Source organism: Podarcis cretensis (genome assembly GCF_951804945.1).
Source record: "Podarcis cretensis genome assembly, chromosome: 6".
Lineage (NCBI taxonomy): Eukaryota > Metazoa > Chordata > Lepidosauria > Squamata > Lacertidae > Podarcis > Podarcis cretensis.
The window spans coordinates 74501144-74645322 of record NC_137175.1 but is presented as its reverse complement, the minus strand read 5'-3'; the positions used below and the strand labels follow the sequence as shown (position 1 = coordinate 74645322).

At 42.3% G+C, this 144179-nt stretch overlaps 2 protein-coding genes across 14 annotated transcripts; one reads left to right on the top strand and one right to left on the bottom strand.

Moving 5' to 3' along the window:
* Positions 1 to 30497: 30497 nt before the first annotated feature.
* CDC7 (cell division cycle 7) lies at positions 30498 to 60115 on the bottom strand. Of its 6 annotated transcripts, XM_079981479.1 has the most exons (14): positions 59974 to 60088; positions 59129 to 59220; positions 51015 to 51074; positions 50107 to 50193; positions 45449 to 45532; positions 43683 to 43818; positions 42835 to 42928; positions 42606 to 42748; positions 41030 to 41279; positions 39297 to 39392; positions 37528 to 37700; positions 36394 to 36476; positions 33551 to 33700; positions 30498 to 31068 (listed from the first exon to the last, which is right to left on the bottom strand). In XM_079981479.1, exons 4-14 carry the CDS (start codon positions 50180 to 50182, stop codon positions 30677 to 30679), a joined length of 1677 nt encoding a protein of 558 aa, XP_079837605.1. In that variant the 5' UTR covers positions 50183 to 50193; positions 51015 to 51074; positions 59129 to 59220; positions 59974 to 60088; the 3' UTR covers positions 30498 to 30676. The 6 variants fall into 6 exon arrangements, with proteins under 6 accessions (XP_079837605.1, XP_079837602.1, XP_079837607.1 ...); XM_079981476.1 differs by lacking the exon at positions 59129 to 59220 and having other exon boundaries at positions 59974 to 60115; XM_079981481.1 differs by lacking the exon at positions 59129 to 59220 and having other exon boundaries at positions 39297 to 39396; positions 41196 to 41279; positions 59974 to 60114.
* A 14490-nt stretch (positions 60116 to 74605) lies between these two features.
* On the top strand, positions 74606 to 132562 carry HFM1 (helicase for meiosis 1). Of its 8 annotated transcripts, none has more exons than XM_079981089.1 (39): positions 74606 to 74748; positions 78689 to 78783; positions 80196 to 80308; positions 81912 to 81954; positions 84089 to 84348; positions 85964 to 86008; positions 86637 to 86707; positions 89688 to 89820; positions 92405 to 92556; positions 93178 to 93255; positions 93341 to 93502; positions 94854 to 95054; positions 95153 to 95241; positions 97029 to 97072; positions 97160 to 97261; positions 98105 to 98250; positions 100152 to 100246; positions 102227 to 102360; positions 105781 to 105828; positions 106978 to 107058; positions 107830 to 107921; positions 109605 to 109711; positions 110671 to 110718; positions 111312 to 111409; positions 111507 to 111638; positions 112789 to 112874; positions 114402 to 114485; positions 115708 to 115865; positions 115947 to 116050; positions 117235 to 117387; positions 123448 to 123543; positions 125240 to 125358; positions 126342 to 126424; positions 126560 to 126657; positions 127270 to 127515; positions 128374 to 128464; positions 131037 to 131148; positions 131577 to 131716; positions 131968 to 132562. In XM_079981089.1, the coding sequence occupies exons 2-39, from the start codon at positions 78722 to 78724 to the stop codon at positions 132029 to 132031; spliced, it is 4170 nt and encodes a 1389-aa protein (XP_079837215.1). In that variant the 5' UTR covers positions 74606 to 74748; positions 78689 to 78721; the 3' UTR covers positions 132032 to 132562. The 8 variants fall into 8 exon arrangements, with proteins under 8 accessions (XP_079837215.1, XP_079837214.1, XP_079837213.1 ...); XM_079981088.1 differs by lacking the exon at positions 74606 to 74748 and adding an exon at positions 77365 to 77493; XM_079981087.1 differs by lacking the exon at positions 74606 to 74748 and adding an exon at positions 77768 to 78073.
* The last annotated feature ends 11617 nt before the right edge of the window (positions 132563 to 144179 follow it).

Sequence of the window (144179 nt, the reverse complement as noted above, 5' to 3'; positions counted from 1 at the left end):
GTCTGATCCCAATCATTCGCAGTTTCTCACACTCACACGGTTTGTGAATGAGAGCATCTGTGCTGGCTAATTTCCCACAAATTAAAAAGAAATGTCAGCTTAAATGCAATGATGCCCATCTTTGCTAGCGAAAATGAACAGCTTCTACTTTTTCAGCTGTTCAGTGGATAACGACATGTGATGGGCAATGTTGCATCTGGTAGATCATGTTAAACATACAGATGTATTTTAAAGATGCTTGCTTTTATAATATGTGACATGATCATGTCCTAAGAAAAAACATGAAATGACTATGCCCATAGAATTATTATAGACAGTGAAGTGTTCCATATACAATGCAGATTTTCACAATAAGGAAGTAGTATCCAATCTGAATTATGTAATGATTTATGAACTGTGCAAAAAACAGCCCCAGCGAAGTCTAGGAAAGATGCTGACAGGCACTGTGCAATAAAGACATGATTGGATTTAATTAAAGAAGATGAAATAAAATTTGCTTTTAAGTGAAGACATCAGGCCACACTCAGGGGAATGTAGTAACAAATTTATTTTAAGCCACTGAAAATGAGACCATCTAATGGTTCTTGGGGAGGCCTTTCCCAAACAATAATGGTTCCCAACATGCACATATGGTGGGTGGGGGGAATCTGTACACGTACCGCACGTTAAAATCTAAATGCAGTCCCTTTACCCGAATGCCTTTCATGCAGAAATGTTACTGTAAGGCTGAAAAGTGGAAAGTGCAGCCTGAAAGATAGCAAAATGTTGTATTAGATATTCAGTTTGTCATTAATGTTTCTTGTTTGTTGGGAAAAAATCAGGATATCCGAAAGCCAACTAAAATTTTAAAAAATCACATTTTGGGGTCTTCCTAAAAAAAAACTTCACAACTTTTGGGGTGTCCTGATTTTTACATTTTGAAATATGGCAATCTCAGTTTTTTATTTCCTTTCAATTCATTAGGCGAAATCACACTGAGAACCAGATCCAAATCAGAAACCAGGACAGCTTCTCTAAATGAGGAATGTCCCTGGAAAGTAGTGATACTTGGAAGGTCTGCTCTGGGAATCTACACTTTTGGTCATTGGTGCTATGCCATCACTTAATTTTATAGGTGAACTGAGTCATTGTCAATGTCCTGTGGAGGTTATGTTAACTGTTTCTTAAGATAGAAATATTAAGATTAATTCTCACCATCAGATAAGCTATTTAAGTAGGGTTGCCATATTTTGAAGAGCAAAAAAGAGGACACATTTGCCGACTTTTAACTACGGATTGCTATGATGACTCTACCCATGAAAAGGAGGACATGTCCTGGAAAAAGAGGACATATGGCAACCCTGCGTGAGCTGTTGTAGACGTACAGTGGTACCTCAGGTTAAGTACTTAATTCGTTCCAGAGGTCCGTACTTAACCTGAAACTGTTCTTAACCTGAAGCACCACTTTAGCTAATGGGGCCTCCTGCTGCTGCCGCGCCGCCAGAGCCCGATTTCTGTTCTCATCCTGAAGCAAAGTTCTTAACCTGAAGCACTATTTCTGGGTTAGCAGAGTCTGTAACTTGAAGCATATGTAACCTGAGGTACCACTGTATACCTATGTGTACACACAGATGGCAGGGGACGTGTGTGTGCTCTGTGTCATTGTGCAAGGCCTGAGTGTGAAAGAGAAAAGGGTGACGTCACCTCTCCCCTCTGTCTCCTAGATCGGAATCAATTTTCTTTAACATTGCCTGCAGTAGAATGAGGAGTCATGTGGTTGTGATGGCTACACAAGGAATATGAGCTAAGTCTTGGACCCAGCAAACAGATCAGTCCTCTTGAAACCTATCCTGGCATTACAAATAATTTCAAGGTTGTTAAATCCCAGAAGAGATTCTCTATTTGAACAATTGAGGTTTTCTAAATGAAAGCTAAAGCTCGTAAAAGCAGTATGTTAATTAGATTAGAGGTTAGTTCTTTAATCTGTAAAGCCTACCTAGATGACTTCCTTCAAAACAAATGTAACTCAAAGCAGATGAATGGAAAAATCATTAATTAGGGTTCTGTCCGTGTTATTTCAATATCTGCAGAACAAAATGTTCCAAGTTGAAAAGTATCCATTTGATGCAATTTTACTGGAGTGAAAATATTCTGACATGGTGCTACCACTGGATCAGTTTCTTCAAGGAATATGAACTGTCGGGAGACCAAGCCAAAAAATGAAATATGCCTTTCAATAAATAAAAACAGCACAAAGGCCATTGCGGCACTGAGAATTCTTGCAATGTCTCATTTCTAAGTAGATTGTCAGCCAGTTAATACACTGACAAAAGTGGTTGGCAGCAGATCCTTAGTATTTGTATCCAAACATATTAATCTGAATAATTTAAGGTGCAATCCTTTACTTGTGAAATGCAACCCCATTTAACTCAACAGGTAAATTTTTTTAGGAGTGCAATTCTTGCTTCATTGGGACTTAGGTAAAGGTAAAGGGGTAAAGGGACCCCTGATCATTAGGTCCAGCCGTGACCGACTCTGGGGTTGCGCGCTCATCTTGCTCTATAGGCCGAGGGAGCCGGCGTTTGTCCGCAGACAGCTTCCGGGTCATGTGGCCAGCATGACTAAGCCGCTTCTGGTGAACCAGAGCAGCGCACAGAAACGCCGTTTACCTTCCCGCTAGAATGGTACCTATTTATCTACTTGCACTTTGACGTGCTTTCTTTTTTTTTTATAAATTTTTTATTAGTTTTCCAATTTTAAAAAACACAACAGAAACAACATACAAACAAACACATAAATTCATAGTTTCTTAACCTTATTTTCATAAGCCTCTTTTCTCGGACTTCCCCATACCTTCCCTTTTTTGCATCCTTTTTTGTTTTTAACAATTATTCAACAACCCTTTTAACCAGTCCGTTCCCAGAGTCAGAGACTGCAGCAAATTGTCCCTTATGATTTTCTCATGCAGGTTTCCTTTTCTTCTCCCCCCCCCCCTGTTCCTGCTTACTAGGGGGGGAATTAAACTTCAATGCTAGGGTTAGTCCTCTCAAAAGTTCTCCATAAATTATCAATTACAGCTTCCTGGTTCCGTTGCTTTAGCGATCATGCAGTCCGGGGGAGGCAGACTTCTTTTATTTGCCATCCCCACTTTCGGCCAAATTTTTATAAGCTTTAATTTAAAATCCCGGTAAAGTTTCCAATCCTACTCACGGGAATCCCTTTTCAGTCCAAATTTCAGGAAGGAATCGGCGCTCTCCGTCAATGGCGACGCGGCTTCACTCCACGGGCTGGGTAACGACTCTCAGCTCCGCGCACCCCCGATGCTCCTCTGGAGCCTTTAAAAAGGCTCTTTTGCAGTAAAGGGGGGCACAAAAGGTGCCCACCGAGTCTCCTTGTTCACAGGCTTCCGCGCCTGTGATTTTAGGGGTCCCCGCTTCGCCGTAGCGGTCAGACCCGAACTCGTGGAGCAGCCCTTTCTCCGGAGATCAGAGAAAGAGCCGCCATTAGCGCTGGCGCCAACCGGAAGTCGCACTTTGACGTGCTTTCAAACTGCTAGGTTGGCAGGAGGAGGGATCGAGCAACGGGAGCTCACCCCGTCGCGGGGATTCAAACCGCCAACCTTCTGATTGGCAAGTCCTAGGCTCTGTGGTTTAACTCACAGCACCACCCACGTCCCATTGGGACTTGTTGTTGTTTAGTCGTTTAGTCGTGTCCGACTCTTCGTGACCCCATGGACCAGAGCACGCCAGGCCCTCCTGTCTTCCACTGCCTCCCGCAGTTTGGTCAGACTCATGTTTGTAGCTTCGAAGACACTATCCAACCATCTCGTCCTCTGTCGTCCCCTTCTCCTTGTGCCCTCCATCTTTCCCAACATCAGGGTCTTTTCCAGGGAGTCTTCTCTTCTCATGAGGTGGCCAAAGTATTGGAGCTTCAGCTTCACGATCTGTCCTTCCAGTGAGCACTCAGGGCTGATTTCCTTAAGAATGGATCGATTTGTTCTTCCTGCAGTCCATGGGACTCTCAAGAGTCTCCTCCAGCACCATAATTCAAAGGAATCAATTGTTTGGCGATCTGCCTTCTTTATGGTCCAGCTCTCGCTTTCATACATCACTACTGGGAAAACCATAGCTTTTACTATACGGACCTTTGTTGGCAAGGTGATGTCTCTACTTTTTAAGATGCTGTCTAGGTTTGTCATTGCTTTCCTCCCAAGAAGCAAGCGTCTCTTAATTTCGTGGCTGCTGTCACCATCTGCAGTGATCATGGAGCCCAAGAAAGTAAAATCTCTCACTGCCTCCATTTCTTCTCCTTCTATTTGCCAGGAGGTGATGGGACCAGTGGCCATGATCTTCGTTTTTTTGATGTTGAGCTTCAGACCATATTTTGCGCTCTCCTCTTTCACCCTCAATAAAAGCTTCTTTAATTCCTCCTCACTTTCTGCCATCAAGGTTGTGTCATCTGCACTGCCTTGCCGTGGCGAAGGGGCTTGAAGAACTCAGAGAAGCTATGAACTATGCCGAGCAGGGCACCCAAGATGAACAGGTCATAGTGGAAAGTTTTGACCAAACGTGATCCACCTGGAGGAGGAACCGGCAAGCCACTCCAGTATCCCTGCCAAGAAAACTCCATGGACAAAGACAACAGGCATTGGGACTTACTTGGTAGTAAAAAGGTAAAGGTAAAGGACCCCTGGATGGTTAAGTCCAGTCAAAGGTGACTATGGGGTTGCGGTGCTCATCTCGCCTTCAGGTCGAGGGAGCCCGCGTTTGTCCACAGACAGTTTTCCAGGTCATGTGGCCAGCATGACTGAACCACTTCTGGTGCAACAGGACACTGTGACGAATGCCAGAGAGCACAGAAATGCTGTTTACCTTCCTACCGCAGCGGCACCTATTTATCTACTTGCACTTTGATGTGCTTTCGAACTGCTAGGTTGGCAGGAGCTGGGACAGAGCAATAGGAGCTCACCCCGTTGCAGGGATTCAAACCACCAACCTTCCGATCAGCAAGCCCAAGAGGCTCAGTGGTTTAGACCACAGCGCCACCCACGAGACACCACAAGTAGGGACAGAGGCACATAAGACCAACCTTCTAATTATCTCTTATCAATGTTTATCTTTGTTCATTCAGCCTTTATACAATAAAAATAATAAAATTACCAATCTTGATCTCTAGTTAGCTAGCTAGCGAGCTACAGTCATACATTTGATCCTGAATGCCTTGGTACTCGGATACTTTGGCTCCCAAACGATCGAAACCCGGCAGTGAGTGTTCCAGTTTGAAAACGTTCTTTGGAACCCAAATGTCCAACTGGGATTCCGCGGCTTCTGATTGGCTGCCGGAGCTTCCGGCAGCCAATCAGAAGCCACGCTTTGGTTTCCGAATATTTGGAAGTCGAAAGGACTTCTGGAACGGATTCCCTTTGACTTCCAAGGTATGACTATATCTATCTATGCTATGGAGATATGTAACCACTCAATAATGGAGAGGGGAATTTGTAGTGCAAGATTTGAAAATGTTTATGGGGATTAAGGCCTTAGAAACAGTCATGTCCATGGCTTCAAAGAGAACAAAACTTCCACATTGGCAATCTGCACTTGAGTAACTGAACATAAGTGGCCATCATGGGATGTGCATTCAGAAAACTTCAGCACAATAATCCTGCAAGGGAGGCTATATGGGGAGACAGTGGCGGGCCCAAGGTCAGCCAGCGAGCTTTGTGGCTGATTGGGGATTTGAACTCTGGTCTCCCAGGTCCTGGTCCAACACTTTAACCCTGCACCACCCTGGCTCTTGTTTCCTTTCATGTGGCTATGTGCCATTTCCTTTCACATGACCAATATCAACCTTGGCTGTGTACCCCAAGACAGGTATGCATTTAAATGCAGCGAAATGGTGCTTTAGCTTGTGGACAGTGTATGATACTAGATATCGTTGACTGGCTGAAGTGGTGGTTGGCACCAATGGGGAACCCCCAAGGGAAGAAGGCTCAAAGCCTGGAGACTGATGTTAGGATAATGGCAAGGTGGTCAGAGGGAGAAGAGGAAGCAGCCTGGGAGGATGAGCTGAAGAAGTAACAGGATTTAGTGAGCAGGAAGAGTCTGTGGCAGAGAGCAGTCCAGAATCAGAGGCAGAAGTGGAGGCTGGAGAGGAGGGAGGCCCAGAGGCAGAGATGCGTCCGGCTGGTGAAGAAGCCAGGGTGTCTCCTGCTCCTGCTGCAACCAGCTCCCCTTTCCCCTGGTCTTCCAGGACTAGAAAAGGTATGAAGATGGAGGAGCCACTGCAGAGAAGGCCCCGTTCTTGTGTTGCAACCCTCCAGACTTCTTGGGGGGGCACACGAAATACAAGTTCTTAATTAGAAAATTGTGCCTGAAAAATATAGTCACAGATCAAGCAAGAACATTTTGAATTAACTTTCTATGAAGGGGTAAAGGCAGCAGAAGCAAATGTTGGGACAATAAATTGGCCTCGAGCCTCTTATTCACAATATGTTAAGTGCCTGGGAGCCGCTGGAGGACGGTTCATCTGTCATCACAAGCTGGGGGCGATATTCCTTGTTAATGTGTCCTGTTTCTGAAAGAGGTGATGCTGTTGTGAGCTGTATTTTACAGAAGGGATTCAAGTGCATACTGGAAAGATAGGTTTGTGCAATTAATGGAGATCAAAGCACGCTGTCTCCCGAGCACAACGACTCAATTTAAAGCAACGGGCCTTTTGACGTTTGGAATGCAAATGAGGAGGAATGCAGCAGAAACGCTCCTTGTAGCTGCTTTTTCGGTATTCCGCTCAAAAAAGTTGTTGAGCTTGGCAAAGTTGTTGGGGGGCGGGCAAAGAAGTTCAGCTTTTTGGGGGAGGTTTTTTTTTTTTTAAATGACATTTTTGAGCTGCTTTTAAGAAAAATCACCCAGAACGACACTGTCAACATGCGTTGCTGTTTTCCCAGACATTTTGCTAATTTCTGCCCGGAAACTGCTTCTGACTGCAGTATGGTGTAGTGGTTAAGAGCGATAGACTCGTAATCTGGGGAACTGGGTTCGCGTCTCCGCTCCTCCACATGCAGCTGCTGGGTGACCTTGGGCCAGTCACACTTCTCTGAAGTCTCCCAGCCCCACTCACCTCACAGAGTGTTTGTTGTGGGGGAGGAAGGGAAAGGAGAATGATAGCCGCTTTGAGACTCCTTCGGGTAGTGATAAAGCGGAATATCAAATCCAAACTCTTCTCTATTCCCGACGTATGGCAATCCTAGTAAACACGCTGAAAATAAGTCAGAATGAATGCTAAATAAAGACCACAGAGAAGCTAACCTCTTCATAGGCTCTGTGCAAATAAATCAGGGTGCATGCTGAGTAAATAGACCATCTGGATTAGCCCTTAAAAGGTGAGTTGAGCCCCATGTATGAAAATATGTTTAGTCTTCGAATGAAACACTAGATGCTAATGGTCACTCACACAAAATTATTCCACCTTCTGTTGAGTTCAGTTGAAAACAGAACAGGTTCTGCTTCTCTATAAATACACTTGAAAGCCTGCTTTCCTCCTTCAGAGAGACATTTCCCCAAATGTTTTCATTTTTGAGGTGGAAGTACTGCACATTTTTGAAAAATCAAATCTTCTTGGACATTCACATGTAGAGCTATCTTTAAAATTATATGTGTAAAAACACTTATGTTGTGAACTCACCAGTTGAGGCCACCAGTTTTTGGAAAACCCATTCTCACTGAATTTCAGAATGTGTTGAGGAACAGTGAAGTTCTAAAATGACATGTACTGCTGGAAGATGGGCTTTAACTTCCTGAATTTTTCACTCTAGAACATGCAGAGAATCACAGGGGGGGGGGAAACTTCTGTGAAAGTACGTACATGGTAAAAGCTTGAGGCCCCAAAAATGTTGAGCTTTCTTAAATGAAAACCCAAAAGTTGTTGCATTTACAAAACGTGATTTTTCAATTGACTTGCCTAAGATCCAGGACAAAGCGCCACATTTTGGAAATTCCCCCCCAGACGTCATTTCTGCCTTTGAAATCCTGGTAATGTCAGGGAAAATCTGGACATATGGCTACCCTATTTTTGCATCTGTTGTGATTGTAGAAATGACTTTTGCATGCCTTTCTACACAATGGAGAGATTGCATGGAGATAAAGCAAACCCTTCGCATATGTGAATTATCCCTATAGTGATAAAATTATTAAGAAATGTGAGTAAGACCTCTGGTCAACACTTTTACAGCAGGTTGTTTGAAGATGAAAAAAGTTAGATCTGTAAAGTGCTTAGTATACTTTAATAAACGGCAGTGCCATCTGATGGACATCTGCTCAGGAGAAAGACTCGCTCGGTTGAGTGGGGTTTACTCCCAAGTAAGTAAGCAGACATAGGATTCTAGCTTACACACAACCTCTGAGTGGTTGGTTTTGCCAGTCTTGTGAGCCACTGCAAAATTAGTGTGTGAGGTGTTTCGAAAAAAAGAAGAAACTCCCACTGATTATTCTACCAGGATGCTGAAGTTTCTTATTTCAATTGCCGCAGCTAAATGAAAATCCAGATTGGTTACACATGCGCATAGAGAGATATAAACAGCTCTTGCATACTTCATGGAAGAATTATTTATTTATTTATTTAAAGTTTATTTTGGGTTTTCAGGTTACAAACAACCAGAAGGAAAACAATTAAGACACAGTCAATAAATCCCCTTTGACTTCCCTTCTCCCCTTGTGTAGATTCTTACGTCAACATTTTCTCCTGCATCTCATCTGTTATTCCAATTCTATCTTGTCTTTAATTAATCCACCATTCAACTTTTAGCTACAAGTCTCATATCAATCCTACTAATATTTTTAGCTTTTTACAATAGGTTTTTTTTAAAGATTAATTATGTATCTCCCCCATTCCTTATTAAAAATTAGATATTCCTGATTCCTAAATCTTCCAGTCAGCTTTGCCATTTTGGAGTAGTCCATCAGTTTTATCTGCCATTCTTCTCTGGTAGGGACTGGGGTTTTTTTCCATCTCTGAGCTAACAAAGTCCGGGCAGCATAGATGAATAGTCTCTTCTGGTTTCTTGGAATCGGAAGAAGAATGTATTTAGGTGATTTGGGGAACTCATGAATTCATTGCCCGCTTTTCGTGGTCATCTAAACAATACTTTTGTGAAACATTAACAATGTTATCGCATGACTAGCATGTCTGGAAACTCCTCAGCTATCACCTTAAGGGCAAGGTTTTTCTTTTAACGAAAAGTTTTTTATTGGCATTATAGGTTTATAATATCAGGAACAGCTGACTCAAAAAAACATTCTACTTCTTGGCATAGTCTAGTCATACAGAAGAATGCAGCTTATGGACTGTTTGTTCTAAAACAATTTGTGGAATGGTGTTTTCATTTTACTGGTCTCCTTAAACAATTTTTGGAAAAACTACAGGCAAGTACAGACCCTCCAAGCTTCCCTATTTTCCAGGGACATCCTTGATTTAGAGAAGTCGTCCCAGTTTCTGATTTGATCCCAGAATGTCCCGCTTTTCCTTAGGACATCCCTATTTTCACTGGACAAATGTTGGAGGGTATGGAGTTATCTGACTCCCGAGCTCTCTGAAGGCAATCCTGTTTAGGGAAGCTTTTTCAATATTTAATGTTTTCTTATGTTGGAAGCTGCCCAGAGTGGCTGGGGCAACCCAATAAGATGAGTGGGTTATAAATAGTAAAAAAATTATTATGGAATAGGACGTCCGTATTATCATTGGAGAAATGTTGGAGGGTATGCAAGTATTCCCCTTCCCACAACAGTTGTCAGACTACATAAGGATTATTAGTCAGATGCAACTGATTGTATGTTGTGAGAGATGAGTTAATCAAAGAAGGTTGTTGTTGTTTAGTCGTTTAGTCGTGTCCAACTCTTCGTTCTGCGAATGCCTCAGTTGCTGTTTGCACTGGAGAGGAGAGTCTTCGGCCCATGTGTCTTGTCTTCTGCATTAAGAAAAGACTTTGGATGTTGGCCCTTGCTCAATTAAATATCTGGCCTTTGTTAAAAAAAATTAGTTTTTAGGGCTTTAAATAATATGGAATCTATCTGGTCTGGTTTCAACTTTGCACACTACGCCTTATGCTGGTTTCTTGCATTCATGAATGCATATCTAAATTATGTCCCATGTAATACCCTGGGTAATCTAACTTAAGTATTATGAGTAGTGCTTTGTTTAGAGCATGCTTTTGTGTGCAGATTCTGGAGCAGGAAATCGGTAGATTTGTTTCAGATTTCTCCTGCTCTCATTATCCTGTTTCCTTTGCATGCTCACCAGATGCAAGAGGGGAAAAAGCAAGTAACATAGTATTGCCATTAAAACATCCGGACAGAAAAGTTGGTGAGCCTTTTCTCTTTTTTAAAATGCATTTTTTATTAAAGATTTCTTGGTTTACAAAAGAATGTGCAATGCCTCTTTTTTTCAAGTTACATTTTCTACAGATCAGTTTCATTTGTTGAGACATTAGTGTTACATTAGGAAGAAAAGGGGGAAGAGGTGGAGGGGACCATGGTGGGTGGGGGTGGGGTGGGGATTTCTACAGTGGTGCCTCGCAAGACAAAAATAATCCGTTCCGCGAGTCTCTTCGTCTAGCGGTTTTTTCGTCTTGCGAAGCATCCCTATTAGCGGTTTAGCGGATTAGCGCTATTAGCGGCTTAGCGGCTTAGCGGCTAAGCGGCTATTAGTGGCTTAGAAAAAGGGGGAGAAGGGGAAAAAACTCGCAAGACTCGCAAGACGTTTTCGTCTTGCGAAGCAAGCCCATAGGGAAATTCGTCTTGCGAAGCGCCTCGAAAAACGGAAAACCCTTTCGTCTAGTGGGTTTTTCGTCTTGCGAGGCATTCGTCTTGCGGGGCACCACTGTATTTTACTTAATGTATGTGTGGGGTTTTGTGTCAGCGTTGCTTGTGCGGGTTCTTTGCTATTCCTGTAGGCCAATCAGGTTGCGGATTCACTTCCACCTGGAGCTGGATTGGGTGGCTCCTGTGGACCAATCAGACTGCTGCATTCTGGATCCTATTGTTCTAGGACCAATCAGACTGCTGCATTTTGGATCCTATTCAACTCAGTACACAACAGATTGGCTGTGGTGAACTTGGTTTTCATGTGTGAGTGGGGTGGGTGGGTGTTTTTGGATCAGATTAGCCATATTGATTCGTATGCTGTTGGTGGATTCTTGTCGTTGTCTTGTTGGGCTGTGTATGTGATAAGCTTTTTTGAGTTTTGCCCAAAATTGCTGAGCAAAGGAATTGCTGGCTGGGGCTGCCATTTTCCTGAGCATTTAGGTGATTTCTGGCTTGCGGCTGCAGTATTCCAGATGCTGAAATTCCGGACATAATGGCAACCGTAATTAACATCTCTCTAGATGAGTTAAGAGGCAGACAGTTATTGGACTTGGTGGGATGGGAAGGGGCACTGAAATCAGTTCCTTATGTTCATTGGGGGTGGGGTAGTCAAAAATACATTTCCCAGAATAGCTTTGTGTAGGGTTAGGGTTCAGCACCATAATTACTATGAAGATTCTGGGTGGGCAGCAACAGAGGAATTTGAACTATACCGACCTCGCCTTGGATCCCTTACATCTTATAGGAGTTTAAGATGGTGTTTCTGTGCTATCTCATGAAATGAGAGAATTTAAGAAGAGTCCTGCTGGACCAAAGATCTATCTAGTCCAGTATCCTCTTGTCCATGGTGTTTTATAGGAAACCAACAAGCAGAACATGAGAGCAATAACTCTCTCGTACTGTTGTCGCCTGCTGTCTCTGATACAGGTGATAGGATGATTGGTAGTCGTTGCAGGTCCCTTTGCAAGATACCAGTAAGCTGAGCCGTAGCCTCCCAGCACCTGAAAATGACCAATAGCTGATATCGTTTTGTTGTTGTTTAGTCGTTTAGTCATGTCCGACTCTTTGTGACCCCATGGACCAGAGCACGCCAGGCACTCCTGTCTTTCACTGCCTCCCGCAGTTTGGTCAAGCTCATGTTCGAAGCTTCGAGAACACTGTCCAACCATCTCGTCCTCTGTCGTCCCCTTCTCCTTGTGCCCTCCATCTTTCCCAACATTAGGGTCTTTTCCAGGGGATATTGTTTTATCGGGTCCTCCCTTAAAGAGGGCATGTATTGCAGTGAGACCTGGGCAACCGACACCCTGTGTGGTGGGTGGGTACTACTGGTCAGCCACAACAACCGAAGGTGGATGCAATCTGGCCAATGGGACGCAGTCCAAACGGTTTGAGGGACCTATTTATGCCCATGCACGTGACCCAGAGCTTCCTCTTTCGGCGCGTGCATTCGGAACACCCGCTCACCTCTCCTTATATTTAGGGCTTGCGCTTGACCTTGCTATGCCATCGTGTGTCATCTGTCATTGGGACAGGGGCACGGCAGGAATTTTCCCCACTTGGCTGATTGGCTGTTGCCATTTGGGTTTCGCCTGCCACGTAGCAACTTGTAAGCTTGCGGATAGGCTCTGGTTCAGGTGACAGGGATGGGAGAAGGCTCTCGCCATCCCTATGTGAAGGGTATTCTGTTAAAGGAATCCAGGGACTCGATGGTTTGGTCAACCCCTGTGAGGGGGTTGTGCCCATACCTGAGTCCAGGGGGACATTTGGGTGGCGGAGTTAGCCCGTTCCCTGCTTTCCACTTATCCAAGTGTTCACCCTTGGCTGACCTATGCTGAAACCCTGGGTCAGCGCTACCTGCATGGCAGGGAGCTAGTCGAACCAGAGCCTATGCAACCAGTCACTTTCTGTAATCAATAAAGTGGCCTAAATTCTGCCAAAAACCAAAACCAAAATTTGAGTCATGTGTGAATTTATTTAGGGGGGAGGTTTCGCAAAAATGGGATTTTGTTGTAGTCATTGCTCCTTTATACAGACTTTTATCAATTTATCGTGACCTACCCAGAGCGCCCACGGAATCAGAGGCTGGGGAACACATTTCAGTGATGTAGATTTTAGTATTTTCAACTGGATTGTGTCCATACAACCTGGCCAAAAAAGTAGAAGTCCTTTGACTTCAGTAGGAGTGAAATCATCACATGCTTTAACCCTCTCTCGGCAAACTTTATAGCATTTATAGCAACATCCCTACCGAGAAAACATTTATGACCAACATGATCTACTGTTTTCATCCTGTTCCTCAGAGCATCTTCAATTTTTTTCATCGCTGGAAGCCTCCTGCCCTGAAGTGAAGGGGCTCCTGCCAAACAATGCAGAAGTCTTTAATTTTCAAGCCTTTCCGCCTCCAGCCATCTGAAAGATAAATACTCTTCCTTCAGCTTCTGTGTCACATTCAGCTTGTTCTAATTCTTCTACCTGGCATTTTCTTCCCATTGGCCCCTTATTAAAAGGTTCCCATACTTATTAAAAGTAGATTCCAGGAGCACTCCTTAAGCTTTCCAGTAAAATAATAAGCATGGACTTTGCTTTTTCCAAACCCTACATTGTAACTTTGGATGACACCACTTAGCCAATAATTCAAAGAATATGTGCTTGGCTTGAGCAAGCCACAGATATTTTCCTCTTTTTGATTTCCCCAAATCTCTCCTGATCTTGCTACTGTTTAAGTGGGCTTCCACTAGGAATAGGAAGGGAATTACTAGTTAAGGTCAGGTGAAGCTTATGCCAAGTTGGGCGAGAATGGTCCAACTATTCTTAGGGTTGCCATATCCTCAAAGGTGAAAACGTGCACAAAGTTGTTGAGTTATTTTTTTTGGAGGGGGGGTCAAAATTGTTGAGGGGAACATCTGCCAAAAAATATTAAGTTTGGGGGCTTTTTCATAATTTTTATGGATTAAAAAAAAATACCTCTTGCTATATGTCCAGGTTTTCCTGGACATTTCGCAGATTCGGCAAAAATTCACACAGAGGCCATTCCGCTGCCCGAATCCCAGCCATGTCTGGAAAAATCCAGATGTGTGGCAGCCCTAACTATTCTTGACTACAAACTCAAGTTAGATGGGTTGAGAGTTTGCCCCACCTAAGCATCTCTAAAATCCTGAAGCTCCCCCCATGACATAGAATTCTTATTATTCAAAAAGTGAACTCCTGTTCACATGGAGGAAGCCTAAAAGGCCATTCACGGTTAATAACTCATTCTCAAATTGCTTGCCCCCCCTAAAATAAAATTGCCCCCCTGGGTGGCATGTGCCCCACGTTGGGAACCGTGGCTCTAGATGCTCTTGGACTCCAGTTTCCATCAGCTGCAGCCAACATAGTTTATGACAGGCATAGGCAAACTCGGCCCTCCAGATGTTTTGGGACTACAACTCCCATCATCCCTAGCTAACAGGACCAGTGGTCAGGGATGATGGGAGTTGTAGTCCCAAAACATCTGGACGACACCACGTTGGCTGCCCCTGTTGTGTGAGAATTATAGTAGTCAGAAGCCCCAGTCTAGACAGTCTGACCATCACAGGCTATGTATAGTGTAATGCAGATACAAAATAAATTGTCCCACACATACGGACAAAAATGTAAGAGAAGAAGCAAAGCTCCATGTGCATAGAAATGTAGCACATCGGGAAGATTTACCTAGCATTCTTCTCCTTGACATGCTAGCTTTCCAGAGGCACTTCCATAATGCCAAAAAAGAAAAGAATTAAGCCTTTTTAATCACATTGATTGCAACAGGTTGAAGAGTTCATCATTCTGTGTTAGATTGCTTTTGACTTGGGACTGCACTGAAGCATGCAATTGTCCTCTTGTGACTTGAAGTGACATCCAGGAAGTCTTCTACCACTTGATATTTCCAAACACATACAGTATTTTTTGCTCTATAAGACTCACTTTTCCCCTCCTAAAAAGTAAGGGGAAATGTGTGTGCGTCTTATGGAGCGAATGCAGGCTGCGCAGCTATCCCTGAAGCCAGAACAGCAAGAGGGATCACTGCTTTCACTGCGCAACAATCCCTCTTACTGTTCTGCCTTCTGAGATTTAGAATATTTTTTTTCTTGTTTTCCTCCTCCAAAAACTAGGTGCGTCTTGTTGTCTGGTGCGTCTTATAGAGCGAAAAATACGGTGACTGATCCTTCAGAGTGAGCCTCTGTTTCCTTTCATTTATCAAAGTGCTTATTAGCTGCCTTTCCCCTGCCCCAAGGAGACTCAGTGAAGTAATACATATGCTGCAGAACATATTACAAAGCTTGCTAAAACAAAACCATTATGGCCAAATGAGATTCAGAAGCATCAGGGAGTTAGGTAAATTTGACAGCTCTCCCCGCATTCATGTTCTATTAAAACAGCATTTCTCTCACTTTTGACTGGCAAACGAGATTTACCCAGAAGTCAGAAGCTCATCTTTCTTCAGGGTTGCTATTTAATCACAGGGGAAGTTCTACTCTTCTACCTGAATTGTCTTTTCTTATTTTCTTAAATGCAATGAGAACTGGTGTTTTGTGGACGTTCCAAGGAACTGCATGTGGTGGGTGGAGGAAGAAAATGAACAGAGACATGTTTATTCTATATATTCTAGAGGACCACAGGGAGTGGCATCTCCATATGCTTGGTGAAATCCCTGGACCTAATTTATTCGCCAGTTTTATCGTACGTCATACGCATTTCATAGTAAATGAAATGCAAGTGGAGCATTTTAAATGGTTTATTCCATCCTTACAGCCATGCACCCCCCCCCAATCACACTTATTTTCCCTTTTCCTCTTTGCACGTTGTTTGACACTAAGCCAGGGAAAGCAGTCTTGGTCCAGTAGTATCTGAAAGAGCTTGAAGAATGTTTCACCCAACTGTTCCCTCTGCGGGAAAAGTTACAATATTTAAACGATTGTACATTCCGCTGTACAATATACCATATCTTTCGCTCCATAAGACGCACTTTTCCCCTCCTAAAAAGTAAGAGGAAATGTGTGTGCGTCTTATGGAGTGAATGCAGGGGGGAGGCAGGCAGGATAAGTCCCCAAGAGCCGCACACAAGCTCTGCGTGGCTCTTGCGGGCTTTTCCCCAGGAGGGAGAAGGGACTGACGTGGTCCATCAGTCCCTTCTCCCACCTCGTAGGAGTCAGTCCCTTCTGGAGAGGAAGCCAAGATAGCACGCGGGATGGATCGCGCTCGCTGTCTTGGTTGCTTTAGCCTTGCACAGCCTGTCTGCTGCTCTTTGGAGCTGGGGGGGGGGGAATAATATTTTTTTCCCCTTGATTTCCCCCTCTAAAAACTAGGTGCACCTTATGGAGCGAAAAATACGGTACATCCTTTACAAATGGCAGATTTCTGATGCAGTGCTGTCACGCAGTGCTACCATATAATATTTATGGTATGCAAGAAAATCTGTTTACGAATGAGGGGGCAGAAAGAGAAAGCAGAACCTTTGGGGCAACCTTTTGCATTGATGTCTTCATCTAATTTCAATATGATTCAGCTGCACTCTGTGGTGAAATTGTCTAAATTTGATGGCAAAGCAGCTTTTGCCCCAGTCACTTTAGTCCTAAGGGAAGCAAGCATGCAAGCTTCAAAAAGTATGCAGATGTGCTAAGGAGAACAAGAATACACACTATTTCAATATATTATTACCGTATTTTTCGCTCTATAAGATGCACCAGACCATAAGACGCACCTAGTTTTGGAGGAGGAAAACAAGAAAAAAAATATTCTGAATCTCAGAAGCCAGAACAAGAGGGATCGCTGTGCATCAAAAGCAGCGATCCCTCTTGCTGTTCTGGCTTCTGGGATAGCTTCACAGCCTGCATTCGCTCCATAAGACGCACACACATTTCCCCTTACTTTTTAGGAGGGAAAAAGTGAGTCTTATAGAGCAATAAATACAGTAGATAGCAACTTCATGGCACATACAGTATCATGACCTCTGGTGCATTGCATCTTTAGTGTTGCCAAACGTCCTGAATTTCCCGGCCATACACGGAACGTTGCTGTTGGAAGCAGTGTCCAGGCAGAAATCAGCAAAATGTTCCTGGGAAAATCTGGACATATGGCAGCAACGCAACTTTTGTGTCCAGATTTTCACTTACTGAAATATGGCAATCTCTACTCAGCAATAGCATTTGTTGTCATTTACCTCGATTTGTTATACTTTCAACACAGTCTTTTGTTTAATTAATTTCAGAAGCAAAAAACCAAGGAGGACAAAATTGATCCCAGAGGCGATTCCACTGTTGACAAATGTGTGTGCCAAACGTCAGATTCCACTCGCTGAGGAAGTGCTCCAACACCACTGGAAAAGTCTTATTTGTGGGTAGAAATGAGCACAGCAGGCCTTTTGATTTTGGCCAGAGTATTCATAAATGCCGGTGTCCCTGAGGCAGAAAAAAAAATAGCATCTGGCCCAAATTCCATTTGTAAAAAATGTATAAGCTTCTGCTGCTGGCTTCTTGATTTGGTTGGCAGTCCAAATTTAGCTGCTAAATCCAAAAACGGTAATAGTCATTCTTGGGGTGTCACTCCATATGTCATCCATAAAAGGTAAAGGTAAAGGGACCCATGACTAATAGGTCCAGTCGTGACCAACTCTGGAGTTGTGGCACTCATCTCGCTTTATTGGCCGAGGGAGCCAGTGTACAGCTTCCGGGTCATGTGGCCAGCATGACTAAGCCGCTTCTGGCGAACCAGAGCAGCACACAGAAATGCCGTTTACCCTCCCGCCAGAGTGGTACCTATTTATCTACTTGCACTTTGATGTGCTTTCAAACTGCTAGGTTGTCAGGATCAGGGACCAAGCAACGGGAGCTCACCCCGTCACGGGGATTCAAACCGTCGACCTTTTGATCGGCAAGTCCTAGGCTCTGTGGTTTAACCCACAGCACCACCCGCGTCCCCTATGTCATCCATACTGGTCTAATAATAATGCCACCCCCATTTTAAAGGCTTTCATGGGCTTACGGGTTGGAAGGGACCAAAAGGGTGATGTAACTCAACCCCTCTGCAATGCAGAAATCTTTTGCCCAACGTGACTCAAACCCATGGCCCTGCTCAAGAGCCTCTTGCTCTGCTGACTGAGCTATCCCCGGAGCTATTTTAATCTCAGCTATAAGGACCATAAAGAAGGCTGATCACCAAAGAATTGATGCCTTTGAATTATGGTGCTGGAGGAGACTCTTGAGAGTCCCATGGACTGCAAGAAGATCAAAGCTATCCATTCTGAAGGAAATCAGCCCTGAGTGCTCACTGGAAGGACAGATCGTGAAGCTGAGGCTCCAATATACTTTGGCCACCTCATGAGAAGAGAAGACTCTCCGGAAAAGACCCTGATGCTGGGAAAGATGGAGGGCACAAGGAGAAGGGGACGACAGAGGACGAGATGGTTGGATAGTGTTCTTGAAGCTACCAACATGAGTTTGACCAAACTGCGGGAGGCAGTGGAAGACAGAAGTGCCTGGCGTGCTCTGGTCCATAGGGTCACAAAGAGTCGGACACGACTAAATGACTGAACAACAACACAAGAAAACAAGTCCCATTGAACTGAGTGGCATTCGAGTTGTGAATGAGCAAGCAATGAGCTCGGCAGAAATGCAGGTATGAAAAGGATGCTGCGTTTCCTAAACTGCCTCTCTTTATAACTTCACATTTCCATTGACCTCTATAGATTACGTATATATTCTCACTTGAGGAGCAAGCACTAACTGTTTCTTTTGGCATACTGGTTGAGCGGGAAGCCTCTGTGCTCATCAGGGGATGAAGCTGACTGGGTGGCCCCCGAGAAGCTGTTCTGAAGCCAATCTTTTGCAGAAGCTTTGGAGGAGGAAAACAAGGCTATGGTATAAGAATGCACATCCAAATAACATTTTTTGCCTCAAGCGAATACATCGTCTTCCTCACTACTTTTTTTTTAAAAATTTGCATTTTATTTATTTGTTAACATTCTTATATTACATCGCTAAACATTGTCGTATTACATTACAGGACTTAACTATGATATAATTTCCAACATGTATACAAATTTTATATACCTAGAAAGAAAATGAAACAAACAAAAAAGAAAGAAGAGAAAAAACAAAAACAATTTCCCCCCCAAAATCATATACATCATATACATACCAAAACACTAGACTTCCTGTCTTTCCCGTTGCATATTCCTTTTTTACAAATGACTGTACTCTTATTATTGTATATTTCTTTACATATTATCTAATGCATTCCTATATCAATACGTGCTCTTAGTCTTATTTCTCAACTCAGACTCACTCACTACTACTGTACCTTGCTCTTGGTCTTTCTTTTCTTGTATTAGGCAATTCCTCGCAGGTTATTTTTATGGCCATCTGTAGCGTTGGCATATGTCTGGACATGACCAGGATTTCAATGGCAGAAATAATGTCCAGGGGCAAATTTCTGAAATGTAGCACTCTGTCCTGGATCTTAGGCAAGTCAATCGAAAATGTGCATCTTTTTGGTAAAAATATTTGGGGGGTCTTCCTCAAAAAAAATTACTGGTTTTTACATTTTAAAATACGGCAACCCTATGGAAAGCTTCCTGGATAGAGTAGCCACACACAACACAGCACAGGGTCGTTCATTTCTCTAGGGTTTTCCTTAAAAAGCTCAAATACACACACACACACACACACACACACACACACTTTTTCAAATATGGCAACCCTACCATGTGTGTTTTGAACTTTACTCCAGGGGGAAGCATTTTGTCAGTCTTCTGGTGGGTGGGTGTTTTGTTTATATGACTGAGGCTGCAATCTTATACCCATTTCCTCAGAGGTAAGGCCCACTGAGGGACGCAGGTGGCACTGTGGGTTAAACCTCAGCACCTAGGACTTGCCGATCGTATGGTCGGCGGTTTGAATCCCCGCGGTGGGGTGAGCTCCCATCGTTCGGTCCCAGCTCCTGCCCACCTAGCAGTTCGAAAGCACTCTTAAGTGAAAGTAGATAAATAGGTACCGCTTTATAGCGGGAAGGTAAACGGCGTTTCCGTGTGCTGCGCTGGTGCTGGCTCGCCAAAGCAGCTTCGTCACTCTGGCCATGTGACCCGGAAGTGTCTCTGGACAGTGCTGGCCCCCGGTCTCTTAAGCGAAATGGGCGCGCAACCCTAAAGTCGGTCACGACTGGCCTGTACGGGCAGGGGTACCTTTACCTTTACCTTTAAGGCCCACTGAACTCAATACATTTTGAGCAGACATGTATAGGATCCCACTACAGTGGTACCTCGGGTTAAGTACTTAATTCATTCCGGAGGTCCGTACTTAACCTGAAACTGTTCTTAACCCGAAGCACCACTTTAGTTAATGGGGCCTCCTGCTGCCGCCATGCTGCCGGAGCACGATTTCTGTTCTCATCCTGAGGCAAAGTTCTTAACCTGAAGCACTATTTCTGGGTTAGCGGAGTCTGTAACCTGAAGCGTATGTAACCTGAGGTACCACTGTATTAAATTAGGAATCAGAATGTGCGGGGGGGGGGGGGAGGGCAATGAGGCCTGGCCCAATTGGACCCATTGTACCAGAGCTTTCCAAACTTTTCATGCTGGTGACACGCTTTTTAGACACGCATCATTTCGCAATGCAGTAATTTAGTTTTACTAGCAAACTAGAGGTTAAACTAACCCTTTCCAGCCCTGGAAGGAGCATGGGGAGGATTCGTGTGACACAGCTACACACTGCAGATGACAAACTAGTGTGTCACAACACACAGTTTGGAAAGCTCTGCATTATACCATCATGCCAGTACTGAAAAGGATTTACCTTTTTGCTCTGCTTTATAGTCATGCTTGTTTCTTGGCTTTTCTCGAAAGACGCTGTAGCTGGCTTCCCAACCTCCAAATTCATATGCCTTATTTCCAAGCCTTTTTTCAGCCGGAACTTAGTTCCCGCACCTCTCAGGTGGGTGCCATTGCCATTCTAAGAGAACAAGGGAGGCATTCATGGCAAGTTCCATGAAAATAGCATTGCGCTCTTGCTCTCGCTCTCTCTATATACAGTGGTACCTTGGGTTACATACGCTTCAGGTTACATGCGCTTCAGGTTACACACTCCGCTAACCCAGAAATAGTGCTTCAGGTTAAGTACTTTGCTTCAGGATGAGAACAGAAATCGTGCTCCAGTGGTGTGGCAGCAGCAGGAGGCCCCATTAGCTAAAGTGGTGCTTCAGGTTAAGAACAGTTTCAAGTTAAAAACGGACCTCTGGAATGAATTAAGTACTTAACCCGAGGTGCCACTGTGTGTGTGTGTGTGTGTGTGTGTGTGTACAGCCACATAACTTCCCCTAAAGAATCTTGGGAACTGTAGTTTAAGGGTGCTGGGAATTATAGCTATGAAGGTTAAACCAGAGTTCCCTGATTTCTTTGGAGGAAGATGTGCTTTAAACATATATGATGTGTACAGAGCGTGTGACAATTCCATCTAATTACTATCTAGCAGACACATTAACTTCTGTACTAAAAGATTGCACGTCTTCAGGCAGGACCTTTTGATTGACAGGATACAAAAGGAAGAGAAGTGGGAGAGAATTGGAAAGTGAGTGCAGGGATAGCTCTTCCTTCACTGGCCAGTTGATGGAGCTACGTTGGTCTCCTTGCCACGACGTTCTTCCTGGCTGGTGGAAGAAGCCAGAAAGAGGCTTCCTTTAGTTCTGCAGTCCTGGCAACAGCATTCTAGTACAAATCTAGAGTGAGAACCAGTCAAAGGTATGAAATATCAGGGACACTTTCTGTGCTTTCCTCTTTGGGCCCATATGACAGTTTAGGTCCTTTCGTTGCCACAGGAGACCAAGTTCCTCCCTGTGCAGTGCAAGGCTACTTACTATACTGTATTGACATTTCCTGGAGCTCGAATAGCTGGTCCCAATTTGTGGTTTGGAAGCGATCCAAGGCTTGCTCCCAAGGCAGCTTTAATAAATAAAATATTGAAAGTGAGGACTCCAGTCACATGGTCTCAAATAAGGATAGTAAGCGTTCCACAGGAACCCCACAGATTGCAGTCTGCTTGGATATAAGATGAGGCCTTCAGCAACTCAGCAGGAAGCGGGTGTTGGGGGGGGGTTGTTTGTTTTTTGCCAACCCTTTGACACCCTTATGCTGGCTAGGGCCAATGGGAATTGTAGTCCAAAATTAGGGTTGCCGTACATCCAGATTTTCCAGGACATGTTGGAATTAGCATCTCCAGGGGGAATTTCCAGAAATCACCAAAATGTCCAGGTTTCCCAAAAGAAGCTCACCAACTTTTGGGGAGTGATTTCCCAACTTTCCCAGATTTTTACTTCTCAAAAAGATGGCAACCCTAACAAAATGGTCCCTCCCTACTTCTATGATAATCTTCTGCATGGAGGGCATGATTCTGGTGAAGGCTGATGAAGTACTAGGTGTTGGGGTTTTGTTTCTCATCCTGCTCTTTGTCTATCCATTTTTGCCCTTCCATTTGGCTGTCTGTTTTCTTTAAACACGATAAATAAGAAGTCATGTAGGACCTGTCAGAATTCAGGGCCGGTCAGAGGTATGTGCCTATCTCTCCAGGCACCGGCTGAATTCTTTCGACCTCCCTCCGGCGACTCCCGGTAGGAAAAACACACGAGGTCCGTTCCGGCGATTTTCCTCAGGCTGTGAGAAAAACACACCAATGCATCTCCTCCTCCCTGCTCTCCAGCATATCCCCAGGGAGGGGAATCAGACTCAGACAGAAATGTATCTACATGTTTTATTCCTGTCTTCAGCAGTCATATAGAGAAAAACATGTCTGCTCTGTTCAACAAACAGAGAGAAACTCCAAACTCCACCCATGTACATCCTGTACAGGTCATATGACACACACACTGAGCTAACATCCGGTGCTCAGTACAGAATGGACTGCCCCTTTGTTTCCATGGCAACAGTCACATACATCCTGTCTGGCTTTCCAGCCACAAGCAGCAGACTTGGCTGCTATAGCCTTTGCTTGCTGCTGCATTGCTGCTTTAGAATAACATACTCCCCCTGAAGTATCAATGCGTGCTGCGAGCAAAGCGTCATCCAGAGAAGAAAACAAACAGTTGTTATATGTATAACACTCCCCTGTTGTTTCAGTTCCACCCTTGGAACTACCCGCCATTGGTTTTACCAATGTACCTCTCTGGTTGTGTGACTTCCAAGGAATGAGTGCTTCTGCATTACCTTGGTTAACAACTCTCTGTTGTGCCTTTGTCTCTGACTCAGACACAGCTTCAATTTGACCTTGGTCGTTTACAACAGCAACATATGCAATAGCTTGGTTGGCAAACTCTTTTGAATACCTCTTGGGTGGTACACCCTTCGTTGCTCTCTCAGACCTACGTAAGAGGTGCTGCTCTTCCTTGCTTTCTGGTTCAGCCTCTGAACTCTCTGGAGAACCAGTACTAAGCTTAATTAGTGGTTCATCCTCCTCTTCTGAGGGTCTAGTCATTATGTGAGATTTCCTCTCAATGACTGTGACACCTGAGCTGTCTGAGCTATCGCTGTCATCATCAGTACTACTGAACTCAATAAGATCAAACTCATCATCATCATCATCAGAATCATCATCATCTCCTGTGGGAAATGTGTGAACAATCACTCGCTCCTGTTCAGGAGCACTCTCTAGAAATTTTGTGAGAATCACCTGACCAGATTCAGACAAAATTACTCTGTAGAGACCCTTTTCATAACCCACAAAAATGCCTCTGGCATTCTTTACTCCACCCGGAGCTTCTGTTCTCACATGAGACCCAAAAACCTTGAAATGGGCAACAGAAGGTTTTCTGTGGAACAGTTTCTCAAAAGGAGAACATCCCAAGTCTTTTGAAACCTTTCTCAACCACGTGTAACAAAATGACATTAGCGACTCAGCCCAGTACTCATGTGGCAGATGCGAACTAAGCAATTGAGCATGCATTCCCTTTTGCAATTCTTTGTTCACCCTAACACAGACACATCTGTTCCAAGCTTCTTCGGAAGCTGCAATTTTGTGTCTTATCCCTTTCTTCTTCAGGAACCTCTGGAAATCCTGTAAGAGAAAAATTGGCTTCTCATCTGTGCAAAGACAATCTATGTCAGCATCATGCATATTTTTAACCTTGTCACAAAACTCTTTAAACCTTTCTAAGGCTTCTTTCGGTCTCTCCAAAAGATAAATCCAGACAAAACCTGTAAAAGAATCAACACATATTAGGTAATACTTTGCATTGCCTCTAGATGGTGCTAAAGGACCAATCACATCAGCATACACCCGCTGAAATGCCTTGTCGACCCTCGAGGTGACCTGCTTGGTGTTCTTCTCAGCTACACCTGCAAAAGAGATCATGTTAGAATCACAAGAATTACATTCCATGTAATCACTTTGATCAAAAGTCAACAAATACAGTCCATCTTTCTCTTTGGCAGAAAAATACAACTCTCCATCTTTGTAGATCTCGCAGTGTTGATCATCATAGGACAGTTTTAGTCCCTTCTTGGCAATCTGCGAAACGCTGAGCAGATTGTACTTCAACTCTGGAACCAAATAAACATTGTTTATAGTCAAGTTCAGACTTTTAAGATACACAGTCCCAATTCCGGTGGCTTCCAGCTCTCGACCGTTGGCTTGTTGTACAACGAAGCTTTGCTTCTTAAACGACGAAAACAAATCCCTGCGATGGGTCATATGAACCGTCGCTCCCGTGTCTAAAACGAAGGAATTCCCCACTTGTGGTGTGGCTTTTAGGGACATCAAAGCCTTTGCAGGCTTCGCCTGTGACTTGGCATGACTTCTGCCTGACGCCTCAGACTTCGTGGAGCTTCCCTTGGCTCCTTTGTTCTGACGTGGCTTCCTGCAGTACCGCTGAAGATGCCCAGTCTGTCCACAATTGTGGCATCGGACAACGTTCAAAGCTACAGCGTCTCCTCCAGTAGCTACAGCAGTGGGGGTGTTAGAACTCCGTTCTTGACTCCCCCTGTCCTTGACTTCCAGGGCGGCAAGTCTGTCATGTTCGTTCAGAACCACGGCAAAGACCCTGTCCGACGTTAGATCTTGCGCTGGGAGAGACCCCAGCTGACTGGCAACCGTTTTGTAAGTCCGATTCAGGCTGTTGATCACCATGAAGCAAAACACTTCCTCATCCAGATGGAAATTGCGTTCCACCATCTGCTGACGTAGAAATTTCATTTCCGTCAGGTGCGCTTGAACATCTCCATCAGGCGCAAGCCTCAGGTTAGTCAGCTTTTCAAAATACAGCAACGCTGAAGAACCTGCATCTCTCTGATGTGTCCTTCTCAGCGTGTCCCAAACATCTTTCGCGTGTTCTAAACCTTGTATATGAACAAGCTGAGAATCTGACACGCACAGAATTATAGCGGTTCTGGCCTTCACATCCTGTGACTCCCAAGGACGCGTTGGTGCTGCAGGGATGGGGTTCTCAATCACCCCAAACAGTCTCTGATTCTGCAGCAAGGCCTTCATCTTAATAGACCAAGATGCATAATTGTCACTGGTCAAAAGGGGTGGAGAAGGCAAAACTCCCTTCTTGACATCCATTTTGAGTCCTTGCATTGACTCTCAAACACAAGCCTCTAAAATCCAATAGCTGGCTTGTTTACACTCTGTGCACCTGGCAGCTCTAACACTGGCTGCTTGGAAAGTCCCTTTCCAACAGTTCCTTTGTAAAGGCCTAGTCAAAACACGACTTCCAGCCCTTATCTTGAAACTGGCCTGCGTTGCTAAGCAACCACATTCCTTTCCTTGGACAGGAAAAACCACAGGAATGTTTGGAATGCAGACTCTTCTCTCTCGGAGCTGTTTTTCCCAAACGTTGCTCCCATGAAGCAGAGAATGAATCAATCTGCATTCACACTCTTAAGCCCGAAAATCTCATACCTGGGCTCCGTAGCTTGGCTTTCAGCTTCTTCTGGTCAGCTTCTAGCTGCAGAGAATCAGCCTCCATCTCAGGCTTCAATGGAGAGGGATGAATACAGTCTCCTTGATGCAGACTCCCATGGATCGTAGCAACCGTCCTCTGCTACCAATGTCAGAATTCAGGGCCGGTCAGAGGTATGTGCCTATCTCTCCAGGCACCGGCTGAATTCTTTCGACCTCCCTCCGGCGACTCCCGGTAGGAAAAACACACGAGGTCCGTTCCGGCGATTTTCCTCAGGCTGTGAGAAAAACACACCAATGCATCTCCTCCTCCCTGCTCTCCAGCATATCCCCAGGGAGGGGAATCAGACTCAGACAGAAATGTATCTACATGTTTTATTCCTGTCTTCAGCAGTCATATAGAGAAAAACATGTCTGCTCTGTTCAACAAACAGAGAGAAACTCCAAACTCCACCCATGTACATCCTGTACAGGTCATATGACACACACACTGAGCTAACATCCGGTGCTCAGTACAGAATGGACTGCCCCTTTGTTTCCATGGCAACAGTCACATACATCCTGTCTGGCTTTCCAGCCACAAGCAGCAGACTTGGCTGCTATAGCCTTTGCTTGCTGCTGCATTGCTGCTTTAGAATAACAGGACCAAGCTACATATAATGAAGGAGATCTATCGTCATCTCTTGACATTTTAATTTTGTATTAACAAGCTGCTGTAGGAACTCAATATGCGAGTAAAGCAGCATTGAAGGAGAGCCAGAGGATGGATTCGGGGTTGGGGGAGGAGAGAGAAGTAAGCTTCATTTAATCCTGCGCTATTTTCCTGACCTACACCAGCCCCTGAAGCTGTTTTTACTTGCTTTTGTGGTGGTGGTGAACAAACAGGGAGAAAAATTATAGTAATTTCACACTATTTTTCATACAAAATGTATTTCATATTACATACTGTTTGGAAATAACAGCCTGGGGAAGGGAGAACAATTTAGAAGGGACATTTCCCAGAGCTTCCATTCATGTCAACAGATCTCCCACGTAACATGTAGTTTCACCATAAAGACACACTTTGTATGTTATTATAATGGATTTCCCCCACCAGTTAAAAATGCTGTCTGGTCCTGGCATTCCCAAATCTACCGTTTCAAATCTGGTTCATTTTTTGCTTTTCCTTAAGCTAGTCTTCTTTAGATTGCAAGATGATTCACATTTGCCAGTATTGCACCTGCAAGAACTTGATAATTTAGTGTTGCAGCACCAAGACTTTTGGAAGTGTTGGGGGTGCAAACCATCAATATCCGACAGGTGCCTTCAGCGTATTCCTTTTGCTGCCTGCTGAAGACATTCTTATTTAGACAATCCAACCCATACATGTGAGTTTTGTTTTAAGTCTATTCTACTGAAGTTTTAATTTAATGTTTTAAAATCAGGCTGTAATTTTTTTTAGTGGTTGTTTATTGTCTTACCTTTTTTGTAAGCTGCTTTGAGGTCGTTCCCCCCCCCCTCCCACAAACAAGCAGCATATAAATTTTATGGAACAAATAAAACAAATAAACCTCCTAATGAAGAAAGGAATGTGTCTAGGTGCCCTTCTGCCTTGTTTGAAGTTACAAAGAACAGAGCTGTCTCCCTTGTACCCAGCAGCCAGTACAGGAATTAAGATGAGAAGCAACTTGTTAAAAATATCCTTAAAGTAAAGGACCCCTGACCATTAGGTCCAGTCGTGGCCAACTCTGGGGTTGCGGTGCTCATCTCGCTTTATTGGCCAAGGGAGCCGGCATACAGCTTCCGGGTCATGTGGCCAGCATGACCAAGCTGCTTCTGGCGAACCAGAGCAGCGCACAGAAACGCCGTTTACCTTCCCGCCGGAGCGGTACCTATTTATCTCCTTGCACTTTGATGTGCTTTCGAACTGCTAGGTTGGCAGGAGCCAGGACTGAGCAATGGGAGCTCACCCCGTCGTGGGGATTCGAACCGCCGACCTTCTGATCGGCAAGTCCTAGGCTCTGTGGTTTAACCCACAGCGCCACCCACGTCCCTAAAAATATCCTTACTTTGCTCCATTCTCAGAGAAGGAAGCTGTCTGTAGCACAAGCACCCACCCTATTTTTAAGGCATCAGTTCCTTGCTTATTCAGACAACAGCTACTCTGTCCTGACTAGGCAAAAAGCAGTTAATTTTAAAAGGGGGGGGGGAAGGTGTTGCAGCTCCCCATGACATGTTATGGGGGAAAGGGGGGACTGCTTCCTGCCCTCTGCTATCTCTGTGATCTAAGAGCAAGGCAAGGTTAAGTCAGTTCTGCAAGACTCTCCTGCTTCAGTCATCCAAGAAATCTGTTTTTATTGCTCAAAAGCAGGCAGAAAGGGATTTAACTCCACACTCCCCCCAACGAGGGAGCGATGGTACTTGAATCTGTCCAGATGCAATTGTATAAAAACATCACATGCCCAATTTTGGGATATTCAGCCAGCTGAAACTGGCAACATTTCCATATGTAGTGAAAAGACCAAAGGCAAAAACACAAACTAAAAAACAAAACAACTCCCCACCCCCCATTATTCAGTTTTGAGAGCTTAGCATAGAAAGTGGTCCTTTTCGCTTGGTGTTAGCTAATATTCTAGTAAGGCCACAGACACAATGCAAGAACATAGGAGGAAATAATACATCTACAAACACTGGCAGAAGGCTCAGCTTGCCAAATTTGGCCACAGTTCCTTTAGATAAATAACTTCTCAGTGACGTGCTGCGCTGAAATTACATAAACAGCAGAAATTGCTAAGACGTAGGCCCCAGGGTTTTGTGGGTTTCAGGACTTTCTGCAATCAATATTCTGACATCTGCAAACATTTATCTCTAACAGCTGGTGCCAAAAGCAGTAAAACACACACACACACCAACAACTTACCATCACTCTTCCAAAGATCTTGATTCAAGTATCGTTCTATTTAAAAGCCGCTTTTCATCTGCAGCTTTGTGCAATTATTTTTTTCTGTAATAGAGACCTTATATGGAAAAGGTTTTGTTGCAAATGTTAAAAAGTGTGGGAACATGTAATCATGTAAAAAAATTAAGCCTGCAGACCCATGCACACTTACTCGAGAGCAAATCCCAAAGAACTCAATGAAACTTACTCCCCAGCAGACGTTTATAGGACTCTGCCATTAGTATTCCATATTAAAACAATTTTAGGGGGAAATCGTGAAATAACACAGAAGTTAAACGAATATATCTTTAGTACAAGGTGACAAAAGCTAAACATTCAGAGGCTAACCTCTTGGGGAAGCAGAAAATCCACTACTATGGTATTCAGTTCTGCCAATTAGTGCTTATGATGTAATTATTAGCTTATCTTACATTGCCTTTAATGTAGTGAATGATGTAGCTTTAAAAGAGGATTTGGCAAATTCATGAAACATTAAAGCTATCAATGGCTCATCATGGTGGCTGTATACTATCTCCTGTATCAGTGGCAAGGTGCCTCTGTCATCTACAGTAGGACGTGGCTTGGCTGAGCCTCTCCTTTTTTCCCTTTTCTTTTTTGCAACCAACGAACAAAAATAAGACACACACACACACACAATCCCATAAAATATTGTTGTGTGATAATAATATCCATTTTTATAGTGTATGAAATGTAAGTTTACTTTTGGTCATTCTAGGAAAATCAAATTGTTCCGACAATCATATACATTATACAAAGTAATGTAAGCTAGTGCTCGACAAGCAAATACACAGGTATTGCATATGTAGATATTATGGCACACAGTGCGAAGCAACTGGTACCCATCTCAAATGCGAGCAGAGCAGGGAGGAAAGGTAGAAGTTTTCAAAGAGGACAAAAAGAACACAATCCATATTTTCCTTAAACTCCAAAAATTTGGAGGGGGGGGGAATCTTTATGGCAAGCACTAAGCCTTATTAAGCTGAATGGCCATTTAATTATATGAAAATTGTTCAGTCTTGATAGTGACATGGATAGGGAACAGGAACGGCTGGCAGGGAGGGACAACACTGCAGATATGGCCAGCTGGCATCAGTAATGCTGATATGGGTGAGGCAAGGGAGCAGCAAGCTCAGAGTGGCATGGCTGCACCAGCAGGAGTGGCAAGTTGGCTCCACTGGGGTGCTGGCACTGCCCTGTCCTAACCACCATTCTGCCCGAAATGTTCCAGTAAGCGACAGAAAACATCTGCATGGGCATCACTCTCCACCTGCCAGCTCCTGGAAAGAAGTTAAACGTGGGTCTTTTAAGTTGGCTAGGATTGGGCACACTAGAGTAACTATGTTCACAGCTGCTTCTCGTTCCACCTAAAATGCATGCATTCAAAAGCTGTGGTCCAAAGCCTTTAGAAACTACTGTTGTGGGCTCTCAAAACTTCAGAATTCTGTTTCTTCCTCCAGAGAGAGAATGTGTTTTGATGACTAGGACAAGTTTTCAAGTATACTTATCGGTCTGCGAGGCTAGAAGTACAGCGGGAATCTTTTCTCTATCAGTCTCACATTAGCACCCTTCACGTAGTAAAGGCACAGTTGTACAGGTATTAGGAGCTGATTAAGAAGCAGCGGCGCTCCTAGAAGTCAAGAACGAGGCAGCCCAAAGGAAGCCCATGCAGGTATCGTGCAAAGGCCAGACTGGGACCACTGTGGGTTGCAAGCTGGTTCATGGAGGTTCAGTGCATCTGCAGATTGCATCATCAGCGACACAACAAAATTAAAATAATTTAGAAATGTATGGTGTAAGAGCATGGGGAAAAATCTGTCCCAGTCTGCCTTTGATTTGGACTTCAGTATGTTTAATAGCTGACAAGGTTTTTGTTTTGTTTCCGCAAGTTGGATGTAGCTATGAAGCAATTTGGAGGAAACAATGTCCCTCTAGGGATTCTGATTTCGTTTAAAGATAAGGAAACTATGACTTCCAATGCTTCTGGTGGTACAGAGTTGAGCATCTTTTCACTGCTTAATATTTTTGAAGAAAGGATGAAGCAAGGCATCCTTTGCAGTTATTCTTGTAGCAGGATTTAGGTCTAGCAGTTTATCCAGAAGATCATAGGCCTCATCAGGGACTTTGTCCCATCCCAGATCAGCTGGCTTTTCAGAAGTTCTAATAACCAGGCCATCACGTTCATGACAACTTGGCTTCTGATACTGCAGGTGCTTTTTAGATGTCTGAAGTGCAGGCTCTGAAATGTTGAAGATTTCAGCTTGTAATGCAGGTTCCTGAGAAAGGTTGATCTGCCCATCACCTGTCGAGATGTCAAAGCTGGTTTTGCTTCCCCTCAGCCTTTCACAGAGCATTCGTAAATCCTGTGCTGGGATATCTTTACTACACAGTATTGATTTACCTGTGTGAAAAGCACTGTGGTTAGAAAGGATGCCTGACAGCTTTCAGAAGACACATTATAGCACTGTAACATAGACAGTGGATGCACACATACCATACATTAAAGCAGTACTGTCAACCTTTCAAAAAACATAAGCTAGTTTGTCACTTAGCAAACTGGTTTGCACTTAACATTAAAGCCATAATTTTAAATAAACTATGGCTTAATGTAAATGTGCAGTGTGCTGGCAAATACTGCTCAAATGTCCCCACTTCGTCCCTCCCTATCCCATGCTTGGAGGAAAAAACCTGCATCACTGGCTTGGCACTGCATGTGTACCAGAGCTCATTGTTTTCCCCAAAACCATGAACATGAAGCCCATGGGTTCTGCTTGTGGTTTAAAATAAAGTAACCAACAAAACTGGGCTTGTGAATTGTTTCCTGCAAGCACAGCACAGGACGTAGGAGCCAACTCCTAGGGGCTGTGTGGGCTTTGGCCCCCACAATAAAATATTTGAGGGGGCTGGGCCCCCACAAAGTTGATGGGCATTCCCATTCAAATGGTGTGTGTGCACTGTGTCATGTGATCCGATTATGTAGGGCTCCACAATATTTTATTCAAGTTGGCACCCCTGGCACAGGAATAAAGAGGGACTTTTGAACTAAACTGGTGTAACGTTATGCACAAATTGGGTCAACTGGACCTTTCATAGAACCAAAGCTTGCAAAACAGATTTCTCTCTCTCTCTCTCTCTCTCTCTCTCTCTCTCTCTCTCACACACACACACACACACACACACACACAAACAAACACGCCAAGAGGTGAATCTGCCATATTGCTATTTTGTAATGGAATACAGAACAGCTAACAGAACTGAGTTAAATCCTAAGTCCAAAAGAACTTTTAATAGGTGTGTTTTGGGGATGTGTGGGCATGCAAAGAACCCATGTTGCACCCCTGGATAAATAGGGATAGGAGGAACACAGGAAGCTGCCTTGAACAGAGTCAGACCATTGTTCCATCCAGCTCAGTACTGTGTACATTGACCGGCAGCAGCTCTCCAGTTTTTCCAAAAGGGGACATTTGTAGGACTACCCGGGACGCAAAACAGACGCTCTGCCTCTTAGTCATATACACCCGTGTGAATCTGTAAAAGAGCAGTTCTGGTGACACTGGCAGTAATTCCCACTGTGGATACATGATGCACAGGTACATACTAAAACAAGCAGAGCGTATGGCTGCACACTCTCAACTATGCTAAGAGGGAGGCGCCTTTAGAAAATATGCAGCCAACCACTATGTGCTTCGGTTTAGGGGGGGACGGACAGCAATTTATTTCGAGGGACACTGCAGCCAATGCTGTGGGACATTCCTCATCAGCTGATGAGAGGCAGGAGAAAAGACTTGTGGGAAACAGGCTCAATTCCCTCAGTTTTCCGGATTCGCCAAGCAGCAAGGTACCGATGGAGTCACTGAAAAAAACAATATACCTGCCTACTTCCCCCTCCCCACCTCGGAATAAACCCAAAGAGTAGGACTAAGATACATGTATGCACTCAGGAACAAATAACAATTGAGAGCCCCACATTAACATCAGTGCATCACAGAGCACCCAAAGATGGGGTCCATTGGCTCTTGTATCCCTCTCTTAAATCTACACTTTGGGTAAGGCCAATTGTTCTTTTCCATATATTTCATTTAAAAAATAATAATCAAATGTTAAGTAACTGACAGCAGCAGTTTTAAGGTGTAATTAGTCTATGTATTACCAGTTGCTACTTTTATTTGCATGAATGGACCTTTAAACACAATCTGTTAAGTACATACCAACGTATTTGGTTGTTTGAACAGTTTCTGAAATATCAGGAGTAACAGATACCAGATAAATATTTATAAGATGATGCATGGAGGAATAACGTCCGTGAGGAAGTAGTGGTGGTGACAATGAAGGCGCTGGCAGCTATTTGCTGGACTGCCTTCAAGTCACCAAGGGATGAGAGGTCAGACGGTTTTGTCCTAACAAGTGCCCGGACAAGCACACAGGACTTAGAAAAGGAAGTGGCAGGGGTCCAAGAAGGCAATCAGGCCCATGGGAAATTTGCAGGGGGCAGTCTAGGGCAGGAGGAATGAAAGAGGAAATGGTACAGAGGATTGGAGCAAGAAGGTAGCTATATGGGAGATTTTAGGAGAGGAAAATGGAAAGAATTCAGAACAGTGGGCTGGACCAGAAGCTGCTAGAAAGCAGAAATGCATATATTGATAAAAAACAACCAGACACATCTTTGGTTGCAATCCTCTATGTCTATAAAGCTTAATTTCTACTGGGATTATTTAAAACTAACTTGAGGTCAGCCTGAATCTGGTGTTTAGACCAATAAATTCCAATGCCATTCGAAAGTCTCTGGGAATATAAACACAAATTATCTATAGAAAGCGGATGGCTACAAAACAGTCTGAACGTACACTGAATTACAAAAAAATATAAATACAAAACCTGCACACCAAATGTTTTAGCAGCTTGAATTGTCTCCCTGGATCCACGAATAGTCATAATCTGTGCCAAAGCTGTTAAATCATCACTTGCTTTGTAAAATGGATACCGGCCACTCAGCAGAGAAAGGAATATGATTCCTGCAGACCACATGTCAATTGCTGCAATTAAAAACAAACTTCAGTTACAATTACTTATACTCCCAGTGTGTTTGAAAGACTGAGTCAAAATCGAAAGCCGATTTTAATTTACATTTGCTCGTGACAATGATAACTGGTATTATAGAAAGTTACTTTCAGAGCTAGACTTTCTGCTCAGCATAAAACTGCTGCATTTACAAAATGGGACTGCTGTTATAAAAGGACAAAGTTAATAGGATTGCCAGATTTCAAAAAGTGAAAATCCAGAAACAAGAGTTGAGCTTTTTATCACCAAAAAACCCCCCGACGTTTCTGAGCCAATTTAATGGAAAATCAGTAAAAATGGCACTGCCAACATGGGCTGCTGTACATCCAGATTTTCCCGGACATTTTGCCGATTTACGCCTGGACACTGCTTCCAACTACAGTATTCTGGGTATGTCTGGGACATTCCAGACATATGGCAACCCTACAGTTATAGCTGTTTTTTTGCTTTTGTTAATCTCAGTAACAACTGCAGGTGCACTGAACAAAGCAGACTCAAATACATCCCTGAAGTGAATCAGAAAAGCTTTGAATTGGTCTGAGCCAAATCAGGCTGTTTCATGAGGGACCACATTGGGGTCTCAACCAAATCTTGTGGTTGGTGCCTACCCCTAAACCAAAGTTTTGCATGTATGGGCTGCTTCATTCACTTCAATGGAAAGGACAGTTCTGAACTCTTAAGAGATGCTCCCACATAAATGGGAAAGCACTTGAAAGCAAGAGCACATGGGATCCATTGCAATGGACAAAGTATATGCTCTAATTTGCTATGTCGTGCCATCAAACTCTGTGGGTACTATCCCAAGCTACGTATGTATGTCTCACTGACTTCAGTGAAAGAGAGCTAAAAGTACGTGCTTACAATTACTAATGAAATCACGTCAATGGAACTCAAATGTGCTTAATTTTTGCTAGTGCTTTTATTGCCATATGGTTACATCTGAAAAGCGAGATGAGCGCTGTATCCCATAGTCGCCTTTGACTGGACTTAACCATCCAGGGGTCCTTTACCTTCACGTCAAGCCAGTGACATGCGAGGAGTGTTGGTGAAACATATATATTTAGAAGGATGATCAACATCAAAGAGAAGAGGTGGAATAAACCAGTGTGGGAAAGTGGAGAGGGTGGGAATGGCTTAGTTAGGGTTGCCATATTTTGAAAAGTGGAAATCCGGACACAACAGTTGTTGAGCTTTCCTTGGCAAAGTTGTTGCGATATTTTTTTGTGTGAAATCTATTTTTAAAAAATGAGTTTTTGAGCTATTTTTAATGGAATCTGTCAAAATCTACAGCACTGCTAGGCTGGGATTTGCTGCTGGCAGGACTGAACTGGTGAGGGAAAGTCCTGGCTTCCCAAGCAAGGGAAGGTTCTGTTCTGGCTTCCCATGCCTACCCCCAAACCTTCCTAAATGCCTCTTTCTTGGGGCCCATCAGGCTGTAGTTGAAGTAGTAAGGCTGCAGAGAAAAACCATTAAAAGCAAAACAAAAACAAACTCCTAGACTTCACAGACCTTGGCTCTTGCCTATTAAACAGGACTTATCTGGAAGGGCAGGATGTTTCTTCCCCTAGCAAGTCACTTGACCATGCCTTCCAGTCGTCATGAGCAGATTTCCATCTGCTTAAAAAGATTAAATATCTAATGTCAGCTTTTTCATGTAATCTTTTAAAAAATCTGCTGCAAGCGTATTATGTTAGTTATGCTTGCTCTAAAAGAATACAAAGATGGATATGATCTCTCACAATCCCTGAAGAATAAGCAGGGGGGAGGGATTAAAAAATTCTTCAGCTGACGCAAAACCCTCAGTGTTGGAACTTTCTGCCCACTTTCCAACATTTAAGAGAGAAATGCTGCTAACTCCCAATATCACAGTAAATATCTATGTTCTTCTTCTTTGGCAATCACTTGTCTTCCATGAATATAGTCTTAACAGTGTGTGTGTGACTGTGGAAGCCAATTCTGGATCCACACGTCCTTCCACAGTGGGGACACAAGTTTCCGGGTGAGAGTTGATAACGGCGAGGCTTCCTCTTTTTAGCTCATTTCTCCCTTTCGTCCTGAGTTTGTGCTTTTTCGAAGTCCATGACACCTTTAGTAAAAGCTGTTCTCCAACTGGAGCACTTGCAGGCTAGTGTTTCCCGGTTGTCGGTGTTTATATTATATTTTGGAGGGGTTTGCCTTGAGAGCGTCTTTAAATCTCTTTTGTTGTCCACCGGTATTTCGCTTCCCATTCGTAAGTTGGGAACAGAGTAGTTGCTTTGGGAGGCAAAAATCAGACATCTGAACATGACCAGTCCAACAAAGTTGATGTTGAAGAATCATTGATCCGACAATGGTGATCTTTCCAGTATGCTGACATTAATTCACCTGTCTTCCCAAATGATATGTATAATTTTTCAGAGACACCGTTGATGGAATCTTTCAAGGAGTTGGAGATGGCGTTTATAATTGGTCCATGTTTCACAAGCATACAGTAAAGTTGGTAGTACAATAGCTATCTATGTTAGGTATACACCTAACTTGTTTTTATTTCAGGTAAGAAGCTTGGAATAAAGAAATGTGTTTTATAATAGCTTTTCTTTAGATAACAGTCCAACTACATACAGTCTGGAAGACCTACAGTGGTATCTAGTGCATGGAAATATATATTTTTCAATTTGTTATACTTCACCTGTAGTTTGATTCGGAAACTTGGTTAACACTTCTGGTGCTCTGAATCCTGGTGTACCAGCCCTTGGAGCAACCTGCTGGCGCCTTGGGGATTAAAACATGAAAAGCACATTTAGCAAATAACAGCAGTTTGAGCTTTTAGGGGTCCGACAGTAAATAAACCAAGCGCTATGACTTTATGTGGTAACATGAGTAAGTATTTTGTAAAATAATAGAATGCCACTCTCATTAATTCCTCCCAATGAGATGGCTGCAACACCTTTCAAATTCAGAACTGGAATCATATTCCTCCTGATACCAGAGACTGAGAACTACGTGTGTGCAGGGGATTTGCAGCTAGCTACCACACCATGATCACAAGGAATACGCTTATGCATGCAGATCCCATTCAATTTCAGATGGCTAGCAGGGCACAAAACATTAGAAGTACATCTTCAACTGTTGCATTTTGCCAGCAGAGATCTTTGACAGAGTTATATGACCTAGACCACTTGTCTCCAAATAGCTGAGTACAGAGGACCCCCTGTTTTTCAAACAGCCAAGTCATGAACCCCCTACATTTGAAATTTTTGGTATCACTGTGGTAGTTTTTGTTATGTGAATGGTACCATGGACCCCTTGAGTGGGATATGCAGACCCCCTGGGGTCCACAGACCACCAACTGGGAACCACTGACCTAGACCCATTTACAAGCCAAGGCATAACAACCGGCCCTCTGAACCTGTGACACTACATTGTGCTTCCAACTCCAGTGAGGGTTCTATAACACTGGACCAGCTTTCTGGTGTGAGACACCGTGGAGATTGTGTCACAGATGAGAGTTGAAACTTAAGAGGGATCAAGTGGTTTTCTGCAGCCTTGCACAGAGTGTTGATAGTATTATAAAGAAAACCTTCTGCAGAAAACATTTAAACAAATGCACTAAGTCAGAATTTGTGGGTGCTGAAAATCTAGTTGTGAAAACGAACACCTGCATGAAATAGGCTGCCCAAAATGAGCTTTTGGAATATTTATCTGCTGTTGCATTGCAAAGATCTAATATTATCTTGTGCTTTACTAAACATGGATTAATTGGACAAATGTTTTTTCTTTAATCATTTCTTGCCAGTAATGCGATTGCATCAAAGCTAATTACCTTGAAAGACAAACACTGCAGACTCTATCTTTTGCATAACAGTCACAGGTCACGTTAGTTGGATAACTGCTGGCAGCTTTCTTCACTAAGCCATTAGTCACAGCCGAAGTTGTCTTCTTCTTCGCCAATAATTTTCTAGCTGCAATATCTGTCACCCTAGACTGCTTTATGAGCTGCAATATAAATTATATTTTTTAAATCCAAGACACATTTAAACACAATTTTGACTCTAGCTGCCCTCAAAGACATAAAAGTTCTATTAGGTAGCATTTTTAAAGGCAGGTTGCCAAGTTCAGACTAGAGAGCGATAAATCCCAATGGCTATTAAACCTAACAAGGTATTATAAGAATTCTAATTTAGTGGGTTTCAAGGAAAAGGTCTATTGTGTTAATATCTAGAATACGTTAATATTATAAAATTATGGAGATGTAAACTCCAGGCCAAAATCTGAACAAAACATTAGTCAATTTTACATTAAAGGGCTTTATACAGGAACCAGGTGATGCTCAACAGAGGCTGCTGCCAAAACCAGAAATCCAATCTCAAGGACCATTGTCCCTCTGTAATGTTCTATATTACCCTGTGCCAGTGGGGTGAGTAAACACATGACTTGGGAATTTACATGTTATAGGGAAAAGTAGGGGGAATTCAACACAAAGCTACCATTTTGTGGCCATCTACTGTCAAATCTATTTCAGCACCATATCTGTGGCAAAGTTTCTCGTTGCTTTCAAAGGGATTTAAGTGTGACCAGCTTTTTCTGTGCTGGGGCATCATGCACCAATAGACAAAGACAAAAGGGGGAACTAATTCTCTCACAATTTACAGGAACTATCTTTGCTTAGAGGCAATTCTTATTCATTAGGTTAGCGGTTATTGAATATTATTCAACAGGAATATTGGTGCTCCTGTATCATCTCCAGTTGTCTACAAAATATCTCTCTCTCCTCACTTTTCAGGCCATCAAAGTGTGTCTAATGGCTAATGTTGATTAAATAATAATAATAATAATAATAATAATAATAATAATAATAATATTTATACCCCGCCCCTCTGGCTGGGTTTTCCCAGCCACTCTGGGCGGCTCCCAACAGAATATTAAAAACATGATAAAACATCAAACATTAAAAACTTCCCTAAACCGGGCTGCCTTCAGATGTCTTCTAAAAGTCAGATAGTTGTTTATTTCTTTGACATCTGATGGAAGGGTGTTCCACATGGCAGGCGCCACTACCAAGAAGGCCCTGTTGAGCCATGTGGACAACACGCATGATAATCAAACTGTATCTGGGTTAGTAACTTTTGTATACTCAATTGCAAGACTGTTCTACTGCAGAGTAAAAACATTCCTGACAAAGTTGTCCAATTCAGTTCAGTGGATCTGCGCTACTTTGTATCTGCGTCATGTCTAGTAAAGCAGAGTAGAATTATTATTAGACCTTTCGCCTCTGTGTTAAAGGGCACTCACAAAATACCATTTCACACGCCTGATCGTTCTTAGCTAGACGAGTACATTGCTTGAACAATGACGACAAAGCTACAAAGAAGAAAAGACATGCATGCTGCAAGCATATCCACCAGCTTTCAAGCGGTTTGGGTAAAAACCACCACCACAGTAATACAAAATAGGCATTGTGCCAACAAGCGCAGTTCACATTCCACATCTGCCTAGCAAACTTGACCTATGTAGTCTTAAAAAAAATGATAAACACTGAACGTGCTGCTGAATATGCAGTTGATTTATCTGTGGTTAACCAGCAATGCTTACTTTAACTGTGGAATTGTCTTGAGATGCAGAACTGCGGACATTGAAATTCCTCTCCCCAAAGACAGAGCGTTGAACATGAGGGCTCTCAGGCCCCTCCTGCAGTGTCAAAAAGAAGACAATAAGGATTCCATCTTTAACACACAGTCAACTGTGGCATGGCTTTTAAAAAGCGAGATAGTGCAAAAACAAAAAGGTGCATATAAAGCTGTCTCACGGGACTAATTTACTGCAAAGAGAACACTCATCCAAATTCACGGTAGTCCTCCAGCAAGATTCAGCTGGGTAATGCTATGGGTAAGGATAGGCTTTCAAAATTCTGATAAATGACTTCAGAATGTCCTGACCATTTGGAGAAAGGAGGTCGAATTTTATGCCGAGAAATATTATTGTTGAGATAATGGAGCTAAACTATAAATCTAAAAATTTAATCTAACATGGTGACAGAATTAGCCCTCTGCAGGGGAGAAGAAAATTCATTTGGGGAATGAATCAACTTTCTAACTGGCATGTAAATTCTCCTTATATGGAGATGCTCAGTCAGTTAAAAGGCTTAGCAACACTAAACACACAACGGCCCTGACTTTCTGATTTCCTAACACTGCATTTGTGGTTTTATACTAACTAACAGATAAGGGTTGATTCCCCCACCACTGTCGTCAGTTCAGGGACGGAAGAAAGTTACCTAAATCGAAACATTCAGTGTCATTCATAAATATCAGCTTGCACATTAGGGGCTTACAGTGGAATCCTAAACACGTCTACTCAGAAGTGAGTCCTAATGAATTAAATGGCACTCCCAGGTTAGGTAGGGCTAGGATTTCAGCATTAGGAATTTCAGCATTACGTATACTTGCTTGGGAGTAAACCACTTTAAACTCAAGAGGACTTACTTATGAGTAAACTTGCTTAGGACTGTATTACAGCAAACCATGGCAATTAAGAGCATTAAAAAGCAGATCTACCAACAAAGCTCTCTTAAAAGTAATCTTAGTAAGATTATTTCTAACCTTAGACCCTGATTTTGAAAACAGTTCAGGATAACTGATCTGAAATAATACATACAAGGCTAGGAGGAGATTCTAATAAAATGTAACCTGGAAAATTCATCCTGCTGCTATAATTTACACTGACTGAACAAGCAGCAAGATAGTTAAACATATCAAAATGCCAGCATATTCAGAGTTAGTTTATTGATTGAAGATGGGACTTGGGGTTGGCATCTCAGTGCATGTGTACTCATCATATCTAATGCAGCTTGTCATGTCTAATACATGCCTATATACAGCCTTCCGACCATTTTTAAACGGCAAGAAGCTACAAGTGATTACAGCTCTCCAATGTGCACATGCAGTTAGAGAGAGAGAGTGAGTGTGTGCCACCTGTTCATAGCGTACACTCAGTCAAATGTTGTGCACCTGACTGCGGAAAGGTGTTTGTGACAGCAAGAACCAGCCCCAGGATTTTAGTCATTCCTGCAATAGCTAGTCTGGAATACAATCTCTTGGGCAAGGCTCTCATACAAAAGTTGTGCAAAAACCATTGCTGCACAGAAACAAATTCCTATTTTGTAAGTTCTATGGGTTGTTGTTTTTTTTAAAAAAAATTCTTTACATAACCACAAAGATTTCGAAAAAAGAGACTGAAGTTTCATTTTGGTACTACATCTCCCCCTGGTGGATGAAGCGGCTCATTAAACGAATTCACGCAACAAAATTAAGGAAGAAGCACAGAACCTTTCTTTTCTGTCCTTGTTTAATCTGTGTTTGGGAAAGGGAACAAGGCCTTTTATTAGCCGTTCTTGCAGCTGGCTGACGAACTAGCTGCCTAGGTGCTCTAGCAGTAACTGAAACCTGGGATCCCAAAGTTATCTGAGGCTTATTCCATGCACAACTTTCCTGCTGGGCTTCCGACTGGATAACTTTGAGAAGTTCTATTTTTGTGTCAGGAGTTCCTTGCGCCAAACCAAAGTCGACCAGGGCATACCTAAAGGACAATTTGAGAACACACAATTTGTAAACGATTTAATACATACCTCAGCTGCAATAGTGTTGTGATAGAACCCCGTGAGCTTTAGCTGCTATTCTGAAGGAAGTTTGGTTGTGCTATAGCAGCATGTAAGAGGGGTGGCCTGCATTCCTGTGTTTCGAGGATTTTAACACTTTTTTAAAAGTGCACATAATTTGGCTCCTTAATTTGAATAAGGGAGCCCTCTCTGTTTTGACAAGGTGCATTATCTAGACTAGAGAAAACTACTAAAGAAAAGCAGGAAGCAGCAAACCCTCAACAGAGGCTATAGTAATATATATACCGTATTTTTCGCTCTATAACACGCACCCGACCATAACACACACGTAGTTTTTAGAGGAGGAAAATCCATAGGCATGCTACCCGTAGGCATTCCCTCCATAACACGCATAGACATTTCCCCTTACTTTTTAGGAGGAAAAAAGTGAGTGTTATGGTGCAAAAAATACGGTATATATATATATATATATATATATATATATATATATATATATACACACACACACACATACGAGAGAGACATCACACACACTTTTGTAAATCAAGAAAATCTTTAATAAAAAAACCCCCATAAAAACCCAAATGCTGTAGTAGCCTCTCTCACTGACTAGGGTGGGAAGCATCCCTGAATGGTCTTATATCCTACAGAAGATGTGACAAATACCCATTGTGAGAGCCCCCTTTGACAAATACCGTATTTTTTGCTCTAGATGCACCAGATCATAAGACGCACCTAGTTTTTGGAGGAGGAAAACAAGAAAAAAAATATTCTGAATCCCAGAAGCCAGAACAGCAAGAGGGATCACTGCGCAGCAAAAGCAGCGATCCCTCTTGCTGTTCTGGTTTCTGGGATAGCTGCGCAGCCTGCATTCGCTCCATAAGACGCACACACATTTCCCCTTACTTTTTAGGAGGGAGAAAGTGAGTCTTATAGAGCAAAAAATATGGTACTTATAAAACTTTGGGTTAGCGGGGGGTGTTCAGCAGAGAAACAGCAGGACGTATTTAACTCTTTTCACTACCTTCCCTGAAAACCACTAGATGCGGTAAATACTGGTCTGGAACCTGGCCTGACAGGCAGCAACGCATTGTCTCTCCCATTGTAAAATATGCTATACTTTTGCCTGCTGCTTAGCAGCAGATCACAGCCCTGTGCTTGTCACTGAACATCTTGTACAGCCTTTACATGGCATACTGCTGGACACTGGGAAATGGCAGTTTGTTACGCTTAAGAAATGCATTCCTACAGAAGATCATAACAGTGTCAAACTTGGGCAGACGTACCGTTTCATTTGCCTGTTGTACAAGAAGTTACTGGGTTTGACATCACGGTGAACAATGCCAAAGTAATGAATACGCTTCAAAGCTTTGAAGAGATTAAACATATAATCTCTTACTTCTTCAAAGGAGAGAGAGTTCAAGATGTCCTGTAAGAATGCCAGAATAAATAATTGTGCAGCAACTTGCAATTAAGCGTGTTTAGTTCCTATAACAGAAGGGATTTGTAACTCACCAAAAAGGATTCGTGTTCCAGGTATGGCATAACAATAACCACATGATCGTTTTTTCTAAAACAGTACCTAACTCCCATGACATTATCTTGTCCCCTACAAGGAAACAAAACACACAAATGCTCTCATTCCCATGTATTCAACATTTGCTAGCATTATTCTCTCTCTATACTCCAATTCTTAAAACCTTTCATTTAGAAACAGTTATATCTAACACTTAGTTACTAATCAGTACATAGGGCTATATGTATGCTATGACACAGAACGAGTGCAGAATGCCATATTAGATGGATGTCAGCGTTCACTCCTCTTGAGGTAGGGTATAAATTTAAAATAATGTAATTGTAGCTCTGAAGATGGACTTGGACAGTTATGTGGGCAATGCCAGCTGATACTTTTTTTTCCTGTGTTAGGAGTAGCGTTGGCATACAGTGCCCAATATATCTCCTCGTCATGGCAAACAGAAATAAAAATGGTGATGCAAATTGAAGTGAATTTCAGCACAAACTGTGTAAACAAAGCGAGTCATGCAATACAAGCATTTTCAAAATTACAGAACCTTGATTCTTGAAGGAGTAGGATTTACGATAGTTTGCATTAGCTGTTTCCCTCCCCTTAAATGGCACACTAAAAAAACGCAACAGCCCTACATCGTAACATATTTCTCTGGAAAACTGATCACTTTATGAGCCACATTTGATGTGTTGTGAGCATGGGCCCACCACATTATTAAAATTTCAGGAATGTTCCTCTACAGGTAGGCTTCCTCAGATCATATAAGGCCATGTGATTGGGCTTCAAAAACCGATTCTCCTGTAAATTTAAGAACTTGGTACATTTCTGAACCTACCCTGCTATTATAAGACACTGAAGTTCAGCAGCAATTCGTACAGGATGACTGGTAGGAATCAAATGCTTCAAAGCCACTTTTTCTTCATGGCCTCCTCGTAGCTGGGCTATGGCCAGGTAAACAGAACTAAACGTACCTGCAAAAAGGCAAAAATTCTTTAGTATACATTGAACTTTCATGAGCTACAAGAAAAAGCAAATTTCTTATAAAGCAGATCTGCTTCCATGCTGACAGTCCACAGTTTCATAAAGCTACAATTGGGGTACATAATCATGAGAGAAGCAGTATTTAGAGACAAGACTTTGTGAATGTTGAGCTGTTAGGGGAACAAGGAGAAAATAATATAGAGTACTGCTTTAAGTGAACAGTTACATTTTGAATAAAGGTATTTCAGAAATTCAGAGCGATCATTAAAAAGGAATACCATCTGAAAAGACTGAATAATTTATCTGTTGGGTTAAGTGTGACAAGAGATTCTCAAGCGGGGCAAAAGCTTTACAAGAATCTTCAAAGGGAGTAGTATCTTGTGGAGAGGTAAAAAAAAGATCTTTTCTTATAAAATAAATAAATAAAGTATACTATATGCTCAGTCCATTTGACACATTTGCGTAGTCCAAAGCATTTATTATAGCTTACAGGAAACTAGGCTCAGAAACCTCTGCATGACTGGAGATTCTGATAACACAAAGTTCCCAATTGTGGGGAGGTTTCTAAGGACCAGGAAGGTCAGGAGTGGAGCACACCAGGACTATTGTGGGTGGGGACAGCACACACACAATATGTACACACTTTACACTTTCAAACATTCTTTGAATATCTGGACAGGGCTAAAGGTACCACTCCAGCAAAAGATGTATGTTGACATTAAACAATTTAAAAAAAAAAATCAGTTGTGGATTGAATTGGTAGCACAAAGCAGTTAGGCTGCCAGACAACTGTCCCTCTCCTATATCTAGCAAGTAAGTAACATACTTATCAAACAGAGGAACCAAGATGCTCCCACATCCCTCCAGAGATGTTGGAACTTCCTCTTCCCCATGCTCATCTAAAGCACACCTTTCTCAACCTGTGGGTCTCCAGATGTTGTTGAACTACAACTCCCATCACCCCTAGTTAGCAAGGCCAGAGCTCAGGGATGATGTGAGTTGTAGTCCAACAACATCTGGGGACCCAAAGGGATCTTTTTTAGCAGAGGTAGCAGAAGATAAGGGAGGACATCTAAACAGAATACTGGGGAAGGTTCCAAACAAGCAACCATCCACACATCCTGTTTCTGCTGCTGAATAATGTGAAAAATGATAGCAGCCATGGAGCTGGATACTTTGCAACCATATGCATTTTTCCAGACATTCTTCTCATGGAACAAGCATTAGGAAGACCATGTGGTCTGGCCCTCAAAAATGACAGATGAAATGGTTAAGCCTGTTTCTGGACCATAGCACCTCCAACTGCAAGTGGGGGCTCACACGGGCTGAATACTCCACGAAAAAGATTCCCTTAATGCCCCTGCACACACAAACTATTCTCTGCATACAGGGAACTTTTCTGTATGAATAAGGATTCAGTCACACAGGCTCCCACCTGCAGCCTAAAATGGACAGACCGGGTGGCATTCAACTAAGTTGTATTTGGAGTACATCTACTGAAATTAATGAACATGACCAAGTTGGGTCCCTTAATTTCAAGTCTGTAGTGGAATACCACCCACAAGGACAGGTTAAGCAACATTTTCTAGGATAAAAAGCAAGAATTATCATGATTATTACCTTCACCAATTTTCCCCTTAATTCTGAACACATTTGCAAGCTGTGGCACTGCTTGATAAAGCTGCTCAATATCTGTACTTGCTCCTGTTGAGAAATTTAAAAAAACAAACAACTTTCTCATTAATATGTTACATATCATTATTGTAAAGTGAACACTTCAATAGTGAAATTAAATATTAGCATAAACTATCTTAGTCCTAAACAACCCAATACTGAATATAGTACCAATGTTTCACAACAAATGTAACTGATCTGTAGAAAACGCAACCTGAAGAAAGAGGCAATGCATGTGCATTGTAAACGAGGAAAATCTTTAATAATAAATTAAAGTAAATAAATAAATAAATGAAAAGTCTCCCATGGATTATATGGATACGTGACTTTCTCTTTAAAATAAATAAAACCGTTACAACACTTCCACTACATGCACATTCCATTGGAATACTCATCACACAGAACAAGAATGTCAGTGGCTAACATCTGAAAATAAGTCGCCAGTTCTATTCTATCAGCACAGCTCAAGGCACATGCTATATACCTCCCGTGATGACGGGAGAGGCAGGAACACGAAACCTTCCTCTGGTATGCAGAACAAATAGTAACAATATTAATGCACAGCACAATCCTAAACAGATTTACACACAAGCAAGACCAGAGTTCAACAGGGCTAAGTGCCAACAGGTAGGAACCCTGACTGGGCAGCAGCAGCAGCACACTGGCTGGCTGGAAGGTTCAGGGCATGCACATCACTGTTCCAGTCTGTAGTTGCCTGATGCCATAAAATGATACCAATGGGGCCAGCTTGGGCCCTCCCTGTTTTGGGTTTACTGCTGGCAATACCTGCTTCCTAATTCAGCAGGTGGGAGTGGGGAACTCCAATGCCAGCAGAGAAGGGTGTGCTGGGAAGAGAGACACCTCTACCTAATTCCACCCCAGCCCAGTGCTAAGTGGACTTTGATCACAGCCTACGAGCACACAGGACCGTATTCTTAGTGATCTCCACTTGACCGTAGATAGAAACACCATAGCATACTTTACTCAATGAGTACTCATGGCACCCACTTGCTATATAGTTCACACAAAAATACCATTAGTTAGGAGTTTGCTATTGTTCAATAAAGTGGTAGAGAAAATAGCAAACCCATTGCAAGCTGCAAATAGCGTCAATTAAGTTTTAGGAAAGACAGGACAGGAACGCAATGGAGTGTTAATTACATCCATTCAGTGCACGCATTTGAGCTTCATTTTTCCTCCAAAGTGTGAATCAATGTTTAAGATTATTTTTTTCTATACTTTGATTAGAACTAATCGCTTAAGAACCTACAGCTGGGTCCCCAATGTGGCACCTGTTGGCACCATAGCACCCCAAGAGTTCTCCCTTGGTGTCTTGCCAAGGCCCACTGCACCTCCAATTTTTTTACATTTTTAAACTGAGATTCTTTGGGGACAGGGTTCAGGCCTTTTCTGTCTACATTTCATTTGCTCTGTATGTGAGGATGAGGGCTTTACCAGTTTTTCTTTTTTTGCCTTCTCACTTTGCATTGCAATAGTCTATATTCCAAGGATATACTATTGTGCTTCGGTCCAAAATAGCAGGGTGCAATGGCAACAACTGTTTTCTCTGCACTTCTATGAGCTATCAGGTTAGTAGATCAGATTACACTAAACAACATCTCTATTGTCTATGTTACCAGCACACAACAAACTAACCATCAAAGGATGTCAAGGACCAGGCTATGTCAATCACTAATCACAATGTAGGGAGACCTACATTGGCTCCCAGTACGTTTCCGAGCACAATTCAAAGTGCTGGTGTTGACCTTTAAAGCCCTAAACGGCCTCGGCCCAGTATACCTGAAGGAGCGTCTCCACCCCCATCGTTCTGCCCGGACACTGAGGTCCAGCGCCGAGGGCCTTCTGGCGGTTCCCTCATTGCGAGAAGCAAAGCTACAGGGAACCAGGCAGAGGGCCTTCTCGGTAGTGGCGCCTGCCCTGTGGAACGCCCTCCCATCAGATGTCAAAGCGATAAATAACTACCTGACATTCAGAAGACATCTTAAGGCAGCCCTGTTCAGGGAAGTTTTTAATCTGTGATATTTTAGTGTATTTTTGGTTTTTATGGAAGCCGCCCAGAGTGGCTGGGGAAACCCAGCCAGATGGGCAGGGTACAAATAATAAATTATTATTATTATTATTATTATTATTATTATTATTATTATTATTATTTCCTAGAGACAAAACGTGGGCTTGGAAACAAAGTAGGCAGCAGATTTGCACTATTACCTAGAGCTGTTGAATTCAAAAGCTAATTCAAAAGTCACTGCTTTTCATACTCTTTATCACTAGATGGCATGGCAAGGATGTTATATTGCATTTTCTGCAAAAACCAAGGCAACACAAACAAGGTACCCTAATTCTGTTAGACAACTGTTCTGCATTACATGACTGTTCTCTGTAACACAATTAGAGTAGGCTAACCTGTGACCCTTCCTACGCTGTTGGACTACGAAATTCATCATCCCTGTCCATTGGCTGGCTGAGACTGATGGGAACTGAAGTCCAACAACGTTAGAACAGCCTTGTTGACCAGGCCAGTAGCCCATCAAGTCCAGCATCCTGTACTCACAGTGGACAACCAAGTGCTGTGGGAAGCCTGCAAACAGGACCCTGAGCACAACAGCACTCTCGCCTCCTGCTGTTTCCAGTAACTGGTATTCAGAAGCATGCTGGCTCCAAACAGGAAGGCAGAGTGGGGCCATCAACAGCCTTAAAAGCCATCCATAACAGCCTCCTTGAAAATCCTTCTTAAAAGCCATCCACGTTGGTGGCCACCATTGCCTCTTGTGGGACCAACTTCCATACTTTTTAACTATACGCTGTACTTGCTTTCCTCGTTCTGAACCTTTCAATATACCGATTCATTGGATGTCCATGAACTCAAGTGTTACGAGGGAGAAAAACTTTTCTCTGTCCTTTCTCCAGCCATGCATAATGTTATATATTTCTATCATGTCACCTCTTACTTGACCTTTCGCACAAGTAAGAAGCCCCAAATGTGGTCATCTTTCCTCATAGGGCAGTTGCTCCAGCCTCTTGATCATTTTGATTAATTCGCTACTCTTAGAGGGCCACAGATTAGCCACCCCTGGACTTGACATTACTCTTTCTAAAGCTTAGAAAAATGCTGTAACCCTGTTATCTTACTTTCATACTGTTATTTTACAAAGGGCTGTTGGTGTCATACCAATAGTTAAATGAAAAAAAATCTGAAATAAAAATATACATATGAGCCTCTTGGGCTTGCCGATGAGAAGGTCAGCAGTTTGAATCCATACAACGGGGTGAGCTCCCATTGTTGTCCCAACCCCTGCCAACCTAGTAGTTTGAAAGCACGCCAGTTCAAGTAGATATACAGGTACCGCTGCAGTGGGAAGATAAACAGTGTTTCTGTGCACTCTGGCACTTGTCACAGCATTCTGTTGTGCCAGAAGCAGTTTAGTCATGCTGACCACATGACCCAGAAAGCTGTCTGCGAACAAATGCCTGCTCCCTCGGCCTGAAAAGTAAGATGAGTGCCGCACCCAATAGTCACATTTGACTGGACTTAACCATTCAGGGGTCCTTTACCATACCTTTTTACCTTTACCTATAATTTTGGTAAAATATGCTTTCATCTGTGAACCACTTGACTGTCACTGAATTATACTTAACCAGCTGAAAGCTACTGAAAGTTGTTTATAAATGCAGTGTTCCTGTTCTGAGGCTTAGCATGCTGTAATGCACTGCTCTTTTCCACAACAAATCTATTTTTGATAAGCCAGGCTAATCCCAACCCGCTTCAAAAGATACATTACATCTTCAGCTGCAGGACAATGTACACACTTTTCGCATCTGCTCCCCCTTAAAGGACAGCTTACTCAGTTGCCTGGCACTAGAGCCACCGGGCAATCTCTCATGCTGTTATGAAGTACACTTTTTATCCTCTGTTGGGCTGCTGCAAGCCATGTCCACAATTACTCCTCACGCCCCACAAAATTGTGAGTTAAAGGTAGGGGCCAGGATCCAAAGAACCATAAACCTACATCTGTTATGTGAGCCCAAAGGGGTTTTAGACTTGCATTCCTCTACCAACATCCCTCTATTCTCTTGCTTTAAAGCAAATTGCTTTTGAAACTGAGGGGCAATTCAGAAAGAGGTTTGTGATATAGAGATCAGTTGTTCACCATCAAAAAACCGGGCAGGTGAGTGTAAGACCCTTGCATGATCCCAAGCAGTTTCTTGGATCCTAGCCATAAAAACCTAACAAAACTTTCTCTCTTTAACCTCCACACAGCTCTCGTCTAGCTTGAATGAGATCAATTATTTAAGAAAAACAAGTTTGGCTGGAATTCAAAACAAGAATAAACCTGTACACATGAACCAACCAAGTACATCAAACGTCCAACTTCTTTCTGCTACAAGTTCCTCTGCAATAGCATTCACCAGATCACTTCTTGGCTCTGATAAACTTAACATCCATTTATCATCTTAAGAGAACCTAGCAATCATTGCACAAACTAGGATGCAAATGTGCAACAATATGAAGACAGGAACAGTGAACGGACGGGGGAATTAGTGATAATATTGCAGAGGACGTTAAGATGTGAGACAATGTATACCTGTCAGTTTCTTGCTGTGGTCGTATTTCATACGAGAGTCTTCACAATGCAAGGGAGGGTGTTCATCTGCATCCATCACAAAACTACCTGCAAGCAAACAGGGAAACAATGATAACAAAGTTCAGAACAAGCAAGCTAGGCTTCTGAGGACTAAACAGGTTCAAACAAGTCTGGTCCCTTCCAGCTATATAAAGAACAGTAATGTTGTATGAGAATGAACATTGGATAGTCTGTACTGTACAGTCTGATCCTATGCATCAGAAGTCCCTATGAAGTCAGTAAGATTTACTATAAAGTGTGCATAAGGCTTTAATAAAAACTGAAAGTTCTTAATGAATATGGAAATATATTTGCTTTTCTATTCAACAGGAATTAAAGAGATATTAGGAATCAAACTTTTATCCAATTATCAGAAAGTATTGGTCAAACGTTGATTTTTCATAAGGATAACAAGCAATGCACACCAAATTTTGAAGAGCCTATTGAAGAGCTTCCCCACCCTACTAGCTAAATATAGTTTTAAAATCACATTAGGAGACATTAATGGAAAATATGCAAGTAATAAAAATCCACAAAATGGTCAGATTCTAAGCTATGACGCACATTAACAGCTGTATGTACACAAGAATTCTTCCAAGGGTAGAATTTATTTCCCACATTTTAACTTCCTTCAAAATGTCAAGTAGATGTCACCCTCCATGTCTGAGTAGTGTTTGCAATTATCCATTTCATTTAACACCTCCAATTAGGGCAGAATTGAGAAGCTGATCCTGAAAATACGTGCTATTTTTATTTAAGTATGCACATGCACAAAAAGCTCAAAATTGCACATTAGGAAATATTGTTAACAGGAAGCTGCCAATTACTCAAAATTCCCAGATAACCACAAATCTCTTTTAACTACGTACCCTCACATCGGGGTGTTCAGACCATGTACCTTTCACAGGATGTTCTCATGTCTTGATAACCTAGAACACATTAAATGGTATTAAAGACAGTGATGTGCAGGCATTGAGAAGGTTAAAAGGCCACGTGGCAACCATTTTCAAAATATCTGGAGGGTTGTCATGCAGGCCAGCAAGGCAGTAGCTTCAGGCAATTCACTGGAACCTATCTATTGGGAATGGCATAGTTGCATCCTGCTCCTCAGATTCTGCATTGCGTTCGACTAGATGATGCCAAACATCCCTTCCATCTCTTAAGATCCTATGTTTGAAAACAGCAGGCTATCTTGTTCATTATCTAATCACTTACAGTGGTACCTCTGGTTACAGACGCTTCAGGTTACAGACTCCGCTAACCCAGAAATAGTACCTCCGGTTAAAAACTTTGCTTCAGGATGAGAACAGAAATCGTGCGGTGGCAGCAGGAGGCCCCATTAGCTAAAGTGGTGCTTCAGGTTAAGAACAGTTTCAGGTTAAGAACAGACCTCCAGAACGAATTAAGTGCTTAACCCGAGGTACCACTGTAATTCCATATGCTTCAAAGGAAGAATTTTACTAGCATAGGACACTGATATAGCACTCCATTCCTATATTGATTAATAACTGGATTTGTTTTTAACAATACTATTAAAACATTATTGTTTGTGGATAATGAATATCTCAGGAAGCATATGATGAAACAAATTCCTTTACCTTTCATTCTATATACAGCTCAGACCCTATCACCTGGAAAGCATCACTGCCCAACAGCCATTGGGAAGATTTTATGCAATCACTTGATGGGCTCAGTTGATATACTAGTAGTCAAGTGATTACATCACAAAGGACATTATCTTAACTGTTAATAAAAGACACACTGAGTTGAATCCAGCTGTCAAGAGTAGGACTCAGTTTGACATATTTAATCAGTGGGCTTCTCGTTAGTCCCATTGATTTCAATTAGTGTACTCAAGAGTATGACTTCAACCCTTGATATCTGAAGATTGCATTTTTATATACAATGGGTCTATCTTTTTTTTTAAATGGCTTTTAGAAACTGATGGACTTTACTCTGAAGATTTAAAATTCTAGTGAGTGATTAAGTTCTCAGCTTGGTAAAGTTCTTCTAATTTTATTTTGAAGAAATTTTTCAGGAGAGAGATTAACATAAAATTTTACTTGTTACTAAGGTATGTTTGTTTTTTTTAGTTTGCTGTTATAATATTATTATTTCTGGGGGAACTGAACCGGAGTAATTCAAAAACAAATTCTGTTCAGTTACTGGAATTTAGGGAACAGGCTTCTATAAAATAGTTGGTAAGATTTCTCTTATACTCGGACTTACCTATGTATTCATCTTTGGATTATGTACTATAACTACATCTACTTTTTATTCATTTTTGGGGGAGGAAACCTATAGCAGACGGGAGGCATTTCCATTAGTTAAAAACTATAATAAAAGTGATAGAATGAGCTTAGCTGCATAGCTTTGCTGATCCTGCAGCTTTTAGAATTCTATTACAGAAATCAATATAGTTATCAAACATAAAAGAATTCTCCCACTACTCAATGGGTCTTGAATCCTTGTCTCTGGAGGGCTGTGTGTGCATTTTGCAGGCCTTCTGTCCGGGGAACCATAAGGGTGCTGCAGTTTGAACTTTTCATCTCTCCTTTTTTGTACTGCACTCCACAACAGTGCCTGTGCACAGTCTGTAGCTTAGCTTAAGGGGGCTTAAAGCCCTTTGCATGAAGTATAACTGGTAGCACCACTGGGACAGTTGCTGCCTGTGTCACAGAAGCAGATGGAAGAATAAGCAGGAATGTGTGGTGCCATCGTATGCATTGTGATGCAGGGAGATGTCCTGGGGGAATCGTCCCATCAATTCATGGGTTTCTTCTGTGTGCTTGTGTCAACAGCACAGACTTTGACTAATAGGCACTGGAGATGCTTCCACAGATGTTAAGGGCATGGTTGCTCTTTTGGGATATGGTGGTCACTGACTCGTGTTGTAGAGGACTTTCCCTCCCTTTCACAACTGGCCCATACTCTCAGCTGTAGGCATAGGGGTATGGGTTCCCATGGCCAAGGGGGAAATTGGTCAAAAGAACCTCACCACTTCTATCACCCCTTTTGGCAGGAAGGTAATTGTAAGCTGAACTAAAAGGATTCAAAGCATCAAAGTAATGCAGAACAAAACAGAGTTTAGGAACCAAAAGCAAAGCTTACAACGATAATTAAGTACTTCAGAGAATGACCTGAATAAATGTCATTTATATCCTGAAATTCTGATAAGCCATCGTTCCATTAAATTTTTTTCAAGAAATCAATAAACAAAAAGACTGCATGTAAGGAGTCTTTTATTAAGCTCTCTTTATTTCAGCCCACTACAAGCTTGAACAATTATTGACCGTTTTTAACAGATTTAGGAATCCAGCATTCAGCTAATTGATTGCAAGAATATTGAACAAAATATGTAGTAAGAGCTATCTAGACTGCTTTTGAAAAGAATGTGAAATAGCTGTCAAAGTATAAAACAATATCAAATTCAAATTATACCATTTTTTCCTTTTATCAATATTAGATTAGAGATCAAGGGCAAATTTTAATACTCTTTGAACAATACAGTAACTGCAGTTAAGTTTTAGTATTTTCTCATTTCTTCTTGCTGGACAAATATCTATTATAGCTCAAAATGTGGAAATCATAGTTCCATGATCATTGTTTGAGCTCTATCAAATCATTGGTCTGGAGAGAAGAACAACATCTGGGGCTTGTCAGAGCAGGTTAACTTTACAAGGTAGTTCCTTGTAGCAAGACTCCTGGTCAAATACAAACCTTCCACTGCATTTAAACCGAAGGTTGCAAGCATAAATATTAAAATAACCAAGCACAAGCTACCTTAAACTTTGTCGTTTAGTTTGTACATGATGTGAAACTATTTCTAAAAGCACTGAATGGAATGCCACCCAACATATGGAATGCCCAATACTTTGTGTACAATTTTTAAAGTCATTTCAAATTTACATATTGATCTTAAACATAGCTTTAGATTATTTGTTAGTCTTTTGCCGTGAAGCCCATACAGTATGGCACAGTAATTTTAAAATTACTTAATTGTACCACATGCTGATCTGGTACACAAAGCAAAGATGGGCTTTGGTCAAAGCAAGATATTTGCTATGACGATTTTTGTAAAAAGAATATTTCTAGTTGAAGATCTGACAGTGTCTACAATTATTTTAAGAACCCCCCCCCATACACTGATACAAAAAGCAAACAATTGTATTGCTTCCACACTCAAAAAAAGAAAGTTGTATGACAAAAGTAATCACTAACTGAAATCCGCTAACAGGACAGGGCTCTCAGAATTCATCCATTATATCATACAGTTTTATTTATTCATATTTACTTCTATCTAATATTTCAATCTCAGGCTTACTCAGAGATCCCACTGAGTTCAAAGGGATTTCCTGATAAATATGAGAAGTAAAAGGTAGAATTTTTGGTCCTTAAGAAAAACGGGCAGTAGGTTTATTAGACCAACCAAAAAGGCAAAAATTGTGTGCAAGTTTCAAATGGTAAATACTGTATGCTTTGGTTTGCAGTCTAAATCCAACAAAACTTAGTCCCAAAGGTGGGGGGGAAGGGAGTCAATGGCCTACTTTTCAAAAAGTATAATACACATCTTGAAAATAAATTACCCCCTAGTTATAAGCTGTTACTAACTGTGCCAAACTATGTTCTTAATTCACTTACTTTGGAAAAGTTTCACTGAAGTAAATGGAGCTATTCTATACTTACTAGTTCAAAGTACATACCCGTATTTTTCGCTCTATAAGACGCACCAGACCACAAGACGCACCTAGTTTTTGGAGGAAGAAAACAAGAAACAAAATATTCTGAATCTCAGAAGCCAGAACAGCAAGAGGGATCACTGCACAGTGAAAGCAGCAATCCCTCTTGCTGTTCTGGCTTCTGGGGTAGCTGCGCAGCCTGCATTCGCTCCATAAGACGCACACACATTTCCCCTTACTTTTTAGGAGGGAAAAAGTGAGTCTTATAGAGCAAAAAATACGGTAGATACAGATGGGTAATTTACTCCAGATTTATTATCTATTACAGTGGTAGCTCAAGTTAAGTACTTAATTCATTCTGAAGGTCTGTACTTAACCTGAAACTGTTCTTAACCTGAAGCACCGCTTTAGCTAATGGGGCCGCCTGCTGCTGCACCACCAGAGCCCAATTTTTGTTCTCATCCTGAAGCAAAGTTCTTAACCTGAAGCACTATTTCTGGGTTAGCAGAGTCTGTAACTTGAAGCGTATGTAACCTGAGTTACCACTGTACTTTTGCAAATGTATTAACAATGGACATGGCATTTTACAAAGAAAAAAATGATAAAATTTCTGCTGTGAGCTACTTGCATTCTGATTCCCCCCTCCCCAGTCTCCTTGGGGAAATGTTTCTGTTAAGATAGGTGGCAGGGATAAAAATGGGAATAAAATGCATTTAACACTTATATGTAAAGGTAAAGGTACCCCTGCCCGTACGGGCCAGTCTTGACAGACTCTGGGGTTGTGCGCCCATCTCACTTAAGAGGCCGGGGGCCAGCGCTGTCCGGAGACACTTCCGGGTCACGTGGCTAGCGTGACATCGCTGCTCTGGCGAGCCAGAGCCGCACACGGAAACGCCGTTTACCTTCCCGCTGGTAAGCGGTCCCTAATTATCTACTTGCACCCGGAGGTGCTTTCGAACTGCTAGGTTGGCAGGCGCTGGGACCGAGCAGCGGGAGCGCACCCCGCTGCAGGGATTCGAACCGCCGACCTTTCGATCGGCAAGCCCTAGGCGCTGAGGCTTTAACCCACAGCGCCACCTGCGTCCCTCCAACACTTATATGTACTTAGGCTTAAATTTAGTAGAGTTATGTGAGTTATGCAAAAGGCTTCATGGAAAAGAGCTTTGAAGAAAGTAAGGGTGGTAGTATCACAGAGATGTTCTAGCCTGCCATTTCACACATAAGAAGCAGCCAGGAATAAAAGACAGAATTGTTTGAGGAAGCAAGACACCTTTAGATGACTGGTGGAGCGGGCACCTTCAGAACCACCTAGTTGTTTAGAAACAGAATCCTGGAGCTGCTGAAGTCAATGGCACAATTAAAAACTAAGAGGCTATTTTTAAAAAACTAAGAACTAGTGTCCCACCTTTTTGCCTGCTCTCTCATCATTACAAAGAATGCCTATACCCAGAATTACTGGATACTTAAATTCAGTATTTATTTAGCTGTATAGTCTTGCTTCTTTTTTCCTTAACACAAGTCTCTTTTTTCCTTAACACAAGTCTCAGAAGTACTTTAAACAAAAATAAAGTAAAAAAAGATGCAGGAATTGTGAGAGTAATGAATGGAGCTTTAAGGCAGGCTAGCACTCCAGTCTTTCATTTCAGAAACTACAGCTACAATCCTACGCCCACTTACCTGGGAGTAACCACCATTAAATTCAGTGGGACTTATTTCTGAATGGACACATACTGTATTTTTCGCCCTATAGGACGCACTTTTTTCCCCTCCAAAAATGAAGGGGAAATGTGTGTGCATCCTATGGGGCGAATGCAGGCTTTCGCTGAAGCCTGGAGAGCGAGAGGCGTCGGTGCGCACCGACCCCTCTCGCTCTCCAGGCTTCGCGCAGCTCTCCGCAAAGTGTGGGAGCCCGGCGCTGGGCTCCTGTGGCTTGCGGAGAGTTGCCTGCATGCCGAAGCCTGGGCGCGCTGAGCTCAGCGCGCCCAGGCTTCAAGCTTCGTGGAGCTCTCCGCAAGCCGTGGGAGCCTGGTGCCGGGCTCCCACGGCTTGCGGAGAGTTGCCTGTTCTGGGGGGTGGGGTCGGGGGAAGCTCGGGCTTCCCCCGCCCCAGCCCCGCGCCTGGGGGAGAAATAATTTTTTCCCCTTTATTCCCCCCCCCAAAAAAAACCCCAAGGTGCGCCTTATGGGACGGTGCGTCCTATAGGGCAAAAAAACGGCAAATAACTGCACTGTAAGCTATCAGTTCTCAAGCCATGCATAATCCCCCCCCGGGGGGGCACAGAGTGGGGAAGACACAAAGATCCACTGAAAGGTAGGATCTTAAAGCCTTCTTTTTTGCAATGGCAATGAAGACCTGGGTGGATTGAATAATACCCTGACAGGGTACCTCCACTGATCCACACTGTATTTAAGGGAGTAATAATATTCACACTAGGGACGCAGGTGGCGCTGTGGGTTAAAGCCTTAGCGCCTAGGACTTGCCGATCGAAAGGTCGGCGGTTCGAATCCCTGCGGCAGGGTGCGCTCCCGCTGCTCGGTCCCAGCGCCTGCCAACCTAGCAGTTCGAAAGCACCTCCGGGTGCAAGTAGATAAATAGGGACTGCTTACCGGCGGGAAGGTAAACGGCGTTTCCGTGTGCGGCTCTGGCTCGCCAGAGCAGCGATGTCACGCTGGCCACGTGACCCGGAAGTGTCTCCGGACAGCGCTGGCCCCTGGCCTCTTAAGTGAGATGGGCGCACAACCCCAGAGTCTGTCAAGACTGGCCCGTACGGGCAGGGGTACCTTTACCTTAATATTCACACTACCTCATCATTCCATGAGGTGGGTTTTATTTTTTGAAGAGGGTAGGATGTGAGCTGTCTTTTCCTACTGTACTTCTAATGCCAATTCATTCTTACTTTGACAAAATGTTAATTTAACTGCTTGATTGCAATAAAAATATTTTAAGTGGTTTACAAAAGGAATGAAAGATTTAAATTATCAATGAAACAATTAAAAACAGGCATTGGAAACTTTCAGAACACAATTAAAATCAACAGCAAGGTAAAAATAGGTTAAAACACATGTGAATGTGTATTAGAGTAGAACTTCACAAGCAACAACAGGGCACATGGAGCCGCTTGTGAAGGTATCAAACTGTGACAGAACTCATCAGCATTTATAAGGGGTGGAGAGTAAGAAGAGGACAACCTGTGGGGAGTTGTTAAGGAAAGGGCTAAACTTTAGCAAAACACTGAATTGAGCACCTGGAGTAACCACACAATGAAGTCAGAGCAGAAAGAACCTCAAAATCAACACCCCTTCTTTAAGAAGCAGATTTCAGAATGGTAGCTGAAATTTACAGCACAGTTCTAGTTATGTTTACTGGGAAGTAGGTTTCAGTATGTTGAAGCTTACTCAATAACCATAGTCGCACCTTGGAAGTTGAATGGAATCCGTTCTAGAAGTCCATTTGACTTCCAAAACGTTCAAAATCCAAGCTCCTGCAGCCAATTGGAAGCCCCGTCAGATGTTCGGCTTCCAAAAATAATTTGCAAACCGGAGCAGTCACTTCCGGGTTTGTGATGTTCAGGAACCAAAACGTTTGGGAACCAAGCTGTTCGACTTCCAAGGTACGATTGTACTTAGTGGTGGAAAAGCATTCCGAGCCAGAAAGCAGGGCCAGAAAGGGATATTGGCATGGGGAAGAATCCAGGATTTCCAGTTGGCCATCAAGCCTTTACTCAGAAAAAAGTCCTTATGCCTTTAGCGGGAATTCCTCCCAGGTATGGGCACAGAGGATTGCAGCCATGCAGTGAAACACTATGAATGTTTACTCAGAAGCAGGGCCTGCTGCGTTCAATAGAACTTACTCTCAGACATGTGTTATAGGATTGCATTGTTATTTGATTATATATGTCACCTTAAAAGCTAAAATCATGTATACTTGTGTGAAGATCCTCAGGAGGATTTTTTTTTGGGGGGGGGTGTCTTATTTAGGAACACAAATGCCTAAGGTTGGGCTACAGCACTTTCGGGTGTCCCACAGGGTTCAAATATTGCATGATAATTCTTCTAACTTAGATTAGCAATAGGAAGCAGAACGCCTCAGGAGGGGCCAAGCAAATCCAAGAAAGGGAGATGGGTTGAATGCAGGTCCAGTGATCTCACTGGGCCAACTAGGCAGCCAACCACAGAATGGACATTTGAATGGCACAGCATTCTAAAAATTAGTTCTTGTTATATCTTGCAAATTTCCAACAATATTTTACTTTTATTCTACACCTTCAATGCAGTTTCTCAAAGCCCAAACTTGCCAAAACTTACATACACTCAACCACGCTGCAAAAGAGACCAGCTGGCTTGGCAGCTAATGCCAACTGAACCTGCGCCAGTCCTGAAGAAACTGGTGGCCAGACCTGCAAAGCGAGATTTTGACGTGCTTTTTAAGAGACTTGAAAGCACCGCCATTGGCAGGAATATTCAAAACGACTTGTGCACAGAAACATTTTCATTTTATTTATTATTATTAATTTATTTTATTTCTATACTGCCCTATACCCAAGGTATTTAAGGAAGCTAATCGGAAATGGCTGTATTACTTATTTGTCGCAATCTGGAATAAATTTTGCAGTTTCAAGTTTTTGCGTTTCCTTACAAGTTTTTGAAAACTGAAGTTACGAAAATAAATAAAAAAACTGGGGGAGCAAGTAGTTAGCCTTGCCTAGGGCGCAAAAGAGCCATTGCACCGTGAAATCCAGAGTGAAAACCTGGACAGAAAAGTTGCAGAGCTTTCGGGGAGAGGGGGGGGGTCACTGTTTTTGAGCTACGTATTTTTGAGGAGAATGGGCAAAAACGACATGGGCTGCCACACGTCCGGTGTTTTCCGGGGACATAGGCGATTCCCGCCGGGGCACTGTCGGCGACCGCGGTGTTCCTTATGTGTCCGGGAAATCCCGGGCGTATGGCAAGCCCACCCCCCACAAAAAGTCCCTCGCCACGATGCCGATTAGGGGCTCAAGGAACGACCCGTGTGGGGAATTCTCCCTTCTCCCTCCCAACGATTTCAGGCAAGAGCCACCCATGGCGCTGGGCGGGAAACCCACCCTCTCAGCCTTCCCGCCTGAAGATGCGTAAAGACGGTGTCCGTTCGGAGACTAATCCGGGGCTACCTCAGAGACGGGCCGGCCTCTCGCTCTCCCTACCGGGAAACTTCTCCTCCCTCACGCACGCGCGCCGAACTCCGATCTCTCCCTCCGCGAAGCGCTTGACGGTGCCGCCTTCCGCAGCCTGCTCTTGGGCGGCCAATCCCCAGCGCCCGTGCGAAGCGGTCGGATCAACCAATCCAGCCGCCGCCTTGAAAAACGCGGAGGGGGATTGGCTAGGCGAGGTTGCTGACGCGCCCAACGCACGCACCGCCCTTCTCGGTGCTGGGGAGGAAGGCGAAGAACGGCACCGAGCTGCCGAGCATGCTCGCTGGCAGAGGCTGAAGCTGCGCTGCCCTTAAGTTGCCCTCACTTGCCCTATACAATACCTGCTTCATGGCCAAAGGCCTAAGCAGTCAAAAGTGGGGTTTTTTGGCGCATCATATTTGGGGGAATGGCCTGGGTTTTGTGATCCTACCAAGGGAGGGTCGTCGAGAAGGCCCAGGATATCATAATCAGACTGACACACGCAGAGAAAAGGAAAATAATTAGGGCACCTCATTTGGAATCCTATGGAAAGTTAGAGGAGGTTATTATTATCTACATAGATGGTAATCGCTGAAAATGCAGCTGCTGCGATTGATAAACCAACCGGTAATGTAACTGGATGTCGATTAAAAAAAAAATACAAAAACCACAGCAATATAAGAACTGGACAAAAAACATTGATCAAGGAGCTCAGAAAACCACTTCGGTTAAAATCTGCAAAATTGGAATCATTTTGATATTCATTGGAATCCATATAATTGGCAAAACTGTGTAAATATTGGAAAATTAATTTTAAAAATATATTTTTTAAAGAAATAAATCGATCACATCTCCAAATAGCTATTTCCCAGAAACTCCCATTTTGTTATTCTGAACCTTTCCCCATTTCAGAACAGTTGATCATCAACGGATTTGCACTGTCTTTCAAAGTGGGGAGGGTGGAGGGGAGCTGTTTCTAGTTTAAATGGCTACAGATCCGGAGGAAGATTTTGGATTTATCGGAACATGGGGCAATTGCATTAGATTTCTGAAAACAATTTGTCCCCCCTCCAACATTTCCATAGTGGGGAGGGAAAACTCAACTGCAGCACCACAGGATCTGCCAGAAAGAGGCTATCTAATTTCTAGAAATGGATAAAACTTCAACCTGAAAAATGCCAAACATTAAAGGAAGCAATATACTATTCTTGATGTTAATCGCTGCTCCTCTGCCTCATCACTTCTAGCTACTGCCTTTTTTTGCCAGTTATTTATTTTGTTAATTTATGAATCTCCTTCCATGTGAGTCTTAAGCCAATTTAAACACATGCCATTAAAAAACAACTAAAATAGTTTTAAAAACAATGGCACTGAGCGGGTTCATTCTGTCCGGTTTATACTACTTGATACCATTCATGTGTAAGAATTTGTGTTTTCTGGATTCATAGAGGCTGCTTTCTACAGAATTGGAACAGTAGTCTATCAGGCTCAGTAAATAGGTAAAGGTAAATGACCCCTGATAAGTCCAGTCAAAGACGACTATGGGGTGTGGTGTGTTAGAATTCCTGATCTTTCATTGCAGTCATTGGATTTTTGTCTATCACATGATGGTATATGTTTTGACTCCACAGAGTGGGAAGTGACGAAGACAGGATATTTGTGTTACTGTGTTCCGTGAAGTGGGACTATTGTCCTTTGTTCTTTTTCTCTTTGCTGTCCAATACTAGAGAGAGAGGGAGCCATGTTGCAGTGCTCCATGTGTGTTTATATGTAAATAAAGTAAATAAAGTGTTTATATGTAAATAAAGATTAGCCAAAATGCTGAGTTGCTGAGGTCTGTCACGCGCAAGTTGCGCAAACTCAGCAAATCCCTAAGTGTGCTGTTGTTGGTTGGCATCGGTCACTGTGATGTTCGGGCTGAAGAAAGCTTATGAAGCTTCCAAACGATACACCAGGAGGGAGGGAACATGCCAGTCGGGCATGTGTCTCTGCCAGGGTCCTACTCGAGTGTAGGCTGAACTCCTGACAGGCTGCTCATCCCACTTCAGGCTGAAGGAGCCGGCATTTGTCCACAGACAGCTTTCCGGGTCATGTGGCCAGCATGACTTAACTGCTTCTGGCGCAACAACACCGTGACGAGTACCAGAGTGCCCGGAAACAATGTTTACCTTCCTGCCACAGCAGTACCTGTTTATCTACTTGCAATGTTGTACTTTTGTACTGCTAGGCTGGCAGAAGCTGTGACAGAACAACAGGAGCTCACCATCATCGCATGGATTTGAACTGCCGACATTCCGATCGGCAAGCCCGAGAGGCTCAGTGGTTTAGACCACAGCGCCATGCGTGTCCCTATCTGGCTCAGTATTGTCTATTCTGGTGGATGGTGACTCTGCCCACTTTCGGAGAGGAGTTTTTCCTCGTATTCTAGCAGCTCTTTTTCGGGAGTGGGGTGGAAAGTGATTCACTGATGATCTGAAACATTACCTACTTGGCAGCCCCTAGATTTTGTGCTAATTCAGCAGGAAGTTAAGTTTTTGTCAATATGGGACTGTTTTAAATTTAATTCAGAATGCTGTAGGAATGCATCACATATTTAAAAACCCTGCTTGGCCTTAGAGTTCATCCGCTTGGCCTTTTTAAAAAAATACTTTCCTCTCACACCTGCAGAATTCCAAGAGTACTTGCTTGTTTTTCTCTTTTTCCTATTCGTTCTAATACTTTTTCCAATGCATAACTTCGGTTTCTGTTTATTTTCATGGATTAGCATCTGGTCCTTTGTCTTCCACTATCAAATAAGGTTTTGAATCTGTTCATATTATCCATGTTAATTCATGCATTGGACTCTGTGACTATTCACACAAATATGGCAAAGCAGGATTTGGCCTCTCAGTCACACTTTTGCAACAGAAGATAAGATGAGATGTTAGAAAATCTCAACTTATGACCTTAATATTTATGATAGTGTCAGGACTGCACAGTAAAACTTTATATTATTTAATTTTCAACTCTGACACTAAAGCATCATTTCATTTATATGCAAATAAGAAGAGACTCTGCGTTTTCTTCACGGGAGAAGCTGTTTGAATTATTCACATCTTATTAATAAAGCTTCATAAATGCATATTTTTTCACTCAATTGGTAACGGCCAAGGGAGAGAATCTATATATCAAGCCTTTGTTATTATGAGAGCTGTAACAAAATACAAAGATTTAAGGAGTACATAATTGTAGGTTATAGAGTTATAATGGAAACAATGCATTATATAGATGAATTTTTTACCCCTTTCATTATCTTGGTGCCATTCTCCTTAGTCCTTGGCAGAGATATCTTTTGGAAGGTAGATTAGAAAGAATTAAAGTTCCATATATTTAGTGACTGAAACCATGCCATTTAAGGAGAATATTTAACTCTGTTATATCATTTTATTTCTTTCTCTATGAACCTCATTATGTATATTGGCATTTCCAAATCTAGTATCGACAGTCATTGGGCACATGTATGCAGCATTATCATTTTTCTCCGCTGACAAATGAGTATGACCCTTTATTGATGTGGAGCGGGTGGGACAAAAGTGGAGCTGGGGAAATTTTTGTTTTGTTTTGTTTCCCTGAGGGGATACTTTATTGTAAAGTGCATAGGTTGAAAATGAGGAGTTTGAAGCTTCCTCTCAATGAAATAGGAATGACCACTAGGCCGTTGTGGTGTTTCACAAAATGATAAGCCAGACTTTCTGGTTTATTATGGTTCTTCCAATAAGCTGAGGGGTAGGTTATGCAGCAAGACAGTTATAGGCCCAGGGTCACACAGTGAGCTTCACAGCGGAGTGGAAATTTGTACCTTGGTCTCCCAGATCCTAATCCAACACGCTAGCCCCTATAGTGGCAGTTTCCCATCTCCCCTCACCCCCACTGCAGACCACTTGAAAGTCACTGATAGTCTTGACAGCTCACTCAGTGATTATCTCTTTCTGCCCATTGTCACAATCGTGATGCTCTGAGCTAGATGCCGCCTGTTTTTCTAACGGCATTTTTAGTGCATCTTTTCGTACGTTGCATGTTGTTGTGTTATGATTTGCACGGCAAAGAATTCAAACGGTGAGGCGAAAGCATGCAGCGTAAGAAGTGAAGTAAGTGATTAAAAAAAATAGCAATTCAGGATCTATGTGGATATTGAATGTGGACCACCTGAATGATCTTGCGGACCACTGGTGGTCCGTCGACTACACTTATCAGAACCTCTGTGCTTGAGCGCTCTGCTTCGCCGCACCGCAATGCCTTTCTTTTAGATGTTGTGTAAATCTGCCAAGTGTGGCTCCCTCCTTGCATTCACAGCGCTGTCGCCTCCGTTGACGCCATCTCTTTTTCTTCTTTAACACCAAAGGGACTGGCAGCAGAGTCAGGCCCTTTGTGCACTGAATAGACAGCCATGGCAGGAGGCAACAAAAGCACTGCACCGGTATAGTTGCTCACTTTATCTGCCATTCTTTCAGCTCTAAAGAGCTACCAGCAAAGAACAAACCCCGACGATTCGTAAGAAAAACTACTTCATACTCCCGACACGAAAGAACAAAGAAACGTATGCTGAGAAAACAGCGCTTCTCCCCGCCTCTCTTCAGTTTCTACGGCCCAAGAAAGGTGTGTGTGTGTAAATCCCAGCGGGCAGAGCAACCCATTCTGGTGCCCACAGCAGACAGCAGCATTAGGGCCTTGAAACGAAAGCAGCCCATCAAAGGCAGGAATTCTGTACTGAATGGAAAAGGAATACATACAGCACTCAAGGCATCTGGCTTAAAATATTAAAAAGGAGGACAGCAGAATGGAAAGGGTTCTTTACTTTGAGAAAATTGCCTGTGGACTGTCTCTTAGTGTTCTGAAGCCGCTCCCTGAAGCTGTTTTATATAATACCTAGTTTTCTCCTGTTTCAAAAGTGCTAATGATTCCGTGGTTGCAGAATCGGAGAAAGCTCCTGGTCCCTCCTTCTGCCCCCTTTTATTCTCTTGAAGTCCTATACGCCAGCAATTGTTTTAAAGTTGGATGGTACTGGGGGCAAAATGCCCTCTAAAATATTAACTGATACTTGTTCTGAAGGGGTCTCATTTAGAAAGGGGGGGAAATGGGTAAGTTAGGTATATACTTAAAGTCTATGTTGTCCCTTAAGAGCGTTGGTAGAGAACTGAAGGAAAGTAATATTCTGTCATACAACTGCTGAGTTAAATTGCTGTTTACTCATTTAATATCTGTATCCTCTTCATTCCCTGTCTTTAATTGTTGTGCATATTCTTTAAGGTAACTATAGCTGTGGTTATGATGAAGGTCTGTTGTGGAGAAGATCTGGTATGTTGAGAAATGAAAAGTTTTAGATTTGTTCCCCTGACCCCTCCCTCCTAAAATATGAAGAATATTGCCTGATCCAATTAAAGCAAGTATTCTAGGGCAAATTTCAAATATACAAATATTTCCCTACAATTATGCAGCACATATCATCTCTATACATAAATCATACTGTTTTCATACTGGAAAACATATGCTTATATTTATCCCTGCAATAAATAATACTGCAAGAGAAATATATTAAAATGACATTTTAATAAAATATGCAAAATGTAACTGAAATTTCAAAGCAACTGCAGCTTGTGAAATCTTGTCTTTCTAGCCTCTTGAGGAATATTCACCCTGAGAGCCTGTTCAGCTGGAAGTAAATCAAGCTTTCTTCTCTCAAACAAACAGTTTTGAGTTTTATAGTTAGTCTTTATTTAGACTAGAATTGGTGGCGGGCCTGGAATATCACCAGCTGCAGCTTCTTGTGCAGTACACAATTAAAGCTTTTATATTATTTGGATATTTACATACTGTTCTTCCCTGTACATTCACTAGGCAACGTTAAAGTACACTGATACATGTTTCTGGAACCAATGAAAACATCAGTACAAACTACAAATGGCATTACATAAAATAGCAATGAGTAAAATACAAAACTGACTTCGAATAAATTTTAGCTTCTTAACTCCAGAAATCTATCATAAGTGTGTTTCTTCAGCATCTTCCCATAAGAGTATAATGTCCAGGTGAGATTCACCTTAAGTGTAGAGATCATTCCAGAGTTTTGGAGCTTCCACTGAAAAAGCCCTACCTTGGGCTGCTGCACTGCTGACCTTGCCCATTGCTGATCTTAAAAAATGTGCAGGATGGTATGGGAAAAGGTATTCTCTATTTGGATCTCCCACCACTCCAGGTTTTAAATGTCAGCTTGGAAGGTATTGACAGCCAGTAGTCCATCCTAAAGTCCTTGAGATAAGAAGGGTTATAATTCAATGTAACACAGCTCAAAGAGACTGTTTAAGTCATAACGTAGGAATGGAGCCTAGGTTTATTATATCATCTCATCGTATTTACAACAGCAGTTGCAGAAGTGACCAGACTATAGTGTGGATCACATGACTCAACTGTACTGTGGTGTTTATGTAACGGACAACCAACGAGTGGTACAAACAGAATAGGCTGGATGTGCATCAGTGTATAGGTAATGCAAAACTGCCCAATTTGCGCCAGTGCAGATGTACCTAAGGACTCTGTAAAATTGTTCAGAGGACAGCAAGGAGTTCAGGAATGACGTACAGCCTGGGATCAGCTGAAATATCAATTGCTTTGTGTTAACAGACCCGAACTTTTAGATCAAACTCTTAGCACTCACTCTACTGATTCCCCCCTCCCTTTCTATTCCCCAGGAAAATCAGAGGCATCAGTAGAAGCTAGAAATTCAAATTCCAGTGCTGAGTGCCTGCTGAAGCTCATCTACCAATGAATAAATATTCTCTCTATGAGAGCGGTAGCTGGAAGGAACGGTTTGGCATCCTGATTTCTCTGAAGGGAATTATTCTAACGGCGTGTTTTCCTTGATTCTCCTGCTGTCTCTACTTATGTTGCCCAAGGAGACATGCCTGTCTTAAATCCTTCCACCACAGAAGCCTCTGCACCTTAGAATATAGGTTGAAGGTTACCCTATAGATAAAAGAAGAGAGGGTGGAATTTAGACCGTAGGAATTCGGAGAATAATAGAAAAAAGCAAATAAGGGCGAAAGATGTTGGGGGTGGGGACGGGGAAGGACAAAGAAGCTTATATTCTCAAAAGGTATCAGTAAGTACCAGATTATGAAGGGAGAAAAATGTTTTTGAGATCACAGTGGCATATAACAAACATGAAGTGTATGGATGGTAAATAATAAGCCCAACATTATGATTGAGGCATCATTTTCCTGGGTGTGAATTTTAGACAGTCCTTGAAATTTTGATGGGCAGTAGTCATATGAGCATTATTTTCTTTCCTTTGACTCGGTGTTTAGCTGCAGTGGTGCAAACAGTGGTTTGGGGCCTTGCATCTAAAGCAATACCCTAAGCTTGAAAAGTACAATTCAGCAATACCTAAGTCAAGAATCTCTCACTACCCAAAATTTGGGGCACAGGTCTATAGAGTTTGTTCAGATCTTAGGATGTCATGTGTAGGAGAATTAGTTGCCTTCCCATCTTTTCTATTCCATGTAAATGATACAAACCTTATTAAGCTAGGGTGATGAGGTCCATTTCCTCCATTTCTGATGTTCAGGCTATGTTTGTCATGGAGCAAAATGGTCTCGGCAAGCTGGGGACGAACCCAAGGTTTGCAGAAATACAAAAAAACCTGGGAGGAGTGAGAGGCCCATGGGAACCCCAAGCTGCCCAAATAGAACTGAATGTGCATGGTCATGATGGAACACTAACTGGAACAGAATGGCTGGAATCTTGGACTGCACAGTCCACGCTGCAACATTTTGTTGCATATCACACTTGCATATACTTTATCTTTTGTTTTGCTGGTGACCTTATGTTTCAAGTGGAGCTGTAATCAAAAGTGACATGAATCATGTATGTGTTCACAAAGTTCTCACAACTAGTATTTGAATAATATATATACCCAGACACGTAAACATCTGGAACATGCAGTTTTCATAGGCAGCATTTATTTTCCGTATAAGCAGCACACTTAAAGCATTTGCATTTTAAAATCATTGTGCATCCTAAGTAGTTCTACAGTTTTCCTGCAAGGTGAGCAGGGAGTACTACTGTGGCAACCGTTACATCTGTTTAAGTATGGCAAAGGAGAAAGAAAGGGAAAGGATTAAGTGATATACTTCACTGAAATGATGATAGTGACAAGTTACTCTTGGGTAATTTTGATCTTCAGCATTTGCTCTTGCATATCTTCCGGCATTGCTCAGGTAACATAATAGATTTTGATAGGGTACAGGCAAACAGTATAACCTTTGCCGAATACTTATGACAAGATATTTATGTGATGTTAATTTCCTTCTTATGAATTCTATTTAAAAAGCAAAATCGTGCTGCAGAAATCCCTCTGTCTCTGCCTTCATGCATCCACTATCCACAGCAACGCAGGATGTCAGGACAGTTGTGAGAATGTTGATGCGAGGTGTAGTGCTCACAGCAATCCTTTGACCTCTATAGCTATTCTATTTGGAAGGAGCATCCTGACCCTGTGTAGATTTGCCCTGGCCTGAATCAAATCCCGTCCAGTTCAGAGAGTCTCAGTTCCAGAATAAATGCTTATAGGATTGCAGGCAAAAGATATGCATGTTTTCTCAAAAGTACCATTATATATGCAGTGAACGTGAATAGAATCACATAGGGAATGGAACCTTTAGCCTATTTCCTTTGAAAGCTCAGGCTGAGATCCAAAGAACTGTAAGGAACGCCCCAGAGCTTGAGAAGACCCCAGACTCCTTCTGTTCATCCCTTTGACATGTGGCTTTGGGGCTACTTTGCAGGAATTAGAAGCTCAAAGTCCCCTTAGATACATAGCACTACCCATGGAGTTCTTTGGACTGGAGCCTCACTCGGCCCAGTACTATTTGAGTAAAGGTAAAAAGGTAAAGAACAACTGGGGTTGTGGTGCTCATCTAGCTATACTGGCCAAAGGAGCTGACGTTTGTCCGCAGACAGTTTTTCCGGGTCATGTAGCCAGCATGACTAAGCCACTTCTGGGTTAAACCACAGAGCCTAGGACTTGCTGATCAGAAGGTTGGTGGTTCGAATCCCCATGACGGGGTGAGCTCCCATTGCTCAGTCCCTTCTCCTGCCAACTAAGCAGTTTGAAAGCACATCAAAGTGCAAGTAGATAAATAGGTACCGCTCCGGCGGAAAGGTAAACAGCGTTTCCGTGCACTGCTTGGGTTCGCCAGAAGCGACTTAGTCATGCTGGCCACATGACCCAGAAGCTGTACACCGGCTCCCTTGGTCAATAAAGCGAGATGAGCACCGCAACCCCAGAGTCGTCCACAACTGGACCTAATGGTCAGGGGTCCCTTTACCTTTACCTTTAGCATCCATTAGTGACGATGAGCTCCGATTACAAGACTGTCTATTCTTTCTGATTTGTTAGAGAAATGGGAGGTGGTATTTTGTTTCAGTTTAAGTACTATTTTCCAGCCTTGCCATCACAGAGCACACAATTAGTTTGGAAATAGAGTCAACACAACACAACAAATTCGGGTGGGAATTTCTGAAAGGTGTTGCTTGGTCCTGGATCTTAGACAAGTCAATTGAAAAATCGCTTTTGACGGTTTTGTAAACAACTTTGGGAAAAGCTCAACAGTTTTGGGGTTTCCTTCAAAACAGTTTTGGGTTGTCCTGATTTTTACTTTTTGAAATATGGCAACCCTAGACAAGGAAATAGACAAGGGAACAGAAGTGGAAAATTTCAAGTGTGGGAGAGAGTACATAATATTTTTTCCCCTAAGATGCTGGTTATCCACTCTTGTTCTGAAAATAGACAATATCATCAACTGTTCTTTAATTTAGGCCTTGTTCAGCTGGTGGAGGAGGCTTTCGTCCATACACCTCTTGAAGAGAACCTGCTAACAGAAAACTACTGTACTCACATCCTTGTTGATATTTGAGAATAATAAAAAAGAGAGTAAAGAACTCCATACATAATGCTATAAGAATTATAACAGAAAGGTAAAAGACCATAAGCCACTGCTCTAGATTGAGTATGCAAATTATAAAGTTTACCTTGATGGGTTTTATCCAAGGAAATGTTTTAATAACTTTATCAACGTCAAAGGTGTCATCTGATATTTCTCGTGAAATCTCGAGACTATCCTTTCATCTGTGTTGTAAACACATCAGCAAGTATGTAGCATGTCTTGACTTTGAAATGCTGTCACCTACTTTCTGTAGTGTTGTCAGCAGTCATCTTGTTATAAAAGTGTTTCGTTTCCAGCTCCATTTCTTTTTGGTAGCGTCGACGTACCTCATTCTTCTGCTGTGTTCATAACCTCTTCTGTTTTTATCAGAAATCTAATATGACAGAGTTTCTCTTTCCTTTTGCATCATGTTGTTTTTCTTTGGTCCTTTGCTGTCACCAAGGCAGTTGTGCTACTTTGAGGCTACATTGAGAGTGTTTAGCCAAGTATCTTTGCTGTATTTTGCCAAAATCGCTGCGCCTAGGGCTTGCCGATCGAAAGGTCGGTGGTTCGAATCCCTGCAGCGGGGTGCGCTCCCGCTGCTCGGTCCCAGCGCCTGCCAACCTAGCAGTTCGAAAGCACCTCCGGGTGCAAGTAGATAAATAGGGACCGCTTACCGGCGGGAAGGTAAACGGCGTTTCCGTGTGCGGCTCTGGCTCTGGCCAGAGCAGCGATGTCACGCTGGCCACGTGACCCGGAAGTGTCTCCGGACAGCGCTGGCCCCCGGCCTCGTGAGATGGGCGCACAACCCCAGAGTCTGTCAAGACTGGCCCGTACGGGCAGGGGTACCTTTACCTTTTAGATCCTTGATGGTGTGATCTCCCGAAGTTTCAGTCAGCTATTTTCTTTTAATTTAGAATATCCCCAAGCATGAATGCTAAAATGGAGCACTTACTTTCTTTTGGGTAAATTGCCCACTTGAAATGTGCACATATAGTTACAGGCATTTAAAAAATACATATACATTCTCATAAAACTATGGGGCTCACAAGACTGTATGCTCTTCCAAAGATATCCATGCAGATAGAAAACTGGATGCCAGGGCAAAATATATAGAATCCTAGAATTTTAGACTTGGAAGGGACCCAAGGGTCATCTATCCAACCCTCTTGCAGTGCAGGTATCTTAAGTTGATCACACATCACTTCACCCCCAGAGGTTCACTCCATTGTCTCTTGAGACCAAGCCTGTTTTTCCAGCTGGAACTCAGTTCTGGCACCTCTCAAGTGGGCGCCATTGCCATTCTAAGAGATATAGAACATTTTCCTTTATTATATTTAAAATTCCAAGTAACCTGACTCAGAATAAACTGGTTTTCTTTTCTAAATTGCACTAAAAACCACTTCTGGGTTTGAACCATCTTCACCCACACCTGCACTCAAAGGAGTACAATTGTGGATCTCCTTTTTTCACCATAGATATATATATATATATTCTGTACCAAATCCAATACCAATAGGAGGTAAGTTCCAGAAAAATCAATATGCCATGTTGGAACCAGGAGTTACAATGAAAAAATTGTAGCTACCAATTAATCAACTGGGGGATGGCTTAGATTTCAGGGCATTAGGAAAGCATCAAATGACAAATCTGTCTTGGGGTTAATCAAGTTGAGAACTAGAATTCTTTCCAGCGCTGCAAGAATACAAAGAACATCCACACAGGTTGGTGATACTCCATGACCCCTAGTAGTTGTTGTTTTTTAGATACACACAGCAGTTTAAAACAGATCCTAGGCATCCCATGTATGCATGCTTTTTGCATCTACACAATGTTGTCATCCAAGTGACAGCCTGAATGTCCTCCCCGTTTAATTTGGATTTTCTCACAAGCTTTCTTTGTTAGGCATTGCAAATATAAAGGTAAAGGACCCCTGACAGTTAAGTCCAGTCGCAAACGACTCTGTGGTTGTGGCACTCATCTCGCTTTACAGGCCGAGGGAGCCAGCATTTGTCCATAGACAGTTTTTCCGGGTCATGTGGCCAGCATGACTAAGCTGCTTCTGGAGAACCAGAGCAGCGCACAGAAACGCCGTTTACCTTCCTGCCAGGGTGCTTTTGAACTGCTAGGTTGGCAGGAGCTGGGACTGAGCAACGGGAGTTCACCCTGTTGGGGGATTCAAACCACCGACCTTGTGATCGGCAAGCGCAAGAGGCTCGGTGGTTTAGACCACAGCGCCACCCGCATCCCCAAATATAGGCCATCATAAAACATCCATATATATATATATATATATATATATATAAAACAATTTGGATTTTCTTGATCTGTGGATAATATGATAAGGTGGTGGTGGCAGGGACACAAATTTAGCATAAAATAGCATATTACCCAACTGTGGATGCAGTGAAGTGCAAGATGGTGAGTGTTCTTTAAAATGAATGTAGTGATGTTTTGCTGGGCACCATCGATCACCACAGCCCCTCCTGTTGGCGAGGTGGTCCTCCGTGGCCTGCTGGTGGATCTGGGCACGGCATACACATTTTAGATTTTTTTATTTAAAAAACCCAATTGTTTTGTGCGGGCCTGGTGTATTGGGAAACTTGTGCCTCGAAAATAACAACTGGCCATGCACAATGGGTCTGAACATTGTGCATTCCTCTTATTTGTGAGTTCAACTTCTCTGTTGTTTATCATTTTATTAGTATTATCATATCTTACTGTATTACTTAAGAGAAAGACGTTTTATAGTCAGAAAGGTATGTTTTAGCTGTTAGCCTGGAGGGGCCAATTTTGACAGAGAATGTAGAAAAGCGTAGGTTGCCATAGTTTTTTTGGAAACCCCTCAATTGTCAAGCATTTTTTTTTAACACAAAAATGCCAAAAAAGTGCAATATTTTGATGGGCTCGTCTTAGATCTAGGACAGAGCGCCACTTTTCAGAAATCCCCCCTGGACGTCAATTCCACCTTTGAAATCCCAGTAATGTCCAGGAAAATCCAGTCGTATGGCAGCCCTAGTGGGGGGGGGGGGTCCCAAAAAAGAGAAATAAAATGAACTTGAAGCCATTTAGAATACTGGCTTCCAAACTTGGATTTCCTAAGTGGGCATGAGTTAGTGCAGTGCTGCATAAAATGTATGCTCAGCCTCTGGAGAGGAGAATGTTGCATCACTCCTGGGAGATTCCCTCTGGCTGACATACAAACAGTATTGGTGGGGTCCAGAGGGACCTGTATTTAGTTCTCTTAGGGCCCGATTTGGCAAACGCTTATGCACTTGACTAACTTCAGGAGAACTATTTGAATGAGTAAGCTTATTCAAGTGCGTAAGTGTTTGCAGGACACAGGGATCAAAGATTGGGTAATAAGGTCAGTAAACATCTTTTTTTAAAAAATGGAAACAGGGAGAAGATCACTCCCTGTTTCATCCAAGCAAATGAACTGTATTGCTTGCATTTTATTTCTTGTAGGAGCTGGGGGGAAATGCAGGGAACTAAATTTTTAATTTTTTTCTCCTTGACTTGAGTTGCTGTTTTTCATTTTAAAAGAAACTTGGAAGAATGGGTCATTAAAAAACTCAAAACAAAACAGGGCCTGAGTGTTCAGAAGAAGGCAAACTGGAGAAAAGCTATTTGGGTAGCAACACTGCACTGGAGAAGGGAAAAAGCAGGCAAGGGATTCTTCTAGTTTGCAGGTTTTCTCCCATAGCCACAGAGTGCAAATAGTTACTCCCTTCTCCCATGCCAGGAATTTTTGATAGGGTGGGAGGGAGTTTGCTTGTACCTGAGGTCATGTTGCAATTTGGACATATTGGCTACACGAATTAACGCTACACGAATTAACACTTAGTTTAGGGCTGATTTTCCCAGAAATTGCCCGGATTTCAAAGGCAGAATTGACGTCTGGGGGGAACTTCTGAAAGGTGGCGCTTTGTCCTGGATCTTAGACAAGTGAATCGAAAAATCATGCTTTCTTTTTTTTAAAAAAAGGTCAACAACATTTTGGGGTCTTCCTAAAAAAAGCTGAACAGCTTTTGGGGTGTCCTGGTTTTTACTTTTTGAAATATAGCAACCCAAGACAAGGGTCTCCCACAGATGAGGGGAATAGAGGCGGAGAATTTCAAGGGTGGGAGAGAGTACCTGTTTTTTCCAAGATGCTGGTTATCAGACAATGTCATCATTTGTTCGTATGACATCATAACAATAACTGCTACCTAGTAATTATCTGCAAGAGAAGGAAATGATCCTGTTAAAGGTCCTCTTTCTCATTTCTCATTTATTTTGTTGTCATTATAACTCAATCAGTGTTTTTGGTGTTGAAAAGAGCCTGTGTTTCTTTACTCAGTGGGAAACTTCTTCAGAACTTCTCAGGCTTTTAACAAATTTGTACTCGGATGGGACATGTCTCCTCCTATTGTTGCATGGACCATTGACCCATGACTGTCTGGTGTTCGTGATTTTTCTGGTAACATTGCTCCAGAACATACAGGTTTATGGCTTGTTATGTGATCTCTGTGAGTCAAAAAGACTCAAAACATATGGCTGATCAGATGTTAGGCTTGGGGGAAATCAAAAATTAAACTGTCTCAGAGCTGTTGAGAGGCTACTTTGCTATATATTTTATGTGATTTCTGTGTGTTGAGGGAGATGACATCTTGGGAAGAGACTCTGAGGGAGAGAAAAAAAGAGCTCTAAAAAAACCTGAACAGTTTGTATGGTCGTTTTAATCTTTAAAGTCTGGTCAGCTAAAAGCAGATGTTGCAGACGAAGATGGAAACTTGCCTGAGGCCAAAAGAATTGGAGAGCACCCTTTCTGAAGGTAGAAAAAGAAAAAGAAAAAAGGCAACTGCTGTCTGAAACTACAGTGGACACGATCCAGTCAAAGTTAAGCACTTTTACATCCCATGGATTTCAGCCGTGACTTTTTAAACTCATGCTTAACTCTCACCGTGAGATCAATGGCTTAAAGGTGCTTAACTCTGGCAGGATTGTGTTCAGAGAATTTATGTACATCATAACTTTATTTTGTTTTTGTGTTTTGTTTTATAAAAGAGTTAGTTTATAAAGTTTTATTAGCTGTAAAAAGGTAAAGGTAAAGGTACCCCTGCCCGTACGGGCCAGTCTTGACAGACTCTGGGGTTGTGCGCCCATCTCACTTAAAAGGCCAGGGGCCAGCGCTGTCCGGAGACACTTCCGGGTCACGTGGCCAGCGTGACATCGCTGCTCTGGCCAGAGCCAGAGCCAGAGCCAGAGCCGCACACGGAAATGCCGTTTACCTTCCCGCTGGTAAGCGGTCCCTATTTATCTACTTGCACCCGGAGGTGCTTTCGAACTGCTAGGTTGGCAGGCGCTGGGACCGAGCAGCGGGAGCGCACCCCGCCGCAGGGATTCGAACCGCCGACCTTTCGATCGGCAAGCCCTAGGCGCTGAGGCTTTAACCCACAGCGCCACCTGCGTCCCAATTTTTTATTAGCTGTAGAGTTCATAAAATATAAAAATGTAACAGATTTCAAAATAGTTCAGGTTTTTTTGTACTCCAGCATCCTGAACAACTCCTTGTCATCAGGAACACTTTATAGGGTAGCCATAAGTCCGGAATTTCCTAGACATGGATATGGAATACTGCAGTCAATTTGGAATACTTGGGTCCGGGCAGAAATCAGTAAAACGGTTTTTGCTGACTCCCCCTAAAAAATAACCACATCTTCAGGGGTCCATTAATAGAGGTTTGGGAGAGATACAAAAATATACTGGAACCAAAAGTTCCACACTGGCTGTCCCCGTTAGAGGTAATAAGTGTGAAGAAGACTAATATGAGAAACAAATGGGCCACTTATGGGGAACTGATAGCTAATGAGGGAGGAAAATGGAAACTGAAGCCATATGAGCAAGTTAAAGATTTAGTTTATGATTGGTTGCACCACTACCAAGTAAATGAAATATTTAAAAAAGATCTGAAGGAAAAGGGTTATGTGGAAAAGGAATCAAATTTCCAAAAGGACATTATAAATAATGAGTATAAAATTCTGTCAAAAATGTATAAGATATTGCTGGAATGGAATACGAAAGATGAAGAGGTTAAATCAGTAATGATACAGTGGGCAAAGGATTTTGGGTACAATATTCAATTTGAAGATTGGGAAAAACTGTGGAAAGAGCATTTAAAATTTACAGCATGTATTACACTGAAGGAGAATGTGATGAAAATGTTTTATAGATGGTATATGACACCTGTAAAATTAGCAAAGATGTATAAGGTTGATAACAAATGTTGGAAGTGTAAAGACAAGGAAGGGACATTCTTTCATCAGTGGTGGGAATGTAAGAAAGTGAAAAGTTTTTGGGAAATGATATATAATGAGTTGAAAAAAATGTTAAGATATACTTTTGTGAAAAAACCCGGAAGCTTTTCTTTTAGGTATGGTAGGAAAGGACATCAGAAGAAAGGACTGTAAGCTTTTCCAGTATGCGGTAACGGCAGCCAGAATCCTGTTGGCTCAGAAGTGGAAACAAGAGGAAATACCGACGATAGAAGAATGGAGACTAAAAATGATAGACTATGCAGATCTGGATAAATTAACTGGGAAAATTAGATATACTAAAGATCAAAAGTTCATCGAAGACTGGGGGAAATTTGTGGATTATCTGAAAAATATATGTGGTGTGAATACAACGCTAGCGGGATTTAAAGAGGCACTGTAAAAAAAGAAAATAAGTATTGTTTATGAGAAATAATAGGAGTAAGGAGGAAAAATGGCAATACGAAAGAAGGGAATGTGTATTAAAGGTGTAACTACGGATGATTGTCAGAGACGTTGAAGGAAGTCAAAAAATAACTATGATTAGTTGTATGCGGGATTGAACGAAGAATTGGATGGAAATTTATAAAATGTATAATAATAAAAATTATTATGAAAAAAAAATAACATCTCAAAAATGGCTTTTTTGCTATTTTGCTAAAAAAAAAAGCTCAACAACTTTGGGCAAAGCTAAAAAATAGCTCACCAGGTGGGAGTGGTAACTGTAAGATATTTGGCTTAATAAATCTGAGTGCACACACACACAGTTGGGTTGACAGCTATGCATCTTCATGAAGAATCCAACATGCCATGCAAAACTAGGTAGATATAATGTAACAACAGATTCAAAATGGCCTGCTGCTATGTAAAACATAACTGCAGACTGATTTGAAGGTACTTTGCTTCTAGCTCGATGGAACACCCATATATATAAAGAAGAATAGAGTACCGGTACATTTATGACTTAAACTCTGCATGGGATGCAGGTTGCCATATTTTTCAGGGGGGGTTGGGACAAAGTTGTTGTTGCTGCTGCTGCTGAGAGGCTTTGATATCATACATGCTTAAAAAGACTGAAACGGGGACAAACAGTTAAAAGTAACTATAAGGGAGGGAGCGTAAAGGAGCTCAGGTGTTGCATTTGGGGCCAAGTCTGTTTCAATCACCAAGTGTATAATTCTGTATTCCACTATCCTGGGCACGTTAGAAGTGCCTTTTCATATGACCCACGTTTGCTCTTCGAATCCTGCCGCACCAGACAAATGGTATTTTTCCAGCTAGTAAAATACTCCTAGCTCTCCTGCTAAACGGTTAATTGACAAAGTGCTCGAAATAGTGTAAATTCGCCTCCAGAAATTGCACCCTGCATTATTTTTCAGGTGGGAAATGGAGGTTAAATAAAAAAATGCACCCCCCCCCCAAAGCTCCAAAACTCAAAAATTCTTGTAGATTTTACTAAAGAGGAAAAAAGCTTAAGAGCGATTTTTTTTTATTCCATGTTTGGAGATACGGCAGCCCTACATATTTTGCCTTCTTTCTCTTTGTTTATCTAATAAGGGAAAGAACAGCCTCGGCTAAGGAACTTAATTTCCCTCTCTGCTTTTATGAGGGCGTTCCCTCTTTTCTTTGCCTTTGATTCCTGATAAAAGCTCCTTGAAAAGCGGCAATCTTTCTTCCCTCTTCCCTCTAGTAATAAGACAGCCAGTGGCGTCCATGTTGTTGGAGGACAAACCGTGATTTGGAGTGGCTGGCCTGTTCTCCTCAGCCTTCACTATTTCAGGCTGCTAGTAGAGACTTAAGGAAACAACCTGAGGGAACATTTGATTTTAACGTTCCCCGCTTGGGGTGAGAAAGGAAGGTTGTAGCCTAGGGGCTCCGCTTGGCCAAATATACGGAGCCGGACACAGCCTACAGACATAGGCCATGGTACAAAACAGCCCTTTTAATTCATGGGGTGCTGCTTTAAGCAGTCCTTCCTTTAGAGCTCGTAAATCCACTTTGGATGGATGGGAGTTGCATGTCCCACAAGGACAAACATTGTCTTCTTCGGCCAAGGAAAGGGCTGTTTTGCCAAGCAAGAGATATATGTGTGTGTGTGTATAATGTATGCATGTGTACACACACACACACACACACACACACACACTTGTGCAAAGGTGTCTACCAAGTCAGTTGGCAAAATATATGGAATTTCAAAATGGCTGCCTGCCACTCTGTTCTGATTTTGCTCTGAGGTGAAAAATGACACGAGGGATCTTTGAATTTAAGGCTTCCTCCAGTGGGAGTTCTAAAGAATATAATATAATAATAAAAAATGCAATGTTATAAAAATAATAATATCCTTATTGGGTTAAAAAAGCTGGTATACTTATGTGGCAGGGGAGACACCTTGATCATGAAAAAGCTGGTATTCCTTTGTCAGTATATTGAAATAATTACAGTTGTCATTGTCTTTTGCAGCTTTTCTGAGAATTCACCTCTTGTCTTAATACAATGACAGACCCTGCTTTTTCTTTGGATAATTTGTTTTTTGAAGGACCAGGTACAAAACAAAAGTAAGTTTGTTGCAGCTGTCTCCCATAAGTTGTCCCTGTGATTTGGCAGTGATAGAAGTCGAGGGAATGTTTTCTGGCTCTAATATGTTTTCTGTAAAATGAGATAAAGGTTTTTTTTTAAAAAAAGTGATAATATTTTTTAAATTTTCAAATATTTACCCAATATTTGCCATTATTATTATTATTATTATTACTACTACTACTACTCATATACCACCCTATACCCAGAGGTCTTAGGGCGGTTCACAGAACAAAATCAAAATATAAAACCACAAAATATATAATCAAAATAAAAACAACCCCCCCAAAAAAACACCACATTTTAAAATTATACAAATTCCAATTAATATAAAAATAATTCCAGTTATTTCCAAATTTATAAATTTGATCAAAGTGGTTTCCTACACTCCTTGATTTTTGTCCAGTTCTTATATTGCTGCAGTTCATATTTTTTCTATTAACTCTGGTCTCTCTTCAGATTGTATCAATCTTTCGCCTTTACTAAAGGTTTTTATTTTCAATGAACCATAATAAATAAGCTTCTCCTTTCCTAATTCTCTCAGTCCTCTATATTTCAAAGAATAACAAAACAAAACAAAACAAATGAAAGATAACTAAATAAATTCATATTGTTAAATATTCAAGGGGCTACCTATCTCTATATTCCAAAGAATGTACATAGTGGCAGGTAGACCCCTAGAATATTTTACAATAACAATTTATTTAATTATCTTGCATTTGTTTTGTTTTGTTTTGTTTGTTGTTATGTTTTTCCCCAAAAAAAGTTTCTGTAGCAAATGATTATGATAACGTAAGTTAGTTCTGCAAGATAACATAGCAGCAGGACATCTCAGCTTATTAGGAGCCCTATGGTGATATCAGATGTTTTCCCTTTGCTGACTGAAGGCATCCAGGAGCAAAATGGGGGAAAGAGATGCGGTTTTGCTTATTTCTTCTGTTCCCTACAACCCCACCCAAATCCGCTCTAGCCTCCAGAGCTAGGGTTGCCATATTTCAAAAAGTAAAAAGCAGGACACCCCAAAATTCCCACCGGACGTCAATTCTGCCTTTGAAATGGCAGCCCTATCCAGAGCAGATTGGGGGGTTCAGTGGGGAACGAGAATCTAAAAATAATTGTCTCTCTCCCCCCCCTGTTTTACCGACTTCTGTCGGAGGAGAGGAAACATTGGCTATCTGCTTTGGTTGTGTCCCAAAGCATACCAAATTCTCATTAAACTGAGGTGGGTTAACAGAAGTCTTACATTTAAAATATAACACGTCCCCCCCCCCAAGTGTAATGTTAAAAGGGATAATTTAGAAGTGACACAACAGTCAATATGTTCTCCTGCAGTTTGTCATTAATTTGGTTGGAAACAATGTTTTTTCGCTTCATGTTAATATGTTGGAAACAGATATCTAGAAAATGAAGAGCCAACAGACTGGTATCTTGCACCTGTTCCGTCTGCGTTTGAAATTCCACCTACTCAGCAGCTACAAATGGAATTGGGAGGGAATAGCCAAAAAGGTAGAATGTTTTGTGATTAGTTTTAATAAGAGGAAGTATGGAATTTAAAAACTGCTGTATTTTTCCATGTATAAGACAACCCCTATTTTTTTGAACCCAAAATCAATATTTTAAAATAGTTAGGGTTTCCAAAATTAGGATGCCATATTTCAAGAGCCAGAGCCTGGACCTCTGTGCATTCACCATCCGTGTATAAGATCACCCCCCAATTTTTGAACTTTTTTTTTAAAGCAAAAAACCATTGTCTTATACACAGAACAATATGGTAATATTCAATTACTCACTTTAATTTGAGGGGGGCAATGCCTACTTTTACTGAAGTATGTTGAATCATGGGCTATAGACTATATGTGAAAATGCATGACTGTATTTCACACATCTTTTCTTTTAAAAAAATAACAGCCATAGTGCTGGGTGCATCATAATGGCTTACCAACCCCATGTTGCTATTCAACATAGGATGAAAATACCTCCCTCTCAGGTTGTTATTTGTTCCAGGAAGGAAGCTATCCAAAATGTTATCTACAGAACACTGAAGTACTATGGGGTTGCTTTTGGTTAGGTGCAGCAATGGAGGATTAAAAAGAAGAAGAAAAGAAATTAAAATTTCATTTAAGTTTTTTTATTTAAAAAATCTGATTTTTTCCTACAACGAAGAAGTTCAGAGCTCTTTGCAACCCTACAAGCAGTATTGTAGGCAATAGGCCCATGGCTTATTGGAGAAAACAAGGCTTACCACAGAGCGCTTAGGTCAACGTGAAAGTACCATTTTTAAAACAATATACTGTAGAAGCAAGAATGCATTTTGCTCAGTCACCTCTTAAATTACTTTAAGGTAAGTAGCAGATAGCCTCCACCCAAAGGGATTATGGATTAAAGTGAATCACTTTTACTTCCCCTCACAAAAATCTCCTGGACATATTTGGATGCAATTTGGCAAGTTTAATCCACTTTGAAGGGGATTCTGTATCTCTACATGCCATACACTTTGGCCAAAAGGAGGAAAAGCTTCTCCATTATAGTGAATGAGGGAACACAATTCAATTTTATACAGAGTAGCTTTGGAGCTGATGACAGAGTGAAGCAGAGAGAAAATACAGGGCGACTCTGGAACAGATCAGGACTTTTTATTTAAGAAAACACCAATATAAGTACTGTATAGGCCAGATATCGGGGCCTGTGCATGACCATAATAAATGAGAAATTTTAAGGATTGTCAAGCTGAGAAAGCGCAAGAAAACATTGAGAATAATGGCATGAAATTTATTTTCTTTTATGCATGTTTTGTTGAATCAACTTCTTGGTAGGCATTATATTCTACATTTCTTTTCCTTTTGCAAGTAGCTTGCACAGAGCAAATGACTTGTCCTCTTTTAAGAGCATTACTAAGCGATAAAATCCTAAATACATGATTACTTTGCTATGAATTTTAACAGGCAAAGCTATAGGAGTTCAGTTAGTGGAGGCAGGTAAGTTATTTTCAGGCCAATAGTCTGGAATTGGTCCCATTGTTCCTCTATGACCTTGATAAATATGAAAACAGAGCTTGTTAACTGTCTTGTAGAAAACCTTAAAAAAAATAAACTATTAATTAATTTTCCAGAAGAAGATGGTGATGAAAGTGCCTGCTCAACATTCAGGAAAAGGTAGGCTTTTTAAAGCCAATTCATCAAATATCAGAACCATATTATTTTAGATACATTTGTCAAAGACTCAGTTTTTGATCTTTGAAATGAAAGTGCTTAATAGGGCTCCAGGCAATTGTGTTAATATTCTTTTGAATGTGAGAAAACTGGGATAGTTCCTTTCGGCGGTGTTTTAATACAGTAATTAGATTTGCTCTAGGCACAACCCTTTTTTACAAGGATTTAAACACAGGATTTAGTTTATTACTTTAGTTAAGAGGCAGCTGATGTACTACCAAACACACTCTTAAAATTCCATACAAAGACATGGTCCTTGGCAGCTCACAGATATACTAGTTTATTTTTATACTTTAAGCTGTCACAGGGCATGCATGTAATCCAACTCCTTTAAGAATCAATCACAGGATAATCATTGCTTTAATAGGACTGGACTTCACTCTTTGCCAGTTTGTTGCAGCAGACTAGAACTGTACTTTTCAGAAATGAGTCCTGAAAGTTCAGTTAACTCTAATATATTTTGACTCTACTTGAAACTATCTAGGTGACAATGAATGCTGATTCTCAGCCCATTTAAGAGATGGTGCTCCTCTTTTTGGATGTGTAGAATCCAGTGGGTTTTCTTTAATTAATGACAATTACCACAAATATTGAAAGTAAGAACTAACAAGCAATGAACTACAAGTAAGCAGCTCTTTGAAAGGGAAAGATTGTTGCACTCTGGCTACTTTTCCATTCTTGAATTATTCCTGTCCAAATGTTTATTTTTATATTTATTTATTTATACATACAACTAAAATGCCGCTTAACATAAAACAACTCTATGCAGTTTGCAAGAAGAAGTAAAGTCATAAAATCACAGCAAAAATCTAAAAGATACATCAGGGGAGCTTTTTTTTTTTAGCCTGAGGGTTGCTTTCCTTTCTAGGCGATCTTCTAAGGGCCCCATGCCAGCAGTGGGTGTGGCCAGAGGCAAAGGTAGGCAGAGGTACAAATGCACATCTTACTTTTGTACAGTTGGCTAGTATCTGCATACACTCGCACGCTTCTCTTGACCCTCCATCCAGACGAGCAAGAGCGTCATCAGAGCTCAAGCACACATTCCAGCAAGGCAAAGACACAGGGTTCAAAATAGGGCCATGGATGGATGGGACCTGGGGATAGTTGTGAAGGCTGAAGGTCTTTGTCACCTGGGCCTGGTGTTCCCTATTTCTCAGAGACACAGTAAAACGCTAAATCACAGTACCGATCAGCACAATCTGGAAAAAAATGTTTTCAACAACCAGAGAAAGCCTGAATAAAGAAATGGGTTTTAAAAACATACCACATTTGATGCTTCCTGAATGGGGACTGGGTTCCAGAAGGAAGGTGCCACTGTGGGCAAGGCCTGTTTCCATGATGTCATGGTCCTCAGGGGCCTCATCCAGTGAACATATGGGTCGTCTAGGTCAGTATGAGTGAAGGTGCTTTGCTAGGTATCCTGGCATACAGTATCCCACTCACAGTATACTCTGTGACATACATTGAAATATGCAGGCAAAGCCACTGCATGTTTTTGGAGTCAAATGTAAGTGGTTTTGATGTTATGCTCAAGCAGGAAAAACAGATGTACAACATTTTCAGAGCAACGTATAAAATGGAAAGACACATACCTTTCCTGTATGGCTGATACATCTCACTGTGTCAGAGATGCAAAATGTCCCACTTTGGATGTTATGATAGAAGTGTAAAGTCCAAAGCTACCGCAAGTCTTTCCTCTTTCAGTGTCATTGTTTCTTTTATCTGTACTCAGCTATTTCATTTCCAAATCAACAGTGAATTTATCTTGGAGATCTTAGTCTATGCTGCACAGCTTGATAGCCACTGAAGGAAACATGGCCCGCCAGCCCTGTATAATGACCAGCCCAAGGCTGAATTAACCCCTTGTTTCGGTTGCCTGCCAGAGACTGCCAGAATGGGTGTGGGGGAAGCTTGGTGGGTCAAAAATTGTGCAAGCCTGTTTCAACTAACTAATAACAGGTTTGGTTTTCAGCAGGTATTGGAAACAAAGCAATGTAAGCTGTAGTATGTAATTGCTATGTAAGTAAGGTTGTAAATGTGTATATTATATGAAAATATCCCTTTGAATTTATTACAGCTTATTTAAACCAACCAATTATACATATGTAAATCCAGGCAACACTGAGAGTACCAATGCCAAGGGAGGAATTGACATGTATTGTAATATTACCAACAACAAAGAAATGAGGAAAGGAGACCTATGGAAAAATAATACGCAGTTAGCTCAAGATTCAGATTTTAATCTGCTTAGTGTAAATGATATTTTTTCTGCTTATGGAAATGGAATTGAAAAAGCACAGTCATTTCCTTCTGTTTCAAAGACTTTTAGGATGGAAGGTAAATTACACATTTTCTCTGTAATTTTTCGCTACAAAGGTATTTACAACACTGGCTTCATGAATATACATTATTCATAGTTATTGCATGAACAAAACTGTAGATGGAGTCAAGAAATACACAACAATCTGCTTGAGTAATATAAAGTAAGGAACATAGTCATATTCATATAGAAGGTCAGAAGCAAATTAGAAAAAAAGATGTGAATCACAGAAAGGAACACCTAAGCCAGATAAGACAGAAGTAATTATAATGTGGTGGATTAAATGCATGTCTCAAAGAGCTTAGTGCTCTGCTATTTTTGAGGTCAGCCATGGGAACTGATGAAAAGAAAGCTATGCATTGTTCTTTCACATCTTCCTCTTCTGCTCCTCCGCATCAAATTTCGTCTGCATATACTACAGTGAAAAATTTCTTCAGCATGTCACAAGCCATCCTTCTTCTTTCTTCCCACACTGGAAAGAAGGGCCTATAGGTAATTTGAAGGTAAATGAGGGCAAGATATAAATCTGCACTTCCAAAGAGCAGTGGTAGTCAACATGGTGTCCTCCAGATGAAGTTGGACTACAGTTCCCATCATCTCTGATCATTGACCATGGCCATCTGTCATGGATACTTTAGCTGAGATTCCTGCATTGCAGGGGGTTGGACTAGATGACTCTTGGGGTTCCTTCCAACTGTAAGCTTCTATGATTGACCATGTTGGCTAGGGCTGATGGGATCTGGAATCCAAAAATGTCTAGAGGGCCATAGAGTCCCCATCTCTGATGTACCAAACCTTATTGCCCCGGCCCTCATTGCTAGACAAGGGACTTGAACTCTCAGTGCAGTTTGTGCCAAAGTCTTTAAAGACAAGGCACAGGTTACAAGATTTAGCAGATGTAAAGGAGGTACACATACATGGCTCTTGCAAGCTACGACATGGGTCCAGCAAGCAACATGCCCCTGCACCTTCCTTTTGAAGAGACAGATGGGCACAGAACTTAGCATGGCAAGTGATCAGAGTCCCAGGACTAGGCGCACAAATGGGCACTCCCCATGTGTTTTGGGGCACCGAAACATGTGTTTTTGAGCACCGCAATCTCACACAAGACAATGTCCGGCTGTGATCTCACGCATTTTTGGGCGCCATGCTCTTGCATGAGAGCATGGCCCCCCCAAAATGGGAAGTCTCGGGACAGTTGATGGGTATGTGCAGACCATCAATTGGGAACCACTGCTCTAAGTCCTTGTTTTGTGGATACATTTGCTGTATTGAAAGATGTACAGAAACACTGTTGTAAAGAAGGGCACTCGAGAATTTTTGTCTGTAGTCCTCAAAAAGATACTGGCTATTTGCTTTCCTAGATAAAGCTTTGGAAGATTGCAGCCTTCTACCCTGGCTTCAGACAACTCAACTGGTGTATCTACGTGCAGGATCAGTGTTATGCAACCTTTGCCAACCTGGCTGGGGCTGATGCTGGGCTTGCTTTTGGGGGTGGGGGGGAATTGTAGTCAAAAATATCTGGAGGAAACCAGACTGATGAAATTACATTCTATCCTTAGCATTTTTATTTGTGTTTTTTTTATTAATATTGTTAATGGATGATGATAAAAATAAAGTTTCATTCACTAGGAACTACAAAAGAAGACTTGATTTTGAGACCTGTGACTGAAATCCGTATCCTTTTATGCACTACAATTATGTAAAAGTAACTTCTTGTCTGTATATTAGGTAAACTATAATGTTTTTAAATATGCTTTAAGAATCTAGAAAGTAATCATGTGGCTGGGGGACTCCGTAAAGGTAAAGGTAAAAAAAGAAATATAATTGAGGAAACTTATGATTTTAGTAATGGCCATGGTCCATTGAATGAAAAATTAACATATTCACATTTTCTTAATCAACTAGAGTATGAGTATGCAGTTTAGTGGACCAGCTGCATAATGCTACCATAGCAGGCTCCAGTAGCACAACCATCATAGCACAATCATTACTTGGGTTTTCCCAAAAATGAATAATGCTTAGGGTTGATTAGTAAATCAATATTTTGCATATGTTTAAATTTTTATTTCATTCTACCCCATATCTTTTTTTTCTTTGATATATATTTTTTTACATTTCTCCCCAGCTCCAACCTTGTTAGAAATTTTCTATGTAGTTGAAGAACTGCTATTCCTCCATTTAATCATTTTCCAAACATGTGTTTAAAAGTGGGAAATTTTATTTAGATCTGTATAAAGTACTTCATTGTGAAAGTTGTATCTATTCCTAACTAAATTGTTTGACTCCTTAATATGATTTTAAGCTGCCCAGTTTAGAAATATTTTCAAAGAATTCCCTTATTTTAATTACATTCAATCCAAGGCTCTGGATGATGTAAGTAACTATGCAGGTTTCATAATTATTTTTACACTTACGTCCATGCATAAGGAAATGCCCACTGCTGATTTCATAAAAGTAGTTCCTGTGACCCGCCAGGATTCATGGTGCTTGCCATCAAGTTTGGCAGTCTACTAGGGCAGGGCAGGGCTCTGGTTCCAACCAGAGGACTGAATCCAAAAGTAGCTTGGGGAAAGTTATCTGCCTATAAAATCACCTGACACGCCATATGACTCCAACTTCAGTTTGTGATTGCAATGGAACATTATAGCCATGGCTTCAACTACAGTGGAGAAATCTTCCTTTGCTTGCAGGCAAAGAAAGAGTTTGGTGTTCACCTAGAGTGTGCCTTCCCCATTTGTCCTTTGCGGCAGCCATACCTTGAACTTTCCTGCACCTGGTGTGGCTTAGGAAAAATGACTTGGCAGACTAACCTCTGAGGTCTGGTACGCCTAAGTAGCTCAGCAGTCCAGAGGTTCCCCACAACCAGTGGTGACTGATGCCCACTGGGACACACATATGGCAGAAGGCAGGAAGGCCAATAATAGGCAGAGCTAATGACAAGTGGAGCCAAGTAACTCTAGTTTTGACTCATTCTCCTCCCTGCTGAGGAGGGCAACCCTGAGACCGAGGCAGAAGCTGCCACAGGCAGTGCTACCCCCAGACCAATTTTAAGTTGGAAAATAGGCAGGTAGGGACCTACTAAAGGCAGACTGAGATTTGTGGGGCCCTAATGGACCAGCCTCCACTGCTCACCACTTCCTAAGGGCTCAACGAACGTCTTGTTCTTGCTGCTTGCCTTGGATCCTAGGGAAAAAAGAGAATATTTGCTCAGTTGCCGGATTCTTTGGCTTGATATAATAACAAATATAACATAAACCCTTATGGCTGCAATCCTGTGCAGTTTTATCTGGGAGTAAGCCACATTGAACCCAGTGGGATGTAGTTTGGATAGATATGCATAGGGTTAGGCAAAGGTAAAGGGACCCTTGACCATTAGGTCCAGTCATGACCGACTCTGGGGTTGCGGCGCTCATCTCGCTTTATTGGCCGAGGGAGCCGGCGTACAGCTTCTGGATCATATGGCCAGCATGACTAAGCCGCTTCTAGCAAACCAGAGCAGTGCACGGAAACGCCGTTTACCTTCCCGCTGGAGCGGTACCTATTTATCTACTGGTACTTGCACTTTGGGACGCAGGTGGCGCTGTGGGTTAAAGCCTCAGCGCCTAGGGCTTGCCGATCGAAAGGTCGGCGGTTCGAATCCCTGCGGCGGGGTGCGCTCCCGCTGCTCGGTCCCAGCGCCTGCCAACCTAGCAGTTCGAAAGCACCTCCGGGTGCAAGTAGATAAATAGGGACCGCTTACCAGCGGGAAGGTAAACGGCGTTTCCGTGTGCGGCTCTGGCTCTGGCCAGAGCAGCGATGTCACGCTGGCCACGTGACCCGGAAGTGTCTCCGGACAGCGCTGGCCCCTGGCCTCTTAAGTGAGATGGGCGCACAACCCCAGAGTCTGTCAAGACTGGCCCGTACGGGCAGGGGTACCTTTACCTTTACCTTACTTGCACTTTAACATGCTTTCAAACTGGCAGGGTTGGCAGGGTTAGATGCATAGGGTTAGATTGCACAATTGCAATCCTGTGCACACTTAAGTTGGGAGAAAGCTTCACCGAACACAGTGGGAGTTAATTTCTGAATAAATATGTGTATGATTGCACTGCAAGATATGATGGCATTTGTTGAGCATGCTGTGACCACGTTACTTAACTAAAATATGTAGAACTGGAGTTTCAAAATCTCTGTGGTGTTCTTAATTTAGGCGATAACTAAAGCATTAACTAGAATGGGGTTACTATAAAGCAGGTATGGGGAATCCATTGCCGTCCATATGTGGTTGGACTACAACCCACATCACCTGTGGCCCCTGGGGCTGATGGGAATTGTAGTTTTCTGGAGGGCCACAGGTTTTCCATCCCTAACATACAGTAGAGCAAACCTTTTTAAAGCTTTTGGCCTTATTCTGGTAACAAAGTAGTAAATAGATAATAGGTTTATTCTTTATAACATTAGAACTTTGCACAAGTGGCTGCTTAAGCTACATATAATTTATGGAAAAAACAGATCATTAAGGGATGATTTGTTCTGAAATTGATGCTGAAGGACAAATCTTACTGTGTATTTTTAATGATAGACCACTGTCAAGGCCTATCATCTTCTATGTGCATGGCTCCCTCCTGAGACTTGAAAATGGGTTTTGTGTTAGCAACTCTACAGCAGGCTTTGCTACATAATGGCCCTAGCTGTGCCATATATTCTTCATAATTGCTCAGCAGCAGATCGCAAGGAAAAACTATTGCTTCTACTTTATCTTTTTTGTCCTTGTGTAAAGTAAAAAGTATTTGATGCATAAAAAGGTAGTCTTTAAAAAAATTGAACTTAGCTGTTACAGCATGTTGAATTCTTCAACTTTCAAATTCCAAAGTTGTAACATGACCTGGGAATTCAAAAGACAACTTGGTTAAATTAATATAATATAGTTTTGCTAGGCAAGTAAAATATGTGTAAGCTTGTATAGAAATAATTAAAATTGATTGCCAAGTACTTGCAATACTATTTATTTATCTAGCATTACCTGATATTTTCAGAAGGTAAATTTGAAATTTGTTTCGTTTTCTGAAAGCAGTTTATATGCTTTGACGTTGACATACCACACTAAATTTTGTCCAATAGCAAAAATAATGGCAGATTAGAATTCCTTATACCCCCAAACCTATTTTAAACACCCCTCATTGAATAAATTTTCAAAAATTAAGTTTTACCCCATAAAATGACATGCCCTAATGACTATATCATTCATGATTTGAATGTGTGTGCATCAATACATTAATAAATAGTTGATTGTGTGCAAATTATTCCAAACCTACTTGTCAAAATATATGCACCTGATTTTGTGCTCCACTTACTATTAGTTGTTCTTTTCTAGCTCCTTTACACAGATAGAAATTTTGTGATCTGTGCGCCCACCGGTTCTGGAAAAACTGTGATATTTGAGCTTGCAATTATCAGGTTATTAATCAAAGTGCAAATGCCTTGGTTAAATATTAAAGTTGTATATGGTAAGTACGCCATATCCTTAAGTTAATAATTATTAATTATCAAGAAAAAATGATAACCTTATTTTGATATTTACACATGATCATTTTGTTGATGAATATGGACACATGTCCAAACAAAGTTTGTCACATTGCTAAACATGGTTTATTTTTTAATTTACACGACAGTTGTTTAAGCTGTTATTTTAGCCATCCTTCCAAACTGGAATTCCTAAATGTTCATCTGATGTCAAGACAAGGATATGGTCCTAACAGGCAAAGGCGTTGCAGGCATAGTTGGAGGCAGGTCATAGCCCAAGTTTCTGAGAAGGCAGGAATCTATGATGGCAGAGGTGTAATTAGGACTGGGCCAGCAGTTCTGTCCTAGGGAAGACAGAGGGCAAAGCAGGGCAAAAGCAAGGCAATGCAGTAGGAATCCGCTGCTACTACTCATAGTGACAAGTTGCTGTGCCAAACTCTGAGATCAGAGCTGCCTTATAGCTGACAATTTCCACAGTCTAGGTGGCAGCCTTGTATTGTATTCAGCCAGGTTTGCAGCAGAGTGAGGTCAGTAATGCAGGAGGTAAAGTACCAGGCTTTGTTGGATGCCCAGGTTCAAAACACTACTCCAGTACCCTTAAGCCCTGCATCTGTTTAAGAAACACAGGTTTCCCAGTAAAACATGTAGTTCTGCCTTCAGAAGGTAAAGAAAAGCCCATTTCATTTCATTTATTTATTTATTTATTTATTTATTCATTCATTCATTCATTGCATTTAAATCCCACCCTTCTCTCTATCCAAAGGAATGAAACATACTGATTCTAACAGTTTGTAATAATATTGTTATGTTGTTGTTGTTTAGTCGTTTAGTCGTGTCCGACTCTTCGTGACCCCATGGACCAGAGCACGCCAGGCACTCCTGTCTTCCACTGCCTCCCGCAGTTTGGTCAGACTCATGTTTGTAGCTTCGAGAACACTGTCCAACCATCTCATCCTCTGTCGTCCCCTTCTCCTTGTGCCCTCAATCTTTCCCAACATCAGGGTTTTTCCAAGGTGTCTTCTCTTCTCATGAGGTGGCCAAAGCATTGGAGCCTCAGCTTCACGATCTGTCCTTCCAGTGAGCATTCAGGCCAGATTTCCTTAAGAATGGATATGTTTGATCTTCTTGCAGTCCATGGGACTCTCAAGAGTCTCCTCCAGCACCATAATTCAAAGGCATCAATTCTTCGGCGATCAGCCTTCTTTATGGTCCAGCTCTCACTTCCATACATCACTACTGGGAAAACCATGGCTTTAACTATACGGACCTTTGTTGGCAAAGTGATGTCTCTGCTTTTTAAGATGCTGTCTAGGTTTGCCATCGCCTTTCCCCCAAGGAGCAGCCATCTTTTAATTTCGTGACCGCTGTCACCATCTGCAGTGATCATGGAGCCCAAGAAAGTAAAATCTCTAACTGTCTCCATTTCTTCCCCTTCTATTTGCCAGGAGGTGATGGGCCCAGTGGCCATGATCTTTGTTTTTTTGATGTTGAGCTTCAGACCATAATATTGTTATACCCCACCCCAATCTCCACGAGCGGTGAGAGATTCTAGAAAAGTTCCAGGTGTTTACCCAGGGTCTTTGTTTCCTTTTGGGCAATGAGGTGGCAGCAGGAGGCCCCATTAGCAAAAGTGGTGCTTCAGGTTAAGAACAGTTTCAGGTTAAGAACGGACCTCCGGAATGAATTAAGTACTTAACCTGAGGTACCTCTGTATATACAACCTGAGTCAGATGGTGGAAAATCCCAGCATTAAACAGATACAGAGGATCCCTTACCTCTCCCATAGGCACCGCAGACTGGGATCTAAAGACAGAGAGATCCTCCATGCTCCCTCTTTTTGTTACAGTCGGCCACTTTCAGCCCACATCACATTCTGCCCCACTCCTTCCTCCTTGTCACTGCTAACCCAGTTAAACTATTTCCCTCCAGCCTATGTCATCCAAACCTGAAATCCTAAACCCTTCTTGTCTCTTGGAGGGCCCCCCTCATTTTCTAGTACCTCAGTGCCTTCTTAATGGCTTCCTTGATGGGTCAATGACAGGCCATCACCAGCCTTTGTTCCTCCAATGGCCCACATTCAACTAGCTCTGCCAAGCTGGCCTGCCTCGGTAGCATAAGCTTAACCCAGAGAGTTTTCCATGTTTGGCATAGTTTAGTCAACTTTTGAATTATGGGAGACTTACACTCACAAACTCTGGCACCCAGAAGCTATAACATTATAAATGCTTTTGTTGCCCCCTGGAGCTTTATCCACCTATACTGGACACAGTTAAGGTTGAAAGCTATTTAGAAGTGTTGGATTTATAATAAAATTAATATGACTCACCCATATGCTGTTGCTTACATAAGTAAAATTGCAATTTTCAAAAGCTATGGAGGGGGGATTCATCTAGTTCTAGGACCAGCTCAAAAAGGTACAGGAATGAATAAAGATCTTGACTTGTCGGAAAAGAGGGGGAAAGATGGGGAGAGTTAGTTTCACTCAAAAATCTTATCAGTGTAGGCAATGTGTTTGGCAGCCTGTTTATTCATGTCTTCTATTCTCCAACTACTCTGTATTGTTTTTAGTGGCTCCAATAAAAGCTCTCTGCAGTCAGCGTTTTGATGACTGGAAAGAAAAATTTGGACCCATTGGACTCATCTGTAAGGAACTAACAGGAGATACGGCAATGGATGACTTGTTTGAAATACAACATGCTCACATTATTTTGACTACACCAGTAGGTTCCACAGTCCAATTAATTGCATTTGAATTTTTTTTAATGAAGATACTTAACTAGACATAAAAAATTATTTCGCACGCATGCTGTTTGCGTGTAAACATTTTCCATCAGTTTCTGATGCTAGGAAATGACTGGAAAACTTCAGAATCACTTGAAAAAAATATTTTAGCTTTATCAAGCAGTTTGATTAATTAATAGTTTATCAAAGTGTATTATGTTTGTTTTGTGTGGCATTGTATGAGAAACCTTTATTCCTATGCCAAATTTCATGTGCTCTGATAGTATCATTTATACAATAATTCATTTTAAAAACTTAGGAAGGAGAATTAAATTGCATACTTCATTGGATTACGGTGAAAGATTTACTGCTTGGGGGTTTGATCTACACCATTTCTAACATAAAAATGTCCTTAGCTTGGAACAAGGACCTACCAGAGTAGTCTTTTACTTCAGCATTGAATAGATTGATAATAGCATTCTTTTCATAAGAATAGCAATATACATCACCAAATATTACTCTCAGAAAATCTCATTAAAAGTTAACGGAGGAATGATAGTGGAGGACTGCACCATTAATATGAATAATAATTATTATTATTTTGTTTGTTTTTCTACTAGGAAAAATGGGATAGCATGACTAGAAAGTGGCGAGATAACTCTTTAGTTCAACTAGTGAGATTGATCCTCATTGATGAGGTAAAGTAATAACAAGTTTTTTTAAAATGCAAGTGATTGAAAGCAGGGCATTGTACTTCATATACAATTGTGTTTAACTCAATAGGTACATATTGTGAAAGATGAGAGCCGTGGTGCTACTCTTGAAGTTGTTGTCAGTCGGATGAAAACTATTCAGTCTTCTCTTTCACGTGGCTTCGAGAATCCTGACGCAGTACTTCTCATGAGGTTTGTGGCAGTTTCTGCCACAATCCCAAATGCAGATGATGTAAGCAAAGTTAATAGCATTTTATTTCTAGAATTCAAAATGCTGAGGTGTTTTTCCCCTATTCAGCTACACACAGAGTACAAAATGAGATAAGCACCGTCATTTGTCCACCGACCCACAACAAACATGAATAAGCTAGGATTGCCATATTTCAAAAAGTAAAAACCAGGACACTTTGAAAGTTGTTGAGCTTTCCCCCCTAGTATCTACTGATTGCTCACACCTCAATGCTAGAGTACATATCTTGCATTCTGCTGGTCTTAGTTTCAATCCCTGGCATTTCCAGTTAAAGTAGGGATGGGGAAGCTGTGACACTTTGCTTATTTTGGACTACAATTCCCATCAGTCTGGGATATGTTCATGAAATATACCCCCCTCCCCAAATGCAGTACTAGACAATGCTGAGTAAATAACATCCCTCCTTTGATCATAACGTATACCGTATTTTTCGTCCTACAGGGCGCACCGGCCCATAGGACGCACCTCGTTTTTTTTTGGGGGGGGAGAAATGAATTTTAAAAAATTATTTCCCCCCCCCCAGCCGCGGCTGCCGCCCCAAGCCTTGCGCACACCTGCCCGAAGCACGGGGCACCCTCTGGAGGGCTCCGCATGCTTCGGGCTGCAGGCTGCCGCCCCAAGCCTCGCGCTCCCGGCGTTACCTCCCGCCGGGCGCGCGAGGCATGCAGACACTCGGCCGAAGCACGGGGAGCCCTCTGGAGGGCTCCGCGTGCTTTGGGCGGCAGGCTGCCACCCCAAGCCTCGCACGCCCAGCGGGCTTGCGGACACTTGCCTGAAGCATGCGGAGCCCTCCGGAGGGCTCCGCGTGCTTCGGGCGGCAGGGCTTGCGGACACTCGCCGGGGCTGCAGGCTGCTGCCCGCAAGCCTTGTGAGCCCGCGGGAACTCCCGCCGGGCTTGCAAAGCTTGCGGATAGCTTCCTGAAACCTGGAGAGCGAGAGGGGTCGGTGCGCACCTATGCCTCTCGCTCTCCAGGCTTCAGCGAAAGCCTGCATTTGCCCCATAGGACGCACACACATTTCCCCTTCATTTTTGGAGGGGAAAAAGTGCGTCCTATGGGGCGAAAAATACGGTAACAAGCCCTCTCTCACAGAGGGAAATGTCTGCCCTATCCACAGGAACCCTTTGTCAGTATTATGTGGTCTAAAGTACAGTAAAATTCTACGGCAATTATATTCATAACAGAGAAGAGCACATTGAATAACCAACACAGTATTTGTGTCAGTAGAACTTCCATGACTTAAACAGCTCTGCTTGAGCAAGTACGTTCAGGATTTCAGCCCAAGGCATTATTTTCCAGCTTCAAGCCTAACATGCTCTCTTTTCTCTTTAAAGATTGCAGAATGGCTTTCAGATGGCAAGGGGCCTGCTGTATGTCTGAAAATAGATGAAAGACACCGACCAGTGAAGCTTCGCAAAATCGTGCTTGGATTCCCCTCCAGTAGCAACCAAACGGAATTCAAATTTGACTTAACACTTAACTACAAAGTAGCTAGTGTTATTCAAACGTATTCTGAACAAAAGCCAACCCTTGTGGTATATATTGTGCCTTTCCCTTGTGATTGTAATGTTCTCGTGTATATTCTACATTATTAGTACAAACAATGGGTTTTCATGGGTTTTGTTATTTACAGTTCTGTGCCACAAGGAAAGGAGTACAGCAGGCGGCTTCTGTCCTAGCAAAAGATGCTAAATTTATTATGAGTCTTGAACAGAAACAAAGGTACCTTTTTATAAGACAAGCTTGCTTTTAATATCTATCTCTTTGTATTCAATCACGTATGTAGCAAAGTTGTGGAAATCTATCCAATTTATAATGATATGTTTATAAAATCAGTAGCCCCAGGGCTTGTAGCTTATAGGCTCTTATGGTGACAAGATAATGAAACCTACCCCAATATACCATTTGTCACTAAAAGTGACTTTGCTAAGGATACTCTTCATTTATCATGTGTTTCAAGTGGCTGTTTGGAGAATATGAGTACATATGTGTACAGTAATGCATGCGCTTATCATTGACGTTTGCTCTAGGCAGTTTTCCCTTGAAAATCTGGAGTATATTGTTCATCTATGATCTGCATAGGGCAGTGTCCATATGTATCTATTGACATACCCATGACAGGGATGTAGATACCAAGTACAGTTTTTGCCCAGTCGCCACAAAATTGTCCTATAGATGCCCTGTAAAAGTCCACATCAATAAACGGAAGGCTGTTATTCTGATCAGAAAAATGTGTTCTGTAAAACCACCATTTTTGCTCCCTTACCCCATTTCACCTAACTTTTGTGCATCGAATGTTTATGCAACCTGACACTGGAAATCTGTCTGGATTTCAGTGTGAAAGCAAATACAGCCCACAGTTAGGGCTGTACAGATTTCTAGACATCCCAGTTTATGACACACGTGTACATCTAGATGTGTCTCCGCTTCTAGCTCAGTTCCAAATCCAGGAACGAAATCTGGGCACAGAAGACATGTGAATATTTGTTTTATAAAGTATTTTAGGCAGCACCTAAAAAAACAAACCTGGGTGATAGACCTGGCATTGCAATGATACAAGATCTGACATTTATTATTAAATTGGTTAGTTGCTTTATCTTGCCCAAAGCAACTTACAACCAACCAACCAACCAACCAGCTGTAGGGATCTGTGTGTTCAACTTCCTTCTCAGCCATAATGTGGGGCCCTGGGTATGCCACCATCTTTTAGACTCCACTGCTTATAGGGTTGTCATCAGGATAAATTAAGCCACCCTGCCCTGCAAACTGGAGCTCCTTGAGAGAACAGTGGTAGTAAAGATAGCTGAAAACTAAGCTGAAATATATTTGGCAGGGGAAATGTTATAACTCTCAGATTAGCCTTTGATATAGAGCAGCCCCAATGCTGTCTGAAACTTAGTAGGAAGTTGAAGATTCTCATATGAAGAATTATGATGCATCTTTATTGAAGCAGGTGTACTGACAACACATCAGGTATTAGACTGCTGTAATCTATTTTGACTTGAAGCCTAATTTCCAACAAAGGTTTTCCTAGATGTATATCCCTTCTGGAAAGCAAAAACATGTATTCGCTGGCCCTTGCAATAAGGATGGGCAGGCAAAAGAAGAAGATGTTGCTGCATGAGAAGAGATATGAGGCAGTAAAAACAAGAGGGAAAATCATGCTCCTTCACTGTCCTGAATATCTGAATGGGATTGTTTGTTCTTCATGTATGATGAAGTCCAGTAGCATAAGACAGTTTTATAAACAGAGCCATTCTGGATATTGTTACTTGGGCCATAGAAAATTCTGAGTCCACAATCCAGTGTTTCCCTGCCCCCATTTGATACTTGAACTTTTCTAGGGATAATTTTTATGTTTTGATATTTCACAAAATTCAGTTCAAAGGGTTTAAATAATGGTATAGATCATTACTCAAGCAAGAAATATGTGCAATTGCTATCGATGGTTTTTGCATGGTGTTTTATTTATTTTTAATTGTGATACACATTCTCTCTCTCTGTTTCAGATTACAAAAGTCTGCAAATTCAGTAAAAGAAGCCAGACTGAGGGGTATGCAGTGTATACTAATTGCAGAAAAGTTAATGTATTTGTCCCAAGATGTTCTGGTAATGTTCTGGGTCTGATTTTCATTTATAGATCTCTTGACCTATGGAGTAGCTTATCATCATGCTGGAATAGAGGCATCTGATAGAAAAATCATTGAAGCAACTTTCAATATGGGAGTCTTGCCAGTTCTTTGTGAGTACAAAGCATATGAGAACAAACAGTGTAGATACCATATTGCAGTAAGAGGGATGGGGTTGCAAAAACCCAATTTGCGACCATTTCAACAATAATGTTTACAGAGATAATACTAGTTTGAGAAATAGTTGATAAAAGTGAACAGTTCCATGGAGTCTGGTGAATCTGCATTTTTAAATGTGTGTTGGTGGCCATCTCCACATCTTGCAGAAACAAATTTTAAAAACTGCTTCATTTTGCCCATCCTAAGCTGCCACTACTCTGTGCTTGGGTGATCCTGAATTGTAATATTTAGGGAAGTTTTTAATGACTGATGTTTTAATGTATTTTAAATCTTTTGTTGGAAGCCGCCCAGAGTGGCTGGGGAAACCCAGCCAGATGGGCGGGGTAGAAATAAATTATTATTATTATTATTATTATTATTAGGGAGAAAAATCTGTACTAATTTTACTACACCATGCATAATTTTATACACCTCTCTGATGCGCTCTTTACTTGCCCCTTTTCTAAACCAAGAACCTTTAACTTCTGTAACCTTTCCTCTTAATGAAGCTATTTCAACCGTCTGATAATTTTAGTTGCCCCTTTTCTGTAACTTTTTGAGGTCTACAATATCCTTTTTGAGATGCAGTGACCAGGAACATACACAGTATTTCTAGTGTGGTTGCACCACAGACATCACAGAACTTTCAGAACGATATGGGTGGGAACTCAGAGGAAGCATGTGACAACAACCATGGATCGTATACTGGGAATAGCCAGAACACTACAGAATTGTACTTCATGTCTGTTGCTTTATGAAACATCCAAATTCTTTGAAAATCATTTAAATATTTGCAGTTACTACAAGTACACTTGCTATGGGTGTAAATTTACCAGCTCACCTGGTAGTTATAAAATCAACAATGCATTATGTTGGAGGAATGTTTCAGGAATACAGTGAAACGGACATTTTGCAAATGATTGGGCGAGCAGGAAGACCTCAAGTAAGTTGAATCTGTTATTTAAAGCCATTTTTATTATAATCGTAGCAAAAGTAGCCATGCACTTACAGAGGCAATGTTACAAAAATGTTAAGTGAAAGTTTTGTAGTTATAGTTGCTTGTGAAATTTTTGTTTGCACAGTAGAGTTTATTGCTGAAAAATTAATATAGCCTTGTTTACTAGGAAATATAAAGTTGATGCTACTGGTTTCAGTTTCCAAGCTGAATTAGCTTCCAAGTTATTTATTTAAGAAATATCGACCAAATATCTTTTTTTAAAAAAAAAAAACAACCATCCCAACTCTACAAACAAAATCAAACCTAAACACTCTCCTACAAAAACCAACAATTCACAGGATATTCCACATTTGAAAACATCTATACACGGTATAAGTTTTATGAACCGTTCTTGCTGTCTTTTGATATACTGGATCCACATCTATGGGAAACAAATTTAATAAATACAGAGGCATACCTAGGAGTTGGTGAAACCAGTCCCCGCTAGTGGCACAGGCCAGCACAAAAATCACCTGACTATGGAGTATACAACATATATTTGTGTGGTGCTGCACAGATGCTTTCGTGGCGAGATCAAATATGGGAAAAGCTTCCTGTCCTCCTTGCACTGCAGCTCAAAGGCGTGTCTGGTAAAGTGATTTCTTGTGGGGGGGGGGGAGCACCAATACAGTTCCCCTTGTGCAAGGGACCCTAGGTAGTCCTCTGCGTAAACAGGGTTCTGCAGTCCTGCTCCCACCCTCCCAAAAACTTGAAATGCAATGAGCAAGACAGACAAAATTAGTTGGAAAGAGGCCAGAATCTCTTTCATTTTCAAGGCTTTTGTTGATAATTTGTTGACCACCCCTACCTGTCTGGAGTAGGACTTGCCCTCTGCCTTGCATACTGGGCTCTGGGAAGGTCGTGCGAGAGCCCTGCGACAGGCCCTTGTGCTTACTTCCCAGAGGCTAGTAAGCAAGGTGGAGGGCTTTGAAAGCTATTTCTGCAATGGATTTCCTTATCTATCTATCTATCTATCTATCTATCTATCTATATCTATCATCTATCTATCATCTACAGTCGTACCTTGGTTTGTGAATGTCTGAGGTCCAGTGCCGAGGGCCTTCTGGCGGTTCCCTCACTGCGAGAAGCCAAGTTACAGGGAAGCAGGCAGAGGGCCTTCTCGGTAGTAGCACCCGTCCTGTGGAACGCCCTCCCACCAGATGTCAAAGAGAAAAACAAATACCAGACTTTTAGACGACACCTGAAGGCAGTCCTGTTTAGGGAAGCTTTTAATGTTTAACAGACCACTGTATTTTAATCTTTTGTTGGAAGCCGCCCAGAGTGGCTGGGGAAACCCAGCCAGATGGGCAGGGTATAAATAATACATTATCATTATTATTATTATTATTATTATTATTATTATTATGACTTGAACATTTTGGCTCCAGAATGCCACAAACCTGGAAATGAGTGCTCCGGTTTACGAATGTTTTTTGGAACCCGAACATCTGATATGACTTCCGAATGAGTGCAGGAAGCTCTTGCAGTCAATCGGAAGCTGCGCCTTGGTTTTCAAACGTTTTCAGAAGTCGAACTGACTTCCGGAACGGATTTCGTTTGAGAACCAAGGTACGACTCACTCTATCTATCTATCTATCTATCTATCTATCGGCCATACACCTAAGGTTATGATTGCATAAGTAAATTACGCATAAGTGGTGGTCCCACTGTACAAAAGAACCAGGCAGATAGGGATACCCCCCTGCCCAGAATTTTGATCTGTCTAAATATTTCAGTGATTGAACTTCACGTTAGTTGATAGTCCTATATTTTTCACTGCCATAAAAATGTTTCATTACTGCCTACTCGGTTTAAAGCATTCTTCTATATATATATTTCCTCCCCAGTTTGATACAACAGCCACAGCAGTTATCATGACAAGGATAAGTACTAGAGACAAGTATGTTCAGATGTTAAATGGTGCAGATACAATAGAAAGCAGGTAACTTGAGCCATTTTTCTGTATGTTGTTGGAATTACAGTCTAAAACACATTTGTTTATCTTGAAGAAATTTATCTGATGGATCATGAGGATAGGCCTATGGGGAAGCTAGAAAATCTTTATATTCCCAGCATGTGGGGAAATAGTAATCAACAAGACAAACAAAAATCCACACCAGCGTTTTCCTTGATTCTTCTATAATAATCTGCGTAGAACGGAAGCAATTTTGTGTTGCAATCCTTCATATGGTTATATGCTTCTAGGTCCCATTTATATAATTGTGTGCAGTACTGCAGTGTTTAATTTGAAATTAGCGAACTAGAAGAAGAAAATAAACACAAGCACCCTTTTCTCTCTAGAAGGGTAAAGAGCAGCTTTAGAGATGATAGGATAGGGAGATACAGATTTGGAGAAAGAGTCTAGATTCTGAGCCCCTTGTGCCTGCTTTTAATTAAAAATTAAAATGCTGGGAGAAAAGCTGAACAGCATGTGTAATTTGCTTAGGTTTGCACTCCTATAATAATTTCAGGGTTTTTTGTGTAATTTCTGTTGCACTTAAATTTTGGCAAATCAGAAGCTTCCAAAATTAGAATTCACAGTAAAATGACATTGTATTATTCACTTTGACTCAACATAGGCAATATGTGTGTGGAAACAGGTTTCCACACACAGAGCTCTTTGCTGGAGCTGTACTTTGCAAGTCCATTTGCAAGATTAGGTGTTGGAGGCACTTATAGTATTAGACAGGTGATCAGACCATTCCTTAAGGGTGCATGTGTGTTGATATTCTTGTAAACAGCAATGAACATTTAACCTAATAAGAGAACGAAAATACATTTAATTGAGGCTTTCTTAAAACTTTCTTATTGTATTGTTTTACTACTGAGAGTTCCTAGGATTAATTTTCAGTGAAATGAGTGCTATCTGATTGGTGCCCCTCAGCTAATGGATGGCTCATTGATGTGGAAACTTGCATTGTTGAATTAATGATTGTTGGTGATTCACACACCCCTACCCTAAATCTGCTGTGGAAGGTTGGGAAACATTCAAAACAACATGCGACATGAAGTGGTGGACAGTAGAGGATGAGTGGGGAATCACTGAAGGTTGCCGTGGTTCTCTGTTCTGGAGCTGGTAGACTCCGCTAAAATGAAAGAACACTGGCTTGATCCTGCATCTAGTCATTTAGTCCAGCATCCTGTTCTCAGAGTGGCCAACTAGATGCCTATGAAGAACCTTCCATCAGTGAAGAGGCACCAATTGGACGCAACCTCTTAGAAAAGAGCTTTCGAAACTGTATGTTGCGACATATTCATGTGTTGGCTGCAGTGTGTAGATGTGTTGGGCGAATGCTCCCCGCACTTCTCCCGGGGCTGGAAAGGAGTTAAGTTTAACCTCTGTTTTTTCTAGTAAAACTGAATTACTGTATTGTGAAATGATGCCCATCTAAAAAGTATGTCACCAGGCTGAAAATTTTGGAAAGCTCTACCTTAGAAGCAATAAAAGATCTATTGGGCTGGTTGGCAACTAATTCTTAATAAGGATTGTAATTTGTACTGAGCAGGAGCTGATGGGCCAGAAACATTTGCTGTGCCCACTGACTTGCTCCCATGTTAAATAAGCCCCAAGCAGATACCTTCTTTAATTGTTTTTACCCAGCGTGTAAAGCAGCAGTGTGTGTGTGTTTTGTGGACTTCTTCACTTATACATCTTCAGCTGTCGTCTCCCATACCCCCCCTGGGAGTGAGAAGCAGAGGTGCATAAGGGTAAAAGAATTTATAGAGCCTCAGCATAATAGAGGAGTGTGGTGATTCTTGGAATTGAGGGCTATTCTAGTAGCCAGATGGGAAGCTGGAGGTGATGGATTTTGCCCCCAAACCTCTAGTTGCCTAATCTATTTTAAGAATGCAATGTACTGCTTGCCACTGGAAGACTTTTGGTATGTTTCATTTGTATGCATTTGCTTTCTGGTTTTCATAGTCTGCACACACAACTCATTGAACACTTAAATGCTGAAATTGTGCTCCACACCATCACAGATGTGAACATAGCTTTGGAATGGATACGATCAACTTTCCTTTACATCAGAGCTTTGAAGAATCCAGCTCACTATGGTTGGTTACTCTTAACGTTTTCTGGACTTCAGTGTTCAATTAAAATATGCTACGATTTGGCATAATAAGGTCTGTTGCAATAAAATAGTCACATCTTGGGAAATAAATTAGGTATATTGAGAAATTACAGGAAAGATTAGTGGCATCTTCTTTTGTCTTATATGAGTTCTCATTTTCAGTAGAGATTTTGGCAATGAAAACTTTTGAAGCCTTTTCATGAGTTGTGCTCAAATCCTTGCTACCTCATTTTGTCATAATCACATATACCAGCATCATTGCATTTGTCTTCCTAATATGCCCCCTTTTCAAGTTCTGTGCATATCTTATAATAACAGAGCCTGAAGTTCTCTTAGTGCTTTCTGATGAATGTCAAGACTTTAAATTTTCTGTGTTAATATTTGTCTCTTCAGCTAGCTTTATTTTATTTTTTACTTTATCCCTTCCCTTCCCTTCCCTTCCCTTCCCTTCCCTTCCCTTCCCTTCCCTTCCCTTCCCTTCCCTTCCCTAGAAAAGAGAGACTCTCCTGGTAGGCTACTGTGCCATGGAAGCAAAATGGTTAGCTGCAAGAGGTCGTCTACATAACCTGTAGCTACTGGATGCCACATCCATGAGTACAGTATTGGATTCTGTTTGAAAGAAACTGCAGAAGCCAGTAGATCAGAATCTTTCTGAGAAAGCCAAAAAGGACAGATACAGGCATAGTGAATGAACACCAGGGAGATCTAACAACAAGGCTGAAGTAGTGTAGAGCATAGAGATACTGTGGGATAAATCAGCTTCATACAACCAACATGCTTAACTCTAATTAATGCATGAAGGCATTAAGACCATAGAGTAAGCTATTCTGCCAGGCTTAGCTCCGTCACTCCCCCTCACCTTGGGAGGAAGGGTTACTAAACTCTTTGTTCTCCATTCTGCCATGTGAACCCTACCAGTGAGGAGGTCTAAGCTGGATGTTGTGTGACTTAAGCAAGCCATATTTGTGTTTCTGTACAAATGATTTAGAAACATTTACCATTTTGGAACATAAGTTATACTACCTGTCTTTTTTTTGCTGCTGTATGGAATAGCACATGAATCTGACCTTTGAAGAGTTTGTAAGTAAACCATTTTTGACATCCTAAAAACGTGGTCCCTTTCTATTCTAGGGAAAGTGGGGAACTTTGAAAACAACTTAGAAGGGAATTCTAACAGCCTATATTTCCATGCTTTACTTTGCTTCATGTTTTGTGATTTCAAATTTCTGCTGGGGCTCTCTCACCAAAGAGTACTTGTCCCGAGCCTTGATCTAGGCATTCAGTGAATTCTCCTTTTATTATACCATATACCGTATTTTATTCTTTTCCTTTTTACCGAAAACCAACATATACAACTTTAAAAACAAATAAAAACAGAAATTCACTAATAACTGTGTGCGGTATTAGACGTTAGGGAAATCCTGAGCAAAAATATGTATTTACAATATTTCTGAAGCAATGGATGGATAATGTTTCAGTGTAGCAGAGGGAAAGACATTCCACAGTGTAGAGTCAATGGTTTAAAATGCCTTGCAATATTCTGTAGGCTGCGGTTCCATGAGTAAAATTTCCCCAAATGATCAAAGTGATCTTATAATCAATACAGGGGCAACTGGTCTCAGGCAACCTAGTCTCAAGTTGTTCAGGGCTTTGTAAAAAGACTTTGAACACGGCCCAGTAGCTGATAGAAACATAATGAGCACACAAAAAGGTGGTGCTGGCATTTCACCTCCACTTGTCAGTATGAAGTCGCAAGTCTGCTTTTAAAAGAAATACAATTCACATTTATTAACCACTGTGTGACAAATCACTTTTGTGAAGTAGTGTGTGGCATTTCTAGTTTTCTGTTAAATAGACTTGTTTTTATAGAGGATCAAAAAAGAACATTAAAATTCAGAAAAACATTTCCTATCAAGTGAAAAGAGATCTATTTCCCCCCTGAAGGCAGAGTTTCTGCTTCTGCACTGATCCTACTTGCTGTCAACACCACAGCATAAGGCATTCTAGGGTGTTCAGCACAGTAGGATCTCTCTGTACATGGAACATCTGCTTTTCAGAGCTGTGAAAGAAAGGAAAGAAGTGGTAAACGGAATAGTTGCTTTGTTGAAATGCCCTTAAATGATAGCAGTTAGGACATTTAGCACCTTTCTCTACATCTGTTTTCACACTGACTTTGATTCTTTCAAGATACAGGTGAAGCCATTTTATTAGTAAATGGGAAAATAATCACAATAATAAGCTACTCCTTAAAACAAAGGTGCATACAGTACTGTATTTGTTATAGCCAACAGAATTGCAGGATGAAGATTTATGCAATTGTTTTCTTCTGATTTATTTATGTAGTAAGACACTGAAGAAATATCATTGGGAGGCAATAATACATTCTGCATTGGCAGATATTTTAAGCTAGGAAAACAAAAAATAAGGGTTTTTCTAAGCCTTTGCTTCCATTCTTATTCCAGCTTCTTATGCTGTGTGCTCATAAATAATCAGTGTATGGTATAGTTCATCAACACAAAAAGGACCGTTTCAGAGCTGTGACAGGAGAACAACACCCCCAAAGAATTTTGGGAACTGTCGTTTACCCCTCCCAGAGATACTATTCCCAGCACCCTTACAAACTACAGAATTCTTTTGTGGGGGAGAGGGATGTGTTTTAAATGTACAATACAATGAATATACAATCCCATTCAGCCCACTTAACTCCAATTCTGGGTGCTAATTGAATATTGTTATCCCAATTAGTATATATGTTAGATTTGAGATTGATTATATATCTGTGTAATATTTTATGCCAAAAAAATTGGGTTTATGTATACAGTTTCTTCTAGCTCTTTTATATATGTGATTATTTTATATATGTGTTTTTTGCATTGCAAATCACTTAGAGATGCCTCATAGGAAGTGATTCATAAATGAAATAAACAATAACAGCAACAAATTTAAGAAAGCATTAAACCAGATTTGGGGATTGAATATATAATTCACTAAATACTGAATCTGTATAAGCACCAATACTTTTGAATGGAGCTTATAGAAGTCCTGGTTGAGTAGCACCCCACTTTTGGTCAAGCAAGAATCAGCCTACTACTAAAGGAGACAGAAGAAGACAGAAGAACTTATACAACAAACAGCACAATAGTTCTGCACCTTAGAAACATGAATAACCCACTAGGCACATCAGGGCCCACCAGACACCCCGTTAGAATTGAAGAGCAGTCAGCCAGGCTATAGCCTTGGATGCATCTTAAATCTCAAAAAACCCTTTATTTCTCATGGCTGGTAGGTCCCCATATGTGTTCACTATATAAATATATTGTTTTTAGATTTCTAGTGCATATAACAGCTGAGAGTTCTTACAAATTAAAGCCATAATCAAATGCAAATGTTTCCATTGATGAAGGTTTTCCAACTGGATTGGACAGAAGTGGAATTGAAGCAAAACTGCAAGGTTAGACACTTTCCACCATGCTTGAAAAGACCATGCATTTTACATAAGTTCCTATGTGATCTATTAAGCCTGTACATCCTTTCTTCTTTATACCATTTATCAGTAGCAGCTTTGTTCAAAGTTCAGGTAATACTTGCGTAAGTTGTTAAATAATCTTTTCACCTGACTGACATATCCATCTAGATTCCATTTCAGATCTACGGCTTTCCTCACAACAAAGTAAGATGTAAAATGAAAGTACAGCCATTTTAAAAATGGCTGAGATAGGCAGCAGGTTACCATGCAAGGTCATTACCATTTTTTAAAAAGTTTAAGCTGGGCCTTGTTTGATTTGTTATTGTTGGCATCCATCTGTCTTGAGAAACAATGGAATGCACATCTGAAGGTGAAGTTAAACCACTGGAGAATCACAGTACCTGCTGTGGCTGCAGAAACCAGTAACTTGTAATTGCTGCCTCCCACTTCTATTGTGTGCTGCAGCACCAAAGTGACCTCTCTGGGACTCAACCCTGGGCAGTGTGTATGGAGGTCCTGGGCTGCCCAGAAGACAAGACCCACATCTTGGCCTCACTGATGTGTTCCAAAGGAATACATCTGGCACCAGCTTGTCTACAGGAGATGGCAGAAGGAGGCATACAAGATGCCATCCAATCATCTTAGGGAGTCTACTCTGGATTTATGTAGAGTTTACTCCTTAGCCCTTTCTTCTCCCAAAGATATGCCTCAAGGCAGAGGAGGTTTAGGACCAGAGTTTTCCTTCTCCTAGATGGGCTACCTTCTCAGGTTGACGAGCCCCATCTGCCCCTCACTTCTTTCTGCAACATGTGCAGTAATGGCCTTCTTGACTGTTGGACCCAGTATTATTCTTGTCTGCTCAATCTGCAGGAGCCTGTCTTCACATGCAGGGGAAGTCCCTAACTCACCAAGGGTTTGATTAAAATATGTTAGTTATTGAGAGCACAATCCAGCAAGTACTACTTGCCAATTTTAAACTTGTATTGATATCAGTAGAAGATTTAAGCTTGTTTAAATTTCATATCAAATTCTGTGAGACCTAAAAGTGCTTAATTTTAGCTGGAACGTGGCCTTAGGTACGTGCAAAACTTTCCCCCCTACATGTACTAACAATTATTTCTCCTACTTGAACAGAATTATGTTTGAAGAACTTGAATGATTTATCTGCATTTGATTTGATCAAGATGGATGATAAACTCTATTTCAAGCCAACAGGTAATACTTAAAACTTACAAAAGTGAGAAGCTTAATTTTTTTAGTATTTAGAATGTTTTCTGGATAGGGCACTGCCTCTGTTATAGCTAGGGCCCTAGATATTTTAGGGGTTCCTTTCCTGTCACTCCTTATGATTTCCATGATAAGAACAGCCTCTTGCTGGTACATCTATGTTGCAAGCATGTACTATAGAAAATGGCTTCAAATCAGGTGCATTAAGATATTAAGAACTGGTGCCAGTAAATACATGCCCAAAGGCTGTGGTTTAAAACACATTCAGGATTAAATTGTCCCACTAGTGCTCAAAGTTCTTTTGAGGATTGTGGAGTCACAGCCACAGAATCAGTCATTAGGCAGCAAAGAATGTGAAAGCTGGATAATGCCCATATTGGTTCCCAAGATAGACATGGTCATTAGGCCAGACCAGACAGAACTGTTGATACTGCTGAAGTACATTGTTGGGAGAAGTGTCCCTCTGCCACTTTATGCTAATTTGAGAGCATGGAAAGCTCTTATGTCAGTTCAGTGATTTCATAGTTGTAAATGGGAACAATTTCTCCCTTTAATATTAATACTTGAAATTCTGTTATCGGAGCAAGCCACAGCACTGTTGTTAAATCTGCTTAATGATGTGCTGTCTCTGCTCTCTAAAGGTGAGTAATTAAAAACTGGTAAGTCTGCTCAGGGTTATGATATGCAGGGAGAAAAATGGATGGAACACTACACCTGACTCACCAGAGTGCTAAGTGCTTTATATTTCTTTTCCTACAGAAACTGGACGACTAATGGCTTGGTATTATATTGCATTTGACACCATGAAAAAGTGTTTTACGATTCATGGAAACGAGACTTTACAGGAACTGGTAATTTTGTTACACAAATGAAATATGAATATCGTGAGCAGAAGGAGGAAAGGGTTTGTTGCTGTTTCGTTAGCTCTTGCGCAAGCTGGTGGAAGGCATCTTGTAGTGTAGCATCACATTGTACCAGGCATACTGGATGAGGAGGGCAGGGATGGCTGGGACTTATAGTTGCTGAGCGGACCTGAGTGAAGCCTGACTCCCACAGGTCCGTTTGTTGAGCCATGCCCCCCTAAGGCTGCCGTGGATTGGCTCTTTTGAATCAGTGGATTTGGCGGGAACCCATGAGCCTCCACGGTGGCCGAGGGAGACGTACTGCGCTCAAAGTAGCACGTTGCATCCAAGCAGCAAGGAAGGCGCTGCGTTGGGCCGCAACCGCCGCTCACCGAGGAGGTACGGTAAGTGACCGTTCTGAAATCTGACGAGACTTTCTACTGTCAGAAGGGCACTTTTGGATACTAGCTGTTCCATATAATCCCATTTTAAATTTATACTTACATAGTCATGAAGACTTAAATCCCATGACTAAGCCTGAATCCAACCCTGTTGTGTTCCATTAGGAATAGCGTTACAGTGGTACCTCAGGTTAAGAATTTAATTCGTTCCTGAGGTCTGTTCTTAACCTGAAACTGTTCTTAACCTGAGGTACCACTTTAGCTAATGGGGCCTCGCGCTGCCGCCGCACAATTTCTGTTCTCATCCTGAAAAAAGTTCTTAACCCAAGGTACTATTTCTGGGTTAGCAGCGTCTGTGACCTGAAGCATCCATAACCTGAAGCATCTGTAACCTTAGGTACCACTATACTTGTTTTAGAATTTCAAGTTTTATCTGTTTTTGTAATGGTAGATTAAATAGCTATAACCCAGCCTGGGACCTTATGGTGAAATGTGGTGAAAGGTGGTTAAGAAATCTTATTTATTTATTAATTAATTACTTAATTAGTCCATTAATATTACCACAGTATATTTTATAAAAAAGTCCCCCCCCATTTGCCAAACTTCGTAAAACAGATATTGCAACACTTCTCAATTAAACTTCTTAAAATAATAATTGTACATTAGTTTTGCAGTGGGTACAATTCCCCCCCCCCCAGTCTATCTCATTCTGACTTGATTTATTTTTCTTTGCTTGTTTACACTGATGTGGTTCTGGCCTAGCCACTGATCACTCCTTGTAGTCTGTACTGTATATGCTAGAAATATATTTTAAAGGGCTGATTTCCTAACCAGGGACTCAGCTACATTAGCAAAGAAACAGTGATTTGAATGCGTTATAAACATACAACACCAGCTGGCACCAGAGAGCAGGAAATTTTTCTATGTGATTTTCCATGAGGTTTTTTTTTTCTTTTGCTATAACAATCTAATTTCTGACTTATTTATAGTGGTTTTCCTCCCCTGTGTGTAGATCCTCCCCAGGTTTCATACACATGAACAATATATGGTTTACACACTGTGGTTTGCACTTAGCTGTACAATTGAACATTGAACACAATAATTTAATCCTGGTTTGCAATCCTGGTTTTCAGGGCAACCCCAATCATACTTTTCTGGTTTGATTGTGCTAGCAGTCCTGAAAGGCCTTATGAGGTATCAAAAGTAATACTGCTGTGCTTAAAATATAATTTAAATATTTAGAAAAGGCCAAGATGGGAGTATTTTGAATAAATGAAAGAAACTTTTGCAGGTCACATTGATCTCCAGTTGCAATGAATTTTCAGACATCAAGTTAAGAACAAATGAGAAAAAAATACTGAATACTTTGAATAAAGACAAGAACAGGATAAGCATAAGGTACAAGGTGATATGTTCAAAAAATAAAGTTTAATTTTGATTATAGACCACTGTTGCTGTCCTGCACACAGTTACATAGGTTTAAAATCACAGTATCAAATATTACTAATTCCAGTTCCCACAGGAGTTGTAAGAAGAAACTCCATGTGGTCAACATTTGGCTGGGTGTAGCAACTAGTTGTTCTGACAGGTATTACAATCTGCTTGAGAGCACCATGCCAATACCGTTCCTTTGCTGCTACTCCTCACTCATTCTTCAGCAGTGCAGGAATTCATTTTGGAGCACCAAAGAAATGACAAAACAAGGAAATTACTGAAATTTCACAATTCTTTGTTTTCACTTCATGGTGCAAGAAGAACCCTAGTGCATGCTGGAGTGTCAACTGGTGTGTGTGTGTAAGGGGGGAGACACACTGAAAGAACTGGAGTCAGGTTGTGCAACTGCTTTTAGTTAGCACTTGTCCAAACCAACAGTTGCTGCATCTAATCTACTTTTCTGCCCATGTGTAGGTTCTTCTTAGGTCTAGTGTATGAACTTTGTCTTAAGTTATTCTGATTTCAGCAGAACTTCATTTACGTGTACTTAAAACTGGTTTCTACAATTAGTGGGAGAATAAGTCAAATGCAGTCCCAGCAAAGTGGCCTGTCAGGTGCTTGATCATCCCATTGTTTGCTCTAGGCAAGCAGCAATACCAGGAGCATTATAGAACCATTTATGGCTGGTGGGCTGCATTTGGTTTTGTGGATCTCTTAATTCTTCAGGCCTTGTGTAGGTCACTAACTAAAACAAACATGTATATATCATTGCATGTGATCTTTCTAGACATACATTGCTGATAATTCCTACAGGCTAGACAGTGTGTCATATTTGAATCCATTGTTTGTCATTGGACCATTAAGATGGGAGTAAGGTCCCAGTCTTATGGAATGTAAATTGATATGTTGTGTTTCATATACAGATATCCAATGGAAGGAAAGATAAAAACAAGAGAAATGAAAGTGAATTGGTAAGCATTTCGGCTCTCCTATTTTAAAAGAGAAATAGAGCAGCCACTCGCTGCTATTTAAGACAATGATAAAATCCTGCGTCAATTATTCCTGAAGAATCACTTCCTTTTTATATATAATAATTTTCATTAAATTTTCAATTTTACAATTTCATATAAACATTTTGCAGACTTTACAATATCTAATGGCTTCCCTTTTTCACTATCCATGGTTCATTTTACATATTGTACATACCTGCATATTTTACTACTGTATAACCATTCCAATCAGTTTTCCCCTTTTACATCCATCAAAAATTATTTACTCCTTTGAATTTACCTTAATGCTGCCAGCATTTTCAGCTGTATACAGTTATTTTCCATATATTCAATAAATGTTTTCCAATCTTCTTTTAACATATCTTCTTCTTGCTCTCTTATTCTGTATGTTAAATATTCAAGTTGTGCATATCCTGTAGAAGCACTTCTTAGCTTTCTATATATTCTAGATTTTATCCTGACCTTGATTTCCCCCCCCCCCTTCAGTAGCTGACATGACTGAAATGTTTAAAATCTGTTTTGATAATTTGAATGATTCACTATTTCTTTTGCAGTCTTATTCAGGCACAGCTAGGATGCATTCCCATACAAGATTTCACATTGACACAAGATATAGGGAAGATTTTCAGAAATGGCATAAGGCTTACAAAATGTATGATAAAAGATCATTTTTACTTTTGGATTATTTAAAAACAGTCTGTCTTGCAAGATCCCCCTCCCCTCACCTGTATGTTTGTTTTCTTGTGCAGGGTTGTCTGAATTTCTGGCTTCCCGTCAAAACAACTTTATTGCATTATTAAGCTCTCTGATTTTAGCCAAGTGCTTCAGGTGTAGACTTTGGGAAAACTCACCGTATGTATCAAAACAACTTGAAAAAATTGGTAGGTACTACAGTCAACAAGAAAGTACAATGTACAGTGAACTCAGTTACGAAATATAACACCCCACGCCCAATATTTGCTGCGGAGTTCAAAGGGTCACATGGGGAATTTCTGCATCTTAGGTCCCAACCACACTGCATAACTAAAGCAGTATCATTATCACTTTAAACAGCCATGGATTCCTCAAAAGAATAATAGAATTGTATAGAGTTGGAAGGGACCCTGAGGGTCATCTACAGTAGCCTGAGGTCCATGGGAAGAGAGATTCACTGTTAAACCACTCTAAGAACTGTAGCTCTGTAAAGGGAATAGAAGTCTGCTAACAACTTCTTAGAACCCTTAACAAACGACAGTTTAAAGTGTTGTGATACTGCTTTAAATGATGGTGCCTCACTGAGGCTTCTGACACACCTAAGAAATGAGACCCCTTTTTTAAAAAGCTGACTCCCAGACATGGGGAGATGCTGCAGCAGTCTCTATTGTACACAAGAAGCAGCAATTAGAAAAAACCAGAGATGCTTCAAAGTATGAACATATGCACTTGAGCGTGCTCACAGCATCTCTTTGGATCCCAGCCTTTGCTTTTGGCCTGAGTGTAATTTGATACTGGCAAGAATTAATACACGCAGAAAGTGGAAAAGGCACATGTAGTAGATTCGGCATCCAATCTTTGGGCGTAAGCTCCATTGAGCCCAGTTGGACTTATGGTAAATATGCACAGGATTTCAGTGTAGATCAGTTAAGTCAGCCCTTGTTCTAAATAGGCAGAAGTTTGATCTTTACCTCCTATAGCCAGAACTTTGAACTATGACAGGTGCATGCCAGCAACATGGCAAACTGTGACAAAAATGCAGCATTCCATCTCTGAGTTCTCACAATCCACCTATAATTGATGGCCATTGCTATATGGTTTTTGTCTTTAATTTTGACTTCTTGTATAAGTCTGTTCAGAAAATTGTGCCAATGTTTTGAGATCTATTTGGTGTAACCCTCTTCAAATGTATTTTAAATGCCATTTTATATTTGCTTGCCTTTGGTTAAGATAATGATAATTTATTATTTACTACAGTATTTGTAAGAAAATGCTATTAGTAAAAAAACACACCAAAAAAAAACCCTCCACCAATTAAGACTGTATAATTTTCAACAGGTATGACACTGTCAAGTGCAATGATGAGCGCTGGACTGGTATCCTTTGAAAAAATAGAAGATATAAATGCAAGGGAACTTGAATTGGTATTTATTTTATCATCTGCCTATTTTGCAATTTTGTTTAAAGTATGTTTAATTGCAGAAGGGGAAAGCAATAATGACACCACAGACGGGTCAGTGGGTGGTTGGATGTAGGTTGGAAAATGAGCTTGGAGCAGAATGAGCGAGACAAGTCATTGTCATACATTTTCTTACTTCCACTGTACTGTCATTGTTTGTGGTACCAAATACAATCACTTGAATAAAAGACTGGCTGATTATTATTTTTTTTGTAAGCACATATAAGGGCCCTGTAGATTGCAGTTACTGGAGGCTAGTGAAAAAGCAGGCTGTTAGGGTATTTTATCCTTCTATCTTTTCCATCAAAATCCAAGGAACCTGCCTCTTCTAAATCAGTGCCCGATGTCAGTAGCAGACTGAATGAAGGTGAACAATCTGAGACTTAATCAGACACGCTAGAGGCACTCTTGATCAGTTAGAAGGAAGATAAAGAAATAATGATTCAACCTGTGTTGGTTGGGGTTACACTTCTCTTGGAGACTCATAGTTTAAGTGTGCTCCTGGATTTTGCCCAGGTTTCAATAGTGTCCTAGTGTATGTTTGCACAATTATAGCTCATGTGTCAGCTGCAATAATTCCTAGCCATGGTGAATGATCCCTGGGTTGCATCCTGATTGGACTATTGTAATATACTGTACATTGAGCTGCATTAGAAAAATGTTTGAAAGTTTCAGCTGTCTGGAATGCTGCAGCCAGACTGCTGACTACGGCTGCTAACGGAGAGCATGTCGCTCTTTTGTTAGAACAACTTCACTGGCTCCTGGTCCCTTTCCAGGCACAATTCATGACCTATAAAAGCCGCAGATGATTTGGGCCCCGGTTAACTGAAAGTTCATATTTTTCTTTACAAACCAGTCCGGGTGCTAAGCTCTTCGGGTGAGCACCTTCTCTTGGTCCCATCAACTTCAGAGGCACAGTTAGTGGTTACACAAGAAACAGCCTTTTCTGTGGCTACTGTCTTATTGTGGAATTCCCTCTCTAGAGAGGTTAGATTGGCTCTCTCTTTGTTATCAGTCCTCCGGCATGCTAAGACCTTCCTATTTAAACAGGCCATTGAAAACTATGTGCAGCAGATATTATTACTAGGCTGCTGTCTCAGCTATCAGTATTTTAATGGCTGTTATAAATGTGTTTTATTGCATTTTAATTGCATTTCCCTGGTTTTTATTACTTTCTATAGTGTTTTATACTATAAAATATACTATATATAGTATTATTTAGTATATGTAAGCTGCCTTCTATCCCAACTTGGGAAAAAGCCAGACAATCAATCAATCAATCAACCAATCATCTAACATTTGTCAACGAACAGTTTAATTAAAATATCCCAAAATAGTGCTTTTACTATTTTGATGCATTACGGGGAAATGGTTAGCAATGATAATATCAGGGGGGATAATCATTCTCAAATCGATGCTATTTTGTATTAGGATGTTGCAAAATCAATGCATACTGAATTAATACGAACTCTTTCTGAAATTAAATTTCCAGATTTTGAATAGGCACCCTCCTTTTGGAAATCAAATTAAAGAATCGGTAGCACACCTTCCAAAATATGAACTTACTGTAGAGCAGGTAAATGGAATGGCCTAATTGCATTTTTGTTCTGCCCTTCACCTCCAAAACAGTTGTATAGAGAAGGTTAAATAAAACTCTGTTCCTAAATTTCACAAAGATTGGTTCAGTTATTTAACTCTCATGACATGTGTAGTGCCCTCAATAATTACAAAGAAGGTCCTCAAGCTAAGAATTCCTAGGTTCACAGTGATTTTGTAGGAATGAAATGTGCTAACTTGGAGAGGAGGAGGAATAAGGAGCCTATAGAGAAGATCTTATAATTATAAATTGGAAAAGTAAACCTAAGACATGTTGATTTTTCTGTAAGATTTTGTCTGCACCGTGGTCCCTGTTTCTTGTAATCTCTCATTTGTTCCATTTTCTGCTTGTGCAGATTTCCTCATGTTTGCAGTATACACATAGAAAGGAAACTACAGGGAGAATTAAGAAGCAAAAAATTAGGTGGTAGATCAATATTGGATTAGGCACAATACCTAGCTCAATACAATGGCAGCTTAGGGTAGATAAGTTTCTGGGTAGAACTCTCAGTTTCTCCCACAGCCTATAAACTGTCAAATAATGCCCTCTTGCAGGATTTGGCTGAACATGTGAGGGTTATGTGTAGGGGCAGGGATGCAGAAAGAAGCCCAGGACCCAATGTCCTTGTGCCAAGGCTCCTCTCTGAACTTTTCATGCTAATTGTGAAGGTCTGAAGGGGGCCACTTCTGGGTTCAACAGAATGCATGTAGAAGCAACTGGGGACCTTGTCTTATCAGGATTCCTGATCAACTAGAGACTTCTAAGCACGTTGCCACATATATAGAGAGAACCCTTCTCAAACCTTCGTGCTCAGTGTGTAAAAGGCACTGTTTTGAACTAACCATGGTTTGGTGTAGTCCGAACTATGGTTTAGGGAAGAAACTCAGGATCAGAAACAACCATTTGCAGTTGACTTGTTTCCTTAACCCCAATTAAGACTAACCACAGTACTGGATTTGCACTTCATAAAACAAATATTGGTTATCTGAAAGCAGAAGTAAACGTTTCCCATCTCCTTCTGGACAACCTGGAGGAGAGGGGAATGGGGCGTGTCAGAGCCAAACGCCAATGTTTACAACATTAAATCATACTTTAGCAGTATGCTTGAACCCAGCCAATATATACAAAGTAAAACTGTATTTCTACATTTTGAAATAGGTGAAAAACTAGTATTATTTTAAAAATATGTATCTTTTTCAAGCTAACAAAATACAGTGAAGCCGTAGCTGAAATTCTAGTGACGGTCATATTAAAGAACTTTGAACAGCTACAGACAAAGAGAACTGCCCCAGATTTTCACTATGTGACCTTAATAATAGGAGATAATGATAATCAGGTGGTTTTTAAGCAAAAGATTACGTGAGTATACTCAAATCATTTTAAAACTTTAAAAAATTGCCCATTTGTGCATATTTAATATAGTATATTGATACTTTGCAGGGATTCTGCTTTGCTGAAAATTGGAAATTGGACTAAAAAGGTTGAAGTGAGAAGAGCTGTTAAGTCTGAAGAGCTTAGCATAAATCTAATCAGTTCTGAATATGGTAAGTTAATTTATGTGATGTAAGTCTTAAAACCAATTCTGTTCAAGTAAAACTGCATTCTATTTCTATAATATATTGCAAACTTAATGGATTGGATCCAGACTTAGCTCCCTTGACTTAAAATTGCATAACTATGATCTCCTTTTCTATCTGCTGCCTCACTGACTGATGTAACCAGTAGGAAGCAGACCACATTCATTTGACCTCTAGCTCCATTCAGGGGGTGGAACCATGGCTCAGTGGTAAAACACATAAAGGTGTGGGAAGGTAAATTGCAAACGTCATGTTTGCATATTCAAAATCAGCTTCTGATCCAATGTTGTGCTGATTTTAACCTCTATATGATAAAACTCCAAAGCTGTCATGAGAATACTGGATCCAGTTTGTTTCCACTGCCTTAAATACCGCTTTGTGCAGACTGTTTCAGTGATGTCTGCAACATTTTCTGCTTGAAAAAGACTGTTCAGCTCACACCATAAATCAGAATTGTTGCAACATGCCATATTTTAAAAAGTGAAAATGGACATGACAACTGAAATGGCCATAACTTTATTGATTTCAGATGTAGGGAGCTTTAGCATAGGCATTGGGCATGTATCCCTCTCAGCCCCCTGCTGGGGGTCTGAGGCATGACATGGTGTATTTGGGAAGGTGGGTCCATCGCAAAACACAGGTTTACGCAGCTGGCCCCCTAAATGCTAGGGGAAGCTCTATGGCCCACTAGCCCTACGCAACTGGCTCTTTGGACAGAGACTTCCCTCCAGACCCCTCTAATGGCGTACCCTGTAATCGCCGCCTCAGGATATGGGGTGGGATGAATCACCACTTCCCTCCCTACCCTAATTGGATGAAAGACTATAGGATTCTGTCCAAGGCCTAAATCGCCAAAAATGGCACAGTGCCATGGAGTGAGTTGAGGGAGGCACTGCGTCTGGCCACGACCGCCGCTCACACGGGAAGGAGGTAAGTGGCCATTATATTTAGATAAAAAATAAGCTGGTGAAGGAAAGACTCTGGAGAGTAGCTGTTGGTCTGACATCGGTCTCCTTTGCCCTTGGGTCATAGCATTCTTTTGGTATTTTAATCTTTCAATTTATTAAGGGAGCCGAATTATATAAATACAGACATATTTGAAAACTCAATAAATCATACATACATATATACATGTATATTTTCTGCAACAGTTGGACTAGATATCCAGAAAAAATTTAAGGCATTTTATCTTGGACCAAAGAGGTTTGGAAATGAAATGATGAGCGTACTCGGAACATTAAAAAGTGAATGTTCATCCAATCAGACTTCCTCAGAAGGATCAGCAACAGCAGAAATAAGTAAAGGTAAGTGATAGTTCCATACTAAATAACAGATCTGAGAGGCAGGGTTGGATACAGTTGCATATATACTTGCATATATACTAGCAAATCCCAGTGTCATCTTGCATAATGTGTGAATTGGCTTTAAAATGTTGATTGCAAACAAATGAAAGTGCAGCATAATCTCAGAGGATGCCTTTTCTTGCACAATGGCGCTCCTGCCACAGGGACAAATTCGTCCCACACACCCCATCCCTTACCTGAAGCAGACTCCACTAGATTCCCTATGGGGGCTGGGCAAGGAGATCACCAATGATAAGTGACCAATCACTTATCTTGGCAATTGTACCTTGGCAATTTAAGCCTGCTCTGACCCAGGACCAGCCCATCCATGAGGCAAGGTGAAGCAACCATCTCAGGAGGCAGGATCCACAGGAACAACAGATCCTGGTGTAGATCTTATCCCCACCCTCCTTGTTTCTGACACGGGTCTTCACTTACTCCTTCTTCCCTGGTATGGAGGGGGAGGTGCCATTTTGTGGTTTGCCTCCGGTGCCAAAATGTCTTGAGCCAGCCCTAGCAAATGGAGGTGGGGGGTACACAGGAAGCCACTGTGTGTAGCAGTTAACATACCTTGGGTTTGCAAGAGGGTGCTTCCCCCTTTATACGATGAATAAACTCACCTGCTTTCGCTGTTTAGTTGGCTGTTGATTTGAAGATCTTAGGTTATATTTCAATAAATAAAACCACTCCACCAACATGCTGGCTCCCAAGTCTTCTTCAGGGATGTTGGGGCAAAGCCCTTATCCGCAGGGACTGATGACCTGCTCCAAGTTTGCAGGAAACTAGAAACAATCGGGGACGCAGTTCCTTTTTGATTGCTGCTCGGAGGCTCTGGGATGAGTCGACAAGAAGAAAAGCATCAAAAAAGAAATGCCAAGACCACCCTTTAAGCAGGCATTGGGGGGGTATATCTGGGAAAGGTTTCTTTTTGTGTATAATTGCCGGATTTTTGTTGTTCTGTTTGTCGCTCCTTAAACATTTTAAATAAGCCAACGAGCTGACAGCAGTATCAAAGGATCGGAAGCGGGGCCTATTCCTCAGCCTCTGTGGGCCTGAGGTGTTTGAGACGGCCCGAGCATTGGTTGCGCCTGAAGCAGTCCAGGCAACACCATGGGACACGATCCAAGAGAAGCTCCACAACCACTACGCACCAAAGCCGTCCAAGATTGCTGCCCGCCATGCGTTCTACCACCGGAACCAGGCAGAGGGGGAGTCAATCAACAACTACACCACCGCCCTGCGACAGGCTGCAATGCACTGTGAGTTCCGAGACTTAGACGATGCCCTGATGGATCGAATCGTCTGCGGGGTCCGGGACATCCATCTGCAACGGCGTCTCCTCGCCAAGCCAGACCTCACGCTACAGAAAGCCATTGAGGAGGCTGTGGCCTCAGAAGCTGCTGAACGCTCCGCCCAGGAGATCCGCAAGTCCAGCAGCCTGCGTCTTGCTAGGGAGCCAGTTCCGGTGCATCATGAAGAGGCCAGCAGTGATGAGGCATCCTCCAGTGAAGACGATGACGTGCACCAGACAAAGCGGGAGCGCAGGAAGTTCCAACAGAAGTCCAAGGGCCAACCGGAATGTGCCAGCTGCGGAGGCAACCATTCCCGTGCCAAGTGTCGATTCAGAGACGCCATCTGTAGGAAGTGTTCCAGAAGGGGCCACATCGCTAAGGTCTGCCGATCGGCTCCGTCTGACACCCCCCCTTTCATCGACTCGCAAGTCCAAGTCTTCACTCCAGTCTGCCAAGGAAAGTTGTTTCGCTCTCACCAACTGCCGCTGCCCGTCCGGAACCACGATTGGCCAAACCAACTCGCCTACGCGACGCAAGCTGAACGTCACAGTGCTCATTGAAGGAGCTCCATGTGACATGGAGATCGACACCGGGTCTGCCCTGTCCATCGTGTCATGGAGCACCATCAAAAGACTGGTACCCAGAGTGTCCAAAAGGCAACTCGACTCTCACCGCGTACACCTGAGAGACTACCAGGGAAACGACACTCCCGTGGTAGGCGTTGGCCGGTTCCGGATTGCCTTCAAGGATTTTTCGGGCCTGCTCTGGTTGGTGGTGGTCGAAGGTCAGCGGCCAAGCCTCCTAGGGCTAGACTGGTTTGATGCCCTCGGCCTGGAAGTCACCGGCATCAACTGCATCTCTAACGCAGAGACTGAGGGTCTGGTCAAAGACTTTGCCGAGGTTTTCGACGGCACCTTGGGGCAATATACAGGTACGCCCATCTCCTTTAGCCTTGATCCACAAGTCGCCCCCATCAAGCTAAAGCCACGCCGGGTTCCCTTTGCTCTCAAGGCTAAGGTGGACGAACAACTGGACAAACTGATCGCCCAAGGAGTTTTGGAGCCGGTTGACCACGCCAAGTGGGAAACCCCCATCGTCACGCCTGTCAAGCCAGATGGGTCAGTGAGAATCTGCGCTGACTACAAGTGCACGATCAACAAGGCACTTCAGCAGCACGCTTATCCGGTTCCTGTTGTCCAACACCTGCTGCATTCCCTGGGTGAGGGTAAGGTCTTCGCTAAGCTGGACCTTGCCCAAGCCTATCAACAACTGCCCGTCGATGATGCCACTGCTGAAGCCCAGACGATCGTCACCCACTGGGGGGCATTCCGTTGCCGCCGGTTGCAGTTCGGGGTGAGTGTGGCTCCTGGCATCTTCCAAAGCCTTATGGAGCGTCTCCTGCAAGGGCTTCCGGGCGTGGTACCATATTTTGATGACGTCTTGGTGTCTGCAGACTCACACCAGCAGCTGTTCGAGCGCCTCCGTGCCGTGCTGACCAGGTTCCAAGAGGCTGGGCTCAAGGTAAAGAGGGAAAAGTGCCAGATCGCCGTTCCACAGGTAGAGTTCCTGGGCTATCTTATCGATGCCTCCGGCCTTCACCCGACCACATCCAAGATCCGCGCTATCCAGCAGGCCCCCCACCCCAAAGAACAAGACGGAGTTGCAGGCGTTCCTGGGGCTGCTGAACTTTTATAACATGTTCCTGCCCCATAAAGCCACAGTGGCTGAGCCTCTTCACTGACTCCTTAGCACAAAGACGCCTTGGGCCTGGGGTCATCGGGAGACGGCGGCCTTCAACGCGGTCAAGGCTCTCCTTTCATCAGACAGTGTGCTGGTACAGTACAGTGAATCCAGGCCGCTGGTCCTTGCCTGCGACGCCTCACCTTTTGGCATCGGTGCTGTCCTTAGTCACCGTTTTCCAGACGGAAGAGAAGCACCGCTCGCCTACTTTTCCAGGACGCTATCTCCGACGGAACGGAATTACAGCCAGCTCGACAAGGAGGCACTGGCACTTGTGGCTGGAGTGAAGAGGTTCCATGAATACCTCTATGGCAGGACTTTTGACCTCATCACTGACCACAAGCCACTCCTGGGCCTCCTCGCCGGTGATCGTCCAACTCCACCGGTCCTCTCGCCACGCATGCTGCGATGGACTGTTTTCCTGGCTGCCTACCACTACCGGCTCATCCATCGCCCCGGGAAATCGATGGGCCATGCCGACGCCCTCAGCCGTTGCCCTCTTCCAGCATTTGTGGAAGACCCGGCTCCAGCTTCATCGCTCCTTCTGATTGAGGATCTTCCGGCAGCGCCTGTATCGGCTGCCACTGTGGCCTTCGCGTCTGCCCAGGATCGCACCATCAGCCGGGTGCTCAACTGGGTGTGGAGGGGGTGGCCACAAGGGCCTTTTGCATCGGAGTTCCAGCCCTTCGCATCCAGACAACATGAACTCTCAGCTCATCGCGGCTGTCTGCTGTGGGGAGACCGCGTCGTGATTCCCCAGGGACTCCGTCAGCGCGTCCAGGAGGCTCTGCACATTGGCCCCCCGGGAATTGTCAAAATGAAGGCGTTGGCTCGGTGTTACGTCTGGTGGCCTAATATGGACGATGCCATCACTGCCTGGGTGTCCGCCTGTCAAGCGTGCCAAGAGTCGAGGCCTGCACCACCGGCAGCTAAGGGACACACCTGGGAGACGCCAAAGACACCCTGGTCGAGGGTGCACATCGATCTGGCTGGCCCCTTTCACGGCCGGACCTTTATGGTAGTGGTGGACGCCTATTCCAAATGGCTGGAGGTCGCCCTGATGCCCTCCACCACTACCGAAGCCGTCATCCGGGTACTGCGAGGCCTGTTTGCAACGCATGGATGTCCTGATGTCCTTGTCTCTGACAACGGACCGCAGTTCACGTCAGGCACGTTTGAGCGGTATCTTTTGGGACTGGGCATCCGTCATGCCCTAACGGCACCCTTTCATCCATCCAGCAACGGGCAAGCGGAAAGAATGGTGCGCTCGGCAAAAGAGGCACTGGCGCGCCTGGACCGGGGAGACTGGCATGAGCGGGTCGCCGAATACTTGTTCGTGCAACACATCACCCCTCATGCGGCCACAGGGCGGAGTCCTGCTGAACTGCTTATGGGCCGCCGCCTCAGGTCACCGCTCGACCGGCTATACCCGGACTTTGCCGTGGCTGAACCCCCAGGCTGTGCCCACGCGCCACGGTCATTTGTCCCAGGAAACCAGGTCTTTGCCCGGAACTATGTGGGGGACATTCCTTGGGTGCCAGCCACAGTAGTGGGAGTCACTGGACTTCGCTCGTACCAGGTGGCACTTGAAGACGGACGCTTGTGGCGCCGGCACATAGACCAGCTTAGGCGCAGGTTTGGGGACTTGGACACTACCGTGGTGCCCCCAACTGCGCTTGCGGCTCAAGAAGAGACACGTACAGATGGCGAGGCTCCACCTACACCTCCCTCGCAAACTGCCAGCGTGGAGCCGAACCAAGCCGCTTCAGGGGGTCTGCCAGACTTACCACAGACTCAGACCACTCCACTTGCGGAGGCTCCACCCACAGCAGCGGATCCAGGAGAGTTGGTTCCAACGCCACCTAGGGTTGCACCACAGCCTCAGCAAGAACTGTGTGGCCCTCTGGACTTGGCTACCAGTCCCCGGCGGTCTGGCAGAGTTTCCAAGCGCCCAACTTATTTAAAGGACTATGTTGTTGGACATGTATCACTGTTGGTCTAAGTATAGGAAATGTAACCGATATGCTTTTATGCCTAATTGAACCATTACGCGTAGTGCTGTATATAAGGAAACCATTACGATTGTAACTAACGCCTTATCTCGGTGGGGAGGGGTGTTATGTAGTGAAGTTTTACCCTGGGCCAGCAGGGGGATACTGTATATAGTTTTCACTCAGGTCGGTAGATAGTTTTCACTCAGGTCCACGTCAGTTATTTTAGGCGGGAAACGCTGGGCTGTTGTTGCTACAATGTTGACAGCCGGCTGCCTATAAAAGCAGGCCGGCTGAGCTGTTTGCAGTCAGTTCTATTCCAGCTTACAAAATAAAGAGCTACTTGGAGAAATCGCTGTGTCGTCTGCTATGTCAACCCACAACTTAACACTTTTGCTTTTAATTATTATAAGCCGAGCCCCTCTTTGTTTTAAGAGGTGGGGTTAAATTGATGAATAAATGAAATAGACTTAAAGTAACATACTTAATGGCACCCCATTTCTGAATGTACTTGTTTGAAAGTACATCCTGTTAATTTTAAATGGCATTTATTTACAGGCAGTTGGGATTAGGAACAGCTTTTCTAGTGAAAGGCTCAATCACTGCAGTGGGACATTTATTGCCACTGAGTTGCGATAAATAGAATATTCATGCTCTATGGCTTTTATAGCTTTTCTTCAATGACATTAAACTTTAAAATAGTATAGGAGCAAATATTAAGGGTAGACTCACAATTCACTTTAAGTGATAGCAAACATGCAATATAGGTTAACTACCTCTGGAATTGCCTACCCTCTTAGGCAATTGACTGACAGGACAACCGACAATTCTCCATGATAAGTACATAACAACTGTTCTACATGTTCACGTTTTCAAATTATGTCTAATATCACTTGGATAATGTATGCTCTCAAAATCAACCAAGTTCCACCCCCCTGCCATATGTCCCCTAATGAACAACATAATCAATATTTTAAAATAGGTATTTATTACTTTAGGAGGCCCACGTAGCCAAGGGAACCTCAGCATGAAGGACAGGAATAGGAAATGCAACCATCACTGCAAAAATAAGGAAATATGTGGACATGACTGCTGTAAGTTTCATCCATTTTTTGGCGACCTTTACCTGCGAAAGGGAGGAGGATCCAGCCTTTGATGTGAGCATTGAAATGTGCACTACTCTGCACACATCTGAACACTTTTATGAGCCTAGAACGTGGGTTTGCTGGAGGTAATATCACATGTGGGGCTGCACACACAGGAAAGGATGTGGAGATTGTCTCACAAGTTCTTCTAGAACGAACGTCACTGCAAAACAAGGGATGAGGGTACAATGGATATGCATCATATGCAATTTATACTGCTTTTATAAAACGAATAACTTTTTTTTTTACAAAATATATGCCTTTGGTTTTTTAAAAACATAAATATATATTAGAGTGATATTTATAGGGACTTCTGGAGAGTCGTTTCTCTTCTTCTTATCCCAGCATGAGCTATTCTGTGGTGGGGTTGAGGCTGTGTTGTTGACCCCTAATGCTGCTCATCACTGTGATTTACCCAAGAGCGGGAAGGACAAGACTGGGAACCTGGCGTGGTGCAGGTGCAGCGGCAGAGCCAATCTGATGCTCCCACTGCTGCAACCCGCCACTGAGGCAACACTGTGCTGAGCTTCCACTGCCTTGCCTTCCCCCTCTTGGTAAACTGCCGCAATGCATGGCATTGAGAAAGCAGGTCTGAAATGCAGCCAGCCTAGCACTCAAAAGATCACTTGGTGAATTACTTCACCTTCGCTGCTGGGATTAAATTCACCGCAGAGCAGTCACAAAATCAAGAGCTGTCAACTGCCTACTGGGATAAAGAGCAGGAGGGCTCCTTTGTATCTTCAAGAAGCGCTTCAGGACACATTCCTTTCCCGTGGCTTCTGTAATTTGCTGTGACTTCTATGTTGGCACCATATATAGAGGAGAGCAGGATCCCAGCAGCGTGGCCCACCCGCAATCAACATTTAGCCACAAGACTGTCTATACATCCTGTCCCCAAACTAGCCCTCTGTAGATGTTCTGGACTACAGAATAAATGCATTAATGTGCGACCATAGCAGAACGGTGATAATTCCTTAGATTGGATAATGCAGATTTACTTAACTGGAAAGAAATAGGTTTCTTGACGAACATATAGGTCCAAGTGGCACATTTCGGTAATTAATGGTTTATTGTAGCCAAGCTGAGTTGGGCTGTTTTGCACCCGGCTCCTCACTTGCACATGGGAGAAATAAACAAAGATCCCTGGCTTAGCATTACACAGTAGTGGGTGGAGCAATGCTGCACACCAGGATGCTATGGGGGGGGGGTGCTCTGAAGACTCCGGTGGAACCAATATGGTACTCCTATCAGTGCCTCTTTAGTCCACCTGTGCAGCCCTGACCTCACTGCCATTCAGTGTTTCCATCTGTACAGGTAACATAGATCTTGGTAATCAAAGACTATTAGCCAAATAAAAAATATGGGATGTACATTTATAGGAAACTTGGGTGTGAAATTACACAAGGGCAAAACATGATTTACGAATGGCTTCCTGATAGAGAAAATGCAGCAGAACAATGCAACTTTGTTCTTTAGAAACAGAGAAAGGTTCAGTCTTGGTTGTTCAGATACAGAATTACCAAAGAATATTTTTAAATTTTTGTAACTTACCATGTTGTCTTCCTAACGTTGTATGGCATAAAAATTTTAATTGACTGCAAATAGAAAGTAGACACAAAACATGTAGACTTATCTTTTTTTCAAGGTAAAATTGGAGTTTCACAGAAATATGAGATGAGGAAAGATTCAAAGTTTTCTTCATATCTCGCTGATTTGAGGAACAGAAACACAGAATCTGCCATTCCCCCAGCCAAACGATTAAAGGTGCACAGATGCGGAAATACTTTTGCTTGCACTTTGTTAACAGAATGTCTGTCTATTTCCAGTTAACATTTTTATTAGTAATATGGTTACTACTGTCAAACATTTGCTCTGAAATTGGCAGAGAGGAAAAGCTATATGCATTGATTAAGAAGGTGCCCAGAAAAGATGAAAGACAACTTTGTTAATGGGAACTATCCCAGCAAACATTTTTGAAAGTAACTTTTATTGTAAATAGCAGTAAGACCTATTTTCAAGTAAGTTTTCTCAGATAATTTGTAATCATTGGGATATATTTCCATGCAAAATTGATTTAGGATCAGGCTGTAAGACTGGAATAATTATTCATCATGGAACAGCTTAAAGATTGGAATGCAAGTGTCACACATTGTTTGGCTGCCTGATTTGCAAATAAAGACGGTACACAATATATCTGTGTTAACATACTTTTATTGGAACTCGGTAGATTTAAAACTTGGACAGAGTGAAGACTTTTCGACCATATGTTAGCAACTTCAGGATGATTCCCACCACCTTTCTTCAGGTTTCAAAGCTGAATAGTTCTACCACTGTAGGACTGCCATTCATTCATCCTCCTTTGCAGAGTTACACATAGGAATGAGGAATTGCTCTTCCCTTCCTTGCAGGAGAATGACTTGGACAATTGATAACAGGGAATGAAATATGGTTAACAAACTATAGATTACAGCCAGCCCGGGCTTGTTGACATGCTTGCATAGTTCCAAGCTTCTGCTGACTAAATTTGTTCATTTAATTCGTTTTCTCCCCTAAAAAAATTATACACCTTCTCAACCATATAAAAAACACCTCTCATAAAGTGGGGAAAAATAATGTTGTTCATATATGACTTTCCTATTCCTGACAAGGTGTCAGAAGTATTCATTTTCTAGGTTTATTTGTACATACATAAACCAAACCCATGCTATCATATATGTCCATTGTAATGATCTCTCCCTGTATTTTAGATGCAGATGCCAAATAAATCTCAAAATGTGGATCTTAAACAATTTGCTTATACTCCTAAATCTTTGCTTCCAAGATTACCAAGGTACTGTACTGCCATAAAAATAGTCTGTCACCCAGTTTACTTGTTCATTTTAATATCAACAAACACAATGTATATTTTCTATATAAATAAGATTTAATTTACACCTTTCCTGTGATTTTGCCTGCTTTTATAAAGGTATGTACAACATTCAGGGTCCCCGCTGCTGGAAGAAAGGAATGATCCTGTTCTCCAGGAAAGTTTACCACTGGAATCTGATGGTTCCAAAGAGTCTGGTAAGTTGTAAATGGATTCTAGGATTCAATCCAATGAAAGTTAAGCGTTTTAAAATACCAGAGGTTTCAAATGAAGAAATTATTTCAGTTGCAATCAATGTGACTTAAATGTCTTACCTTTGGCTGAAACTTCTCTGTTTTGTTTCGCTTTTCATTTTCTGACAGCTTGAGATTTCCTTGTAGCTTTTTCTTTTCGATGGGTGACATTTAGGTAATATTGGGATATCTTTGTCCTGGTTGTCAATTGGTTCCTAGCTCATTCTTGCTTTTGTAGAATTCTGAGACTAAATGATATATTTGATTATGCTAGAACTCTCTTGATTTCAAAGTCAGTCTCTTGATTATCCTTATGGTTTTGAATTTTTAGGATCAGTAGTTGGCAATAATTTTTGCAGCCTGTGTAATCCAAATGCAGTTAGAATATATTTTATAATGAGTATGGGATTAAGCAGCTCAGACCTAAAAAACATTCCTATTGCTGTGTACCTATTCCCTAAAATAGTGTTGACACATGCCTTCTTGTATAAATTTAACAAATTCTCTAGCTTTTTAAACCCTTTGTGAGAAATCATTTTACTCTCTCACCTGTATTTTTATTATGCTCAATTATAGGTTTCGTTGTAAGCAAGCAACCTGCAAGTTGGAATGAAAAGAGCTGTTGGACAATGCCTTCACATGAAAATTTCAAAGAATCTTCAGTAAATAATAACTTGACTGATGCAGATAAAAGCAGCTCTTTGTTTTCAGAACCTTTCAGTGTAAACTTTGAGTTAGATGAGATTTGGGGCGATTACGATGACAGTAGCCTTGTGGACGCCAGCACATTTTGTACTGATATGGAGAAAACTAAGACTTCAGGTAAAGCAGCTGCATGTAACAAACAGTTATGTATAAAATAACCATTATCACTGCATGCGTAGAATTCATATCATTGGCATCTGGGGGGGGGGGAGTATCCGAGCCCACCCATACTATACAAAAGATACAAAGGGGTGCCAACTGGCTTTTGTTGGGGGGGAGAGAAATAAAAGTGCAGAACGTAGCTTTTGAAAGGTACCATAATTTGCTCATGATATTCAAGATGAATATCAGAACTTAAGCTGTAGTACTTAGTCTGTATGACACTATAATAAATGGATGGGGGAGTGGTAAATTGATGCTACTTCCAAAGCTCTGTTGGCTTATGCCAGCCAGGGTAGGAGATGATGGGGGGCAGACTTACATTTCTTCCCTGCACAGTTTTTGACACTCATCTATTCGTTCCAATAGGAAGGAAATTTAGTTTTGCTAGTTCCAGATTGATGGCAAGGGGAGGGCTGGCCCAAGGGTTTCTCTGAACCCAGTGGATCCAAGCTCCCCTCTTGAATTAGGTCCGTTTCAGGACTTGATGCTGGCCTCTGCAATAAGCATCAGTGGTCGATCACTCACTGAGATATCCACGAGTGTTATTTCAGTGGAGTGGCAGTCGGACTCCAGTATATGGGGTTTGGGATTGCTTTGCCAGTTGCTAGTAATGCTTCCTCTTTTCATCTCTTGAATTTTTAGATAAAAATCCACGGGAAATTGGTCCCATTTTGTTTGCAAAATATAACTAAAGAAGCAGCTTTGTATATCTGATTAATTTGCTTTTGTTTGGAGTAGTAAAAGCTTAAGATCGTGCTTCACTTATGTTTGCTTTCCACTTGAAAGTTGTTTTGGGTTGTTTTTATGTTTTAGAATCTACTCATCTGGGATCTATAAATACATGCTTCCAGAACACCCAGAACCAAACTGCACAAAGCAAATCTCCTGGTGCACTTTTAAAAAGGTATGTGTAAGCTGGTGCCAATAGTGCATACACACAATCCAGCAGCAGCTGGCAGGGCAAAGTGGCATTGCTTACCTGGCTAAGAGAGGCAGGTTGGCGCCATCCAGGTGCAGTGGCAGAGCCAATCCTAATATATTTATCATTGCCTGCAAACTGTTACAAGAATTTTGGATTAAGGGCACTAAAATGGAAAACCCTGAATAATGAGGAAACACATTTTTATTGATTCAGAAAACTTTGCAAAGTGATGCTGTGCAATAGTTTCTTACGTAATGTAGCTGTGTCTGTATAGTATTTTCTCAAATACATAGGACTGCTCAATACATTTTTTTACTCCTTCTTGCTCCTAGTAAAAAGTCCTAACAGGGTAATGCCTTTTAAGATTTGGAGAAGCCCAGATCCTAACAGGCGGGAGAACTAAGGGTCTGCCTTGTTTAAACCCATCTGATTCTGGAGAGAAGGAAATGGACTCTGCAATGTGCGGAGTTCAATGATGGGAATGCTTTTTTTTTTTCTTGTCTTGTCTTTTTTTTTTTCATCATTCTTTTTATTAATTGATTCCATAAAAGAAAGTAAAAACTAACACATGTATAGAAAAGTCAGAATACAGAAAATAAAGAAAAAGAAGAATTACAGAAAAAAGTAAATAAGAAATACATAAACTTATAATTTTCCCATTGACATTATTACATATCCATCCCTTTCAAGACTTCCTTCAGCTTGTCCATAAATCATTCGAAGCAGTAATCAAATTCACACGTTTCTCTGCTTATATTGTCATTGTGCCTATCTCTGTCTCCTATTTGCTTTAAACAATAACTCATAGTCTTTCACAGTGCGTCTCTGAATCCCTTTAGCGTTGTTTGTCCCTCACTAATACATTCCAGATAATCCACGTACTTTCCCCAATCCTTGATGAACACTTGGTCTCTTACATACCTAATTTTCCCTGTTAATTTATCCAGCTCTGCGTAGTCCAACAGCTTAGATCTCCACTCCTCCACCGTTGGTATTTCCTGCTGTTTCCACTTTTGGGCTAGTACTACCCTTGCTGCTGCCACTGCATAGTATACTATTCTACGGTCTTCTTTTTTAATCTCTTGCACTAATATCCCTAGCAGGAAAATTTCTGATTTCTTTCTGAACGTATATTTTAAAATCTTCTTTGTGGAAGAAAGTGTGGAAGAGTGAAACAGTTCTGGGAGAAAATATACATTGAATTAATAAAGATGGGAATGCTTTTAAGTAGCAGTATATTATGCTGTTAAACCTAAGTGTCTTCAATGAAGAGAACACCAGCAGTCTTCACTCCAAACACAGCCCAAAGGGGAACAATTTGCTGACCTCCCTGAGGACAAAGACATGTTTCTGGGCTCTTGATCCTTAGACTGCAATTAAAATCAGTGATTCAGAGAGGAATCTGAATCCTGTTCTGCATTGGTGTGCCAGCAGCTCAAGGCTTCTCATTCGCCTGCATGCCTTCATTTGAAATGGACTCTACTGGAGGGCACTTAACAGTGTGAGGCTTGCCCTTAGTGGAACAATGATGTGCTGGGTAGGACTGGTACTGGTTTTGGATGCTCTGCTTCTGTCTCTATTTGCGCCCTTCTGTACAGCTGCCTAACCAAAGATACTCCTCAGGCCAATATTTTGCCAACTCCACCTGATGTTCTGGACTGATCTTACAAGGCCTGGCTCAGGAAACTTGATTGCTCCCATCTGGGAGGGCTTTCTGTTCAAGCCCTTCGCCAGCAGCCTGGCATGTGAGAGAAAGCATTTAAAACACCTCAAGTAGGCCCAGTGAGCACCAGTTCCCACAGTCACTTAAGGGGACTGGCGGTCACTGAGATTTGTTATCTAAGCCCAGAATTTAAATTCACATCTCTGTATGAATATGTGAGGAAAGCGCCTTTCAGAACCAAACATTCCTAGAGCACGCACACCATTCTATATCAGGGGTGGCTAACCTGTGGCCTTCCAGATATTGCTGGGCTGCAGCTCCCACCATCCCTGACCAATGGCCATGGTGGCTGGGCCTAGCAACACCTGAAGGGTTGGCCACAGGTTAGCCACCCCTGTTGTAGAGGATAATTGCTATGGAAAAGGGTGTGTGGGTGTGGAACATTTTTGTACAGCTAGTTCTGTGCTTTAGAGAAAGATTCGGCATGCAAGTGTCCAGAGAGACATGAGAGGTACTTTTACAGGGCAACACATGGAACCTACCATGTAGGTTGCCCATTCAACTGTGGTCTTACATTTATCTATTTCGGCTGAGCTGAGGACCAGCACATGCTGTTGTAGTCCATGAAAACTGTATCTTCTCAGTGAACTGGGGCTCTTTTGTAAATAAGCTCTTTGAAGAAATGTCCTAAATATGGGTAAATATAAAAAGAATGTCTATGTTTTCTACATCTGCCCAGAATATGCATATTTTCTATGCTCAAAATAAAAGTGCCCTAAAAGGATGGCATGACTCATTTTACCAGTGTCTTGCCACACTTTAAAACTATATAAACTCTCATTTTCTGGTTTCATTTCCAAACATTTAATTTTGCTTTGGGTTCTTTTTTAGTTTTTCCATATTTAAAGAGAAACCTGATATCTGCCTGCCAAAATCCACCTCTCCGTCATTAACTCCACCATCAAGTGTGAAACCACTTGCTGAATATGGCAATAAAAATACTGTAAGTGAAAGTAGATATCTGATCATCTCGCTTTCTAATTATCTGCTCATTGTATGTATGTTGACATGCATATTTTGTGTGTGTCTGATCAAAATGTTTTTTCTAGAGTAGCAAAACATCTCAGACCACCCTGGCTTTGACCCATGTTTACACAGAGCAATATTCCGTATCAGCTTATCATGCTTCCAACAGACTAATGATTGTTGCTTGGAATCACTTGTTTGCTAGCACAAACACATTGTGTCTTAAACCTAATCTTATATAATCTTAAAAACTGTGCTTGTAAATTCTTTAACCTGGCATTCTGAATAATACCCACAATAGGACAATAAAATGTAGGTGATATTCCTTGTGTAAATTACACTTTTGGAATGATAGGGCCACTTGCTTTGAAATCCACATTTCTTCTTGTGATTTTTGCATTACAGTTTGGCTTTCGAGAAGAATATAATCTCCCACAAAAACCGAAACCTGTATGGTTGACTACAACCTCAGGTTCTTGCCAAGTTACCGGAAAGGAGGACTTTCTTATCAGAAGGAAGAAAATGACAGAAGAGGCTGACCGCAGGTAATGAAAATTATTTGTGAAGGTACTGTCTGAGCTTGGTCTGCAGTCTGCATAATTGTATCTAGATAGATATTTCAGAAAGGTCATAAGATTGCAAGTAACTTTCTTGAGCTTTCTATGCAAATAATTGTATTCTAACACAAGAGTTTGGTTTAATAGCACTATATATTGTGCTGCAGATAAAATAATCTGATCTTACAAGGTTTGATATAGTAAACCAAAATGTTTCTTGGGTGCTTTCATTTTACTAGGCAACAGCTTTCTGATGATGACGAAATTAAGCTTTACCTTGGGATATTTGATGGCATTTTCTAACACCAGGAAACAAACGTACATTGCTGGTGATGAAGCATAAGCACTCATTTTGAGGATGAGATCTTCAAATACCCAGTCTGGATTTTCTACTTTTGATGTATAGCAGTTCATTAATAGTCAGTTTTGCTACATACAGTAATGACCAGAATACTATACGGTTTGCTTGCAGTATTTAATGTACAATGCATCTTTAATAGTTATTTAAATAACTTTGTTTACATGAGGTTTCTGTTCATAATATTGTAGAAGATAAAGCCCTTTGCAAGCCTTTTATTAAAGGGGATTGTTTTTGAGCCAAGCTATTTGTTTTGTTTCAAATTATACCCAGTCTTATTCTTGGAAATAAGATTATCCGTATAATATGCATTTCCTAGGTAAATACATTTGTGAACAATGCCTGTGTTATCCCTGGAAAAAATATCTTCTTGGTAGGATTTTTTTTATTGGGCAGTTATTCGCATTAAACTGATTTTATAATGACTATACATTATGTGAAACAATGCGTTTTTAAAATAAAATGGAATAAAGTTAGTTTGCAACCTCTGTTTTCTTTTAAGTACTATAATCAGAATCTGTCCATTCAGTGGATAGAAGGCATTTCAGTTCACAGAAAAAGTCTTCTAAGAGCAAAAGGGATCTTTCAGTGAGCAAAGCCTTTGGATTCAACCAAATGTTTTTGCCTTCCGAGAGCTCTGCAGAAATTGGGTCCAGGTTTCCAAAAGAAATTTCACCACGTAGAACTGGGTTCAGTAAATTGACAAGGCTAAATATAGAATCACAGGATTGTTGAGTTGGAAGAGATCCTGATGCTCATCTATCTAGTACAACCCCATGCAATGCAGGAATATCAACTCAAGTATCCATGGCAGATAGCCATCCAACATTTGCTTTAAAACCTCCAATGAATGAGACCCCACCACCTTTCAAGGGAGTCCATTCCACTATCAAACAGCTCTTACCGTCAGAAAGTTCATCCTGATGTTGAGTTGAAATCCCCTTTCTTGTAACTCCAGCCCATTGGTTTGGGTCCTACCCTTTGGAGCAGGAGAAAACAAACTTAGATGTAGACAGATCTTATGGGTGCACCTGGAGGTTTTTTCCACTCCTCCTTCTGGTAGCATTTCCATGCATTCCCAAGTTTGAGGGCTGCCTTGAGCAGCATTCTGTGACAGCAAAAAGTTGGTATTGAGGGGCGAATCTGCTATAAACATAACACTTTTGGGTGCACATATGAGGCTCTCTAGACCCCAGCCATTAGATAGAAACATCTCCTTATATCACCATTGTTTATTTATAAAATTGGTACAATGCAGCATTACAGGAAACTACAGAAATTATTCTGTGGTAGTTTTATAAGTGGACCAAAGAAAAGTGGCTGAAGTCTTACATTATGTCACTGCTAAGAGTGTGTTAATAAATATGTGATGGCCATTCCCTGACACTTACAAATGTATTGCTGTTACAGGTTCAGACATGTTTATATGGCCATAAGGTCTATAAACAACCCTTTTGGAAAAAAAACACCAGAATTTTCAAGGTCATAAAAAGTCCACTGTACATACCAAAGTGCCAAGGCAAATGATATAGCCAAGGAAACAAGATAGACATTTTCCCTTGGGTCTGTCAATATATATAAATTTACCTTAAATTGCAAGTTAGACTTAAATGCATGTCTTTTCTCCCCAATTGTCCTAGGTAGGAATTGTAGCATGTGGATTGTTTTCCTTTCCTTCTTTTGTGGAAACCATTGGCCCTGGTCCCAGGAGTGGCTTATAAAATGGCTTGCAACATATCAGGTTTTGTCCCACCATTGCGGAAACTATTGACCAACTCAAAATACATTTGAGCAGCCTAGTGACCCACTGTTCTGATTATTTGTATACTCCGAATTTTGTAACAACCATCAATGTCTGTCTGGGCCCAAGATAAAATGAAAGGACTACAGTCTCCATATTCTACAAGAGTTTGAATTAGTTTCTTTTTATTATTATTTCTGATAACATCTTGGAGGGTGGAAAAGTTATTATCCGAGTTACTTTCTCTTTCCTCTTAAATTAAATCTTGCCCAAGGAGAGGATTAGTAGTTATTAATGTTTTTATTTCACTCTTAAAAGTGATTAATTTTCAAAAGATAAATTCAAAGTTTCTTCTTATAACATTGTCTCCTTGTCTAATATTCCCTTCATTTTTCATATGCCGCTCATCAATAATCTGTCCTGCATACTTTGGGGAATAGCTTCAGTTCTTTTTACAATATATTTCCACTGTTCTTTTGATTTTAAGAGACTTTAATTTCCATTTTTTAGCCACAGACTAAGGGCACAATCCACCAGGAAGTTTATTCTACCAGCTGGGGTCTGAATAGAAAAATTTCTGGTGAATTGTGTCCAAAGATGCCCAACACTTCAAATAATCATTTTGAATTATTTTTGCCTTGCTCATAAGTTGCTCACAGTAAATCAGCATCATATACCGTAATTATTTATTGTTGATATTTTCACACTTTCAGAAGAAGAGTTTCATCAGGCAGAAGTTCTTTTAGTAGCACAGAATCTCTAAGGCACCCCCCCACAGTAAAAAGATAGGTTTTCCCTCCATTAGCTTACCTGATTTGTCATTTTTGTTTTGCATAATTTATTCATGGCAGTTTTATGTTTCTTTTAAAGTCTAATTTCCCTTTCATAAAATTGATTTGAAAATTTTAATAGAAGCAAAAATATTCTGAAGTCTTTTTTCAAAGGAAGTTTTTATATTTACATCCACTGTTTTTTCCCCAATTGCTTGCCTTTCTGGTTTTGAAGTAATTGTGATACCTGATCAAGATCAAAGGTGATAAAATACCCCATTAGCATGGCTCCCTCAAAGTATTTAGTTTATACTGACATGCAGTGCATTCCACAGAAACTGCTCCCATAAAATACCCTTTGAAATTCATAAGGCCATTTCTGCACACTCAGTTTCCACAAGTCTGGCACCGAAGACAACACTGCGGAAGAGATGTTATTTTTCAATAAAGCCATGTGGCCCAGGTAGACCACCTCCTGGGACCAGGCAGACACTGAGACTGCTGTTGGTTTGTGTGTGCATGCAGAGTACATAAATTGGTTCACACTGTAATGCATGTCATGGCTGCCAATACTTGCTCTCTCATTGTGACCATGTGGGGAGCTGATGTGTGCAGACAATCTTCTGTTGTACTGGCACAAGGAGTGCATCTTTTTTCTGTTCCAGTGGTCTGTTCTGTTATTCTCCAGCCTAGTATATTAGGGTAAGGTGTGCATAAAAATATGCTTCTATTACTGAAAGTAATATTCCAAATTGCCTTATACCGTATTGGCCCGAATATAAGCCACACCCAAATATAAGCCGCACCTTTAAAATTGAAGGGGAAGGGGAAGAAAAAAATACCCGAATATAAGCTGCTCCCTTCCTCACTACTCCTGGCTGCAGAAGGGGGGGGGGGAGGAGCTGCACTGCATTGCTGGTGGCCTTTCCCCTTCCTTGCCCTCTCCCTTTTTGCTCTCTCCAGTCCTACGTAGAGCACATTGTGGCAGTCAACCCTTGAGATGGTAAAGGCATAAATTATGGCTTGTAAGTATGAAATCAGGCCCTCACTGGGTCTTAAAAAGACCTAGGACTCAGCTATACGACTGCAAATAAAACATTTTGTTTTATTTGTTGTAAAGTGCAATATACAAATCTGACACTAGATGGCGAAAGTGAGCAATGCCAAATTCAGTGTATTTTTCAAAACTCTTCTTAAAAAGCATTTTCACAGTGTTGTTATATGTGTGTAGATTGCACCCTAATCATATTCAGCAAACAGTTTTACTCTAATTCAATGACGTACACACAAAAGACAAGGATCTGGCTCCAATGGAAATTACTACAAGTGAAGGTGCTTAAATCATTGATATCATTTACTTCTTGAACTGAAATGTAACACTATGGGAGTGTTTTGTTTAGAAAGAAAGGGAATAGGGCAACCAATTCTCAGGTGATATAGTAGAATGCTACAGTCATTATTCAGCAGAAGATTCTATATAATTTGCATTATATCTGTGCTTTCTCTCATAATGGAGTAGAGAAAGCAAAATTCAATATAGCAGGAGTCATATTTACCATCTTACTGGTCTGAGTCTCTGTAATAAACTGCATGCTGATACCTGCTTTTAATTTTATTTCAGCTGCCTTACATGTTTCTTTGTCCTATCAGATATATTGATTTCAAACAAGAAAGTGAGGTTGATGAGATCTGCACCTGAACATGGAATTGCGGAGGCCGGGGAGGGGATATTTATTCTGCTCTTGAAAATCAAGATCCGAAAAGGCCTGCCGTAAAAAAAATATGTTTGCTTTCGGTGCTTAGACATGCTTCCAGTAACACACTGAAGCATACAATATCACACATTGGATAAGCTCATGAATGCAGTAGAACACACAATTTTAACCACACGACACAAATTTATTTTATTATTATCTTCTGTAATGGTATTTCAAAAGCTTACAGTATGAAGTTCAAAGTGGTGATCAAAGGAAATTAAGGAGCTAACTTAGTATTTCCAGTTACAGGCATGTATTATTCTAAAGTAAATTTTTAAAAAAGCAAAGGTAACTATATTTACTGCAGGATATTCCTTTGCACTTTTTCAGTTCCACCCTGTGGATGTCTACACAGAATTTCTTAGAATGAAAAGCTGGGAAAACGCGGACCAAGTTACTCGGTCATCCTCACACCAATGCAGGCTGCTCTCTGCCTTGGGTTGATCTGTACTAGTCAAATATGGTCTTAGGGTGGGCCTGTCCCAAACTGAATCTGGTGCTGCAGGCTTTTGTCGCAATAAAAACATCCTGGCCCTCAGTGTGGCAATATGTTATCCTAGCATACCTACAGACAGTGGCAGTTCATTAGGGCAAGTGGGGCACTGCCCCACCAAGCTCAGTCTGGCCTCAGCCACCCCACATGTACCTACCTCCAAGTCATAGCACAATGGACCTTTCCATTCTTTACTGTGGTTCAGCACATGGACTCTGCATGGTATCAGAGCCACTTGCCTGCTGTTTCAGGGTTGTCTCTGACCCTGCAGATGCCACTTTCAACTTTGCTAGTAGAGCATCCTTCAAAGAGAAACACTTTAGAAGGTGCGCCTATTAAAAAACAAAACTCCCCAAAACTGTATGATTTTGATTGACTTGCCCAAGATCCAGGACAAAGCGCCGCCTTTCAGAAATTCTCCCCCGGACGTCAATTCCGCCTTTGAAATCCCAGTAATGTCTGGGAAAATCCAGACATATGGCAGCTCTAGGCTATAAGAGAAGGAAAAGAGCACAAAGGCAATGAGGACCAGAAGACAAGAACAGGAAATTGCCAATGGAGAGATAATGGTAGTTTTGTTCAACATATTCGCATTTCATGCATCTGAGAGTGTTTGAGGGGTAGTGGCAAGGCAGAAAGAAAGAAACAGGAAGCCAGCTAGAGACGAGAAAGCGAACAAAGAAGCTGATACGGAGAAATGGTGCCTTGTTTTTGAAAATGGAAGTAAAGAGCCACAAACTGGGATTCCTCCAATTCTAATTTGGCTGTTCCTGCAAAGTGAAGTACCTGGAAGTGGTGCTGTAGGTACAAGGTAGACAACAGCCAGAATCTTACAAAAGAGGATTTTACTCTGTGTGTAAAACACAAACCAAAACTAAAACAATGGAGGCAAAACTGTTTCTGATCACAGTGGTTGAATAAAATGTATATAAAGAGGCAAAGAGAATGTTACTTAAGAACCTGCAGCTTATGTGCATGCTGTTTTCTTCTTCCTTTGAATGTACATTGTATTGTACCATGTGTTCAGAAGTGATTTTTTATCTTACTGTTTATTCCCCCCCCCCCCTTTGATTTGTGATTTCTTCCATCAGGGCTGACGGACCTCAGGCCTGGAAGGCAAATGCATACCCTTCAACATTTCTCCGATGAAAATAGGGACGTCCTATTCCACAATGATGATGGTGGTGTTATTATTTATACCCCGCCCATCTGACTAGGTTGCCCCAGCCTCTCTGGGTGGCTTCCAACACATATAAAAACATAATAAAGCATTAAACATTTTTTTTAAAAAAATCCCTATATTGGGCTGCCTTCAGATGTCTTCTAAAGGTTGTATAGTTACTTATCTCCTTGGCTAGGGGGTTGCATAATGCCATATCCTCCAACATTTCTCCAATAAAAATAGGGATGTCCTAAGGAAAATAGGCAGGGAAGTGGGTGGCGCTGTGGGTAAAACCTCAGTGCCTAGGACTTGCCGATCGCATGGTCGGCGGTTCGAATCCCCGCGGCGGGGTGAGCTCCTGTCATTCGGTCCCAGCTCCTGCCCACCCAGCAGTTCGAAAGCACCCTTAAGTGCAAGTAGATAAATAGGTACCGCTTTATAGCGGGAAGCTAAACGACATTTCTGTGTGCTGCGCTGGTGCTGGCTCGCCAGCTGCAGCTTCGTCACACTGGCCACGTGACCCGAAAGTGTCTTTGGACGGCGCTGGCTCACGGCCTCTTGAGCGAGATGAGCACGCAACCCTAGAGTCGGACACGACTGGCCCGTACGGGCAGGGGTACCTTTACCTTTACCTTTAAGGAAAATAGGGACATTCTGGGATCAAATCAGAAACCAGGACAGCTTCTATAAATCCGGAACTGTCCCTGAAAAATAGGGCAGACCACATGACACTCACAGCTCTGTCCCCTTCCCACCTAGGGGTCAAGTCAAACCATTGTGTTAGCAGCACAACCTTGATGGCAGAAAGTGAGGAGGAATTAAAGAACCTTTTAATGAGGGTGTTATGTACTGGGTTGAATAGGATCCAAACTGCAGCAGTCTGATTGGCCCTAGAACAATAGGATCCAAAAGGCAGCAGCCTGATTGGTCCTAGAACAATAGGATTCAGAATGCAGCAGTCTGATTGGTCCTAGAACAATGCAGCAGTATGATTGGTTGGCAGGAACTACCCAATCATGCTCCAGATAGAAGTGAATCCACAACCTGATTGGCTTACAGTAGAATTCCGGAATTAGCCAATCATGTGCAGCCCATTGTGTAAATAATGTATATAAAGCAGATACCTTGAGGGGACTTTCATTCCTCCTCACCACTATGAGCTGAATAAAGAGCATGAAATCACTTTGCGACTCTGAGTATATTTCACTGGCGACGAAGGTGGGATCCCGCTGAGCTGACTGCCACACACAGCACCGCAGCACCGCCACCTGCCGCACCGCTGCCTCGCACCGTGTATCCAGGCTTCAGCTCCGGGACACAAGGAACTCAGAATGGCAACCGACAGCAGCTTCTCGCCGTTCAACCCAGCATCTGGAGACTGGGAAGCGTACGCCTCCCGTTTCACCTTCCTCCTAGAAGCCAAAGGGGTCACCGATGAAGAAGACGCCAAGAAGAGGGCAATATTCTTCAGCGTTTGCGGAGAGGAGACGTTTGAAATCGCCCGGGCTCTCCTTGCGCCTGAAGACGTCGCTACTGTTCCATACAAAACAATAATGGAACAGCTGAAGGGGCACTTTTCGCCGCAGCCCTCAGTGGTGGCTCGTCGAAATGCCTTCTACGCAAAGCGGCAAGCCCCTGGGGAAACCATAACTAGGTTTGTGACCTCTCTCCGCCAAGCCGCCCGGTTCTGCAACTTCTCAGAGCTGGAGAACATGCTTCGTGACCGCCTCGTCGGTGGCCTGAGGGATGAGAAGCTGCAACGACGCCTCTACGCTAAGAAGGACCTAACGTTCCAGGTCGCTCTGGAGGAGGCCCTGGCAACGGAAGCTGCCGAGAGGTCGACGCAAGAGGCACGGCCGAGCCAGCCATCCCAACCGAGGGTCCACCATGAAGACCTCACCGACGACTCAGGATCCAACAGGGAGGAGGTGCACCGAGTACAGCAGCGCACTCAAGCAGCCCACATACCACAGCTGCCTCGACGAGAAGGAGGGAACTGCGCAAGCTGCGGAGAAAGTCACGAGAGGAGGACCTGCTGTTTCCGCAACGCAGAGTGCAGGCAGTGCAGAAAATCGGGACACATCGCCCGGGTGTGTCGGGCTCGGCCCACCCGACGCCAGGCATCAGATGACCAATCCAAGAGCCCCAGGTCCCGGGGCCCAACGCACCAAGGCAACTCGACTGAGCTCACGGACTTCCAGGTATACCAGTTGCCCCACCCCAACGTAGAGAAAATTTATGTTGACGTACAGATAGAGGGGGCCCCATGCCGCATGGAGCTTGACACGGGTTCAACTCTATCCATAATCTCGGCAATGACCTTAAGGAAACTGTGTCCTACTGGGGGTCCCAAACTCAGGCCGGCCCCATTCACCCTCCGGGACTTCCAGAAACGTAAGGTCCCCACAATGGGGGTGGGGACCTTCAGGGTGCAATACCGAGGGCGGACACGGCAACTGGAATTGCTGGTGGTCAAGGGCCCCTACATTAGCTTACTGGGATTGGCATGGTTTGGACCACTGGGGCTAGCCGTCACCGGGGTGAACCACACTAGCTTACAAGTGGACGTGGACGCCATATGCAAGGAATTTCCGGGGGTTTTTGATGGGAAATTGGGACAGTATACGGGGCCCCCCATTGCCCTACAGCTTGACCCCGCAGTACGACCGGTCAGGCTCAAGGCCCGCCGGGTCCCGTTCGCCCTGAAACCCCGTATAGACGAGGAATTGGACCGGCTTGTGGAGCAAGGAGTGCTGGAGCCGGTGCCTAATGCCCCCTGGGAAACCCCAATTGTCACACCCGTCAAGCCTAATGGTTCGGTCCGCATCTGCGCAGACTACAAATGTACCATAAACAAGGCCCTTACGGCCCATGCATACCCAGTGCCAGTGGTCAGCCATGTTCTTGCCACCCTGGCTGGGTCGAAAATTTTTGGCAAGCTGGACTTGGCCCAAGCATATCAACAGCTGCCAGTAGATGAGGCCACAGCAGAGGCACAGACGATTGTGACGCACAGAGGAGCATTCAGGGTAAAGCGGCTGCAATTCGGTATCAGCGTGGCACCAGGCATATTCCAGAATCTAATGGACTCTCTACTTAAAGGGATTCCTGGCGTCACCCCCTTCTTCGATGATGTGTTGATTGCCGGGCCCACACCAGAGGAGTTTGAGGACCGCCTCCGCACCGTTCTGCACCGTTTCCAGACGGCGGGTCTCAAGGTGAAGCGGGAAAAATGTCTACTAGGAGTGCCTCAGGTGGACTTTCTGGGATTTATGGTGGACGCAGAAGGGGTCCACCCGACTGGGGACAAGGTACGGGCCATTTGTGATGCCCCAGCGCCCAAGAGCAAGACTGAACTTCAGGCCTTCTTGGGACTATTGAACTTTTACCATTCCTTCCTTCCCCACAAGGCGGCGGTAGCGGAGCCCCTACACAGACTCCTGGACAAGCGGGCCCCTTGGGTGTGGGGCCAGCGCCAGGAGGCCGCATTCCAGGCAGTCAAGGACTTGCTTGTCTCAAACTCGGTCTTGGCACACTTCGACGAGAGGCTGCCGGTGGTGCTAGCATGCGACGCCTCGCCCTATGGAATTGGCGCTGTCCTGGGACACCAACTCCCGGATGGAAGAGAGGTACCGGTAGCATACTTTTCCCAGACACTCAACGCAACCGAGCGGAACTACTCGCAAATCGACAAGGAGGGTCTGGCAATCGTGAAGGGAGTAAAAAAATTCCATGATTTCTTGTACGGGCGGCCCTTCACCGTGGTGACTGACCACAAGCCGTTGCTTGGCTTGTTTGCCCCTGAAAAGCAGACCCCCCAAGTGCTGTCTCCTCGCGTCCTCAGGTGGTCAATTTTCCTTGCCAGCTACCAGTATGCACTGATTCACCGTCCGGGGAAGGCGATGGGCCATGCGGACGCCCTCAGCAGGCTACCACTACCGGAAACAGGCCCCGACCCAGCACCTGCACAAGAGGTTATGAGCCTGGAGCTGCTTCCTGACCGCCCCATTCAGGCACAAGAAGTTGCACACCATTCCAAGAAAGATAGGGTCATCTCCCGGGTCCTGGACTGGGTGTGGAGGGGATGGCCCAGCAGCAGCCCCGGGCCAGAATTCGCCGGCTACACAACCCGCAAACATGAACTGTCAGCCCACAAGGGGTGCCTGTTATGGGGAAGCAGGGTCGTTGTTCCCCAGCCCCTCCGCAAAAGGGTCCTCACAGCCCTACACGAGACACACCCAGGAGTAGTAAGAATGAAGGCCCTTGCCAGGAGTTATGTGTGGTGGCCAGGGATCGACGGAGAGATAGAGGCCTGGGTCAAACACTGCCAGGCCTGCCAAGAATCCCGCCCAGATCCCCCAAGGGCCCCAGTCCAGTCCTGGGAGTCCGCCCGAGCACCATGGTCACGCCTGCATGTGGACTTCGCTGGCCCCTTTCAGGGGAAAACATTCTTCATAGTGGTGGACTCCTACACCAAATGGCTGGAAGTCGCACTGGTACCGTCCACTTCTACGTCCGCAGCCATCCGGGTACTACGCAGGCTGTTTGCAACCCACGGGCTCCCTGACACTCTCGTCTCAGACAACGGGACTGCATTTACGTCAGGAGAATTCCAAACCTTCACAATGCAGAACGCCATCCGCCACATCCGTTCGGCGCCATTCCACCCTGCCACCAATGGCCAAGCAGAACGCATGGTGCGGACCACCAAGGACACCCTTCGCCGTATGACACAAGGGGATTGGGAGTACCGCCTTGCCACATTCCTTCTAGCACAGCACAGCACCCCCAGCTCAACGACTGGCCGGAGCCCCGCTGAACTACTAATGGGTCGGCGCCTTGCAATCAGATTGGACCGCCTTCACCCCGATAGAGCTCAGGATGAGGCAGTGGTGGGGGAAGGCAAGAACCCCCGGACCTTCGAGGCTCAGGACCCAGTGTACGCAAAGAATTTTGGGGCAGGCCCAGCATGGGTACCCGCCACAGTCACCAGGGTCACTGGCCCCGTGTCGTATGAGGTGCTAACGGATGGGGGGCAATGCTGGCGCCGCCACTGCGACCAGATACGGCGACGATTCCCAGGAGAAAACCAGGAGGAGGAAAGGGCAGAGGAGTCCCAAGGGAACAGAGGGGCAGTGAGGCCCATAGAGCACGAGGGGCCAGCAGGAGAGGCAGAATCAGTAAATACAGAGAGGACCTGCGAGGCCGAAAGGACACTGGAACCAGAACCACGACTGAGTGAGCCAGTTGCGCCAGACCAAACAGCCCCATCACAGCCAGTATCCTTGGAACACGAGCCAGAACCTGAACCCCGGACCAGGGAACACCCCAGGCCGCAACGCACACGTAGGCCGCCGGCGTACCTCGAGGACTATGAATGCGACCTCCCGGGCAGGACTGGAACTTAGAGGGGAGGGGTGTTATGTACTGGGTTGAATAGGATCCAAACTGCAGCAGTCTGATTGGCCCTAGAACAATAGGATCCAAAAGGCAGCAGCCTGATTGGTCCTAGAACAATAGGATTCAGAATGCAGCAGTCTGATTGGTCCTAGAACAATGCAGCAGTATGATTGGTTGGCAGGAACTACCCAATCATGCTCCAGATAGAAGTGAATCCACAACCTGATTGGCTTACAGTAGAATTCCGGAATTAGCCAATCATGTGCAGCCCATTGTGTAAATAATGTATATAAAGCAGATACCTTGAGGGGACTTTCATTCCTCCTCACCACTATGAGCTGAATAAAGAGCATGAAATCACTTTGCGACTCTGAGTATATTTCAGAGGGCGAAAGAAGAGAGGGCAAAATATGGTCTGAAGCTCAACATCAAAAATACTAAGAGCATGGCCACTGGGCCCATCACCTCCTGGTAAATAGAAGGGGAAGAAATGGAGGCAGTGAGAGATTTTACTTTCTTGGGCTCCATGATCACTGCAGATGATGACAGCAGTCATGAAATTAAAAGACGCCTGCTTCTTGGGAGAAAAGCAATGACAATCCTAGACAGCATCTTAAAAAGCAGAAACATCACCTTGCCAACAAAGGTCCGTATAGTAAAAGCTATGGTTTTCCCAGTAGTGATGTATGGAAGTGAGAGCTGGACCATAAAGAATTGATGCTTTTGAATTATGGTGCTGGAGGAGACTCTTGAGAGTCCCATGGACTGCA

Bases quoted from the DNA above. Each gene is read 5' to 3' on its own strand.
- CDC7 (XM_079981476.1), bottom strand. From the start codon at position 50,182: ATGGATGCAGATGAACACCCTCCCTTGCATTGTGAAGACTCTCGTATG. The intron at 39,393-41,029 runs GTTCTGTGCTTC...TTGACACTGCAG, and splicing joins AACAAGGACAGAAAAGAAAG to GAGGGGCCTGAGAGCCCTCA. The intron at 36,477-37,527 runs GTAATTAGCTTT...TTAATCCCCAAG, and splicing joins TGCAGTGTTTGTCTTTCAAG to GCGCCAGCAGGTTGCTCCAA.
- HFM1 (XM_079981089.1), top strand. From the start codon at position 78,722: ATGACAGACCCTGCTTTTTCTTTGGATAATTTGTTTTTTGAAGGACCA. The intron at 95,055-95,152 runs GTATATATTGTG...TGTTATTTACAG, and splicing joins AACAAAAGCCAACCCTTGTG to TTCTGTGCCACAAGGAAAGG. The intron at 95,242-97,028 runs GTACCTTTTTAT...TCTCTGTTTCAG, and splicing joins AGTCTTGAACAGAAACAAAG to ATTACAAAAGTCTGCAAATT.